Source organism: Mesoplodon densirostris, chromosome 11 (genome assembly GCF_025265405.1).
Source record: "Mesoplodon densirostris isolate mMesDen1 chromosome 11, mMesDen1 primary haplotype, whole genome shotgun sequence".
Classification (NCBI taxonomy): domain Eukaryota; kingdom Metazoa; phylum Chordata; class Mammalia; order Artiodactyla; family Ziphiidae; genus Mesoplodon; species Mesoplodon densirostris.
Genome location: NC_082671.1, coordinates 6,115,965 through 6,258,779, shown reverse-complemented (window position 1 = coordinate 6,258,779; position 142,815 = coordinate 6,115,965). Strand labels below are relative to the sequence as shown.

General features: G+C 47.7%; 4 protein-coding genes across 5 annotated transcripts; 2 read left to right on the top strand and 2 right to left on the bottom strand.

Moving 5' to 3' along the window:
* Positions 1-2,658: 2,658 nt before the first annotated feature.
* On the top strand, positions 2,659-13,768 carry FGF6 (fibroblast growth factor 6). Its single transcript, XM_060113772.1, has 3 exons — positions 2,659-3,004; positions 4,184-4,287; positions 13,592-13,768. The coding sequence occupies exons 1-3, from the start codon at positions 2,659-2,661 to the stop codon at positions 13,766-13,768; spliced, it is 627 nt and encodes a 208-aa protein (XP_059969755.1).
* A 33,576-nt stretch (positions 13,769-47,344) lies between these two features.
* FGF23 (fibroblast growth factor 23) lies at positions 47,345-55,227 on the top strand. The gene is made up of 3 exons (XM_060114105.1): positions 47,345-47,540; positions 53,364-53,467; positions 54,793-55,227. The coding sequence occupies exons 1-3, from the start codon at positions 47,345-47,347 to the stop codon at positions 55,225-55,227; spliced, it is 735 nt and encodes a 244-aa protein (XP_059970088.1).
* Positions 55,228-64,704: 9,477 nt separating this feature from the next.
* On the bottom strand, positions 64,705-84,599 carry TIGAR (TP53 induced glycolysis regulatory phosphatase). Of its 2 annotated transcripts, none has more exons than XM_060113797.1 (6): positions 84,443-84,599; positions 76,223-76,260; positions 72,556-72,677; positions 71,018-71,095; positions 67,610-67,747; positions 64,705-66,714 (listed from the first exon to the last, which is right to left on the bottom strand). In XM_060113797.1, the coding sequence occupies exons 1-6, from the start codon at positions 84,472-84,474 to the stop codon at positions 66,286-66,288; spliced, it is 837 nt and encodes a 278-aa protein (XP_059969780.1). In that variant the 5' UTR covers positions 84,475-84,599; the 3' UTR covers positions 64,705-66,285. The 2 variants fall into 2 exon arrangements, with proteins under 2 accessions (XP_059969780.1, XP_059969781.1); XM_060113798.1 differs by having other exon boundaries at positions 67,610-67,720.
* Positions 84,600-98,312: 13,713 nt separating this feature from the next.
* Positions 98,313-126,574, bottom strand: CCND2 (cyclin D2). The gene is made up of 5 exons (XM_060111698.1): positions 126,103-126,574; positions 124,107-124,322; positions 121,366-121,525; positions 112,747-112,895; positions 98,313-103,709 (listed from the first exon to the last, which is right to left on the bottom strand). Exons 1-5 carry the CDS (start codon positions 126,295-126,297, stop codon positions 103,560-103,562), a joined length of 870 nt encoding a protein of 289 aa, XP_059967681.1. The 5' UTR covers positions 126,298-126,574; the 3' UTR covers positions 98,313-103,559.
* Between the last annotated feature and the right edge of the window lie 16,241 nt (positions 126,575-142,815).

Below are 142,815 nucleotides of genomic sequence, written 5' to 3'. Positions count from 1 at the left end.
TTTAGAACAGGGCCTCATCACATCACCTGATAAAAATAAGACCCAGGCTTTTTAATAGAATGAATTACTTAAGTTTTATATTTAACAGGGGACAATACCAAGGCTATTACTGGATTTCAGAATATTTTAGGAATCCGAGCTGCCTGCTTCTGCATATGTTAGCAGCCATCACAATATATGCTTGGGTGGCCAGCATTTAGGAACTAGAAGGCCACGTGTCTCTCCCATCCTTGAGATGAGAGATGGTTCTTCTCACTTTGGGTTTGTTCTCCTTTAACGGGGTGAGTGATTTTCAATGTGTTTCTGAGAAAAGACTGTATTGTGCTCTGCATTGGCCCTTTGCATGTATTGTTGCTAATATATAATAACCCTATGTAGTAATGGTCTCATTTTGCAGATGAACAAATGAGGCTCAGAGAGGTTCAAAATTTTTCCAAGGTCACACAGCTAACAAGTGGTGGAGTTGGGATTCAAATCCAGGCATCCCCATTCTGAAGCCCTTTGTTTTATAAGATGCCAACCACGATCTCTGCACGAAGAATCTGGGATGAGGTGAATCTAAATGAATCTAAAGAGAGTCACTATTTTTGTTGATATTTGGCACAGACCTTGTCATGGTTTAATCTCTCCTCCAAAGCGGTCCCACAGTGGATGGGTTCCGAGAAGAAATCCGCAGAGGTTCTGACCCCCTGCTGATGAGCGCCTCTCCAATCATCCAAGGCAAGTGTTCCTTTCAGACTAACTTCTTACCATCCAACAGGCTGCCAGGCTGCCTCTTCCTTAAGTCAGAACACCAGCATCATGAACACAAGATCCCAAAGTGAACATGGGTAAGAGAGTGTCTCTGCTGCTCTTTCATGCAAGAAAATGTAAATGTATGAAATCTAGCTGGAAATTCAACATGGTGGTTCTTTTTTTGACAGTTTTGCCTTTGGATTATTCAAGACCCTCCTACTTTGCAGAGAGATGCTTTCTTTTTAATTATGGGGTTTTTTTTTTACTAGTTTTCTAACGAAGGCCTACCTATGCCCACAGGGTGCCAGTCTTTCCTTGTTGTGGGAAAGATGGTGCTGGTGATGATAAAGCTGGGTGTGAGGTAATGAAGGTGACAGGGAGGGGAAAGGTGGTAGGGAAGCTAGGGGCCCAATGGTGAGGGCTATGCTAAGCAGAGGTTTGTATATTCCCTCCCCAACTCCCCACATTTTAGCAGCTGAAGGTAATGACAAAAGTCCCCTGGGCTTCAAGGGATCTGGGCAAAACTGACATGCAAGGCTTGGTGGAAATCCTAACCAAGACATCAATCCAATGGACCAGGCAGAGGAGCAGAAGGCAGGTAGACTCCACAGACTGGAGGCCGGGACCCAGGCCAGGGCAGGAGCTTGGAATCAGAGGGGAGGGAGTGGGGTCTCAGGGCAGGCCCTGAGCAGTGTGCCTCATCCTAAGAGCTTCCCCAGGCTGCCCACAGACTGCAGCATGGGTGCGTTGGGGAAGCATCCTGTGCTATTGAAATAATTCCGTGAGTACCCTTGGCACGTAATGAGCTCAGTAGACTCCGTGCAAATCTAACTTCTACATCAGACCATCAAGCAGAGGTTAAAATCACAGGCTTTGGACCCAGGCCGACTTTATATGTTCTGGCTTTGCCACTTACTAGCTATGGTTACTCAGCACCTAAGCTCAGTCACTTAAGCTCTCCCCACCTCAACTTCGTCATCTGTAAAATGGGAATGAATGACATCAGTCAGATGCCAAGGGTGAGCCCCGATAGGAAAATGGCCAGTGGCCATGGCAGGGGCCAGACGCAACTTCCACCCTGTTGGCTGGGTGAATTCCATGACCGGGACGGAGAGCAGAAGGCCGACCCTAGCCTTGCCTCCCTCCACGATCCTCAGGACCCTTGGATACCGCACCCCCATCTCTGTTCTCTCTTGCTAAAGGGGTTCAGCCTTTCAGCACCCCCCCCCCCGCCCGAGCCTCTATGGCCCTCAGCCATGAGCTCTTTCCATGAATAGGGTAACTCGTGTGCCCCGGTCATTGCCTGCCACCAAGACTGCCCCACCCCTGTCTTTACCCTTTGCCCTCTAACTAAGGAAGCCAGCGCTGCCAGGCCAAGAATTTCTGCCCAATTTGGGTCTTGGGTGGCCTCTGGCCTCCCTCTTCCCCGGGGCCCCTGGCCAACTCCTCCCTCCCCTCAGAGATGCTCCCTGCTCACTTCATTCCTGCTTCATAGTTGGAATGACAGTGGCTCCCAGCATCCCTGGGTGCCGGGGGTCTGGGGAGGCCGCCAGGCCCAGGAGCAGGTTAGTGTTACAGCCCTGGATAAGTGAGCCAGGCCAGCTGACGTCAGGGTGATGAAGGGCGCGGGGCGGGCCAGGCTGCTGAACTATAAAGATAGGTCAAATCAAGCAGAATCAACTCGGGTCGGAGTGAGTGGGCCAGCTAGACCGCGTCCCCAAGCCATGGTCCGTACCGGCCGCGGCTCAGCCTGGGTCCCTCCGCTCCAGACCCGAGTGCCCAAGGCAGGCTTTTGTTTCATGTCAGCAGCCTTCAACTGCCTTCCAAAAATAAGCCCCTGCCGCCATGCGGAGGGGAGGAAAACAAGAAGGGCGGTATTTTTAGGGCCATTAATTCTGACCACGTGCCTGAGAGGCAAGGTGGATGGCCCTGGGACAGAGGCAGCTCATCACTATGTCCCGGAGAGCAGGACGTCTGCAGGGCACGCTACGGGCTCTCATCTTCCTCGGCGTCCTCGTGGGCATGGTGGTGCCCTCTCCCGCGGGCTCCCGCGCCAACAGCACGCTGCTGGCTTCGAGGGGCTGGGGCACCCTGCTGTCCAGGTCTCGGGCTGGGCTGGCTGGAGAGGTTGCTGGCGTGAACTGGGAAAGCGGCTATTTGGTGGGGATCAAGCGGCAGCGGAGGCTCTACTGCAACGTGGGCATCGGCTTCCACCTCCAGGTGCCCCCCGACGGCCGGATCAGCGGCACCCACGAGGAGAACCCCTACAGTGAGTGCCAGTTGCAGCCAGTTGGGAAGCTGGAGGCTGGGGCTCCAGCAGGGATAAAGGATGGAGGGGCCTCGCTCTGGTGCCTGGAGTCCTGTTTTGAAGGGGGAAAGGTTATTCTTATGGACGCCCATAAGCTTAGCCACAGCCCCTGACTCACTTTGACCCTGCCTCGGTGCAGGCTTAAATGCGCTGAGGTCCAAGCATCCTGGTGTCTTCTGCCATCACCCCACAGAGCCCCTGAGGCACTAATTCCTTCAGCATTATGGGCCCAGCCATGACCTTGTAGGACCACAGGGAACCCCCAGCCTGGGGGAGCCATGAAACAAGGGTGGGGAGAACCGGTGAGGATGCTTGGACCAAATTAGACACATGCTGCTTTTTATTTAGCTTTTCTCTTGGAGAGGAAAGGCAAGTCGTCTGCAAAATTTCCAGCTGAAGCACATCCTTCTTTTTATTTCAACTTGCCCCCTCTGTCCTACAAGTTGATGGGTTGCTGCCTAGATGGGCTTTCCCCAGGAGGGGATAGGGCTACAGGATCCAGTGTTTGCAAGATTTTTTTTGTTTGCAAGATTAGATGGGCTAGGGCTTCCCTGGTGGCGCAGTGGTTGAGAGTCCGCCTGCCGATGCAGGGGACACGGGTTCGTGCCCCGGTTCGGGAAGATCTCACATGCCGCGGAGTGGCTGGGCCCGTGAGCCATGGCCACTGAGCCTGTGCGTCCAGAGCCTGTGCTCCGCAACGGGAGAGGCCACAACAGTGAGAGGCCCACGTACCGCAAAAAAAAAAAAAAAAAAAAAAAAAAAGATTAGATGGGCTATTTGTTGAAACACGAGGAGTATACATTGTTAACAAAGCTAATCAGAATTCACTTCCTTTACCCACGTCAAGGATGTGGTGTGATTAAGCCCAGATTCAAAGCTAACTTTAGGTAGATGCCTAAGTGGCCACTGTGAACTCTAACTCTGACGCCAGAACTTTCCCTGCAGAACTGGATTTTTAGCAGGACTGGCCGAGCCTGGCAGCCGATTCCTAAAGTGAGATCAAGGATGGAGGTGATGGAGGGTCTGATTTTCTAGAAGGAGGGGGACGGGCCTAGATGCCCTTGGAGGGTCACCTTTAGGTTGACGTCCTGCTCTGATTTGCACAAGCCTGGGGTAATGCAGCTCCCATTTCTTTGTCAGGCCTGCTGGAGATTTCCACAGTGGAGCGAGGCGTGGTGAGTCTCTTTGGGGTGAAAAGTGCCCTCTTCGTTGCCATGAACAGTAAAGGAAGATTATACACCACGGTGAGTTCATCAGGCCAGGGGAAGCTTCAGGCTGCACGAGGCCTGAAGATTACGCAATTGAAGAAAATAATGCAAAATCTTGAAGAGGGGCGTGAATATTTATCTAGAATGGGTCGGGAGGTTGTGGAAAGCGCTGGTGCGAGTGAAGGGCTTATAGCTTCTTAGATGCACGGTGAGTCAGCCTGTGCGCTGGACCATGTTTTCCCTGATCTCACCCACCAGAGCCTTGTAACGAGACAGAAACCGTAGCTCAGAGGGCTTCTGGGTCCGAGGGAAACCTACGTTCTGGCATAAAGCTGTTGTCCAGGCTTACGGTCAAGTCCTGAGCAGGAGAGGCCCAGAGAAACAGGCCTGTCTTTCAGCCTGGGCACGCTGTTCCCATGGCTCACCCTCCAAGGCCCCCAGCCTGGAGCACAGCAAGAGGAGAAGAAACGAAGCTCTTTTCCTCGCCTTCATCAGTGCGTGGACATTTTACTTTAAGGCTTTAAGTCCTCTGGTCTCTGATCCCAAGAGCTGGAGAAGCATCCTCCCCTAGGGGATATAAGACTCTCTTGGCTGGCCCCAGATCCCACCCCCTGCCTTCTCCCCATCACAGATCATCCCTGGAGGGGGGAGTCAAGGCTAGCACTTTGGCTAACCTCACCAACTTCCATATTTACCAAAATCTCTGATCTCTCTGACCCCCTCATTCCTGGGTCTCTCAGCCCATGATTTGGCAAATTCCAAAATATGGGCTGGGAAAGCACCCCTGTGAAGGCAAAGAAACTGGGTGTTCTTTCGACAGAAATAAGAAGGTTAGAAAGGAAGACCTCTGAGCCATGGTCAAGGAAGAGCAGAGTGGCTATCTACGGGGAGGGTGTGGGGTGCTGTTCTACCTTTGCACGGGGACAGACAGGGTCCGAATGTGAACAGGGGGGTCTGGGATCGGTGCTGGGGTCTGGGGAGGCTGTCCCAACAGACCAGGGCTGTGAAATACCCAAACGGGGTGCTCAGCTGGCCTCGGCCTGTGATCTGCAGGGCTAGCACCTCTCCATTTGGGTTCGTTTACGTGGAGACAAGACGTGCATTAGAATCAGTGGGCCTCTGAAGACAAGCGCTGGAGGGTAGGCAGGCTGGAGCTGGAACTAGGGTCCTAGTCTGTACCACCAAAGGCTCTCCTCCTGCTGACCTACAAGCATCACCTGCCGAGCCCGGAGGCAGGTTTGCACACAGCCCCGATTCACCTGAGACCTGGGAGAGCCAGGGTCCCATCTGCAAAGTGAGGATAAAGGTCAGATGCACCTCTGGGGGTGCTGGAAGATAGTGCTCAGAAAACATCCCCAGGGCACCTGACAAACAGTAGGTGCTCAATACAGGGGAGTCATTTATATTGTCTAAACACTGCCATAGGCTCTGCACCCCTCTTTCCTAGAGGTGGGTCTTGTGGGAGGACCATTTGCATCCACATCACCTTGGTATCTTGTTACATGTCCAGATTTCTGGGGGCCTTCCTCAGAGATGCTTAGTCAGTAGGGCTGGAATGGGGGCCTGCAAATCGGTTTGTTTTTATTGTTTAAGTTTCCCAGGTATTTCTGAGGTGCAGGCAGGCTAGGGACCACCAGGCTACCTGGCCTTCCGAGGGCAAGGAATCCTCCCTGCCCCGGGGTTATACTAGCGCTGAGGGCTGCTGGGAGATGACACAGCCATGCGATTGGGATGCTCAGACGCCCTTTCCACCGCTCTCTGCGTATGTGATGCAGAGGACGAAGCAGCTGGAACCGAGGAGGCCCTGGTGGAGCAAGTACCCATTCTGTGTGGTGGGTGGCCCCAAAGAGCCCCTTCCCTGCAGCCCGCGTACAGCCTGGAATCCCACTCGTTGCAGAGCCAGGAACGGAGGCTGTTGGCTCTGGGATTCTACACAAGGTGAATCTTTTGGAAGGAAGCACAAATTACACCAACCCTTATCTCTGCCACCTTCATTAACAAGCTATTGAGTATTTTTTTCTCCTTATCCGGAAAGAAATTGAACTGTGAGCTGGGGAAAGGGTGCAAAGAGAAGGCCAATGCATCCACTTCCCACTCGAAACCTGGGGTCCCCGTAGGACAAGCCGGGGAGGCTGGGAACAGGGGACCTCACAGCGAGAGTGCTGCGGGTGGATAGAACATTCAAGGAGCGCGAGGAAGGGGGCAACCCTGAAGTGTGGGCTGACCCCTGATGTCGGTGACGCCCCTGACCCCTCACTCCTGGGCAGATGACTTCAAAGGGGGTCCGCAGGGCTCACTAAAGGAGAGGAGTCCCGGAAAATGGGGGCTTCCGTAGGAGAAGCCCCGCCCACGGTCTACACCCCAATCTCCCCCCCACCCACCCACACCCCCCCCCCAGGAGCATCTGGCCCAAAGGCACCTTCTTGGAGGGGGAGATTGCCCTCCCTGGAGCCCCGAGCCCGGGCACCAGGTGCTCCTGGACCACCTATCCACTCCCTGCTACGCCCCCCAGAGGCCATTATCACAGTCTAAAAAAACAATCGCCCCCTGATCCAAAGAGCTGGGAAGACTCCCACTGGGTGATGATTTCATTCACACTATTTCCCTTTAAGCCCCAAGAGCTGCCTCCCCTCCCTGTGGCTCAGCTGTTATGGCTCCTCAGTGAGGTCTCTCCTGGGGGGAGGGGACCCATGCTTGGGGGGATGGAAGGGGGAGCAGGGACAAGGTAGGAAAATGAGAGCCAGAAAACCCACCTAGGTGGCCTCCCGCAGGTCTCCTTCCTTGGAAAGAGGGGTGCAGAGCCTGTGGCAGTGTTTCGACAGTATAAGTAGCTCCACTGTATTGAGCACCTACTGTTTGTCAGACGCCCTGGGGATGCTTTCTGAGCACACTATCCCCCAGCACCCCTGGGAGGTGCATCCGACCTTTATCCTCACCTTGCAGATGTGACCGTGGGTCTCCGGGGTCTCAGGTGAATCAGGTCTGTGTGCAAACCTGCTTCCAGGTTTAGCAGGTGATGCCCCTAGGCCGGCAGCAGAAGCGTACCTGGTGTGCAGACAAGAACCCGGTTTCCAGCTCCTGCCCGCCCAGCCTCCAGCTACTGTCTTACTTCGGGCAAAGTCTCTGACCCGCTCTGGGACCAGACCTCTCTCTGCTCTCTCTGATGTGGACCGAGGCAGGAATCAGTGAGTTCCAGTCTCCTTGATCTTTTTAAAATTAAAAAAAAAAATCAAAGATCTCCACCTGACAGTGGTTCTATGAGAATCCCTGTGCTTTAGAATCAGTTATGCTTCTGAGTGATCTTGGTTTTACGATTATAACTGTGTCTTCATCCTTTTCATCAATAGTACTATGACAACTGGCAAAGCACAGCATTTGTTTCATCCACAGAGGCCGTTGACTGTTACGTAGGACGTTACAATTGGGGAGGGGAGGACCAAGTCTTTCCCTCGCTCAGTTAGCTGCACCCCTCCCCTAGAGGAGAACGGATTCCTGAGGGGATGAGGCAAAGGGTCCCTGGTGTTAGACTATGTGGAAGGGCTGGGAGATGGGACCCCTGAGCAGGGAGGGGCTGGTGCTACAGCGAGGGGCCCGGGGGACCCTGCAGACGGTCTCACAAACAGCTTTGTCTGCAGCCTGCCTGCTTAGATACAGAGCGATACAGGAATGAGAAGCATGATAGGCCTGGTGGAGACATCTTCAAACACTTCTAAATTGCTGGTGCAATTGTGTGTTAGGAACGGGGATTAGAACAGACAGATGTCTTCAGAGCCGGGAGATGTTATTTCTCCATTTCAGCTAAGGACCAAAATGTAGCAGTCAGGGACTGCAGGAGGAAAGGGTCTTAGGACAAGGAGTTTTCTGGTTTTTTCTCACCACCCGCCTCCTTATCCATCCACACCCCTCCCCAGCTCCCATGCACACACACAGCCAGGAGTAACGGGGGCAAGTGGCCCAGGGCAGGCCTAGAAGGAAGAACTTTAAAGATAAAAAGACACTTTCATTAGTCCGGGTGACCTACTGACCAAAGACGAGATGGGATGGATGTCTGGTCCACCGCAGACTCTAAGGGGCATTTCCGCCAGAGGTAACTCAGGCCGAGGGACACCCCTGTGTGTACCCCCCTGCAAAACGCCCTTCTCCACTGCGAGAGCTAAATGCTTTAGAGTTTGGGTCCCCATAAGCCTGATTAGACCTATGTGGAATTTAAGACATTGTCACGCTGGGGCTTGGGACACGGCAGGCCCAGGCAATGTGATCTGGGGGAATTATTTTCATTTGTTCAAGTAATAATATACGGTAGCTGCTTTTATTAATGTGTCGTTCACTTGGCTTTTCTCAGCAGAGCTCAGGAGCCAACATTCCTGAGTCATGAGACTCAGCGCAGGGGCACGAATGGAGAGGTGAATCGAGGGGCTGGTCCTGATGCCAGCTTGAGCATCCGTGTGGGCAGTGGAGCATCGGGCTGCAGGGAGCAGTTCAGGGCCATGGTCTTGGCCTCGCCCCCAGCCGCATGGCCACCTGAATACCAAGGATGGGGTGGAGAGGGGTGCAGGGAGGAGCGGGCAAGGACGAGGTAGAGAGGCTTCCAAAGCAAACTTCACCCATTTCTCCTTTCTCACTTTAGATGGACACAGAATTCGGGGGAAGGCTAGGGACGTGAGGTAGGCTAGGGGAAAGAAACAGAGGTCAGCAACTTTTTGAAAATTTGGGGTTGGGGGTTGAATAATCAAAATCTGATGATCAGAGAACGAAGCACAGTGCATATGCAACCACTGTCTTGCACATTTAAACAAATGTGTTTTAGGAGACCCAGACCTTAGCAAAGGCTGGATTCTTCAACTGGACACATTCTAGATCAGAGGATCGGGGCAAATGCCCTGAGTTTCTGGCCCCAATCGCTCAATTCCTCCCCCTCCCCCCCACCGCTCCCCCCAGGTCCTCCACCCCAAGATCTGCACTCCTCTCTAGAGTTTACAAACCACACGTGAAACCTCTCCCTTGACCACCATCCAGATCAGAAATGAAGTCTCCTGGAAACTGGTGGGCAGGGTGCTTTCCAGGGTCATAAACAGTTAGAACAGAGGGGAGAGCAGGGGGTGGACGGGGGGAGGGACAGGACCCGGGGGAGAGAATGGACCAGTCTCTGATGCAAAGGTTCTCTCACTCCATTTTCTGGCCCATCTTCTATCCTGAATTCCCTTCCCATTTTCAATAATCTATTAACATGACGAGGTAATACATGGACGTGGTTTAAGGGGGGAAATGTGCAGAAGAATATACCACGGAAATGAGGTCTCACTCTCACTGTTGTCTTGAAGCCACCCAGACCCTCCCCAGAGCAGCCACTGTTACCAGGCCCTGTGTACCTACCATCCCAGGAAGTCCCAATGTCCCCGTGCATGTTCTCACACTGGCATCATTTTTTAAAAGCACGCAAACTGGAGCAAACTATCCTCACAATTTGAATCTTGCTTCTTCACTGAACAATATGCCTTGGAGACCATTTCAAATCAGTGCAGAAGGAGGTTCTATTTTTTATGGCTGAGAGTGTTCCATTGGGTGGCTCTCCCATCACTGAGCTAACCACTGCCCTCCTGATGGACACTTAGGTTGTTTTTGGTCTCTCACTATTACAAATGATGCTGCGGTACATGACTTTTGTACATGAGTGGGAGTGAACCAGTAAGATAAATTCCTAGAAGTGGAATTACTATCCAAAGCTGTAGTTATTATTTTATTCTAATAAATATTGTAAAATTTCTCTTTAGAGAGGTTATAACAATATACACACCAACAGACAACAAATGAGAATTCCTAGTCCCCATGCCCTCATCAATGAAAGGCTATTGTCAAACAGTGTTCTTTTTGCAACCTGACAATTAAAAATGTGATCACACAGTTATGGTTTATGTTTCTCTGTTAGGCACATGTTCTTGTGTTTAAATGCTTTTTGTATTTCCTTTTCTGTGAAATGTCTGTTCATAAACGTCCATTTTTCAGTGAGTTCAGGGTTCTGGATATAGTAGCAAAATTCAATCTATTGCGAAATATATTACAAAATATAATGCATTGTAAATATTTTTTATCCGGTTTGCTATTTATATTTTTATTTTGTTTAAGGTGATTATTTTTTTCCAAGCAGAAGTCTAATTTATTCATCTTGGTTTTTTAAATGCCTTCTAGTTTTTTGTGTTCTACTTAGAAAGATCTTTCTGACTTATTTTAAGGTTCTTTTCTCTTTCTCTCTCTTATTTATTTATTTATTTACTTACTTACTTACTTATTGCTGTGCCCACGCGTCTTTTGGTTTCTCAGTTTCCCCACCAGAGATTGAACCCAGGCCTTGGCAATGAAAGCCTGGAATCCTAACTACTAGGCCACCAGGGAACTTCCCTTAAGGTTCTCTTTTTAACATTTAAATCTTTGTTCCTTTTGGAATTTATTTTAGTGTTAGGAATAAAATCATACATCAAACTTTATTATTATTACTATTATGATGATGATTATTAAAGATAGCATCCGGTTCTTCCAACACCACGTTTTAGCCAGTGATTGGAAATGCCACTTGTATTTTATATTCATTTCAGATCCACCTTTATTTTATGTTCGTGCTTGGATTTACTTCTGGACTGTATTTTGTTAGTTGATCCACACCAGACTATTAATACATGTAACATTATTTCTACTCAACTTTTACCATTGATCCCAACTTTATTTTTCCCTTGTGCTGTTGCTCCAGAGTTTTGCCCATCGACAGCCTTAGGTCCTGTGGCTACCCCGAGCCCCCATGTCCAGAGAGGCCCCAGGGGTGTGGGGCCGGAACCCAGTCAGCTCTGTGCCCTCCTCCCCCAGGCTCACCTCCTACTGCCACTCAGGCAGTAAATGCAGGACTTAGAAGCTAAATTGTTCTGCGACCCACAGCAAGTTTTACAGGAATGATGATTCCGGGTAAAACAAAGATTTTTAGTGCTTTTAATTTAAACTAATTCATGAATCAATTGGAGAAGCATCATTATGGCAATACAAATTATTTTTTATTTTACTGTGTGCCAGGCATTATACCAAGGACTCTCCATGCATTATTTCAATGAATGCTCCCTCCAGTGCTAGGACGGAATTATTCTTACTGTTCCCATTTTACAGATGAGGAAGCTGAGACTTAGGAGGTAAAATCATTTGCCAAGTTCACACAGCTATGTAAGAGGTGAATCGTCACATGCTCTTTGCCTATTTTGAGGAGTTTTTGTTTTCCTACTTTGGGACATTCCTTTCTTCATTCTACAAGTGAGCACCCATAACAAGGGAGATGAAAACCTGTGAAAACAGAACTTCCTAGCGTGGTCTTCAGAAGCCAGTTGATGTGGCTGGTGGAAGCTCGCAGGGTCATCTCAAGCAAATGAACATCACAGGAAGGTACTCTGTACACAGTAACCCAGGGGCGTGAGAGGGAAAGGGGGGATGCGTTCATTCAGCTGGGGCAGAAGGGACCAGCGACTGGTACCCGACGTGTTTCCTAAACAACGCCGCCTGTCCCTTGCCAGCCCTCGCTGCATCAAAGAGAAGCCACCCCTGCAGGGGCATCCATGGGTGGCTGTGCCGTTCCAATTAGAGCATCATTCATTCAGCATCATGTGCTCCACAGGACACAGTCCTTGTCTCAGGGAGCCAGGAGTCCCCTGGGATGGTGCACTGTTTTCTGTGCTACTGGACTGGTCCACTCAGAGCCCTGAGGAGCTGGCTCATCATCCTCCGTTCATAACAGGAAGAGGCTCTCGTCCACCCTACGGCTGACAAGGCCAGGTGCTCATAGTATGACTCCTTTTAAGAAGGTCAGGCGATACCCCTAGCACAGCCGCTTAGCCACTGAGTGGGTTTTTTATAGCCGATGGCCTCAGTCGGCAGGAAGCCGTCGGGTGTTATGCTCAGCTCTATCTCTGTTTCGTTCTACATTTCTTTAATGACTAGGTCCCAGGCCGCCTGGCTCCCAGGGAGCGACCCCCATCGGAAGCCCAGAAACCCCTCCAGCCAGGGGCAGTGAGCCGGGTGGGCTTGGGAGGCAGTGGCTCTCTTTTCTAGGAATAAAGGAAGACTTGGGTGATTTATTGGGGATGAACTTGTTGATGTGTGACAGGAAGCCTGGCCCTCATTTTCTGAACAGGTGGTCCTCACGCGACACGCTCCGGAGGAGGTGATTCATCACCGGCCCCCCGACTCCTTGGCACTGCTGGTCACAGAGGGAAGCAGGTTCTTCTCCCCATAAAAGTTACTGCTTCTCGCCATCTCTGTCCCTGCTGTTCCCTGGCGACCTGTGGCTGCCTAGGAGGCACTGGGCATATTGTTCAGTGAAGAAGCAAGATTCAAATTGTGTGGATAGTTTGCTCCAGTGTGTGTGCTTTTAAAAAATGATGCCAGGGCCTCCCTGGTGGCGCAAGTGGTTGAGAGTCCGCCTGCCGATGCAGGGGATACGGGTTCGTGCCCCGGTCTGGGAGGATCCCATATGCCGCGGGGCGGCTGGGCCTGTGGGCCATGGCCGCTGAGCCTGCGCGTCCGGAGCCTGTGCTCCGCAACGGGAGAGGCCACAACAGTGAGAGGCCCGCATACCGCAAAAAAAAAAAAAAAAAAAAAAAAAAAAAAAATGATGCCAGTGCCCGCCTCTTCTGGGCTCAAAGTCAAAACCGAGAATGGGCCCCTTTAAGGGGCAGCAAACTTGGACCTTAAACTGGGAAAGACAGGGTGAGGGAACACAAGTGGAGAGACCGTTACCACATTAAACAGATGCACTGGGAAGGACTTAGAAAGCCACCCATCTCACCCTCCACTCACCGCCCCCCGCCCCCCGCCAATGCTCCGCAACCATGTGGGTGCAGAAAAGGGAATCAGGCTGGGAGGGGAGGCGCCTGCCCCAAGGTCACACAACTAGAGCCACCAAGCAAACCCCAGCTCTCTATCCTGCTGCACTAGGCCCTCTAGTAGTGGACTTGAAAAAACAGCTTCTTTTATCCTTCCCTGGTCCTTTCTCTGAATAAACCGTCATCCCTGTTCTTGGTAGAAAGTGTCCGGGATTGGCAGTCGGGAGAACCCCCAGCCCCTATGTGACACAGGCTGTCCACCCACATCCTCGGGCCTGGGCTTCCTCATCATGAAGGAGGGAAGGTGAGGGGGGACCATGAGAGCTCTGAAGGCTCCCCTGTTCTCGGCTTTCATGTTGCTGCTCACCCAGGATGGCCCAGAGCTCCTGGAGGCTGTCTGACATGGGAAAGCGAGGGGCCCACGGCAGACGTGCCTGCTGGGCCTCATTTATCACTGATGCTCTGCCGTTTGTCCATGTCTTTCACAGCCCAGCTTCCAAGAGGAGTGCAAATTCAGAGAGACCCTCCTGCCCAACAATTACAACGCCTATGAGTCAGACCTGTACCGAGGCACCTACATCGCGCTGAGCAAATACGGACGGGTAAAGCGGGGCAGCAAGGTGTCCCCAGTCATGACCGTCACTCACTTCCTCCCCAGGATATAAGGACCCTGAAGGAAGGCTCACAGGTGGAAAGCAGCGTCTTTTCTGTTGGAATTTTGCACAAGTGAACAATTCCCCCCTCCTCCCATGCCCCCCTATTCGGGCTCCTTTTGTGCTTCGGGGGAGCTGAGTCGGTTCCCTTGGCCACCGGACCCCATGACATGTGACCCAGGCAAGTGAGGGGTTGCAGCCGGCATCCTAGAATGACAATGGATCCCATGCTCTGGCCTCACCTGAGGAAAGACGGTCCAGAGACACTTGGGGGATGGGACCTTGGACACAGGAAAAAGCAGGGAGGAAGCATGTGTGTGTGCTGATGTACATCTATACATCTTGGTATATATCGTCAGAACCAAGGCATCTCGGAACAGCAGGGTTCTTCCTCCCGGGGTCATCGCTTCAGGAATCTGCCTGCAGGAATGTCACCTGTCAACCCAGCAGGATTGACACGTGCTCCCATTCTGCCTCTTTCCAATCACCTTTCCATTCAGAGGCCACTAACAGCGTGGGTTGCCTGGAGGTGGGGCAGCAGCTGTCCTCTAAGTGCAGGGAGGGCAGGGTGACAGGCAGTAAGATTTAGTTGCTGACCAGAAAGTGTGGGCAGGTACTCCGGGCATCCTGCGTGTGAGGGCTCTGGGGACACTGGGACACATTGTCAGGGAGGCTGGGGGAGAAGGGATCCCCCTCTTGGAGGAAAGGGTAGAGCAGCGTCTCTGGCAGCGGGGGGAAACCTGCTCGAAGCAGCGGGAGAGACTGAGTGTTCTAGGGAGAGCCTGTCTGCCTGGAAGTCAGTGCTGTGCATAGCTCGAGAACAAGCTGGGGCCAGGCTGCCTGCCCATAACCTTTCCTCACGTTGAACCGGGTCTTATTTTAACCTCAGATGACAGGGATCCTAATAATGGCAACCTCTTTGGCGGGGGGTGAGGGGGTACAAAATAGGCCACGAAGGAAGTAGAGAGGCTTTGGACTACAGATGCTAATTCCTCTCCGGCAACGTCCAGGAAACTCACCCAAGTTCTCATCTGATACTCTCACTTCCTTCTCGGACGTCCTCTGCCACATGCGCTGGTGCCTGGATGCAGCGGAATCGGGCATCGTGACCTCCGGAGTTTGCCCCCTCTGACCCCCCTACAGTAGGAGAGGAGTGATAATCCCGTGAAACGGAGCAACCAAGCTGAAGCAGCTCCTTGCCGTACGATGCCTCCTTGCCTCCTGTCCTTTGAGAGTATTTAAAGAAGAGGTGCCCCAAGCGACTATAAATGTTGTCCTCCTGGAGCCTTCAGATGCCTGAGCCATTGGAACGTTCCTAAACCTGAAACCAGAGAGACCCATATCAGAGCACAGATATTTTCAGTGTCCGTGGACTGTGGCTTTGCAGAATGAGCTGACACCCTCTGCGGCTCTCGGGGGCCCCAGCCTGCGAGACAAGCCCTCATCTGCTGCAAATACCTTCGCCTTTGATATATCTCTCTATTTGCAGAGGTGACCATCTATAGATTGACCTGAGATGAGCTGAGGATAGAGGTTGGAGATCCAAGGAAGAGACACCCTACTGGCTGCCTCCTCCTCTGCCTGGCAAATATCAGGGCAGGTACACGCTGGGGGAGGAAGAAAAGACTGCACCAAGGGGGGCGAAGATGGAACAGACACTAAGAGCTCAGGACGAGAGTGGTCGAACCTTGGATAGAAACAGGACCGAGTTGTGGTCTTGGTCAAGCCGAAGGGGGAGAAAATTGGTCCATCTTGACTGTTCAGAATATTTCAAGTGTAGGTCTGCTTGGAGGCAGGGGACAAAGCTGATTGTTTTTCAGGAGGTCTTGCCCTGAGTAACTGGTCTTTTAACAGGGTACCTCGGAAACGGATGCCCTCAGGACCTGAGCTGCATGTCAATTCCAGATGAGACGTGGTGGGCGTGTAGGAGGGCTGGGTGGACGGATGGACCGTGATCTGGAGAGAAGAGAGTCACAGGTCCCAAACCATTTGTCCCTTTCTTCCCAGATCTTGAGCTCCCTTGCAGGAGAAGACTCTTCTAAAGAGAGTCGAGAGCCTTCGGATGGTTAGATCTTTCCTGCAACTCCCTAAAGGCTTATAAAAGTGCCCAAATCCTGACCAGGAGTTTCCCCAAATGTCCACTCCCATCTCTCATGCTGGGAGTGAGAATGAGAAGCTCTGAAATCCCAGGACCAGCCAGGCTCGATACCCCTCGCTCTAGCACATGGGTTGTCTAAGGCTGGCATCGCTGTGGGCAGCTGGGCGTCTGTTCTCACTGGTACCAGGGCCCGTGCTGTACTAGTGGTTCCATACTTTGAAGATCACCTCTCGAGTTAGGGATGCGTCACTGACTCCTTCAAATCCTTCCCATCCAAAGGAATTCTCCCAAGGGCTTTCTCTTTGACCTGTGAGTGACTTAGACTTAGGAAAAGTCAATCCCCATCCGCAGAAGTGGGTTACGGGGCGGGAACAGAGTGAGATCAGCACAGGTGTGCAGAATCCTCTCCTAGCTGATCCCCGTCTGAGTTCTGAGCTCACCTGTCAGCCCCATCGGATCCAAAAGGCTGCAGGACAGGTGGCAGAAGCAGGAGAACAGGGGTGTCCCCGCCTTCCTGCTGAGGATGTTCTAGGAATGACTCGGGTCCTCCCTCCCTCCCCCAGATCCTGAGCTTTGACCCTGGGTCATAGAGTTTTGTAGATAACGGGCCTCTCTTCCCTCCTGAACCTTCTCTAGCAGCTCCATGCAAACGTGGGGCTCCAGGAGCCCAGAGGCGGCCTTATTCCCTCTTCAAGAGCAAACGATGAAGAAGGGAGCAACACCTGTGCACCCCTTGGAGATGGCTTCCCAGCTGGGACGAGGTTAGCTCAGGACAAACTGGGGGCCCAGGACCACACAGAATCTGCACCCTCCTCGCGGGGCCGTGGAGAGAGCTCGGAGGAAACCAGAAAATGCCCTGCTAGTTCCTGCTGTTGACTACAGTGACCATTTGCTGCCTTCCAAGCCCTTCCCTCTCCGCTTCCCAGATGGGTTTGCACCTCCCTGGGAAAGCAGCTTATAGCTTTGTGATGGATACCCTGCGGTTCTCCTTCACAGCCTCCCCTCCGCCCCCATGTCCCCTGCACCTCCTGCACACATACCCCAAGCCCCTGCTCAGAGCCGTTCTATGGCTTAAGAAAAAGGGGATTTTCTCCTGTCTTCCATCCAGGCTGTAAACCTCTCTCCTTTAGATGCACTGCTTTCTCCCCAGGCCTGGAATTCTCTCCCAGCCCCGTCCAACCCGGGACAGCTGGGATTCTCCTGCCCAGGCTGGCTCTGGTCCTCTCTTGTCCAGGCCCTCGGATCTTTCACATTCTGATCCTACAAGAGTCCTGGGGGAGGAAGGAAACACAAAAGGCCGTGAGCTGTCGGTCTCCTTCTCCCCGGGGTTGGATGTTCATTGCCTCGGCCCACTTTGGACCACAGCCACTGGTACAAACCAAATGCATCTGGCCTCCAAGATACCAGGATGTCCTCTCTGCCCTCCCTTTCCTTTTTTGCCCCTTTTCAGTGGACACAAGCTAGAAAACTCCTACATATTTCTATCCCAATGTTTTCCCCCAAGGGCTCTGGGTCTGTTGCCACTGAGGAGGTATTCTCTGCCACCCGCCACTCATGCACCTGTGAAGTGGGTCTCTAATACTTGCCCCCCACCTCTCCTCCCAGCAAGAACCCAGCCACTCATTCTGCTACCTCCCAGGAAAACTCCAAACTTCCGGTCAGGGCCGGAAGAATAGCTAGAAACACTTCAACCTGCGCTTGCCCCTCAGCTGGTGTTTGCTCTTCCCAGGACAGGAGGGAGGGGTAATTATGCCCAGAGCATCCCGAATCTAGTCCATCCTGCGGAAAGCTAACACAGTCCCATGTTTGGATACCTCATGAACTACCAAAATTCCACCATCTGGACAGCTGCATCTTCACGCGGGTTTCCCTTTCTGAAAATCCATCAGTACCTCAGACTGGGTCCCCGGGCAGAGCCGTCCTCAAGCTTGTGTCTAGTGGGTAGGAAAACTCAGACTTTGTTGTCATGTGTTTGTAAGATGTGATGCTTCTATTTTTTTAATATGTATGTGCTATGCACAAACCATATCCTGTTCCAGCAAAAAAGGAAAAGATCTTTTTATACGTTCCTCTAAACTGTTTGACTCCACCCCTCCTATTAAAACCGACGACGAATCTCTGGGTTGTGGTTGCTTCTCATCTGGATTCTTTTTCACCCCTCAAGGAGGCAGGCAAGTTGGAAACAGAGAGCATGATGGCATGGTGCTGTGGATGTTTAAGGCCAGAACTCACATGGGTCACTTCAGCCAGCTGCCGTATTTTACAAAAGGGGAGTTTGGCCCAGAAGAGAGGAGGGAGATACCGTCGACCATAGTGGGGCAGGAGCCCTGTTCCACCTTGTCAGAGCCGGTTAGGCACATTTCTGTGACTATCACGTTATTCACGCATCCACTTATTCACCCGTCAAGGAACAGTTCTGGAGCACCCGTCTCTGTGCGGCATTGCGCTAGGTTTGGGGGTGTGTGAGTGAGCAAGGCAGAGACAGTCCTCCGTCCCCTCACGAACTCGCATTAAAAAATAAAAATCACCCATGAGTGTGTTAAAGTGTAGATTCCCAAGCCACACTCGCAGAGTCCAGGCCTGGGTGGGCTCAGGAATCTACCTTTGTGACACACAACCCAGGCCACCCTGACGTTGCAAAGCCCTGGTCTAGTAGGATGACTGGACTCGTAGGGAAAATAAAATCTTTTCATAGGTTAAAAGAAGAAGGCCAGGGCTTCCCTGGTGGCGCAGTGGTCGAGAGTCTGCCTGCCGATACAGGGGACACGGGTTCGTGCCCCGGTCCGGGAAGATCCCATATGCCGCGGAGCGACTGGGCCCGTGAGCCATGGCCGCTGAGCCTGCATGTCCGCAGCCTGTGCTCCGCAACGGGAGAGGCCACAGCAGTGAGAGGCCCGCGTACCACAAAAATAAATAATAAAATAATAAAATAAATAAAAATAAAAATCACCCATGAGTGTGTTAAAGTGTAGATTCCCGAGCCACACTCGCAAAGTCCAGGCCTGGGTGGGCTCAGGAATCTACCCTTGTGACACACACCCCAGGCCACCCTGACGTCGCAAAGCTCTGGTCTAGTAGGGTGACTGGACTCGTAGGAAAAAAAAAATCTTTTCATAGGTTAAAAGAAGGAGGCCAGGGAGTTTACGGTTCTTAGCCAGGATCGCCCAGCCAGATGAGACCCCCCTTCCCTCCTCCTGAGTCCCCCTTCCCCCGCCCCAAGGCATCAGCCTGGGAATCTCCCCACAGAGCTCCTGCACCCACCCACCCCTCCCCCTCTTCTACCTCGTCACGCAGCCTCTGGGGGAGATTGCAATGTGCCCTCCGCTGAGTGATGCCGGGTCCTGAATAAACCTATACGCTCTTGGAAGAGCCGCCTGGTCCCATGGCCTCTGCACCTCATTCCCACGTTTATTCATGCAATTAACATCTCCGAGATCCCACTACATGCCAGAGACCACACTGAGCCCTGCAACATCACTATGACAAGTTATCTGTGGGCTCATGTACTCGCAAGGAAGACAGACATTAAAGAAATAATTCAGCAAACAGTGATAAGTGACATGAAAGAGAAAGTCCAGGGGCAGCACAGGGGCACAGAACAGGGTCCTGACCTCATCTGAGTGGATACATCCCAGGGAGAGCTGAGCTGTGAGGGACATCAGCCAGATTTCGGGTGGGAGCCAGCAGTGAGGGGAGGAGGGGTGCTCTGGGGGACGGAGGCTGTAGCAGGTGTTTGAAGGTGCAGGTGGGGCTGAGGGGGGAAGAGGTAGCCCCTCTGAGGCTCTGGACCAGGGAGAGCACTGAAGGAACAGAGTGAGGAGAGCTGGGCAAGACAGGCCTCGAGACAGGTCTTTAGGAGCCATAGGACGGAGTGCCTGCTGGCTAGGATAAGGTGCTTGAATAAGTTTTAATTTTGCATATCATATAATTCACCCTTTTCAAATATACAATTCAATGATTCTTAAGTAAATTTACCAAGTTGTGTGACCATCACCATAAACCAGTTTGAAACCTTTTTATGACTCCAGTAAGATCCTTCATACACACTGACTTTGAATCCCCACCTCCCCACTTCCACCCAGGCGACCACTAATCTGCTTTCTGTCTCCACAGTTTTGCTTTTTCTATTTCATGCGAGGGAATCATAAAATATGGGGTTTCTTGAATTTGGCTTCTTTCACTTTAATCTAAAAATGAGAGCTCCTTGCTGAGTTTCAGAAGTGACAGGACCGGACAGGGGTTTTAGAAAGATCCCTGGAGCCGTCTTGTGCAGGATGACTCCAGAATGTGCTCCGCAGCGGGAGAGGCCACAACAGTGAGAGGCCCACGTACTGCAAAAAAATAAATAAATAAATAAATAAAAATAACATGTTCACAGTAGAAAATGTAGAAACCTCAGGAAATGAAAACAATCACCTCGTCACTCATAATCTCACTCCCCCAAAGGCCACGGCTGTTAGGATTTTGTTGTGTTTCCCTTCAGCCTCTCGAGTATAAGACAAAGCTAGCGTGTGGAACAAGCACGGCTGATGGGATGCTACGGAAAAGCCGTTTTATCTTCTTCTCGAAACCATAGGGTCATTTCAAGTTGCAAAAGCACCTTTTTCTTTAAAGGTTTTTTTTTGGGGGGGTTGTTTGTTTGTTTTCAAGTTGCAAAACACAGCTACAATTCAGAAACTAGAACATCAGGTAACACGGAATAATCTGCACTTTGTTCTTCATTCAGAAATGCGAGCTCCCCTCCCAGCTCCAGCGTGTCGGGCCCATCTCTTCTCTCCTCCTCCGGCACCTCCTCCCTGACCTGTGGGCTGCGGTTTCCGGCCCTTCTGGTGCCGAAGGGAAGCCGGGTGGAAGGGTAGGTGAGTGGCGAGGCTCTCAGCTGAGTGGCCCCGTTGTAAGCTCTCTGGGTCTAGTAAGTGCTTAAAACTGAGTCTCTCTCAGACTCTCAGTCTCTCTGTCTGTCTCTCCCTCCCTCTCTCATTAGGGGCTGCTTTAGATTTTTCAGAGACCCTCTGTCTCTGGAGACCTCTTGCCTCTAACCTCCAGGACCCAGTGAGTTCATCTTTTTTTCCGAGGGGAACCCTTTGCCCTCTCTTCTCCCAGCCCCCTTGAAAGCCAGCAGTCCATCCGCAGCCCCCTTCTGCTGCGTCCCATTACCTCTCTAAGCATCTGTATGGGACCCTAAGTCCCCCCGCCCCTCCTGTGTGGCCCACAGCCAGACCCTGGGAAACACGCAGACAACCCTGGCCCCTCCGAGCTCTGGGGGTGAAGGGGGAGCCCAGAGCAGCCCACCTGTCCACAGCTCTTACTGCTGGAACAGTTTGGTGGCCCCTCTATCCTGCCTGGGAGACTTTCCAGGCAGGAATCACACGGCTGCCCTCAACCTCAGGGACAAATATCCAGCCGTCTGTGGGATCTCACCTAAATCTCTCCTTTGACTTGTTAAGGCACTCCAGGCCCACCTAAAAGGTGCCCTAAAAAGGTTCCCCCTAAAACCCACTTCTCAAAATCCTCTTATTTCCCAACCCTCAGTACGGAGGAATCCCATGAATTCGTGAGCCGAGGCCACCAATATTCTCTGGCCTTTTCCATTCTTCTCCACCTGACCTGCCTGCCCAGGTTACTGTGGGGCCTCTGATCTCCAACAGTGCCAGGAAGATAACATATCTGGACATTTTTATGGTCTTCGGTTCATTGTTAATTGGAAAAACCCAGCCAAACAACAATAACAAAGCAACGAAAAATAAATAACACATAATTCCTGATTAAAAACCTTTTAAATCCGTACACAGCAATTAGGAGGGTGGAGGGAGAAAGGTAACAAAATTTGGAGAGTAATAAGAAATAACATTAATTATATTTTTAACCCTCTTTGTGGATCTAAATGTACTTTTTCCTTGATAGAATGTGTTATGCACTTCTTGATTGGTTAATAAAATTGTGTTTGCAAAACTAAGGATGTAAATATTTTGTAAAGAAGACAAAGAATACTCAACGGAAAAAGCTATTTCCCCATGTTTTTCAAATTTTTGAAAAACTCCTAAAGTTTTCAAAAACTTCCAAAAAAATCTTTGGTAACTTTCATCCAATTTTTCTCCCACGCTTCACATTGTCATTTACCCTTCTGGCTGAGCCCTTTTCATTTCTTTTTTGCGTTTGTTCCCCTGCCCTGCAGGGTCTCCCAGATGAAGTCAGGGCCATCCATCGTCAGACCCTTTGGTACTGCCCCCTTGTGGTCACCTCCTTAATAACGACGGTTAAGAGCCACTGAACACCGATGGTGAGTTGGGACTTGGATGCTGCTTTTAGAAATGAATAGACCGTAGCCTTTGCTTAGAAAGAACTCACAGTCCTGAGTGGAGGAGTCACCTGCCCAGCTGACGCTGCTTTCAATCGGAATACATTTGAGGTTGCAGAGGAAAAGGTGACTCAGCAGAGGGGATGGGATGGAAAGACTCGTGGAAGAAAGGACACTGGGGCTGGGACTGCAGGATGGCAGACACGTGGAGAAGAGGAAGGGCTGTGCCAGGCTCAGAGAGGAGCCCGAGCACAGGCTGAGGTCAGGATATAATGACACACGGGAGGTTCCGCTTAGTAGGGGTTTAAAGTGTAGACTTGGGGGGCGGACAGGTGGAGGTGAGGTCAGGGCTTAGATGTGGCATTCAGAAGCTGCTCCATCTTAGGAGGGTCATTTAAGCCTCAGTTTCCTCTTCCATAAAAATGGGAAATGTGAAAATTGGGCATAACGCTAGTGCCTATCTCATAGCACCCTTGCAAAGGTTAAATGGAATAATACACATAAAGTGCTTTGCACAGGACTCAGTGTACGGACATGTTCAGTAGGTGACAGCTGCCGAGGGCAAGCAGTTCAGGGTGTCCTAGAGGGTGGAGGGCGTGGACAGGTGTGGAGGGTAATGTAAGCTGGAGGCACACCTTGAAGGCCAAGCTCAGGAGCCCCAAATTATCCATAGACAGAGGGGAACCACCTCTGATAGGGTAGAAGACTGCTGTGTTAGTTCATTTAACTAGAGAAGAGACAGGTAAAGCTCTCAGAAACCCCGGTGACAATGACTGGGCCCAATGAGAGCTGTTGCTGAAACGATTCACCCCTGTCTCCCTGGCCTGGCGGCTTCCTTGTAAGGTTTGTCTGAGCAAGTCCGTCTGGTCTGAATTTAGCTGGGCCCAGGCTCTTTACAGCAAGGACAAGGGAGGACATCCTTATAGTTGCTCATGAAAATTCATAACCTGTATCCAGACCCCCGCACTCATCCACTACACTCCCAGGCTGAGACTGGGGGCAGGGAAAGCCCCCCAGTTACAGGGAATGAACAGGATTCTCCTGATGGTTCCTACTGGGGATAGCACACAGGCTGTCACAGCCTTTGACCTCAGCTGAGTTGTCTGGGCTGAATTTAAGTCCCCCGGGGAACAGGCCAAATTAATCCACAGCGAGGGAGCATTTGGTGTCTTGGTTAATTCTTTCTCTGGAAGCAGGAACCTCGACTATTTATCAATCTATTAACTTCTTCATCAGCCATAAAGGATGTGCTGGCTGTTCACACGGGTCCAGCTCTGAGCTGGGCTGTATTTATAGAGCATCCTTCTGAGAAGTGCTCCATGCTCCTTGAGGACTTTAGCTCATCACAGCAGGGGTGGAGGGAGGAAAGAGGGACCGGGATGGTGGTGTTTCCCTCTCCCTTTAAGGCAGAGGGATGCGCCCCCCATCAGAGGCTGGGAGACGTGGGCTCCCTGAGCCTCTCTCCAGGGTGACTTTGACTGAGTCACCTACGCTTCCCCGGCGCTGACACTGAACTCCTGGCCCCTACCCAGGAAACACAGCCTGAGCTTCACAGATGGTTCACATCCACAGCTACCCGGACCCCCGCCGGCTGCAGCTCCCTCCAGAGCTCTTTTAAGGACACTGCAGGACCTCGAACTGAATTCTTTTTTAAAAATTGTGGTCAAATATTTATAACATGAAACTTACCATTTTAAGCATGTTAAAGTGTATAGCACGGTTCAGTGGCATGAAGAACAGTCACATTGCGGGCAAACCATCGCCGCCATCCAGCTCCAGAGCCTTCCCATCTTCTCAAACTGAAACTCCGCATCCATTAAACAATAATCTCCCATTCCCCCATGTCTCCCGGCCCCTGGGAACCTCTAGTCGGCTTTGTGTCTCCAGGCATTTGACTATTCTAGGTACCACATATAGGTGGAGTCATACAATATTCATCCTCTGTGTCTGGCTTATTTCACTTTGTCTTCAAGATTCATCCATATTGGAGCATCAGCCTGAATTCTTTTTTTCTTTTTCTTTAACATCCTATTGGAGTATAATTGCTTTACAATGGTGTGTTAGTTGTTGCTGTATAACGAAGTGAATCAGCTATACGTATACATATATCCCCATATCCCCTCTCTCTTGTGTCTCCCTCCCACCCTCCCTATCCCACCCCTCTAGGTGGTCACAAAACACCTAGCTGATGTCCCTGTGCTATGCGGCTGCTTCCCACTAGCTATCTATTTTACATTTGGTAGTGTATATGTGTCCATGCCACTCTCTCACTTCGTCCCAGCTTACCCTTCCCCCTCCCCATGTCCTCAAGTCCATTCTCTACATCTGTGTCTTTATTCCAGTCCTGCCCCTAGGTTCTTCAGAAGCTTTTAAAATTTTTTTTAGATTCCATATATATGTGTTAGGATACAGTATTTGTTTTTCTCTTTCTGACTTACTTCACTCTGTATGACAGACTCTAGGTCCATCCACCTCACTACAAATAACTCAATTTCGTTTCTTTTTATGGCCAAGTAATATTCCGTTGTATACATGTGCCATATCTTCTTTATCCATTCATCTGTCGATGGACACTTAGGTTGCTTCCATGTCCTGGCTATTGTAATTAGAGCTGCAATGAACATTGTGGTACATGACTCTTTTTGAATTATGGTTTTCTCAGGGTATATGCCGAGTAGTGGGATTGCTGGGTCGTATGGTAGTTCTATTTGTAGTTTTTTAAGGAACCTCCATACTGTTCTCCATAGTGGCTGTATCAATTAACATTCTCACCAACAGGGCAAGATGGTTCCCTTTTCTCCACACCCTCTCCAGCATTTATCATTTGTAGATTGTTTGGTGATGGCCATTTTGACTGGTATGAGGTGACACCTCATTGTAGTTTTGATTTGCATTTCTCTAATGATTAATGATGTTGAGCATCCTCTCATGTGTTTGTTGGCAATCTGTTTATCTTCTTTGGAGAAATGTCTATTTAGGTCTTCTGCCCATTTTTGGATTGGGTTGTTTGTTTTTTTGATATTGAGCTGCATGAGCTGTTTGTAAATTTTGGAGATTAATCCTTTGTCAGTTGCTTCATTTGCAAATATTTTCTCCTATTCTGAGGGTTGTCTTTTATCTTGTTTATGGTTTCCTTTGCTGTGCAAAAACTTTTAAGTTCCATTAGGTCCTATTTGTTTATTTTTGTTTTTATTTCCATTTCTTTAGGAGGTGGGTCAAAAAGGATCTTGCTGTGATTTATGTCATAGAGTGTTCTGCCTGTGTTTTCCTTTAAGAGTTTTATAGTGTCTGGCCTTACATTTAGGTCTTTAATCCATTTTGAGTTTATTTTTATGTATGCTGTTAGGGAGTGTTCTAATCTCATTCTTTTATATGTAGCTGTCCAGTTTTCCCAGCACCACTTATTGAAGAGACTGTTTTTTCTCCATTGTATATTCTTGCCTCCTTTATCAAAAATAAGGTGACCATCCAGATGTGCATGGGTTTATCTCTGTGCTTTCTATCCTGTTCCATTGATCTCTATCTCTATTTTTGTGCCAGTACAATACTGTCTTGATTACTGTAGCTTTGTAGTATAGTCTGAAGTCCGGGAGCCTGATTCCTCCAGCTCTGTTTTTCTTTCTCAAGATTGCTTTGGCTATTCAGGGTCTTTTGTGCTTCCATACAAATTGTGAAATTTTTTGTTCTAGTTCTGTGAAAAATGCCATTGGTAGTTTGATAGGGATTGCATTGAAACTGTAGGTTGCTTTGGGTAGTATAGTCATTTTCACAATGTTGATTCTTCCAATCCAAGAACATGGTATATCTCTCCATCTGTTGGTATCATCTTTAATTTCTTTCATCAGTGTCTTATAGTTTTCTGCATACAGGTCTTTTGTCTCCTTAGGTTGGTTTATTCCTAGGTATTTTATTCTTTTTGTTGCAGTGGTAAATGGAAGTGTTTCCTTAATTTCTCTTTCAGATTTTTCATCATTAGTGTATAAGAATGCAAGAGATTTCTGTGCATTAATTTTGTATCCTGCTACTTGACCAAATTCATTGACTAGCTCTAGTAGTTTTCTGGTAGCATCTTTAGGATTCTCTATGTATAGTATCATGTCATCTGAAAACAGTGACAGTTTTACTTCTTCTTTTCTGATTTCGATTCCTTGTATTTCTTTTTCATCTCTGATTGCTGTAGCTAAAACTTCCAAAACTATGTTGAATAAGAGCAGTGAGAGTGGGCAACCTTGTCTTGTTCCTTATCTTAGTGGAAATGGCTTCTGTTTTTCACCATTGAGAATGATGTTTGCTGTGGGTTTGTCATATATGGCCTTTATTATGTTGAGGTAAATTCCCTCTGTGCCTACTTTCTGGAGAGTTTTTATCATAAATGGAGAGTTTTTATCTTTTTGTCAAATGTTTTTCTGCTTCTTTTGAGATGATCATATGGTTTTTCTCCTTCAATTTGTTAATATGGTGTATCACATTGATTTGCATATACTGAAGAATCCTTGCATTCCTGGCATAAACCCCACTTGATTGTGGTGTATGATCCTTTTAATATGCTGTTTGATTCTGTTTGCTAGTATTTGTGTTGAGGATTTTTGCACCTATGTTCATCAGTGATATTGGCCTGTAGTTTTCTTTTTTTGTAACATCTTTGTCTGGTTTTGGTATCAGGGTGATGGTGGCCTCGTAGAATGAGTTTGGGAGCGTTCCTCCCTCTGCTCTATTTTGGAAGAGTTTGAGAAGGATAGGTGTTAGCTCTTCTCTAAATGTTTGATGGAATTTGCCTGTGAAGCCCTCTTGTCCTGGGCTTTTGTTTGTTGGTAGATTTTTTTTTAATCAAAGTTTCAATTTCAGTCCTTGTGATTGGTCTGTTTATATTTTCTATTTCTTTCTGGTTCAGTCTCGGAAGTGTGCTTTTCTAAGAATTTGTCTATTTCTTCCAGGTTGTCCATTTTATTGGCATATAGTTGCAGTAATCTCTCATGATCCTTTGTATTTCTTCAGTGTCAGTTGTTACTTCTTTTTCATTTCTTATTCTGTTGATTTGAAGGGAGTGTTCTCCCTTCTTTTCTTGATGAGTCTGGCTAATGGTTTATCAATTTTGTTTAACTTCTCAAAGAACCAGCTTTTAGTTTTATTCATCTTTGTTATCGTTTCCTTCATTTCTTTTTCATTTATTTCTTTTCTTTTAGGTTTTTTTTTTTTTTTTTGGCTGCATTGTGTTTTCATTGCTGCTTTCTCTAGTTGCGGTGAGCAGGGGCTACTCTTTGTTGTGGTGCGAGGGCTTCTTGTTGCAGTGGCTTCTGTTCCTGTGGAGCACAGGCTTTAGGCAAGTGGGCTTCAGTAGTTGTGGAATGTGGGCTCAGTAGTTGTGGCTCGTGGGCTCTAGAGAGCAGACTCAGTAGTTGTGGCACACGGGCTTAGTTGTTCCATGGCAAATGGGATCTTCCTGGACCTGGGCTCAAACCTGTGTCCCCTGTATTGGCAGGTGGATTCTTAACCACTGCACCACCAGGGAAGTCCTTCATTTATTTCTGATCTGATCTTTATGATTTCTTTCCTTCTGCTAACTTTGGGGTTCTTTTGTTCTTTCTCTAATCACTTCAGGTGTAAGATTAGGTTGTTTATTTAAGATTTTTTTTGTTTCTTGAGGTAAGATTGTATTGCTATAAACTTCCCTCTTAGAACTGCTTTTGCTGCATCCCATAGGTTTTAGGCCATCATGTTTTCATTGTCATTTGTTTCTAGGTATTTTTTGATTTCCTCTTTGATTTCTTCAGTGATCTCTTGGTTATTTAGTAGCATATTGTTTAGCCTCCATGTGTTTGTATTTTTTACAGTTTTTTTTCCTGTAATTGATATCTAGTCTCATAGTGTTGTCATGGGAAAAGATACTTGATATAATTTCAATTTTCTTAAATTTACCAAGGCTTGATTTGTGACCCAGGATATGATGTATCCTGGAGAGTGTTCCATGAGCACTTGAGAAGAAAGTGTGTTCTGGTTTTTTTGGATGGAATGTCCTATACATAGCAATTAAGTCTCTCTTGTTTAATTTATCATTTGAAGCTTGTGTTTCCTTATTTATTTTCATTTTGGTTGATCTGTCCATTGGTGAAAGTGGGGTGTTAAGGTCCCCTACTATTATTGTGTTACTGTCGATTTCCCCTTTTATAGCTGTTAGCATTTGCCTTATGTATTGAGCTGCTCCTATGTTAGGTGCATAAATATTTACAATTGTTATATCTTTTCTTGCATTGATCCCTTGATCGTTATGTAGTGTCCTTGTTTTTCTCTTGTAATAGTCTTTATTTTAAAGTCTATTTTGTCTGATATGAGAATTGCGGAGCTCCCTGCAGTCGGCCATGTCAGACTTGGAGCAGCGTTTAGACTTCCTGATGGAGCAGAAGCTAACGGATCTCTACCACATGAGGAGCTTTGAAAGCAATTTTACCCTCTAACTCAGTAATTCAGCATATAGGAATCTACACAGAGGAAATAATCAGAAATGTGAATAGAATTTATGTGCAAGGATATTCATCAGAATGTTATCTGTAGTGATGAAACAACCTGAATGTCCAACAGCATGTAATAGTTAAACAAATTCTGATAAAGCTGCTGGCTGCTTAGAGTGGTTTTCTCTTGAGGTGAGAATATCGGGAATGTTCATAAACATGACTGTTTTACAGCAAGCATGTGTAAGTTTGGTGATATGGAAAAAAGATGATAAATAATAAAAAATAGGGCCTCCCTGGTGGCGCAAGTGGTTGAGAGTCCGCCTGCCGATGCAGGGGATACGGGTTCGTGCCCCGGTCTGGGAGGATCCCATATGCCGCGGAGCGGCTGGGCCCGTGAGCCATGGCCGCTGAGCCTGCGCGTCCGGAGCCTGCGCGTCCGGAGCCTGTGCTCCGCGACGGGGGAGGCCACAACAGTGGGAGGCCCGCATACCGCAAAAAAAAAAAAAAATAATAATAATAATAATAATAATAATAAATAATTATGACTTTGAAAAGTTTTAGTGGTGTGGGAAGATACAACACTGAATAAAACAAGGACGGTACCATACTAAATATGTCATATAATACCATTTACATATGTGTGGGGGGATTTCAGGAAAGAAACATTACAAAATGTTAACATTTGACATTATCTCTAGGGTATGAGATTATTGATGATTTCGCTCTCTATTTTTTTCCTGAATTTTCCAAGGCTCTAGAATGAGCATTTTCCTCTTTTGTAATCATGGGAGAAATGAAAGTTATTATGCAAATAGATTGGTGCAAGAAGAGGAGGAAATGAAGCAAAGCCAAACATCATTGTTTATCAGGCAAGTGGGGGAAGGGAGAAGCCTCTGGCTGACCTACGGCAGGCACTGTTGGTTGCCTTGCTATGGAGCCCAGTGTGGCTTGGGCCAGCAATGTGCCCAGCTCCAGGCAAAACACTCACTTGCTCAGCCTCTCTGTAGCCAGAAGTGGCCATGTGATGTGCTTCTGGCCAGTGAGACATGAGCAGAATTCTACCCAGGACTGTGGGAAGCAACTCCTTCTCTGTTTCCCTTTTATCCCTGCCTTGAAAATGTATGTGATGCCTGGAACTGGAGTAGCCATCTTTCAACTCCAGGGTAAAGGCTGAAGAATCACAATGATGTCAGCCCTGACGTTGAGCCACTGAACCATCACCAGCAGGCACCTACCAATGCTTTCTTATTACATGAGAAAAATACCCCTCTCTGTGTTTGAGCACTTGTGAGTCGGGTTTTCTGTTAATTGTAATGGAATACCTAATAATTTGGAAGAAATGATCAAGATTTGTCATTAAGTGGTTTAAAAAAAAAGAACACAAAACTATTTGTAGAGTTGTTTTGGTTACCTATTTCTACATAGCAAACCACTCTTAAACAACAGTCAATCACTGGCTATTCCTCACAATTCTGTAAATCGAGAATGTGAGTAGGGATTAGCTGGGGGGTTCTTCGTCTCCACATCACAAGAAGGGGTCAGGTAATTGGTTGCATTTAGCTGGTGGCTGTGCTGGACAGGAAGGTCCAAGAAGGTTTCACTCACATGCCTGGCGCTGTGGCTTCTCTCTCTCTTGCTGGGTGGCTTAGACTTCCTCACAGCATGGTAGTCTCATGGCATTCAGACACTTTATAAGACAGCTGGCTGTCAAGAGGGAGCATTCCAAGCATGCCAAAGCAGAAGCCACATACCTCTTGAGGCTAAGCCTTGGAAGTTATACAATATCACTTCAGCCATAATCTATTGATCAAAATAAGTCATAGGGCCAACTCAGGTTCAAGGGGAGAGGACATAAGCTTTGCCTCTCAATACAAGGAATGGTGAAGAATTTGAGCCATACTTAATCCACCACAACAGTGTTATCACAATTTTTAAAGTATGGCCCTTATATATATTGAAAAAAAACCCAGAAGGTAGAATAGCCCTGGTACAAGACATTTAACCAAATGTCAGAAGAGGAAGGAGAGCTAATCTAACAAAGACCTGTATAGACATTTCAGTGCTATCCTCAGCCTCATCCCCAAACCCAGAGCAAACAGAGGGGCTCAGATGTGAATAAAGAAAAAGAAATGACATGGACATTATGCAGACATTCTACAGAAGTTGAGTGAAAGAAAAAGAAGGAAGGAAAGAAAAAGTAAGGAAAGGAAAGAAAAAGTAAGGAAAGAAAAGAAAAAACAAAGTCAAAGGAAAGAAAGAATCATGCAAAAGACAGACCACTAAGCCAGTTTGGAAGAAAACAAAATCCAAGGAAAAGAAGGAAATCCTTCATAAGTGTTACATACGAAGAGACAACCTAAAAAGAACATGTATTCAATAAAAACAAGAACTCAAAGATGAGATGAGAAAACAATATAATAAGACAGAATAAGAAGGAGGAGGAGGAGGAGGAGGAGGAGGAGGAGAAGAAGAAGAAGAAGAAGAAGAAGAAGAAGAAGAAGAAGAAGAAGAAGAAGAAGAAGGAGGAGGAGGAGGAGGAGGAGGAGGAGGAGGAGGAGGAGGAGAAGGAAGGAGAAGGAGAAGAAGGAGAAGCAGCAGCAGCAGTTGGGGGAGAGGGAGATTGTAGAGCAAGGAAACAAATAGAGAAGCAAAACAAGATCATTATAGAATTACTAGATAAGAAACAGAATATATATGCTGCATATGAGAATATTTGTTAATGGAAAGGCTGAGCCAGTGTCAGTGAATACAGAAGATAAAGACAAGAACTAAAAGCAATTAGAGAGAAAAGATCAGATATGAAGGACGGTGAAGACAACTCAACATAAGATATTTGGTACCCCTGAGGTAGAGAAGCCAAGAAATGAAATAGAACACTAAAGATATAATACAAGAATTTTCCCTGAAACACAAGAAGAATCAAATCTGCAGATTGAAATAAACACTCTGGTTCCATGAGAAACTGAAGCTTTGACACCAAGAAATATCCTGTGAACTTATTAAACCTTAAGAATTCTTCATACATCCTGAAGATGATATAAAATGTTAAATCAATTAATATAACTCAAGTATTTAAAATGGTTAAACATGTAACATATGATATTGTACATCAACTATAATTTTTTGAAAAACTGAAAACAAATGGTTAAACAGTGCCTGACAGTTCTTTCAAGTATAAAATCTAGGCATAAAAAGCAATTCATCTACAAGGAAGAAAAGTCAAGTTGACCTCAGACTTCCAAGAGCATTATCTAACTGATAAATAATGGAGCAATATTTACAAAGTTTTGAGGAAAAGAAAATGGTACCCAAAATTATAATCATCAAGAAGTCATTTAGTGGGCTTCCCTGGTGGCGCAGTGGTTGAGAGTCCGCCTGCCGATGCAGGGGACACGGGTTTGTGCCCTGGTCCGGGAGGATCCCACATGCCGCGGAGCAGCTGGGCCCATGAGCCATGGCCGCTGAGCCTGCACGTCCGGAGCCTGTGCTCCGCAATGGGAGAGGCCACAACAGTGAGAGGCCCGCATACCGCAAAAAAAAAAAAAAAAAACAGAAAAGCCAAAAAAAAAACCCAGAATTTATCAAATCTGAAAGAACTTAGGAAGACAGCACCCAGCAACTCTACCTGGGATGGGGCGGAAGCTACTTTAATAACATTTTACATATTAAAATATGAATCCAAATAAAAATTCAGAAAAGGAGAAACAGCTGAAAGAGTACAGGTGGTAAACACTAATACCATTAGATACTGACTGAAGACTAAACAATTGTAGAACAAATTTTGACAATGTAAAATTAATAATATAATTAAAAAATTAGGGAGTTGTGAGGAGAGCGCAGACACATGAGAGATACTGATTACCTTATTTTTCATAGCATTTACCCAATCGAAACCACCAAATTTAAATCAGTAAACAAAAAATAGATAGGTAATGATTCTAACCTCTTAATGTTTTTCATAATATTTTCATAATCTATTTTCTTAAATGTGGAAGGATTTTATCAAAACAGTATCTCTTGTGCAAAGGACACATTTAACTGAAGTTCACCAATTCCCTCACCACTTTCACTTCCATTAAATCCAAGTAATAACGAATTAAAACATTTTTGTGTGAAAAGTAGAACACGTAGTATGATCCCATTTTTGTAAATATAATTTTGTTAACATTTCTACCCATTCTTCTGTCTATAAAGATACACATGGAGATAACTACCATATGTTCATTCAAGGGTGGATATCCATGGGCAGCAGGGTTTTGTTTTAACTTTGTTCTTTTAGCTTTATTCTTTGTTCGTTTTTTACTTTATTTTCTTAAATTATTTATGACTAACTTATTTTCATAAAACAAAAAAAAAAGCGTTCAAGAAAAGAAGATCAGGGCTTCCCTGGTGGCGCAGTGGTTGAGAGTCTGTCTGCCGATGCATGGGACACGGGTTCGTGCCCCGGTCCGGGAAGATCCCACATGCCGCGGAGCGGCTGGGCCCATGAGCCATGGCCACTGAGCCTGTGTGTCCCGAGCCTGTGCTCTGCAATGGGAGAGGCCACAACAGTGAGAGGCCCGCGTACCGCAAAAAAAAAAAAAAAAGAAAGAAAGAAAGAAAGGAAGATCAGAAGAAAATACACTGAATTGTTATCAAGTAATTATTCACGTTCAGAGAGAGTATGGGTATTTTTTTACCTCTCTACTTTTCTATAGTTTCCAAAGCTGCTCACCTTTCAGATCTCGGTTTAGCCTTCATCATTTCCTCCTGGTTATTCACTGACCCCTATGCCTGGATGGGACCCATTGCCGTACCTTCTCCTGGGTCTGTGTTCCACCCCTACTGCAACATTTATCACACTTTAATGCGACTTATAAAATTGTCTTTCTTCGCTGCTAGACAGTAACCACTTTGAGAGCAGAGGTCATGTCTATCTTTTCTTTCTGATAAACTATCACATAGCAAAGCTACTCAATAAATATTTATTTGATAAATGTACATGCTGAAGTTATATCACACAGCAAATATTATAGCAGCACACAGCAATTGCTTTCTGTTTTCTAAATTCAATCCTCTGGTTTTGCCAGACTTATCAAGCTGTAAGGTACATGGACAATGGAAGGAGAAAATCTTTTTTTTTTTAAGAATTTTTTTAGAGCAGCTTTAGGTGCAGAGCAAAATTGAGAAGAAGGTACAGAGATTTCCCGCACACTCTTTGACCCCAACATGCACAGGCTTTCTCATGATCGATATCCCCCACCAGAGTGATACATTTGTTACAAATGATGAACCTACATTGACACATCATCATCACCCACAGTCCACAGATTACATTAGACTTCACTCTCGGTGTTGTTATAGAGTCTCTGGGTTTGTACAAATGTATCAAATGACATATATTCATCATTATAGTATCATACAGAGTATTTTCACTGCGTTGCCCTAAAAATCCTCTGTGCTTTGCCTATTCATCCCTCCCGCCCCTAATCCCTGGAAACCACTGATCCTTTTACTGTCTCCATAGCTTTGCCTTTTCCAGAATGTCATATAGTTGGAATCACACAGTAGGTAGCCTTTTCAGATTGGCTTCTTTCACTTAGTAATATACATAGAAAGTTCTTCCATTTCTTTTCATGGCTTGATAGCTTATTTATCTTTAGCGCTAAATAATATCCCACTATCTGGACATACCACAGTTTATTTGTCCATTCATCTACTGAAGGACATCTTGGTTGCTTCCCAGGTTGGGCAATTATAAAGTTGCTATAAACATCCACTTTCAGGGTTTTGTGTAGACTTTTTTTTCAACTTTTTTGGATAAATACCAAGGAGTGTGATTGCTGTATCGTATGGTAAGACTACGTCAGTCTTGTAAGAAACTGCCAAACTGTCTTCAGGCTCTTCATCCTCACCGGCATTTGGCACTGTCAGTGTTTTGAATTTTGGCCAATTTAGTAGGTGTGTAGTGACATCTTATTATTGTTTTAATTTGCATATTCACATATGATGTGGAGCATCTTTCTGAATGCTCTCTGCCATCTGTATAGCATCTTTGGGTGAGGTTCAGGTCTTATGCCCAATGTTTAATCAAGTTGTTTGTTTTCTTATTGATGAGTCTTAAGAGTTATTTGTATATTTTGGATAACAGTCCTTTATCAGATGTGTCTATTGCAAATATTTTCTCCCATTCTGTGGCTGGTTTTCTCATTCTCTTGACTTTGTCTTTCTCAGAGCAGAAGTTTTAACTTTAATGAAGTCTAGCTCACCAATTATTTATTCATGAATGATGCCTCTGGTCATGTATCTAAAAAGTTATCACCAAACCCAAGGTCATCTAGGTTTTCTCCTATATTATATTCTAGGAGTCTTATAGTTTTAAAGAGAAAATCATTTTTAAATTCAAAATGCAGCCCTTGATTTCCCATTTCCCTGATTGGCAAAGACAGTCAGTCACACATTAGCCCTGTTAAGTCCTCCCAAAGTGAAAGCCTTATGATTGGAACAAATGGCAAAACTGGCAGTGATATTCTTTTAAATGTTTCCTTTTTGTGCTCCAATAAACACATCATTTTGCTCTTGAGTTTCTTAATTAATCAGCTTGGACCATCACCCTATGGCGCTTCCTATCAATGTCTCTCCAAACTTTAAAGGAGTGTCCACACTCTCTACTTTTATCCCCTCATTTCTTGTTTTGCCCTCAGTCCACACAATCTGGTCTCCCGTCCTACCCTGTTGAAGCAATTCTTTGCAAAATCATGAATGAAAAATTGCAAAGTCTGGTCCCTGAGCTTGTGTGTCCCCTCTGCAGCATCTGGCATGGTTCTCCATGCCGTCTTTCTGGAAATCTTGCTTCCTTGGACTTTCCCAAGACTCCACTCTCCTTCTGTTCCTCTCCTCATTCCTGATCATTAAGAACACACACTGATCTTGACAGGGAGCTGAAGACTTCCTCTTTATTCCAGCCCTGGGAATGGAATCTCAGATGTGAGTCAATAACAAAATGGGCTTCTTCCTCTTAGGGGTATGCCCTGGGGTCCTGACGCTAGCAGCTGGAGCTCTTTAGTAGAAGGAATAAATAAACTGTAGCTGGAAGCGGCATGGGGTGCATCACATCATTCTCTTCTCTGTCACTAAGATCTCTTTTGTTCCTTCCCTTCTCTCTCTACCTCCTTAGACACCTGGCGGGCATCAGGACAGGGCTGGAGGGAGGAGAGACCAGGTCAGGTCTGCTCCAGCCTCTCAGAGAGGAGTCTTCAGTTCTTCCCTTTATTTGAATGTTTTCATTCATTTCCTTCTTCGGGGATTGGAGACGTAAGACCCAAGGTGTCAAGGGCAGAATGGAAGCTTAGAGGAAAGAGGCCAAGAAGAAGCTGCCTTTGTGTCAGTAGGGATCCCAAGTTAAAGTTAGTGATGCCCTTGAAGCTCACACACCGCCTAGGACCACTCATTGGTGTAGAAGTTCTGGTTCCTAAGACGGTGCATTTGCCTGTTGGATTTTCTGCACATCTTCAATCAGGAATCCACTGCAATCAAAGGTAGTTAATCCAGGAATCAGGAACTCAAGCTTCTCAGCCATAACTCTCTGAGTAACATTTCTTGATCTCTGTTGTCAGCTTGTTAAATGTCGTCATCCCCCGGATACCCAGGGCCCCCCTTTGCCAGTCCACGTGCTCTCCCTTGGTGGCCCAACCTTAAGATTGCTTCCACTACCACCTGCATAAAAACAACTCCCATGTCTCTACCACCAGGCCTGATCTCTCTTCCCCAGAGCCACACACCTGCCAAGGCCCCCTAAACCCACCACCCCTGAACTCATCAGCTCTCCTACCAAAGCTACTCCTTTCTAGTGTTCTCTAAACTGGGGATGATTTTTTTTTCAAATAAATATGATTCTTGTATGCACAGCATACAGGTGTGAAAGCCCTCCAATCCTGGGCCCAGGCAAACAAATACATGAGGAGCAAAATCTTATGTAACCCCCTCAGTGCTGTCCTCCACTCCCATCTCCCTCTTGAATCGGCTCCATCCCACCCCCAGACCAGGGACATAGCTGAACCTGCCCCTGGCCTCCAGTGGTCCTAGTTCACCTTAATCCTCCCACCCCCCGCAGGATTGCAGTTTCCTATTGACAGAATCACCCACCAGGCTCTGCCTGCCTGCATGACTAAGTCCCCCTTCCGGGTCTCCCTCACCCGCATCTACTGATGCTGTCCATGGGGTTCTGGGCCTAGCGTAATGTGGGCACACACCTGCATTACCCATCTTCTCCTTCAGAGAGGGCGGAGGGGGCATCAACGCCTTGGCATCTCATCGCGGCAGCCTTGCCAGCACTGCCCTGCACAGTTCCAGAGACAGACAGATGCCACCCCATCTCCAGCCAACCCCCAGGGGCCCTGACTCAGCTCAGCTGAAGACACCCAACTCAGAAACACAAGGGTCATCCTTGACTTGACCCCCCGTGTACAATCGATCATTGCTTGTTGTGAGTCTTCTTTCTAAAGATTTCTCATAACCTTATTTTTTTTCTAGCCCCAAATGAGCCCTGTTTTCGTCCAGTCTATTACCATTTCTCATCTAGAATATAGTTGACGCTTGAACAATGTGGAAGTTAGGGACACCAACCCATTGCACAGTCTAAAATATACATATAACTTTTGACTCCTCTAAACTTAACCGCTGATAGCCCCCTGAAGCCCAGAAGTCTTACTGACAACATAAACAGTCAATTAACACATATTCTGTATACGTATTATGTGTTGTATGCTTGCAATAAAGTAAGCTAGAGAAAAAGAAAATGTTATTAAGAAAGTCATAAAGAAGAGAAAAGACATTTACAGTACTGTAATGTATTTATCGGCACCATAAGTTTACAAGATAAATTGTCCGTCTGTACCTACCTCAATGTTGTCTTATATGACACAAAACACGGTAGATCTTATACGTGTTACCAACGTTACTAACACTGGATATCGAAAATGAAAAGATAATGTGAAAAAAGAAAGTCACACCAGTCAGAATGGCCATCATCAAAAAATCTAGAAACAATAAATGCTGGAGAGAGTGTGGAGAAAAGGGAACCCTCTTGCACTGCTGGTGGGAATGTGAATTGGTACAGCCACTATGGAGAACAGTATGGAGGTTCCTTAAAAAACTACAAATAGAACTACCATACGACCCAGCAATCCCACTACTGGGCATATACCCTGAGAAAACCATAATTCAAAAAGAGTCATGTACCAAAATGTTCACTGAAGCTCTATTTACAATAGCCCAGAGATGGAAAAAACCTAAGTGTTGTACCGCAAAAAAATAAAAATAAAAAATAACATGTTCGGGCTTCCCTGGTGGCGCTGTGGTTGTGAGTCCGCCTGCCGATGCAGGGGACGCGGGTTCGTGCCCCGGTCTGGGAGGATCCCACATGCCGCGGAGTGGCTGGGCCCGTGAGCCACAACTACTGAGCCTGCGCGTCCGGAGCCTGTGCTCCGCAACGGGAGAGGCCACAACAGTGAGAGACCCGCATACTGCAAAAAAAAAAAAAAAGAAAAAAGAAACATTTACCATCTACCAAGCGGGGCTATGTGACCCCTTCCCATGAAATGAAGTACCACATATGTCATAGTGTTAAATCGGGTTGACTATCTAATGAGGCAGGTACAATTATGACGTTTCTTTTTAACTTTTTATTTTATATTGGACTATAGCTGATTAACAATGTTGTGATGCTTTCAGGTGTACAGCACAGTGATTCAGTTATACATATATGTGTATCTATTCTTTTTCAAATTCTTTTCCCATTTAGGTTGTTACATAATATTGAGCAGAGTTCCCTGTGCTCTACAGTAGGTATGACCTCCTTTCTGACAGGTGAGAAAACCGAGGCTCAGAGCGGGGAAGTGGCTTGACGGGGTAGAGCTCCGTTTCTGGCCCGAACTGTCCAACCCCAGGACTCTGCTTTACTCCAAGCCACACTGCAGACAAGTGACTCACAGATGGAGAGGGAACAGGGGGTCTGAGCACGGAGCACGGCAGGAGGTGTGAGAAGGCTAGGTTCTCGCCTCTCCCTGCGGACTCCCACCCCCTCCATCATGCGGGCCGGAGCATCCTGTCCGCCCCAGCCCTACGCTTCAGCAACCGTGACATCCAGCAGCCTGAGGGGATGCCTGCCTCCGGAAGCCCCGGCTTCCTGCTTTCTGCTGAACCCACAATGCGTCAGGCCGGCTGTCCCAGCTGCAGCACGCAGACGACCTGACCTTACAGGCTGGGGCTGAATCACCAGCCCCTCGGCTAGAAATAGCCCTCGCAGAAGTGTGCGGAGGCCACGTGTACACCGGGAGGGGAGGGGGCAGGGCAGTGTGTCCAAGGAGTCCCAGGACCCCGAGATAACACGGGTCCGGATGTGCTGCATCCCAAACACGGTAGGCTGGCCTTGGTCACAGGCTCCAAGGAGGTGAGTGGGCACCAGGATGTCTGCTCTCCGACGTGGGCTGCGTGACGAGGCCCAGGCATCCTGCGAGGGCGGGCTGGGTTCTGATGGGCAGCCCTCGAGGGCCAATCAGATCAGGCAGGCTGCGCGCACACGCGCACACACACACACACACACACACACACACACACACACACACACACACACACACACACACACACACACACACACACACACACACACACACACACACACACACACACAGACTCTGCAGTTCACAGATCCCGCGGTTCTTCCCTGAGCACAATCCCAGCTTGACAAGCATCCCTGTCTCCTCTCTGGTTTTGGTCAGAGAGCAGAGAGGAGTATTAGGAGAAGGTGGTAGCCCGGCAAAGCCCTGCAGGCAGAGCAACGGAAGGTTCTAGACTTTGCTCCTTCTTCCCTACCTAGAAGAGAGCAAACATCCAAAGTTCACCCTGCAGAGCTTGTTCCCAGCATACCAAGTCCTCCCAGATCTCCCCTGGTGCTGTTCTCCGCCTACCATGTTCCCATCCCAGCAATTCAGTCCCTGAAAACAGGAATGTTCACAGGACAGGGGGGTGTCGTTGGTGGAATTCTGAATTCAAAGCAAGACGGCCGGGGTCTGACTCCCTGTTCTGCCACAGTCGAGACGTAGAACCTCGCACAAATCCCAGACTGATCCTCAGTTTCTTCATACGTAAAATGGGATTCTTATTCTCCCACGGGGTGGTCGGGAAGATCCGATACGAGAATGCACGGGAGAATGTTCTGTGAAGGGTATTCCGTTAGGAAAGTTCTTTGTAGATGTCAGGGGGGCTTCTGTTATTACACAAGACTTGGGGCATGGGGACCAGTCCTGGCTTCAGTTCAGATCACCATGGGAACGCCGCTGAAACGTCTCCTGCTGTGACACTGCCCTGGCCTCCTCCCTGGGGTTACAGGTGGGCCCAAGGAGGTGTGAGAAAGCACTTTGTCACTGGGGTTGTTTTATACCTGGAGCAAGGTCATACCTGATGACCTTGGAACGGGGCTTCCCAATTGTCTTCACATGGTGGCCGACATAGAAGGTGACATCTGTCGGCACACTGGACACCCATCCCCCTAGGTCCCCGCCACTGCAGCCAAGAGTCAACGGCCCTGCACACCTGCTACCCCTGGGGACTTACAGGATGCACAGCTCAGGAAAGCTCCACTTCGAATTATAAACTTCTTTAAAAAAGAGTGAGATTGGTTGGTGGAGGTGTGGGAGGTACAGATTGATAAACTTCACACTGAGAATCCTTATTCATAAGCTGTGTTCCGGTTCCTCCGTCCCCACCCCCATGCTTCCCCAGCAAGTCTGACCGAAGTCTCTGACTTTACTCTGAATGGAACCAGCACAGCCCTGTTCTCTTCACCCAAAGTGAACCCTCTGTGAAATCACTCCCGCAGCCTGGGACACACAGCGTCGTCTTATCTCCCCCGAGCTGTAGTGGTGGAGGCCAGGAGAGGGTTTCCAGTAAGAAGGGTGTTAGCGGAAAAGAGGCGGGGGAAGACGAAGGGAAGGAAAGGGGACTTGAGGCTGCAGCCGCTGGTCATTGTATGTCCTCTGCTGTCAAGCTCTTCTGTGACCTTCCCTTACCCGGGGTCCCCAGCGAAGGCATCTGCAGGGCTTTAGACCCTCTTTGTCCTGCAGCATAAGCTTTGTTCTGGCACCAAAGGAGAGACAGCAGAGACATGGATTCTGTGATATTACAGAAGCCCCTGTATTTCACTGGGGAATGTATAATGAGGGTTTTCTTTATATATGTGGGTTTCCTTTTGAGTACATCTATTATAATAGTGACCTATAATATTAAATTATACAATAACACAGTCCTATGTATGATATTAAATATTAGATTAGAGGCATCTGTAGAATCTGTAAGTAAAAAACTAAATAATAAAGATCAGAGAGGAAATAAATAAAATGGAGATTTAAAAACAATAGAAAAAAAATCAACAAAACCAAGAGCTGGTTCTCTGAAAGGATAAACAAGATTGACAAACCTCTGGCCAGGCTCACCAAGAAGAGAGAGAGAACCCAAATAAACAATATAAGAAATGAAAAAGGAGACATAACAACTGATACCACAGATATACAAAAAACCATAAGGGAATACTATGAACATTATATGTCAATAAATTCGACAACCTAGAAGAAACGGACAAGTTTCTAGAAACATACAGCCCACCAAATTGAATCACGAAGAGATAGATAATTTGAACAGACGGATCACTGGAAGTGAAATAGAATCTGTAATGTAAAAAACTAAATAATACAGATCAGAAAGGAAATAAATAAAATAGAGAAATAAATAAAATAGAGATTAAAGGCGTCTGCCTTGCTTGAGCGGATCCCTCATCCACTGTGGACATTATAAGCAAGGCAGTCGGAGAGAAACAAGGCCACCAGCAGAGAATGTAAACACTTCCAGTCACTGTCTACAGGTGGGCAACTCCCAGGCGACCAGGTCAAGTGTAGCAGGTGATAAAGCAACAATGTGGGAGGGGGTTTGAGGACAAGACAGTGTGCAACCCTCAGAGAAACTCTCAAACTAAGACATCTGGGAGGGACTTCAGAGACTATTTCATTCACCATCCACCATCTCCCCAGTTTACAGATGGGGAAATAGGTCAGAGGGAGGACATGGTCCCTCAGTTTGCATGCACAGATTTCAAAAGAAACAGGTTCTCTTTGATGGGGAAGCTGATACACATGACGGGGGCGGGTAAGGGATCTGCTCGTGTCTTATCTAAAGGAACGAAAGGTAACTAGTGTACACAGGCAGATAGATGCTGTTCTGGTACATCTCATTTCTCTGACCCTGGAATGAATTGTTCCAGGTAGTGATTACATTTTGACACCGATTCAGGCAAACACCGTGGCTGAGTTTTTTTTGGTTTTTCGTTTGTTTGTTTGTTTGTTTATTTTTACATCTTTATTGGAGTATAATTGCTTTACAATGGTGTGTTAGTTTCTGCTTTATAACAAAGTGAATCAGCTATACGTATACATATATCCCCATATCCCCTCCTTCTTGCGTCTCCCTCCCTCCCACCCTCCCTATCCCACCCCTCCAGGCGGCTGAGTTTTGTTCTCATTCTTTTGAATATACTTTCTTTTTTAGAGCAGTTATAAGTTAACAAAAAACTTGAGCAGACAGCAGAGAGTTCCCATATACCCCCTTTCCCACCCTACACACAGTTTCCTCTGCTACCAGCATCTTGCATTAAGAGGTACATTTGTCACAGTCGATGAAGCAATAGTGATGCATGATGATTAACGAAGGTCCAGAGTTTAGGTGAGGGTCCACAGTTTGTCGTGAGTTCTGTGGGTTTTGACAAACGCACCACATTGCATTTCCATCATCACGGTCTCCTACAGAACAGTTTCACTGCCCTAAAATGCCCCTGCACTCCAGCTCTCAGCTCTGAGCGTCCTCCCACTGCGCAGTTCCCCTCACTGTGTCAGACGGTGGCCAGGTACCTCCAGCCACAGATAACAGGGTGCAGTGCGTGCACGGTACACTTGCAGGGCTGGTCGTGCCACTAAAGCATTTGCTCCCAAGAGATACTCTTGTCCTAGGAAGACCTCCATCTCCTGCTTCTCCTCACCTCCAGCCACTCCCCCTTCCACGTTCTCGCGACAGCTTCCTCTCGGTCACCGTCTAGCAGAGCCCCTCCCGCCAAGTTCATTTCTGTTATATTTGAGATTCCACATATAAGTGATATAATAAGATATTTGTCTTTCTCCATCTGACTTACTTCACTTAGTATGAGAATCTCTAGGTCCATCCACGTTGCTGCAAATGGCATTATTTCATTCTTTTGTGTGGCTGAGTAATATTCCATTATATATATGTACCACATCTTCTTTATCCATTCATTCAAATGTAGATGGACATTTGGGTTGCTTCCATGTCCTGGCTATTGTGAATAGTGCTGCTGTGAACATTGGGTTGCATGTATCCTTTTGAATTGTAGTTTTCTCTGGATATATGCCCAGGAGTGGGGTTGCAGGATCATATGGTAGCTCTATGTTTAGTTTCTTGAGGAATCTCCATACTGTTCTCCATAGCGGCTGTATCAATTTACATTCCCACCAACAGTGCAAGAGGGTTTGATTTTCTCCACACCCTCTCCAGCATTTATTATTTGTAGACTTTTTAATGATGGCCGTTCTGACCAGTGTGAGGTGGTACCTCATTGTAGTTTTGAGTAGTGAAGTTCTTGAAGTGACTTGTTAACACTCCTCACAGGACTGCCAGAGCATCAGATGGGATGCTGGGTGTGTGTGTGCATCGTAGGTTGGGAAGAGCCAGACAGAAGCAAACGGTCTTCTGCCCAGGGCATCGCCAGTGCCTTGAAGAGCAGGACTGTGCTTTTTCATTCTTAGCCTTCCCTAAAGACTTTCTGCAAAACACTAGCCATAAAATAGGCTTTCCATAAACAGTTATGTGTGGGTTGATTGGATGCATTAGAGGAAGAGAGAATAGGATTGGATATTAGGAATGGAGCTTTAATCGTCTGGAGAACAAGACACAGGGTGGCATTTTCAGGAAGGCTGTAGCTCTTCCCCTATGACCATTCATCCTGGAGGCTTAGACATCCATCTGCCTGACCCCAGGGATTGGATGGGCAAGATGCCAGGGAAACCACTGCTGAAATGGTGGAGCCAGAATCATGAAGAGGTGGGAATAGGGAGCAGAGACCTCCATCTGCAGACGGAGTCTTTAGACAGAGTCCAACAAAGCAAAGAAAATTGTGGCCCATCCTGAGACCACCGCTTCATTCCCTGGTCTTTCTTTTACCAAGATTCCTCGAAATTTTTTTCATCATAGTTTAACAACAGTCAAAACAAAATATTTTTATTGGAAAATTGTTGAAAACCTTCACATGGAGAGAATATGACCTTGGGAGAGAATTCTCTGCACCTTCTCAGAGAGGATTCTTTGAAAAAGTCAGGGGATGAGGGGAAGGAAGGAACTTGTGGGAATACAGATGCATCTAGTCCCCAGGCCATATTCAGAGCCTCTATTCTATGACTGTACAGGCAGGGTCTGGACCGGAAGTCCTCCACAGAGCTCCCGGGGCAAATTCTCCCAACGCCAGGGCAGGTGTCCCCACATGCTGCATCCCAGGCAGCCACATGGGATCCATGGACAGGGATATCCAAAAACCACAAGCCACCGGTCTTGTCCTGAGCTTCCTGTCCCCATCTGGTACCAAGGTTTCACACCTGGCTCCTGAGGTCGCACGCTCCCAGATCCTCCGACCTGTGCAGTGACAGCTGATGTCCTCCAGGGGCCAAGAAGAGGAGCACACTTACCCTGGGCTCTGTCATCCTCATCCTCGGAAGCTTCTGAGGAGATGCCACAACTACAAGGCTCAGAGCAGTGTACGGACTTAGCATTCAGTGCTAGGACTCCCCAGAAAAGTCCATGCATTCAGTGCTAGGGCTCCCCAGAAAAGCCCATGTACATCTTAGGCTGGAATCCTGGAAGGGGATGGACAGTGAGATGTGGCTCGGTCCCTGTGTACTGACTCCAGTGCACAGGAAGGGTGCAAAATCTGTTCCTTGATAAGAACTGTAGAGTCAGGCTTAGGGGTTACAATCTCTCAGGGAGCTTTGGAAACAAGTGCAAAGAGTCTCACCTTCATTTAGCAGGGCAAAGGTTGGTCCTCGGGGAGTTATGGTTGTTCTCCCGGGCAGCCAGGTTGGGAGCCCACGGCAGGAGTCTAGCCAGGAGCTGGAAGGTCTGCCATCTGTGCTATTGGGCAAATCCCTACCTCAAGCTCAATGTTTCCTTATCTCAGGTGGGAAGAATTACTCTGAGATGCTTGCACCTTCCTTCACTCTCACCAAGTGGGGGATCCCTCCTCTCCGCGAAATCAGCCTACTCCCCTGGGCGGTCCTCTGCCTTCAGATCCACCTGCCAGGCATTCAGGGCTGGTGGGGAGTCTTCAGAAGTGACATAGGCCGGCACATCGGTTCTCTCTCCTAACAGGACACATGGAAGTGGCCAGGGAGGCTCCACCTCCAACCAGTCTGGGACCAGAGCACATGACCACATCCTTCTCTCAAGACACCTGCCCTGCCCCCTGCAGCATCTTGGCAGCTGCTGGGAAACCCCTCTCTGACCCACCCTGCAAGTTTCCCTCAAGCCCCTTTGCCCCCAAGTCCTCCTTGACCACGATGTCCACCACTGAGGTCTGTCCGTCCTCTGGATGCTCTGGCATGTCGCACCCGTCCTGGTCCTCCAACGTCTCTCACATGGTGCCTTGTATGGAGTAACGTCTTCTCCAGTCACTCGCATCGTGGACCCCTTGAGGATAAGTTTGCTTTGCTTTGTAGTCTGTGGTGAATACATGTACGAACCATTCTGTGACTGCTACTAAAGAAAGTTGTCTCACACATAGCAATGAAGTGTCCTAAATCTTCTCTCTAGCCTGGAGGGGCCAGCACCCTGTGTCTTAGAGACACATCCTGGGTCCAGGCGAGGAGCCCTGTGCCCCTTTGCTCCTGGACCTGTCTCTCCTGCTCTTGTGGCTTCAGCCCCCAACACGTGGAGGGCTCAGGACACCCAGATTCAAATCCAACCTCTCCCAGTATGAGCTGCACATCTTTGGGTGCGTTATTGAAACTGTGTACATCAGCCTCCTCATCTATACAGAGGAAGTACCTGTACCTCTCCAAAGGGTTATTAGGAAAAATAAATGAGTTACTACAAGTAAAGCACATCATAAATTCAATAAGTTCAGGTGTCTCCGAGATCATCATCGGAGGAGCAGCCTAGGGAACCGGCAGACCCTGTCCCGGCTCTCCTGTTTATTTGCTTTGTGACTCTGGACATGTAAACCCCAAGAGTTCCATTTCTTCGTGTATAACTTAAAATATGGATAACGCCTGGTGAGTCTACCTCACAGAGTGGCAGTGAGGTTCAGATGAGCTAATACACGTGAAAATGCTTTGTGAACTATAAAAACGCGTATGGGCAGGAAAACAAATGCCACTTCTTTGTGCCTGCGTCTGTGTGACCCCCCCCCCTTCCCACGGTGCCTTCTGCGATGGTTCCTGACTTTCCCCTGCCTTCTGCGGTAGCTGGGAGCTCCTGGGGCAGGGATCACATCCCTCTCCTCTTCCAGCAGCCCTGATCTCTAGCCTGCCGCCCGCACGTGGTCTGCACTCAGTAGAGGGGATGTGGGAAGAGCAACAGTCCCCTCGCATGTATGTTCTTCCAGAAGGCGTGCAGTGGCTTGCCCCCCAGGGGTGGCCCGTGATAGGACTGTCGCCCCACCTGAGAGGGCACATCTAGTCCCAGGAGCCAGGCCCCCCATAGACACTAAATGTGGGGATGCCTGGCCTGCAGCTCTGCCCCTGGGACCCCCCACCCCGGGCTCCGGTCCCTGGGCTCAGCCAGCAGACTTGCCATCTTCACGAGGTTTCTGAATTCACCTCCACGCTATTGGAGAGACCACAATACCAGTGGAGTTGCCCTTGGCAGTTCAAGTCAGGGAAACCGAGCAATCAAACCTCAGCATTCCGTAAAGGAGCAGGGACTCTGAGGGCTTTCTTCTTTCTTCCCGTCTCGAAACCCTCCCAAGGTTGCAACTTTGCTTTTGTGCCTCTGTCTCGGGTCTCCCATATCTTCATGAAGAGGGGGTCTCAGAGGACGCCACTGCCTGGTACTGACCTGGATTCCTTCTGTGTCCCTCAAAACACCCACTTAGGGCTGTGCATACACAAAGCTCTGGGTGCTTAGCTCCTGATTGGAATTTAAAAGACTGAGAAAAGCAAAATGAGTGGACTTGATGGGAGATTAATTGCACAGGCATCTGTTGACTGCATGACTGAAGCTGGATTTTTTCGGAACCACTGGCTGCCTTCGCATTTCCTGGTGGAAGTGGGGCAGGTCAGCAGACAACCCAGTGTCGTAGATAACTTTTGCCCACACATCATTCAGTTTTGGGAGCGTTGGCTTGAAATTGAGGGGTGTGTATATGTGTGTGTGTGTGCGTGTGTGTGTCTGGAACCGACGTGCCTTCCGTGAGCCTCAGAGATCCCTGTATTCTCTTCAAATGGGCTGATTACAACACAGAGGATGTGGACGGTGGAGTTTTTCCTGTTTGATGTCACACTGCTACCCTTTAAAAGTCCGAGGGAAAAAAAGGAGGGAATGCAGCCTAGGAGCCTCAGGCCAGAAACCAGCAAGGAAGAGGAGAAACAGTCCAGGGAGGCCAGGCGCAGAGCCAGGGTCGGGTTTCAGACTCCACACCAGCCATTCAGAGAGCCGAGATGCTGGGGGCCTGCCTGGGCCTCTGGGTCTGCACCCTGGGCTGTGCGGTCCACGCCTATCCCAACACCTCCCCGCTGCTGGGCTCCAGCTGGGGCGGCCTGACCCACCTGTACACGGCCACGGCCAGGAACAGCTACCACCTGCAGATCCACAGGGACGGCCACGTGGATGGCTCACCCCAGCAGACCATCTACAGTAAGTTGGGGCTCCGTCTAGGCTGGGAAGATGGGGGACTGATCTGTGCCTCCACCTGCAGGGACTTGGGGAGGCCTTGGCTGGACCAGAGGGCTAATCCAGCCTCCTAGCTTCTCGCCCAGGATCCGTGAGTGTATGTGTGTGTGTGCGCGCGCGTTTAAACCTTGGGAGAAGATTCTGCCACCTCCCCAATTAGTGTGTATTGGTTTCTCCCAACAAGAATAATTTCCATCTTAACTAAAATCCATCTTCCCACAATAGCAGCCACTTTCTCTGTGCCCTGTCCAAAGAGTCAAAAAACATACAAAAGACAGGCAAGGAGGCTGGGAGGAAAAGAAGTCAGATCGGTCAGTAGACACTGAGTTTTGGCTCATGAACTTTGGACTTGGTTAACGGTAGAGGTTGTGAAGATTTCTGTACCAGACCAGGGCTTGGAATAGATAAACCCAGAGGCTCTTTCCAACTCCGAGCTTCTAGTATGCTGGCCTTATAAAAGTTCTCAGGGAAAATGTATTAAAGACTAGACTGTTCAGGAATCCTGTCTTGATAAGTCTGACCCAGTGCATCCATCCATCCATCCATGCACACTCATCATTCAACAAGCTTACTAGGTGCCTCAGTGAAACCCAGGATTCTATGAGCTGGGGAGCCTTCTCTGTGGAGCTGAAAGGTCCACTTATTAGCAAATTAATCTGGTTGGGAACTCACTGAAAAACATGAGACAACCAGAATATTTTTAAAGATGAGGTTTGTGGAAAGTTGGACCACAGTCCACAATAGTCAATCAATTAGCTGTGCTCCTGATGTCCCCAGAAGGAATAATGGGGTGGGAGGATGATAGATATTGAAAAAGACAAGGTCTTCTATTGTAGGAGAACCTGTAAAAATTAAGGAACCAGAAAAATGCCAACTGATTCAAAATAGATCCAATCAGAGGAAGGAAGGAGTAAGCACAGTCTCTGTTTAATTAAAGACAATTTCTTGTAGGAATAATGACTTGCCTTTAATTGTTGCACTAAATTATTCTGTAATTTTGCTGTGGCCTTGTTATATGCATGACATTCATTTTGCTAAGAGTCAAAGGACCTTAAACCTGGTAGTGAGAGAGATGCATGTGCAAAGCCAAGAGTTCAGACCTCTTCAGGTGCTCAGTGGATGGTGACAGGGGGTGAAAGGAAGGAGGAAGTTCTCCCCAAATACCAAACAGGTTCCAGAACTCAGGGGAACACAGTAGGATTCAGGAGTCAACATCTTGGAAGCCAAGTTTGAGTCTCATGGCAAAAAATCTGAAATAAATCTGGATACAGTTGATGCATCCAAAGTATCACTCGTTTTAGTCAATGGATATTTAGCAGAACCTACAACGTGTTTGACGTCTTGAAAAGCTCTGTGGCTTCAAAAGAAGACCAGCCCTTCACGCACCTCCAGGTTTTCAACCTTCGTGTCTCCCAGCTCATGATCAGCTTTGAGGAGACACAGTTTTGCCCTCTCGTGGAAGGCTGCCCTCACTTCAAGATGAGAGGTGATTTAAGTCGCAGGAGAGTAGATTATGGTAAATTATTTTGATTCCCCTACATGGAAAGGGCTGCAGATAATTAGAGAATGCTTATAAAATTTCTCTATAATCACAGAATCCTTTTGATGAAAGGAAGCCCCCAAAGACACGGCCTGGTGGGGGGAGGGGGAGGGCTGTGAGTGGTGCCCGGAGGGGTTAGGGCTCAGCCCACTGAGTTTGCAGCATGAATCGTAGAATTTTCCCTCTTATATCCACCGACCTCAGGCCCCGAGAAGACACAGAGCACTAGTTGGAAGGAATTAAAATGACTGAGAGGAAGCAAAGTGAATTGCACTGATTTCAGATTTTTTTTTTTTTTACAGAAATGTGATTTTGTCTTGTCATATAAAGAACCTACTAAGCCTTGTGTCTCTGGCAATTAAGGAACCTGGGAAGGGACTGAGTCAGGGGCGGGAGAGAGACACTTTTGCTAGTTTATATAACATTTACACTATTCAGATCAGTTATCATGAGCATTATATATACATAGACAGATAGACAGAGAGATATACACACTAAGATAAAAAGTTACCCAAAAGGGAAAGAAGAAACACTGATGCCTGTAGCTCCGTAGGACAACTAAGTAACAGGCTGGAGAAGGATTTGTGATGACCTCCCCAAGGAACGCAAAGCAGCGGTTTTACATTGATGGCAAAGTGTGGAGTGTTTTTTCCCCTCCTAATTAATTACAGATTTCCAGTGACATGTGGTTCACTTGATTATTGTGCTTTACTAAATTCTTGATTAAGAGTTGAGTACTCAACCCAGCTTTGGTTTGTTGATCGTTGTGAAATTATCTGCCTACACGATTCTATATCCTCGTGACTTGCAGCTGGTGTCAGGGAGTGTGTCTCCAATGTCTGTCTCCTTCCTTCTGTGAACAAGGCGACCCTCCCGCTCTCCGAGAGCCCCACTTTGTGGCAACAGCAGCAAAGAGATGCTTATTACTCCTGGTTAATATTATTCCCTGGCTCCTGGTCTTTTTTTTTTTTTAATCTAAATTTTATTTTCAACAAGGGATCTGAGTTTGGTAATTACATTATTTTATTTTATTTTTTTATTAGTTCCTTCTTTATAACAAAGTGAATCAGTCATACATATACATCTGTTCCCACATCCCTTCCCTCCTGGTCTCTTTACTTGCTCTCCCTTCCCCAATGTCACTTTCTTTACTTGAAGCTGAACTATCCTTGGGCTCTTTAACCCTTCAAAATGTTATCTTTCTTTTGGGGACCTCAAGGTCCTTTCCATCCATCATCTTAGTTATCATTTATTGACCATGAGACTAGAATACGGCAGATAATTTTCTACTTTTATAGCAGAGATTGAGGCAAAGTGGTAATAGTAACAATCACCAGCATTTAGAAAGTGGGTTTATAGCAGATAAAAATATTATCTCCTTACACCCCGAAGACGACCAAATGAAGTAAATGATTCTACTCCATACGAGAAAACAGAGGTTCAAGGACTCAGATAACTGGCTTGTGGTCACATAGGCGGTAAATGACCTAGGGGAGACCTGGAGCCAGCTCCCCTGCTTCTCTGTATCACGTGCACAGACACGGCATCACGAAAGGAAATGTCCTTTACACCTGCCGGGCTCCAACAGGTGTGGTCCCAGCGGCCAGCGGTTTGCGCCTTCTTTCTGTCAAATGCTGCCCTTGGGTCGGTGCAGACCTGCCTCCGTCACCTGCACAGGGAGGGCAATCGGCTCTTCCGTTTGCTGGACTTTTGCACCGGCTCCTCTGGGTTTGATTCAAGCCTGTGCGTCCTCACGGCAGCAGCTCCCGGTCCCCGTGAAGGCTGTCTTCTCTCCTCACTGGCCCTGGGGACAACACACACCGCTCACAGGGACCCAGGCATCGGCTGGCAGCTGGCAGGGTGTGGGCTTATGGTCAGGGGCAGGCCAGCCATCCTCCACAGGGCCTTCCATCTGCTAAATGTTTTCAGGGAAGGCACTTTTTTACAGCATCATCCCATTTGATCCCAGTTGCAACCCTGGGAAGCAGGCAGGACAGCTGTAATTCTCACTTCCCAGCTGAGGACACTGAGGTGAGAGCAATGACTTGCCCAAGGCTACAGAGTTAGTACAGGGCATAACAGGGACCGGAATCTTAGCGCCCCAGTTCCAGGCTCCTGGCTCAGCACCTCTCCCGACCCCCTCAGGGGTACCGTGACCTGGCGGCCTCATGGCCGTGGCCTGGATTTCGGCCCTTGATTTCATCTTCTGAGGCTTGTCGTGATGTCAGCTGGAGATGAGCTCCAGGGTTGTGGGCAGAAGATGTTAGGGTCACTGACCTGAGTTTCCTGAGTTTGAATCTTGCCTTGGTTTCCTCATGATTTAAATTGGGAGGCTGCTACGTCCAATATTAATACTGGTGACATTAACAACATAGCTGGTTTTGTGGGGGGTGGTTTGGGGGGGGCGGATTCTTTTCTTATTTATTTATTTTTGGCCGCGACCCATGGTATGTGCGATCTTAGTTCCCCGACCAGGGATTGAACCTTCACCCCCTGCAGTGGAAGCGCAGAGTCTTAACCACTGGACCAACAGCGAAGTCCCATAGCAGCTATTTTGAGAGTTTAAAATGTGTCCAATACTCAGAGTGCAACATCTCAAAAACAGTTACGAAGTGTAATTTTTTTTCCCCCAAGTAGACTGAAAATTCATCAGGCTAGAAACAATTTCTTACATGTTCCTTATGTCTCTCTCAGGCCTTCTCTCAACATTAACCATAGATCTGAGACTCACAGGCAGACCCCGTTATGGAGAATTTAATATCCTCCGCACCTCCCATTCCCCACCCCACTTCCAGAAGCTTCCCTCAAGCCTAATCCTTAGCCAAACTTGGAGACCAGTGACCTCTCCTCTTTGGCCCTCTGCCTGGACTTGCTCCCAGCCTCATGGCCTCTGCCCTACATCATTCTGACTTCTCTGTGCTCAGCTAGTGTCTAGTATTGCCTGCCGCTCTCTTTGAAGGGCTCTGTACTGAGCCTACACGGGGTAGATCTGGGCTATAAGTCACCCCATGAGGCGCCATCACTTACTGGGCACAGATGCCTGGCGTTTCCACCCTCTCCAGGCTACATTTCTAGAAGACTCGACCCCCTGCCTGGGCTACCTCCCTGGGAACTGTGAGGCCAAATGAGATGTGTGGGGAAATTCTGTGGTCAGCAAAGGGAAGAGGCCCCAAGACCTAGAGATGATTCTAGTAGAAAATGTCAGGTAATTAAACAGCATCTGGGGAGGAAGTCTTGCTGAATTAGCACTCATATCACACCTTTTATGGTGTCATTGTACCCTTGCTACAAAACAGAAACTTTAACTACTCACTGGTACTTGTTAGAATTGCACATCACCATGGCCGGGGGGTGGGGGGGGTGGGGGAGGTCACACTTAAAAACTGTTGTCAGTTCCTCAGGGTGTAGGTAGTGTGAATGGGTTTCAGGCCTTTGTCCAGGGCTAGTTTTTGAGAGGGGCTGCACCTGGGGGGCACCACCAAGTGAGAAAAGGACCAAGAATAGCAATGAAGAAGCAAGAAGAAATTCCCTGCCTCCCAGGATCTACTCGACATGGAAAGATAAACCATCTGCTTCTAAGTGGCTCACCCTAGAGAGGGACTAGACATGTGAACTTATTAAAGCAGGTGAGGAGATACATGCTCTGAGAGAGGCGAGTCGGAGCGGCTGAGAAGAAAGAACAGGTCATTCTGATTAGGGAGATTAGGAAAGTCTCCATAAAAGAGTGACATCTGAGCCTGGCCTTGAAGCGTGAGTGACCTTGATAAGCAGAGGAGGGAGGAGAAGATCCATCCGAATACAGCTCTTGACATATAAAGGGTGCTGACTGCTGTATCACTGACTCCTGCACGGCTCCCTGGGTGGAGGATCAAGCTGGATGCTTGAAAGACATCTGGGCATAGATTTAAAAATCACAAAAGCAGAAGGCTTGGGAGGACGTGACCACCACCACAAACATTAAGAAGTATGAGTCAGGCAAAGGGGAAGATAGAGTCCAAGCAGAGAGAGAAACATGTTGGTGCAGGTGGAAGCAAGCTGGGAGTTCAGGGTGCTCCTTACAGGCAGGAGGAGATGCAGGAGGCAAGACGGGGGAAGGGGGGAGGGGAAGTCAGAAGAAAGAGGCTGAACAAGGACAAGAGGAGGCTTCTGTGAAATCATCACCACGCTTTAGATCAATAAAGGGAAGGTCCTTGGAGGTAGGGGCTGGATGTGAAGCCAGGTTTTGACCGGCATCATTTTCTCCATAGGTGCCCTGACGATCAGATCTGAGGATGCGGGATTCGTGGTGATAACAGGGGTGGTGAGCCGGAGATATCTCTGCATGGACTTCAGAGGCAACATTTTTGGATCTGTGAGTTTTTGTGCTGGATAATTCTTTGCAAATAATTATCTCATTGCTCTGGCAAAATGTAGAATTTTATAGCTTAAAGATTCCACTTGCAGATTACCTTGGTGATGTTTTCACTGAGTACTTTTTTCCATCTAAGTATCAAATGCTCAGGTTTATACCGCTGAGGTCTGAACCCAGGCCATCTGGCTTTGGAGCATCTGGGCTCTCAGTCTCTAGTCCGACCTGCCCTTTGGTCCCCATTTTTTAACTAGCACAGCACCTTGTCTGCAGCCCAGGTCCTCAAGTCACATCCGTTCATGTTGGAAAGTCCATTAGAAAGAAAGGGTGAGAAGCCACTGGGGTCTCATGATCTTGTTACTAGACACCCTTGACCTTGGGCAAGTCCCCTATTTCTCTCAACTTCAGTTTCCTCACCTGGAAAAAGTCAAATGGGATGGACCATGTGCCCTGTGGGGCTCCCCCAAATCAAGATCTGTAGCGAACTCCCTCGGCCCCAGCTGTGATGGCTGGTCTTTCGGATTGGTGAGCAAGGGCTTTCCCAAACTGCAGGGCGCAGCATATTCCAAAGCACGGGGGCATCGGACAGAAGCTGCTCCCACCAGAAATTCCAAGAGAGCAATTACTTTCTGCTTTACTTACTGCTGTGTCCTAGCACCCACCATAGTACCTGGCCCAGAGTAGATAAATATCTGTTGAACAAATATAGACAAATACGTACATAAATACCTGTTGACCGCATATAGGCATACACAGAGTCCTCATCTGTAAAATCCTTACTTCGTGGACTTCTGAGGATTAAAGGACATCCTACGTAAAGGCCCTAGCGGGCACTCAGCAAAACGCAGCACCAGTTAGTGGCAGAGTGAGGGCTCACGTAGGTCACCTGGTGATGCAGTTCATGTCCCTAATTCCCAGACTCTGTTCTGCCTCCGAGCGGGAGTCTCCTTACTTATGTGTGGCCCTACAAACCCCCGCCCACCTTTGTCCAGGTGAGGAGACAGACCGAAGCCACCTCTGAGCCAAAAACAAAAGGCAGAGAGAGGGCAGGCCTCCGTCAAGAAAGCAGACACAGAGGCGCCTGCTCCGTCCAGCCCGGCCCCAGGCAGCCAAGTGCCGGCGGCGGGTCCCCAAGGCTGTCCCCACCTGCCCGTCGTAACCGCAGTTTGGAAATGAGCGGAAATCACTTTTGCTCAGCAGGGCACGACGGGGTTAAAGGCAAGGCCCGAGTAGAGTGGGTGGGAGGATTGGGGTCCCGGGGTGGAGCTGGTCCCATCCAGCTCCCCCGAGGGCTTCAGCCTCACCCGGTCGCCCCGCCCCGCTTTCAGCATCACTTCAGTCCGGAGAGCTGCAGGTTCCGGCAGCGGACGCTGGAGAACGGCTACGACGTGTACCACTCGCCGCAGCACCGCTTCCTCGTCAGCCTGGGTCGGGCCAAGCGGGCCTTCCTGCCGGGCACCAACCCGCCCCCGTACGCGCAGTTCCTGTCGCGCAGGAACGAGATCCCGCTGCTGCACTTCGCCACCGCGCGGCCCCGGCGCCACACGCGCAGCGTGCACGACGGCGGGGACCCGCTGAGCGTGCTCAAGCCGCGCGCCCGCGCCACGCCCGCGCCCGCCTCCTGCTCGCAAGAGCGGCCCAGCGCCGAGGACAGCGGCCCTGCGGCCAGCGACCCGCTGGGGGTGCTCCGCGGCCACCGGCTGGACGCGCGCGCCGGGCCGGGGGGCGCCGAGCGCTGCCGGCCCTTCCCCAGCTTCGTTTAGGGCGGCCCAACTCGGAAAGCCAAACCGTCTGGGGCGCGGGCTGGAGGTGGGGCGAACCGGTTCCCCTTCCTCCCTTAGCGGGAGGTCCCCGGGGATTGCCCTTGGAGGCGGGAGGGGTGGAGCCCCTCGCCTTCCTCCTCCCACCGAGACGCGCTCCCTTGGGAGAGAAGGGGTTCCCTCACCCCCAGCCCTTCCTCTTCCCTCTCCTCTCCTCTCCATCAGCCTAGCATTAAGAACTGGGGCTTAGCGAGTTGACCAGCCGGGAGGTGAAGCGGGGAGCCCAAGCCAGCGGCTTCTCCACCGACCCCTGCTTTGTGCCATCTTCCTGGACCCTGTTGGCAGGGTTTGAGTTGGCAACCTTGACCTGGGGGATTAACAGCTCGACTGAGCAAAACCCATGAAAATCCTAACCTCAAGCCTTCGTTCTTCCTTAAGCATCTCTGGAGAAGGGCCGTCAACAAGACTGGGCGCAGGCTGGTCAAAACTTAGCCAGAATGACCGCCCGGAGGACGGAGGCAGGGATCAAGCTAGAGACACGAGCTCCTTACAGGACGGCCCCCTGCCCTGCTCTGTCCCTCTGTGCAGCCAATGCCCGGCCCACAGTGACCCTGCTCTTCCCACGTGGCCCCTGCCTCTTGGCCCCACCTTTGGCTTGAGTGATTGGGCCTGAGGAGGAGTTTTGGTCTTGGCTCCCGAAAATCTACCCTGCTAGGATTTGTGTTTCAAAATGGAAATAAATTCAAACTCTCCCAAGAGGCCCTTAATTAAGCCTCTGCTTTCAGGTTGAGTGGTGATCCATTCTGGATGAATTACACAAATGTTGCAAGGAGGGGCCTTGTGACCACGGGACTGCTCTGGGTTGGGTTTTTGTGCCAATTGTGTCTTTTTTTTTTTTTTTGGCGGTACGCGGGCCTCTCACTGTTGTGGCCTCTCCCGTTGCGGAGCCCAGGCTCCGGACGCGCAGGCTCACCAACCATGGCTCACGGGCCCAGCCGCTCCGCGGCATGGCATGTGGGATCTTCCCGGACCGGGGCACGAACCTGCGTCCCCTGCATCGGCAGGTGGACTCTCAACCACTGCGCCACCAGGGAAGCCCCAGTTGTGTCCTTTTGTGAAGTGGCATCGGGGATTCCAGGGAAAGAAGTCCAACCACCAGGGATCACAGTGTAGGAGTCAGGAAAAGCGAGCACTGTCAGCTCTTCACCGTGACGGAAACCCGCCCTGTAGCCGTGGCTAGAGGCTTAGCTAATAAAACACTCCTAGGCGGTCATGGCTGGGTCTTACTCCACTTGGACGTTCTGGGGGTACCACATGAAGACAGCTTTCAGTCCCAGGAGCCCCAGCACTACCCTGAGGAAAACCAACCCTCACTTACAGAACAGCTGAGCACCAGGCAGGGGGAGACTGATGCCTTAGTCATCCTCAGGGGCCCCCGTTTCCTACCTCTACTTAAATGGCCACCTGAAGAGCAGGATACGAACGAGCAGAGTAGATGTGAACAGCAGCTCCCTCCCAGTCACCTTCTCCCCCTACCGCCATCATGCACCCAACCTTAAAAACTGATCCATTCTTTTACTTAGGAGAGAAACATTGGCCAACGGCTCTCACCTATGGTTTTAGGCTGATCTTGAAGGATGAGTTCCTATTTCAAAACACTCAGACTGTGTATAATAACTATATAGCAGTGCATGGCAACTATTTTCTTCATAGTTTTCATTTTCCGTTCGAGATATTATAGTGTATAAAAGCTACTGGAAACCTAAATGGAAAGGACTTCGGCAGAAAACTGGTTCACTGGGGTTTTCTCTTTGGCAGAGCTGAGAGAGCCTCACAATGTCTTATGTCACTTAGCACGTGGCAATATTTATTTATTTATTTGGAAGATTTTTGCCTATCGCTCTGTATTTATGGATATTTATAAAAATGCAACCCCACCTTTTTCCTTTCTTCTTTTAAAAAAATAAAATTGATCTCAGCTTCTCTTAGCTTTTCCTTTTTGTATCACTACACAAAAGTACATCAAAATATGAGAATAAAAGGAATTATGGAAGGAATTATGGGCGGGGAGCACTGGGAAAATCTAGAGAGGGCAAAGTTGAAAAATTTCAGAATTTTAAAATATTCAAGGTTTTTTCCATACACAAATGAGCTCAGCAATTTTGCCTAATTCAGACAGAATTATTAAAAACAAGGCAAAAATTTTAATACTGGATTTCTGATCACTCTAGCTTGTGTTTCCTTTAAAGAGAGAAATTTTTTTTTATTTGAAAAATACCCACAGACACAGCCACATCAAGATCCCAGTAAACTTCTAAAGAAAGATGACACATTCCAGGCTCTGGAAGAAATAAGGGGAAATGGCCCACAGTCAAGAGAAAATTCAATCACTAGAAACCAACCATTAGATGACCCAGATCTTGGAATTAGCAGCAGGAACTTTAAAGCAGCTATTATAAATATATTTAAGGGTTTTAAAGGAAGGAATGGTAATAAGGAACAAATAGATCAGGAATCTCAAAAGAGAAAAGAAATAATAAAAAGAACCAAGTAGAAATCAAAAATTGAAAGATACAATATCAGAAATAATAAATTTATTAAATGAGCTTAATAGTAGATTGAGGATGAAAGAACAGTCATTGAAGATAATAAAGTTAACATGTAATCTAATCTGAAGAAAGAAAAAATATGTTAAAAAAATAATGACCAGAGTCTCAGTGATCTGTGTGACAATATCAAACTGTCCAAAATATGTGTATATGGAGTCCCAAGAAAGGAGCAGAAAGAGTTGAGGAATAATATTTGAAGATACAATGGCTGAAATTTTCCCCAAATTGATGAAAAACTAATATACTGATAAAAGCAGCTCAGCCAACCTCAAGAAGAATAAAAACAAAGAAAATCACAGTCAAACTGTGATTTGAGTATATCACAAACTTCTGAAAGCAAGGATAAAATCTTGAAAGCTGCTGAAGAAAAATGAAACTTTAGATATACGTGAACAGCTGTGCACAGCTGATTTCTTTCTTTTTTTTTAAATTAATTTATTTTTGCTGTGTTGGGTCTTCGTTTCTGTGCGAGGGCTTTCTCTAGTTGTGGCAAGCGGGGGCCACTCTTCATCGCGGCGCGCGGGCCTCTCACTATGGTGGCCTCTCTTGTTGCAGAGCACAGGCTCCAGATGCGCAGGCTCAGTAGTTGTGGCTCAGGGCCTAGTTGCTCCGCGCCATGTGGGATCCTCCCAGACCAGGGCTCGAACCCGTGTCCCCTGCATTAGCAGGTGGATTCTCAACCACTGCGCCACCAAGGAAGCCCCCGCACAGCTGATTTCTCATCATAAACAAGGGAAGCCATAAGGCGTTGAAAAGGTTGAAAGAAAATAAAGCTACATACCCAGAATTACATATCCTGCAAGAACATCCTTCAAAAGTGGGGAGGGGGAAATGAAGGTGAAGTTAAAAACTGAGAGAACTTGTTGCTAGGCTGAAAAGAAATAACACCATATAGAAAACAAAGAAGGGCATCAGAAATAGTAAAAATGTGGGTAAATTCAAACAACTACAAGTATGTGATATACTTTCTTCTCTTGGTTTCTTTAAAATACCGCTTAAAGCAAGAATTACAACACTATACTGTGTGGCAGAATTTCCACACAGGATGGGAGGGTAGATGAAAGGAGACGGATGCAAGATTGTAACACTGTGTGTGAAAGTCATACAACATGAATTCTAAGTAGACTGTGATAAGAATATATGCGTATTATAATTCCTAAAGTACCTCCAATAATAAAAACAATCAAAGGGGTGTTGACAAAAGCCACTAAAAGTATTAAAAGAGAATACTAAAAAAATACTCAATTATCCCAAAAGGAGGCAGAAAAGGAAGAACAGAAGAAAACTCAGAGGGGACCAACTGAAAAATGACAAGACTAAATCCAACCATATCAATAATCAGATCATATATAAATAAAACACTACAACTAAAGGCAGCAATGGTCAGACTGCAGGAAATAACAACACCCATTTACATGTTGTCTATAAAAGATGGACTTGAAAGAAAAGAAGGGAAGGATATTATATTAGTTCGCTAGGGCTGCCATAACAAAATGCCACAGACTGGGTGGCTTAAACAACAGAAATGTATCTTCACAGAGCTCTGGAGGCCAGAAGTCCAAGGTCAAGGTGCCAGCAGGTTTCATTCCTTCCGAGGCCTCTCACCTTGGCTTAGAGGCACCAACCTTCTCACTGCGTCCTCACCTGGTCTTTCCTCCGTACTCAGGCATCCCTGGTGTCTCTCAGTGTGAACAAATTTACTCTTCTTTTTAGAACCCAAGCCAGACTGGATAGGTACTTTCCTTATTGGCCCCATTTTAACTTAATTGCCTTTTTAAAGGCCCCCTCCCCAAACACATTCACATTCTGAGTTACTTGGGGCTAGGACTTCAACACATGAATTTGGGGGGGACATAATCCAGTCCAGAACAAATATATACAGTGAAAACAGTAAGCATAAGAAGTATGGGATTACTATATAAATAGCAAACAAAATAGGCTTCAAGTTAAGGAATACTGCCATAGGTAAAGAGGAACGTTTTTTAATGACAAAAGGGCCAATTCATAAGGAAGACATGAAAATCACAAATGTTTATGTCTCTAAAAACAGAGTAACAAAACACATGGAGCAAAACTGACAAAACTGAAGGGAGGAACAGACAAGTACTAATCTGAGTTGGAAATGTGAACACTCCTCTCTCAGTAACTGAGTAAGCAAACAGGCAAAAAATCAGAAAGGATTAGTGGTATCTAAGCAACACTATTAATGAACTTCATATAACTTACATTTATAGGGCATCAAACCCGACAACTACAGAAGACAGTCCTTCTGAACAGATGGAATGTCCATCAACATAGATCACATACAGGCCAACAAACAAGTCTCAATTAAGTCAAAAGTTCAGAATCTTACAGAGCAAAATAAATGACTGAATAAATACATAAATAGGGAGAATTCCGAGTAATGTATGTGGATACTGTGTCCTTAAGAAGGGAGCATAAACCCCACTGTGCACACAGACTTCCTTCCAAAAGGTACAGTCAGAAAAGGGGGAAAGAAGAGCCTCTTTGCTGTGGAGAAACCTCACGAACACTGCCTCAGCCAGGCGATCAAGGTCAATATCAAAATCAACACCAACAATCAAACGAAGTAAGTCATGTTGACAGTGTGTACTCCTGATATGATGTGATAAAAAATGGTACTTTGCTTCTGTGGTCTTCTCCCAGAAAACCATAACCCCACTCTAATCATGAGAAGAACACCAAATTCCAACAGATACACATCCTATAAAACATGATACTAGTCCTCCTCAAAACTGCCAAGGTCACCAAAACACGAGGAAAGTCTGAGAACCTGTCACAGCCAAGAGGAGCCTAAGGAGACGGAACCCTATGTAACACCATGTGGGATGGGGTTGGGAATCCTGGAACAGAAGGAGGACATCAGGTAAAAACCAAGGAAATTTGAATGAACTGTGGACCTTAGTTAATAATACTGATCCATTAGTTAACAAGGGTACCATACTAACGTAAGATACCAGTAACAGAGGAAACTGAGCACAGGGTATATGGAACTCCTGGTACCATATTCGCAACGTTTCTGTAAACCTAAAACTATTCTAAAAAATAAAGTCTATTTTAAAATGTACATGGAGATAAAAAGTTCCTGTAACAGCAAAAGAAAATCAAGATAAGGAATTCAGAAATAGACCCACACTTATGTGATCAACTGATTTTTGACAAAGGAACCAAAGCAAGTCAAGGGAAAAGAAAAGTCTCTTCAACAAATGCTGTTGGAACCACCGGACATCCATGTGAAAAACCATGCACCTCAACCCCTCATCTCACACCATACACAAAAATTAATTCCAGAGGGATAAATTGGGAGATTGGGATTGACACATACATACCACTATATATAAAATAGATAACTAATAAGGACCTACTGTATAGCACAGGGAACTCTACTCGATACTCTCTGTAATGGCCTATATGGGAAAAAGAATCCAAAAAAGAGTGGATACATGTATATGTATAACTGAATCACTTTGCTGTACACCTGAAACTAACACAACATTGTAAATCAACTATACTCCAATAAAAATTTTTTTAAAATAAAAATAATAAAAATTTGTATCATGAAAAAAATAAAGTTGACAGTAAAAACAAAAACAAAACAAAACTAATTCCAGATAGATTAAGACCTAAACAAAAAAGGTAAAAGTATAAAACTTCTAGAAGAAAACAGAGTATCTCTATAGGTAGGGGGTGGGCAAAGATTTCTTAGAACACAGAAAGCAATAACCACAAAACAAACACAATGGTAAATCAGTCTTATGAAAATGAACAACTTCTCATAAAAAACACTATTAAGAAAATAAAGTTATATTTTATAACAAATATATAGGCTGGAATATTATAAATATATAAAAGCCTATGTGTGTATACATACACACAGACCTGGAGTAAAGGTCTGACAACTTTCTTGTATATTAAGCATACACCCACACCTACACTACAACCAGCCTAAGAGAAATGAAAACACATATCCAGAAAAAGACTTGTAAAAAAGAAGAATTTGTAGCAGCTTTTTCAAAATACTCCCAAACTGGAAATGGTCCACATGTCACCAATAGAACAGATAAACTGTGGTAATTTCATTCACACAATGGAATTCAATGTAGTAATAACAAGGAAGACCTAGATTAGCAGTGAGCACATCCAACACCCAGACCTTGGTTTCTAAATACCATTTCCGCTGAAAGCAAATGGCTCCAGGGCTCTTTGGAGAAAAAGCTGATTCCCAGGACTGAGGCTGGGAAAGAATAAGATGATTCTGGAGCATCTTGTTCATCAGAAAAGAAAGAAGTGCCTAAAGAATGATGGGAATATCCCAACAGAACACAGAAGCAGCTGCGAAGTGTTCCCACAGGACAAATTTGGGACAATCTGAGCATCAAATAATGATAGTACTGGAATTTAAGTCATTGAATAAGAATCCTTGAGTTCACAGTGATATAAATAAATAAGTAGGGGAGAAGGGAAAGTTCTTCCTTACTGTATAATACCAACTAATACATACAGAAACAAAAATAGAGATAGAAAATAATCAATGGAGGCTAAAAGTGTGGGTGACAGTTTAATGAGGAACCAGATAAACAGTCATTTTATGGCAGATGGACTTGGTGATAGCACTCATGCACCTCCTGACAAGACTCACCAAGGACACATCCTTCCTCGGGTGCTTCTGACAAAGAAGCATAACCTGAATCTAAGAATGAGAAGCATCAGAAAAACCTAATAACTAGCCTGTAGCCTGTAATTTTTCTTTTAACAACTGGGTCAAGAAAGACAAAGAAAGGCTAAGGAACAGTTCCAGATCAAAGAAGAATGAAGAAGCATGACAATGAAATGCAGCACGTGGTCCTGGACTGGATGCTGGGTTGGGGGGTGAGGAAGAATTAGCCAGAAGGCACACCGACGGAATAACTGACAAAAGTTAAATATGGTCTGTTGCCCAGATAATAAATTCTATCAATATCAACCTTCCTGACTTTGATATTTATTCCGTGGCTGTATATAAGAACATCTTTGATCTTAAGATTAACACACATTGAAATTTTGCAGGGGAAAAGGGGCATGATGTCTCCAACTTACTCTCAAATGTTTCTGGGGGAAAAGACACACACGAGTGTGAACGACAAAGCAAATGGGGCAAAATGTAAGCAAGTGGTGAATCCGGGTAAAGAGATTAACCCAAGGAGTTTCTTGGATGACTCTTGCCATTTTTCTGTAGGTCTGACATATCAAAACCAAAAGGTTACCAAAACACATATACATAATTATAATTATTCTCCATTTAACATGAGGAAACAGCAGCTCGGGGATATTAAGAGACTTGCCTGGCCACAATACTAGAAGAACTTGAATGCAGGTTTTCTGACCACAAACCTTCCCTGTGTCACTGCCCAGTCCCACCAGACATTAATCCATCAACAGACGACCCCTTGGCACAGGCCACAGAGCCATGCCTCCCTCCCCCATCCCCTCTGCTCTCTGCCCCCGTCTCCTGTTGCCTGCCCAGCGCCCCCCAAGCTCGGGTCCCACACGCAGAGCTCGACCCCTCCTCGGGCCCCTGCGCCCCCCATTCCATCTGGGTTGCTCTCCTCCCACAGATGAGCAGAGCCGCCTTGGGTCCTCCAAGCCCACCCAAGGAAGCCCTTCTGCACGTCCCCCAAAGAGAGCAGCACGCTTCCCTCTGCGCCCGATTCACTTCCTTCCATTGCATTGACCGCAATGACACGTCATGTATTTATCCTCCCTGACGTAGTATAGGCTCCACAAGGATGGGGACTTGGTCTATTTTTTGTTCATTGCTATATATTCGCAGTTCTTATAACAGTCTAATAGTTCTTATAATAGCCTGGCATGTGTGTACCACGCTCAAAATACATTTACCAAATGAATAAATAAATGAATAGAGGCATGTGATTCCAATTAAATGTGCAACAGAATTTTTCTGGAAATTGACCAGTTGGTTCTAACATGTGTATAGAATAGAGGTGCTCACCCTACAAGGTACTCAGCTGCAAAGCGACAGTAACTGAGGATGCCAGTGTGATGGGAACCCAGAGCTTGCACTAAAACAGAGTCCACACACTCCAGCAAATGTGGGTGAGTGGGGGTCTGACCGAGAATCACCGGCCACCTGGGAAAAGAAAGACTCCTAATAATGATGCTGGGGTAACTGTTTCACCATACGGAAAAATAAAAAATTGAATTCTGACCTTATACCATACAAGAATAAGTTCCAGATAATTTAAAGATTTAACATTTAAACAAAGCCTGGAACACTATAAGGAAAAGCAGATTAGGATATGACCTCATGGTAGAGAAGGCTTCTTAAAGACACCCTCAACTCCCCCCAAACCATAAAGGACAAGGTATATCGGTTTGAGTTCAAAATAAAAAACACGTGAAAAAAATGGATGGTAACATATGCAAGAGATCGGTGAACTGGAGGATATTTGCAAGGTCTCCTGTAACTCACTAAGAAAATGCCCCACAGCCCAACAGAAAATCAGACCTAGAATGTACGGTGGTGACTCGCCAGGGAGGAAAGTCTCATTGTCAACGTGCACGTGAAAAAACTGCCCAGACTCCAGCAGTCACAGAAAAGCTCATTGTAACAGTGACATATTTTTCACTCATCAGATCAACAAAAGTTCATCAGACAAAATTTCCAAAGATGTGGAAACCAGGAACTTTCAAATACTTCTATTGAGACTGAAAAATAGCACAGCCCGCTTTAGAGAACCACTGGCTCTTGTCAAACTGGAGACGCACATTTTTTATGACACAGCACAAGGCTATGCCACGTAAGCATTGTTTCTATAAGAAAAGAGTGAATATACTGAAACATCCACTGATCTGAGAATAAAGAAATAAAAGGTACTACATTTATTTTGTACCATACAGTGGTTACAAGTAACCAGATCTATCTATACATACCAATATAGAGCCCCAAGATATATGTAATAAGTGAAAATACAGAATACAGACAGCTTGGTATTTTGTATATTTGAAAAACACCAGAACAATACCATTGTTCCCTTCGGACACTAGGTGGCCACGTGAAGGATGGATGCTGGCTGTCTCTGTAGAGAACAGGAGGGAAAAGGACAGTGACAGCTGCTTAAAGGAACTTGGCTTACATCGCAATGTTATTTCTTTTTTAAAAAAGGGGGGATATTCCTTCTGGATGGCAGGGATGTGGACGTTTATTATCTGTCCTTTTCGGTTACTTTCCAACTGGTCATCTGCAGTGGACTTCCTCTGCACTCAACCACATGCTCTGCCCCAGCACTGGCACGGACACTGGCAGCGCTGGACACACTAAGGACAGCGTGATCCTGAACTTGAAATGTGACTACACGTGACTTTAGCCTGAACTGACAGCCTCAGTCCTGCCCTCTGTGAGCTGAGACTCACAGCATTCATCAACAGGATAATTTAAAAGCAAACTGAGTGGAAAACACGTTCTCCATTTACACGAGGGCCTCAGAGCGACCCATCTTCTGTACAGAATTCAGGTAACCAAACTCCCTTTTCTCCAGTGCCATCTGGTGGGAAAGAGAGGAAACCTCATCTGTACCTTCCACAAAAAACCACGGTTCTTTTCAGTGAAGCCCCTCTTTTATTCTGGGGCTACTGTGAAGCAACCGTTTACTTTCTTTAGCGTCATCTTCAAACTAAATTCTTCAGCCTACAGGTTAGGTAAGAAAGATCTGCTCTTTTCTCTTCCTCTGCTCAGATTCCTTCTTTAAAAATTTTGTAATCAGATGATGCTTCTTCCTCACGAGACTATTCTGCAACCACAATCCACATTCATCTGCATCTCAGACCCTCCAGAGTAAACAATTCCAACAGTTGATTTCTGTATTAAACATTTAGTGTCGTTTGCTTTTACATAAACTATGACGGCAAGCATTTCTCCTTTAAAGGACTTTTTGAATATAACATATTTTCACATAAATATGGAGTGCAAATTACAAATAGTTCCCTCTTCCAAGAACTGGATGAGACAGGAAAAAAGAAAACATACAGTATCTTACCAAGAGCCAATAAAATAGGCCAGATTTTTCAGACATTAAAGAAAAATACAAAAAAACCCCACAGGATATCAAAAAAGCAAAAAAACCATAGTAACAGGATTATTAATCCCCCAATTTGCAATACTGAGTTCCTTCATCCATTTACAATCCAGAGATGTCACTGAGTGGGGCGGTAAAATTACCCTGGAAAATTCCAACCGTACTCACAAAAAAGAAGTCAATTCTCGATGGTTTTCCATTAGTGTTTCATGTGGCTCTGATTCCATTCGAGCTTTATAACCTGCTATAACGGACAGCTTTTTAACTGTTTCCAAGTCTGCATTAGCAGAGAGTGGAAATAAAGTCAAAGGCACTCCCTCAGAGGCTCACATTTGTTAGATTTCGATGCAGATTTAAATTTAGTGAGCTTTGGTCACCCCGGTCAGGTGGCCCTGTAGGTTCACACACACACACTGGGTGGTTGGTTTCACTTCTCCCTTCTCAAAGTTTATGATAAAGACACTCATCCCTGTATTGGGGCTGACTGATGTGAATTCGGACCTGCTCAGGGTCACCGGGAAGGAACACTTAAGGTCGGTCAGGAAATAATCCAACAGGCTTCTCATGTAGGCGCCGTGACTCACAACTAAGACACTGGCCACTAACCCTGGAGCGCCGCTGTCGGAATTAAACTTGGAGGCACAGTTTTTCCCTAAAGGAAATATCTCTGCCAAAGAACTTTCCAGACAGTCGCTCGGGGCTTCTTGGGAAAACTGTTCATTCTGACCTGCTTCTTTCAGGATCAGCTGACAAAGAAATTCAAAGAAGTCTTTTCCACGCATTTTCACCTACAAGGAAAGAAAAAAAGAGGTGAAATAAAGTGACATTAATGACTGTTTTAAGACATAAACAGAACTGAGTTTTTCTACACGTCAGCGTCAGTGACTACAGAAGCAGATGAAATGCTGTTTCTATTCATTCGATCAGTATTTCCACAGACACTGGTATGTAAGCGCCCACCTTATTTCTGGACCCATGAAAGCATTTTGCGGACAAGGGTGAGTAAGATACAATGACTAATTCCTGACTTCAAAGCACTCGGAGTCTAGCTGGGGAAATCTACAAGCAAACAGAAGCCCATAAAATAGCGGGAAACTAGGAATACCTAGGAAACTGCATAGGGTACTTCCATTCAATTAGAACAACGAGGATAAAAAGCCTTCCCTCACTAAACTAATACAAAGTGTTTACAAGGAAATTATGAAAATTAAAAATGGGGGAGGGGAATCACCAATAACACAACTCAAAAGCAGAAGACTCCAGAGCAATGCAAGCAGGGCTACAGTGTCACTTAGAGCTGCAGGCGCAGGAGAGGCCTGATGGTCTTGCCACCCAAGTTGTTGGGTTTTGCCCACCATCCCGCTGACCAGCACCATGCCTGCTTCACCGACGCCACTGCCACTGCGAAGGCTACTGCTCCCTTTCCAAGGAGTTTTCTTAACAGACCCATCTAATAACCCATTTCCTCAAATCCATTATCGGTAATGACTTAATAAACGAGAAAGACAGGACAGCTTAAAAGGGGAAAAAATGGTATGATGCAGAGTTGTTTTGTGAACCAAACAACTTCCAAACTGCTGAGCTACAATTCAGAAACATCTTGCTTACGCGATGAGTCAAGATTGCAGCTGCTTTGACACTGGCACGCTCATGGACGCGGCGACTTTCCCCAGGGCTACGTACCTGGTCCAAGGTCTCTCCTCCGGGCGGTGTGAACACAGGGCACTCCTGCCCAGCTGCTTTGGCCATGGCCCTTAGCTCACTCAGCGGCCAGCCTTCTGCAACCCCGTATTTCTGCAATGATCCAACAGACACAAAGGCCTCAAAGGAATTTGCAATACAACAACTAAGTACATGTTTATGGCAAATTCAGAACAATCATTCTGGGGATGAGCTTAGATTTCTTTGGCTTACTTTATCCTGTCTCCTCGGAGAAAATGCAAACCCAGATCCATGTGACTTCAAAGCTCATTAGCTTTTTAGATTCATAAAAATTGAGTCTTAGCAAAGGACACGCAAGTCACAAAGGAAATGCAAATGGCCAGTAAACATGGGAAATCTACCTCACTAGGAATCCAGAGTGTGAAAACTAAAATGACACCTTTCGTAAGTTACTAAATCAGAAGACCACAGAGATCGCTAATAGCCAGTGTTGCTGTGGGAAAAACTCTCTCCTAGATCATTCATGGCAGTATAAATTGGCACAGATTTTCTGGAAGGAAATGTAGCGATACATACAAAAGTCTTTTTAAAAAGGACACACTCAGCAATTCCATTTCTAGGAAATGTATGAGATATGTGTGTGAAGGATCAACTACAAAGATGTTTATATTTTAACATTATTTACATCAGTGGAAAATCTAGTCACAACCTAGATGTCCTAAACTAGGTCAGTAGTAGCATGGTTAAACACATGATGCAATAGCAATATCTTAAGAATACAGAGTCATTAATTATGTGATCATATTGATGTGCATTTATGGGCACTGAGAAACACAGTACATGAGACAAGCCAGTTAAAAAATAATGCATAGAGTAGGATTTCATTTCGAAAACCATATACACAAACAGATAGACAGACAGATAAAAACAGACAAGAAGGAAAAAGTCAGGAGCACACATACCAAAATATTCAGTGTTTGTGTGTGGTAGAAATTTTAATTGTATTTTTTTCCGAAGTGTTCTTAGTTTTAATTCCCTACAATGACAATGGATTACTTGCATAAGAAAATATTGAAAGAGACAAATCGTCACTTATGGTTTGCACTGATGATGCCAAAAGATTCTAACACCACCATCAGATAAGAAATCCAATAGTGAAATATTACTTTTTCATAAGAATACATGCACACTTTACCAGCTGCTCTTCCAATCTTCAAGCCCAATTTCTTACACTCTTAATTATATCTGGAGCAACCTATTACAAAGAGGGCCATTAAAAGCCATCAGTTGCTTTGTTTCCACAGGAATGGAAGCATCCATTTGTTGAATACTCCAAACGCTTTGCTGGGGCAGTTGGGAGGACAGGACAGGCGGCTGCACGGCTCCCACCCTTGCTGAGACCGCGGGTGGTGGGGATACCAAGCAACTGCAAGTGGAAAAGCGCCGAGATGGAGAGAGACTGACAGATACGGTAGGGATGTCTAACCTGGACTCGGGAAACCACTGAGGGCCAAAGCCTCTGGCGAGTGGAAGCTGGCCAGGCCTGGGAGCAAGCATTCCAGGCAGAGTGGAGGACAGATGCAGAGGCTCAGTGAGCACAGAGCACAGGGTGCTCGGGAGACTCCGGGATGAGGCTGAGAAGCGTGTGACCAGCGGTCCAGAGCACGGACTCCAGGCCCAGAGGCCTCAAGGTGAATCTGAACTCTTCCACGAATGAGCTCTGGGACCCTGGGCCTGGATTTGACCTCCATGTGCCTCGGTTTCTGCTTCTGTAAAGCGGGGGTTAAGAAATGAGGTTTTTACATCTTCCCAGCACCGGGGTTCTTGTGAAGATGAACAAACCCGCGGCTCTTGGAACAGCGGTGGGATGCGGTGAGCGCAGCGCCAATGCCCACTCACGTGACCGCTAAACCCAGGCACTGAGCACCCGGCAAGGGGCAGGAGGCAACAGACCAGACCCCGCAGCTCCCAAGAGCCAGGTCAGAGTTAGGACAACTCCTGAGGGTAGAAGAGAAGCAGTGAACCCGTTTATACAGGGGTGTGGCAACCAAATTTTGCAAAGATTACTCTGGCTGCAGCGTGCAGATCAGACTGGAAAAGCGGGGAGCAAGACAGAAAGCAGGAGAATCACTGTCCCAGTGACCCAGGCGATAGAGGATGCCGAGCGCGGCAGTAGGAGGGCAGCGGGGGGGCTCGCAGAGGCATGAAGCATTCAGGAACTCCTCAGAGGCTGAGCGGACGAGACGAGGGCGGGATGTGCAGCGCGAGAGACGGGGAAGAGCCGGCAGGAGGGTTTCAGCCACTGCGTGAAGCAGGGCCACGTGGAGAGGGGAGCGCATTCCACTGGCCGGATGCGGCCGCGGGGCAGCTGAGCCGCAGGCAGCTCGGTGTGTGTGTGCAGCTCAGGGAAGAGCCATGGACTGCAGTCACTGCAGAGGATGAAGTTACTCAGGAGAGAGCGCGGATGGAGAAGGGACGGCCCAGCCGATGACAGCGCTTTCTCCTTCACGTGATGATGGGCGCTGTGCAGCGTTCCACTGAACTCAGGACATTTTCTTCTTTTAATCTATTCGGATTTCGTTTGGGGGATAGGTGTATTTTTCGTTTTGTTTTGGCCGCGCTTTATGTTATTTTTTTGGCCACAAAGCACGGCTTGCGGGGTCTTAGTTCCCCCATCAGGAATTGCACCCACGCCCTCAGTGGTGAAAGTGTGGAGTCCTAACCACTGGACCGCCAGGGAGCTCCCAGGACATTTTTCTTTAACAACGTTCGAGCATTGGTTCCTGGGCAGAGTGAGCCTTTCCAGGGAGCATTTATGCTGGAGCTCTAGTCTCTATGCTGAACTATAACAGTGAACACACGCAAGTTATGAAAAGCATTTCTTTGAAGATGCCCTGGCCATTCTGTTACATTTCTCTCCAGGGGTAGAGGAAATCACAGGGCAGGACAGCAACCAGCTTACACGTTAGTATTACAGAGTGCACTAAAAACACTGCTCGAGGAGGAGACTTGGGGCCAAATCTCAGAACTGAAATTGCCGTCTTTTAGCTAAATCACAGTTCCAGGAAGATTCATTTCTGGTAAAGTATATAAAGTTGACATAAAGAAGTCTATTCGTGCTTATAATTATGGGGTAGGATTAGGAGACTGGGAAGAGAACTTTTCACCTTTAACTTTAAACTCTTCTGTACTAAGTTCTCACAAGTATGCCTTGCCTTTATAATTTAAGATGCCTCTTTCTTATGATTTTAATGATCAAATAAGACACTATTTATGAGAGTAAGTAACAGTAACTGCCACACGGTAGATTCTTCACGTAATAGCTGATATCACATCCCTAGCAGGCAGGCATTTAATTTCTAGCCGTGGGATAAACTGAGTTGGTTTGTTGATAATTTGTGGTAAAAGGACAACATGTAAGTTACTCACCCTTTCTCGAAGTCTCGAATCATACTTCACTGTCATATCTTTGCAAAATTTGCTCTTCTCCAAAATTCCATGCACGGTCTGCAAATCAAAAGACAACTATCTCTTCTCTCATAAAAATAACCATTCTTGGGGAATTCCCTGGCGGTCCAGTGGTTAGGACTCTGCACTTCCACTGCAGGGGGCCCGGGTTCGATCCCTGGTCGGGGAACTGAGATCCCACAAGCTGCACACGCAGCCAAAAAATATATCATTCGGGGAGCGTTCAGGATGGTAGCGTAGGAAGACACTGAACTCACCTCCTCCCAAGGACAAGGAAAACCCCATAAGGCTAACAGCAGATTTTCCAATAGAAACCTTACAGGCCAGAAGGGAGTGGCATACCATATTCAGAGTGCTGAGAACTCCAACTAAGAATCTTTTCTCTACCCAGCAAGGTTATTCAGAATCGAAGAAGAGATCAAGAGTTTCCCAGAAACAAAAGCTAAAGGAGTTCATCACCACTAAACCAACCCTAGAAAGAAAGAAATATTAAGGGGGGAATGCCCTCACTATTAAGGTGTAATATGCTCTCTGTATCCAGCAAAGCATCCACTTGCGCTGGTGGGAATTCTGACTCCGCACCCTGTGTGAGCCCCAGGAATTGAGTGCATGACCGCCACCCGCCACCCAAAGCCGTGTTTTCTGCCCTCGTGCAGTTTCAGCCACACGTGTGCAGATTAACCAACCGTCCAACAAAGAACCACGGGGATCCCTACACATATGTCTATAGAGTTTTCTCTGTGCAGCTCTCTCTCCAGCACTCTTCCCCACGAATTTTAGTTACTTAAAACTCCCCAAATTCCAGGCTTTGTCCCCTCAATCACTGAGACCACTGTCCTCTATTCTGCCAGAGTCTGGGAATTGCTTCAGCTGGAAAACCAGGACCATCAAGGGCTCACCTGTTTTGTTTCACTTCATTCGGGGATCACAGCCCATGCTGCCTAGAGTCCAATGTCTGAAAACAGTTGCTTCACAGACTTTGTCCTGTTTTCTAGTTGTTTATGGGGGGAGGCTACACTCCAACCCTGTTATTCCCCCGTGGTTGCCACAAAAGTCTCCTTCCACCGACCTTTTAGAAGTTGATTTGGTTCTTTCTTAAATCTCTGGGATCATTTTTATAGTAATCTGTTCCTTAAAGATATTTCATATGTCTTTTATTTCTTTCGAGTAACATAGTTGTTTTTCAAACTGTATCTGGATTCTAAAATCTGACATCTCTGTGGTGTTTCCACTGGCTCTCTCTCACGACACCTTCTTTGCCTTTTTATAGGCCTTTTGTTAGACACTTTCCCCAAGCTACTCTAACTTAAAAATTACCACAATAAACCAAAGCACAAAAGTAAAATGAAGGGAAAAGAAGTAAGTTCTGTCAGGGAGAGGAGGGCTGGGGATGATGTCTTGTGTGAGTTAATTCCCTGCGGACTCTGGCAGCAAATGTTTCAAGGTTACAACTGCTGAGACTTTTGACTCATCAGCCTCAACCTTGACTCTAAGCTCACCTGCTTTGTCCTCATGAGGTCACTGGAGAAAATGTGAGTAAACTTCACGTTATTGAGAAATATACCAGCAGCAGCTGCTTGTTTAAATCCAGTTTCTGAAAGAGGCTCATCTATTCCTTGTCCTGTGGTATCGAGAGAAAGAACAGTAACATTCAAATATATATATATATGGGATGCAATAAAAATCACACCTAAGAGAAAATAAAGAGCATTTATCTATATTTTACTAAAAGATTTCCTTGGGTACTTTTCCACATAACTTTTCAGAGAACTGAAAGCAAGCAAAATTAAGCTAGGATCCTGTAAAAGCTCTTCTGTGTTTCCCAGAAGAATGTTTGTCTGGAGAGAACTGGGTAATGAGGAGGCTGTCCCGAGCTCTCCCCTACCACATCGCCCATCACTTCACCACATGTTTTATTAATGCTGCCCCAACCTTACGTTTTCAGCTCAGCTGCTGCATTTGGGTAGTCGGATCATCACCTAGAAAAGTTTTCCTTCTTTATCTCCATTGTTTGAATTCAGTAACATTCAGTATTGGCAAGTCATTCTCAATAAACGCTGACAAGTCTTCTACTAGTTTAGAGCAAATAACAGGTCAGCCAATGACTCAACACACAGGAAAATAATCTGTCATGAATGAGAGTTGGCAGAAACAACAAGTAACAGATTTGGAACCACTAATACGTCAGACATGTAAATCAGCAGAGACTATAAACAGAGTCACAAAAATAAGTGACAACAAGCGATCAAAAACCAGATAGCTTTCCAAAAGAACCAGACAGATCTTTTAACAATGAAAAATGGAATTGCTGAGGAGGGGAAAAAAAAATCCCTCAGTGGATAAAAGGAGATTCATGAAGCTGAGAAGCTTCATGAACCCAAAGGCAGGGCTGAAGCTGTCCCCTGGCACAGACACGAGGAGATGGTGCACATCACAGATGTGTTAGAGACATGGAGAAAGGACTAGGATTCCTAAGTACATCTAGTGGGAACTCCAGAAAGACAAGAGAGAAAATGGAGAACAGAAATGAGGGAAGACATAAAACTACAGATGAAGGAAACACAATGTACACCAAGAAGGAAAGGTTACTAAAAAAAAAAAAAGTACCTTCCTAGATTCAGTAAGAGGAACTGTAGAATACCAAAATAAAACACAAAGACTTTAAAAGTAGTTACAGAGAAAGACAGATACCGACGGTGGGACACCATTTGGATGAGAGAAGACTTCTGAAGCCAAAAAGCAGCAGATGAATAGCTCCCAAGAGCTAAGAGAACTGTGAGTGTAGAACTGTCTGGACTAAAAACGACTGAGGAGAATAAAAACAGAATTGTCTGGAATAGAATCAATTGAAACTATCTTTACCACAAATTGATTTACACAAGAGGACTTTTCAAAAAAGATGTTTCAGGAATGAAGGTCTGAGATGCAAAAGAAATGGTGAGGAGAGAAACTGGCAAATACAGATGTCAATCGAAACAAACACTAAGTAACAAATTAAATAATAATGCCTACACTGCATGGTTAAAAAGGACAGGACTGAGATACTAAACAGCAGCACACACTTTGTATTTTTTCAGGAGAGACGGTATTTCTCTTACACTTTGTTAGGCACAAATGGTAAAGATATAAAGGCAACCGTCAAAAGGATAGAGGTGGCTTATGTTGAGGCCAGTAGGGAAAGTAAGAGTGGGTTGGATAAAGAAAAGAAAAGGAAAAGCAGGCACCTACAAAGTAAAGGTGAGTGAGGAGGAAAGGACTAGATAAAGAAGGGAGAAAAGAACCACAAAGGAAAAGTCCAAACACACCAGAAACCAGAGTCAATGTGGACAGACCACTCTCACCAGTTAACAGAAAGACCGTATTTCTCTTTTTTTCAAAAAAAAAAAAAGAATCAGAATCTGCTGCCTACCATTTACAAGGTAACACTTAGGACATCAGTACACAGCAAGGTTGAACGGAAAGGGATAGGAAAATATATACCAGGCAAATACCAACCCCAAACAGCTGGAGTTGCCGTATCACTCTCAGAAATGCAGACTTTATGACAAAAGTCTTAGTAAGATTTGTGAAGATCACTATAAACAATCAGTGTTCCCATTCACCACGAAGATAGAGCAATTTTAAAACTTGTATGTGCCTAATAAATTAGCCTCTAGCTGTATAAAAGCAGAACACATAAAGCACGAGTTGACAGAGCTTCAGATATTAAAGGATGAGCTGGCCATCACAGTGGGAAATTCAACATATCTCACTCATAAATCGGCCCTTAGGTCATACAGGCAAATGAGTAAATTTACAAAATTAGTAAATATGGAAGATCTGAACAACAAAATCAAGGTTAAGTATTTGATATAGAACTCCACACCCAACAACTAGAAAACAGATTTTTTCTCAAACACACAGTAGTAGGTTTATAGAAACTGACCATGCTAACCAATTTCAAAGACGTATTATCAAATAAACCTGACAAACTGCTTTGTCAGAACACAAAGCAATTACACTGGAAGTCAGTCACAAAAGATGAAGAACAAAACCAAAGAACAAAACCAAGAACAAAACCAAAAAGCCCACTCATTTGGAAATTTAAAAAACAGTTCTAAATAACTCATGGGTCAATGAAGAAATCATAACGGAAATTTAAGATACTTGGTGCTGAATACTTATCAGATTACTACAAATCAAACTGCAGGTATGTGACAAAAAAATGGTACTTAGAAACATATAAGGCTTGAGGGTTTTAAAAAAAAATAAAAAGGAGGCTATAACTTAAAGAACTAAGCATCTAACTTCCAAAGTTAGGAAAACACAAAATAGACCTAAAAAACAGGTGTGAACATGAAAATTTTATTCATGTTTTACCGTCAGCTTCGAGTGAAATGAGACAAAGGAGCAGGGCCCACGGACAAGGCGGTACTGTACGTGAGCCCAGAGGATGCTCTGGGTGGGGCCCAGGTCAATGGGAAATAGAGGTGCATTTAATTATCAGACTGGTTTCCAGAAGAGGGAGGCAGGCACACGGGGTATGAAAATCAGCTTCTGCAAACCCCAGATGTCCCTAACCCCAAAATATAAAACTAAATGCTTGTATAATCCAAGCAGAGAAACAGCGTGTCTAGCTGAAAGATATTCTTTAAAAGCCAGACCAGCTGGATCACAGGGAGATTAAAAGATCTGAACCCAAATTAACAGAACAAGGCAGGGGGCAGGGGAGAGTCTATTCAGAATAAAGTAACAACCCCATGTGAGAACAGGAATTCTCTTTTTAAACCATTTCTTTGTTACTACTAAAAATAATATAAGTATCTTAGCAGAAAAATACCATTAACACCAGCCAGTAAATTTTTGTTTCCAAATATGAAATCATCTAAAATCCTGGCAGATATATTTTAAGACAACTAGACTCAATATAACTCCTTAATCAGCTTTGAAGCTGCCCACGAACAACTTGGAGCACTGTTCTTTACATCTAATTCACTCAAGAAACTGACTTCTCTTGGTTACCATCTGCTCTGATCACATTTCTGTGACTATGATGATTTAATTCCGTAATCCCAGTTCACAGTCCAGAGCGGCCCCCGGTCCACCCTACCCCACCGCATCTGATTAACCCATATTTCACATTAGCACTAACAGAGAGATCTAAAATAAGAGTCAGAGCATACCAACCTTGAAGGATTTTCTCCTTGTTAAGTCTTGTTTCTCCACTAAAACAGGGAGGGAAAAAAGCCTTTATTACCAAATTTGGTTATTTTTGAAATGCAAAAGAAAAAATCAGCAACAAAAGGTAATGATACTTGTAAAGACAGCATATTGTACATACGTCAGAATCGAACCTGTAAAGATAAAATTTATTCTAAACTACTATCTGCAATCATCTATTCTACGTACCTAATCGATAAGCTAAAAATTTCAAATTGCCCCAAATTAAAATGTATAGATCAACAATCTTAAGTGAACTAAAGGTAGAAAATGCTATTTTAAAAGTAGTACATGTATGTAAAAAACATTTGTGTTAAATAATCTTCTTAAATATGTTGATCAAAACTACGCCCACAGGCATCGGGACCAAAACACGACAGCTGGTCCATCCGTCGGTCCGCTGCGCTGAGCGTGGAGCGCAGACCTGCAGGCCCTGGCCCTGCCCCCTCAGTCCTGGAGCTGCTCAAGCTGCTCCACTTTGCAACACCAAGGAATTATGAAAGCAAACCCAACCCGCTCTGAAGCAACCGGGAGAGGGATCGGGGGAAGTGGTGTCGCAAAGCAACTGGACTGAGGCTGGAGGGGGAAGGTGAGGGTGAGGGCACCTGGACCAGCCCAGACGATAGGGTGCACCCACAGTGAAAGCAGTAGTCAAATACACAGAAAGCTCTCCGGGAGGACCCCGCAGACACTTCTCCGAGCTCTTTTTATGTGGTAACACTGAACCCAGAGATGCCTGAAACCAGCATCTCCTGGAGGTGGCAGCTGGCGTGTGCTGTGCAGACACTGGACAGAGAACTGGAAACGGTGGGGGGAAACACCCCACAGGCCTCTTCAGATCGAGTTATCGCCTCATCTGCAATCAACTGTCCCCACAGCCCACGTCCACACCCTTTCGTGTCAGTGAGAGGTGAAAATCCGTGAGGGGAAACCTCGCTGCCATCTATCGGGCCCAGGAACAAGACTGCTCTGGTGCTACACTCACCTGCTGGGTTAAGCTCAATGCCTCAGCTTCCTCATCTGTAAAATGGGGATAATAAATGGTCTCAACCTCACAAGATTCTCGGGATGATTGGGTGAACACAGGTAAAGCATCCAGAACACTGCTTAGCTTTAGGAGGCACTCAGTAGGTGTATTTATAAGTCATTTTTGGACAGACTATATAGATATCAAAGACTTCATGCATTTTTAATCTTTTAAAAATTATGAAATAAATAGTAAATAACATAATGATAAAGTCAGCAGCCACATAACACCACCCAAGTTAACAGATCACTGCCAGCCTCCAGGACCCCGTCCCTGTCCATCACGATGTCCTCCCTCCCAGTGGATCCCCTGCCAGGACTTTTGCCTGCTCAAGGGCTCACCTTTCCTCTTCGCTTTCCTGCCCATGTGCAGCATAGATTAGTTTGCCTGTTGTTGAACTTTACAATGACTTGCTTCTTACTCTATGTGGTTTTCTGTGTTGCTTCTTTTGTTCAACATTTTGGGAGATACACCAGTGTTGCTGAGTGTGGCCGTACTTGGTTCTCATTTTTACTGTGTAAACTCCACTGTAAGGATTTACTACAATGTAGTACATGGTCCACTGTGATAGACACTTAGACTGTTTCCAGTTCCGGGCTACACTGTCATGAACATGTTTGTTCAGAGCGCAGCAGACTCTCTAGGGCAGTGGTTCTCAAAAGCATGGCCCCTGGACTTGCATCACTGGCATTGCCTGGAAACTCATTGGAAATGCAGCGTCTCAGGCCCCACCTGCCCCCAGACACACTGAATCAGGAACTCTGAGGTGGCGGCCCAGCAGTCTGTTGTAATAAACCCGCCAAGTGATGCTGATGCATGCTCATGTTTGAGATCCACTCAAGGACTGGTAAACAAGTCTTTCTGTGAACCAAGTTTTGTTGGAATACAGTCATACCCATACGTTTATTTATTGTTTATGACTGTTTTCACACTCTAATGGTGGAAATGATCAGTTCAGACAGACCATGTGGCCGGCAAAGTCTAAACTATTCACTCTCAGGGATTTGTTGACCCCTGCCTAGTGACCTATGCCTAGCACTAGAACTGCGGGGCCATGGCTTATCCAGCTTTATTGGATAACGCCAAAGTGGTGATACCAATCGCTACCACTCTGCAGTGTTCCACATCCTCACTATCATGTGACAGCTTTCAATCTGTGCCAAAATGGAACCTGAACAGTTTACCTCACCTTGACTTTAATTGGTATTTCCCTGATTACCATGAAGGCTCATCACTCCTGCTTTGTTTCTTACGTGAAGCACTAGTTTAAAAAGAAAAATATCTCACGTGGGATTGATTCACTCAGATCCAGAAAGGAATGCCATCGGACCTTAGTCGGAATCACAAACTCAGGTCTCTGCCCCTTGTTTATACCTTGCCCCTCGTTTATAAAAACAGTTGCTTTTCAACCTCACCTAGAGCACAGGTTCTCAAACTTGAGTGTGTCTCAGAATCCCCTAGGGGTCTTATTAAAACAGAGACCGCTGGACCTGGCCAAAGTGTTCTCATTCTTCAAGACCCAACGCAGCCAGACGACTCCTTGAAGTAGCTTTCCCTCCCCAGCACCATTCCCTACCGCCCCATCCCATTTAACTTCCCCAACTCTGTGCTCCCATTTTTCCCGGCACTACTGTAGTTAGTTACCTTCTGTACTACGCTAGTTAACTTTTGTAGTCGTGCATCTATCCTGGCCCCAGTTCCTTAAAAGGAACGGCCAGAGACTGCATCACCCTAACATGCCTGGTACCTGGAGAAAATTCTGGGAAATAACAGAACCTCAGTGTACATGCTCTTTGGATGGAGGGTCATCTGGAAATATCCACCAAAATGACAAGTCTGTTTACCCTTTGATCCAGCAGCCCTATTACTGGAAATGCTTGCATTCATCTAGATTTAAAAGAATATTTGCTACAGTATATTTCTAACAGCAAAAGATGGTAAATAACGTAAACTCCCTTCAGCAGGGAACCCGTTACTTTAACAAATAAACAGTGGGATATCTACCTGATGGAATTCGATGCGGCTGTGTCTGCTGGAGAGTGATTTACGTAAAGAGATGGAAAAATCACCAAGACATATTCAGCAGAAAAAGCAAAGTACAGAATAATATACAAAGATTGCTACCTTCTTAGAAAGACAGGACAGGGATTTCCCTGGTGGCGCAGTGGTTAAGAATCCGCCTGCCAATGCAGGGGACACGGGTTCGAGCCCTGGTCCGGGAAGATCCCACATGCCGCGGAGCAACTAAGCCCGTGCGCCACAACTACTGAGCCTGTGCTCTAGGGCCCGCGAGCCACAACTACTGAGCCCTCGTGCCACAACTACTGAGGCCTGCATGCCTAGAGCCCGTGCTCCGCAACAAGAGAAGCCACCGCAAGGAGAAGCCCAAGCACTGCAACGAAGACCCAACACAGCCAAAAATAATTTTTAAAAAAGAAAGAAAGAAGGAAAGAAAAAGAAAGGCAGGACACAAGAGTAAACATTTGCATCTGCACGAGAGATGCCGGGAGGACACAGGGGCTGTGGTCACCTGCAGGGTGAGAGGACAAAAAACTCAGGAGAACTGTTCTGATTTCTAAACATGTGGATGTAGTGGCTTAAAAAATATACGACAAGTGAGTGAAATTACACAGCACTACTGGCCACTCACTTGCCAGTATTATCAGTCTTGAGGTGAGTATTAATAAAAGATGTCTTGTAGCATTCCAAAACCCATTCAGAATCGTATGAAATGGACATGAAAGAGATTAAGCTCTGCGGTTCAGATGAACAAAGCATCCAGGGAAGTGATGGGGAAGGCATTGCTTCTCATACAGAAAACAGTTCCCAAACACTGGATCCACTTCCTGTCTGTCTCAGCCTCACAGTCTTGCTGAGACCAAGAATAAAAGGGCTGTGCTTCACTTCTGTACGAGTGATGTCCTCTTTAGACAATGGCTTTGTAACCAATTCAATTACCAGCAAAATTCAAAGAACGCCTCCCTGGCCCCCAATCCCATATTTACTTTTATACGGGAACCTCAGAAGGTTTTGCCCACTTACTGTGGATCACAAGCTCTCTCGCTCATTGTACAAATTTAAAATCGAGGGTGAGAAGAAATTTAATAGTTACGCCAGACCAGGTCTTTACAAATCACACAAATGATTTGCCAAGATGATAACTTTTTGTATGCTTACTGAAAAGGTAGCTCAAGATTTTAACTTACTCGCAATAGCTGATTTGATCAAGGATTCTGAATAAAACATTATATCATCAAAATGTCATCCTATTAAAAAATAGAATCCCAGTACTTTGATAATTTGTAACAGTACTGCCCCAGCATCTCACCAATTTCAGCAAAAGGAGAAAAAATAGCTATAATATAATAAAAGATTTCTTTTAGCTGTAAGTCAGTAGAGACTGCTGCAGACATTAGTGCATTATTAATAATCACTGGTGTTCTACTGGGCATTTTTTGCTTTCAAATCACTTTATAAACATTATAGTGTAAGAATCTAGAAAGAGAGTTTTTTTCCAAAAATGTGCACAAATATTTAGTTTTACAGCTTTTATCAGCTTTTTCGAGAGGTGTGTACAAATGCTTGAAGCAACTGTTTAGTTTGTTTGGGGAGTGGGAAAGAAAAGTGGGTGGCTAAAATAGGTTTACTATGAAGCTACTTCCCTAACCAAAGCTTGGCTTGTAGCAGTGGCAGGGAAGGCAGGGGGAGTGGAAAGGTCAGAGGAATATATTCTAAAGGAATCAGGAGTAACAGCACTCATTCTCAAAACCTGCAACGTGATTCACTTCCAAGACAGACACCCGACGCTGCGAGAACGCAAACACATAGGCCCAGAAGTCAAGTCTTATGACCAGCCATTTAAAGGTCTACAAATATGCACCATTTATTTTGTGGATTATCATGCTGCTCTTCCCTTAAAAAGACATGTTATTTTGTTAGTTCTGGTTTGTATTCTATAGTGTTTCTCTAGAAATCATATAGAAAGCTTAATTTCCCAATCACATCCTTTTTAATAATTCAAATTCCACGGACCAGTACTCGGTTTGCTGCAACAGAGAAAAATCATGGGAGGTCAGTATATATTTGGGGCAAGTTTTCAAAATAGATATGCTTTGGTGTACACAGGAATGGAGTATACTCACCTGGTATTTAATCATGAATATGCAGCTTTATCCTAATTCCTCCACACCAATTAATTCATTTGAAAATGGATTAATAATTTGAAAACACAGAAGATTTCAAGCGCTAGTAACGTGGAGGGTTTCACCAGATGGTCTGGGGGCAAAAATGTAAAAAACTCAATTCATGATATATTTTTGTCTATATGTAGGCCTAGTTGCATAAGCTCTCCCAGTTAATCAACCCTACTCCCAGAAAACAAATATCACAGTAACATAACAATTACATGCATCTTGATAAAAGTTTACAGATGATCCAGTATTCATTTGGCCTGCTTTATTAACAAACAGAACAATGACTAGCATTCAAGAAGACTACGTGCCGACAGAGGCAGAAAAACCAATCAGTTTTGCTGTCAATACCTACACTGACTCATCATCTTTAAGTAGTTAAAAGTAAAGGAAATTTAGTTTGTAAAAATGTTTAAAGAGCTCGCTAAAAACGGAAGTGAAATGGGATGGTTCTGCAGGCAACCAACTGCAAACTCCTACAAAGAACCTTTCAAGGGAACTAGGGCCTTCGACGTGCCCTGTGGGTGATGGCAGTGCCGACCTGCATATACTGGGGTTTCAACCATGCTGCTCGAATGCCACCAGACGCTATAGCTCAATCAGATTAGTAGACTTGAAGTTTGAAAGGTGGGGTATTCTGTTCCAAAAGTGATACAACTGGTACTCTCCCTTTCAAGTATGATGATGAAGGTCAACACACAGATGGTAACAGCACAGCTTCATAAAGGATCTGGTTGAACTTAAAGAAACTGCATTTAAAAAGTTTTCTTGCATTATCCAAAAATTATCCAACTCTTAAACAGACTGATCATGCTCTTAGTTTCAAAGCCTTTGACAGAGTCAGGTAATAGAAAACTCAAGGTAAATCCCCAATATTATGCTCAATGATTCAATCTTGCTGATTCCAGTAAGAGTCATTACATTGAACTCTGGTGATCAATCAAGTTTGAAATTGTTTCTTTTCCTGAAAGAGTCATCAGTTTTTAGCCTTGAGAACTCTGAAGGAGAAAACTAACCCTATCAATTATTTCAACACTTCCTTTGCACTTTCCCATGAATAAAACAGAGCAAAGTAAACTATTCTCATCACTCTTCATGGTTATATCACAGGAAATAAAAAGTAGCCTCTGAAATGGCTGATGATATTCAAGCGACCTACAAACACTAGGTTTTAACTCTGTACAACAGGAGGCAGAAGGGTATAGTATATAGTTAAGAGGATGGGCCGCAGTCCTGCTGCCTTGGTTTAAACGCCACAGCCCCAACCTGTCATGTGACCATAAGCAAGTCACATGCCCTCCGTGTCTGTTTCCTCACCGGCAAATTGAGAAGCCAGTCTTTACCTCACCAGATTGTTGTCAGAATTTAATTACAACAGTGCCTGGCACATACTAATTTATTAAGACTCATTTTTAAATTAATTCCTCATAGGAATTCTATGAGGAATCCATTTTAAAAATCAAGCCTTTTTTAAGAAGCAGGGAGGGGATAAAATCTGCACTCATGTAACTATTGTTTATTAAGAAACTAAATAGGGATCATCTTGTTTTTCAAGGGGTGGTTTTGCCCAGATTTTCTACGACCTCTGAGCGGCAATTATATGCCAGGCACTGGGTCAAGGCATCCAGAAACTTTAGAGGAAAGGGCAATCAAGACGCTAATTCCTGTTCTGCTACTGACTAGCTGTATGACCTTAAGAAGGTCACATGATGGTCATAAAGGCTTCTATAAAATGGAGAGGGGTGGGGTGGAAAGAGAGGAGCTCGATTTCTAGCTCAGTCATTAAAATCCTGTGAATCCTAACAGAACAACTTCAGATGGTTGTCAAGATAATCTTCCTATAAGTAAGAACAGGACAAAAAAAAAGATAGCAGCTAAAGTCAGCTTGACAAGGTTAGACCATATTGTTGTTCTCCACAAGCTCCACGATGTCAAAAACGGCATCTTAGTTACCTGTAGCCCTGTAACCCTTAGTTACCTGCTGACACACAGCACCCACTCAGAAAGCTGGTCCCATTAACCATACACACAAATTGGAGGACTCACTGCATCTGTATCAGAGCTGTCCTTACAGAAACAAAAGTTAGTTCTCAGATATATTTCTCCCCCTCCACTGTGCTATACGCTTCACCTTTCTGACATTTCATTATCACACTAACCCAGTGAAGTGGGTCCTATCACTACCCCCATTTTATAAATCAGGAAACTGAGGTCGTAGAGATTAAGTCGGTAAAAGGAAGCCCAGGTTACAAGGCTCCTAGCTGGAGCCCAGATTCTAACCTACGTCGATCTTTCTCGAAAAATCAGTGCTCCTGACCTCCCTGAATTCCACCTCCCGTTAACACCGGGCTAAGAAGAGTCGAGAAGGAAAAAGGAAGAGAGGTAAAGACTTGTCAGCATTTAGCTCCCTGTAACGTTATATGATAAACATATTTATTCGGGGCGATGCAGGCGGCTGAGAGCAGGGCGAGGCCCCCTCTCCTCCCCCAGCGACAGAAGGTCTGCGGAGAAAAAGCGAATCTCAGACACAAGCCTGGGGGGCCGAGGGGACCGAGACGGAGCCGGCGCAGAGCCTGCAGCGGAAACGTCGGCCCCGGACCAGTCACTCTGCAGACCCTGGGGGACCGGCCGGGGACAAACGCGGGACCCGGGAAGTGCGGCGACAGGGCTGTCTTTTCCGCTTCAGCTGCCACCCGGAGGCGGGGGCCCTTGACACTCACTCCTCCCGACCTCCCTGTCCCTATCGAACGCGGGACCGCTGCCATCTGACACCTGGCTTCCCGCTCAGCGTCGCTGGGGCAGGAGGGCCGGTAGGGGGTAACTCGTGGGAAACACCTAGAAATCACCAGGCCGAGCCTCGGAGGAGCAAATGGGACGGGCAGGGCGGGGCGGGTGCAGATCTTCGGTCCCCCCGCCCAGCCCGCAACACTCCACGGAGGGGAAAGGGCAGCCCGCGCCGGCCATACTCACTGCCGGACCACTGTCAGAGCGAAGCGCGTCATCCCGCCGGCACCGGGACAGAGCAAAGCAAAGGCCGCGCGCGCGCCGCCCGAACCGTCACCCGCACTCCGCACAAGCCACCAGGCACTGCGCCCGCGTCACCCCGCCGCACCCCGCCACTTCCGCACCCCGCCACAGGCCGGCTCCGCTGCCATAGGCCGAGGCGGCCTCCACGTCACTCCCGGACGGCCAATCAGGGCGGCCGGGGGCCGGCAGGTCGCGGAGACTGATGCGCGGCGAGGCCCCGCCCAGGGCCGTGGCGCGTGCGCCCCTACGCGCCGGCCCGTGATTGGTGCGCGGCAGGTGCGGCGGCCCCGCCCCGGACCGGGAGGCGGGGCGTGCCCGGGGAAACCCGGTCCTGGAGGCTGCGAACGGCCGAGGGGCTGTCGCTCCGATTGGGGTTGGTCTGATTGGAAGCTGGAGTGCAGCCAGCAGTCCTGCTTCATGGGTGTACAGCACCAGACACGTTCGGTCCTTTGAGGTTTGCGTTAACCCCCGGCACTGGGGGTGTGTAGGGTCAGCAGGGTCTGCGCGCTTAGATTCGCCCGGCTTGAGCCCCCAACTCCGCCTAGACTGACCCGCCCCGGGAGCAAACTCTGGTCTGGTCCTTTGGAGCCCTCGTGTAGACTAGGCCTCGTGCTTGGCCTGCTGAGCCTGATTTTTACCAAAGAATACTGCGAAGCCACTCGATCGAGAATCCCCCCCACCCTTGGCATCTAATCAAGCTCCTCTTCCTCCACTCTCGATTTCTAATCACGTTCCTCGCCCCACCCGCCCCCCTACCCCCCAATATCTCACCAAGTTCGTCTTGGTCACTTTTTTCCGTTCTCTCCTTCACCCTGCCCCCTGGCTGTAAATCTCCGTTGGTCCCTGTTGTGTTCAGAGTTGCATTCAATCTGTTTCCCCCATCGCAGTAGTCTGTAGTAAGGTCTTCCCTGCCGGTTTTTAAAGAGGATCTGGTGAATAATTTCTCTTTAACAGCCTTCAGGGCCTTGAGACAGTTACTTAACCTCTCTAACCCTCCATTACGTGATAGGTAACATGGGATAACGGTACTCAGCCATAGAGTGTAATCATGTAAGCTTTACAATTGTCTTCCATGCGTTTTTACTTATATTCTCATATTTAATAATGCATTTGTTTCCTTAAATCCCCAATTGTGTAAGAGAAGATGGGACCCTCAGAACAACTCTAAGGTCCACAGGTTATCTTCACTTAAGAGATGAGAAATCTAGCCTAGAGAGAAACTAAGCAGTTTGTCCAGGTTCACAGCTGATTGTGGTGACTCAGGACTAGTTTAGAGATTCTCAAACCTACCTGCACATTGGAATCATCTAGGATTTTCTGAATGCCAGACTGCACCCCAGAAAAATTAAAAAGGAATCTCTTTGCGAGGGACCCAGGCATCAGTAATTTTTTAAATCTCCAGCTGTTTCCAGTGTGCAGCCAGTTTTGAGCTAGAAGTTTAAAGCAGTGCTTCTCAGACTTGAACTGTGCACACAAATCACCTGGGGATTTTGTTAAAATGTAGGTTCTGATTCAGTAGATCTGGAGTGGGGGACAAATTCAGCACCTCTAACAAGGTCCCAGGGAAAGAGCCCATCTTCAGGATGAGGTTGGAGGGATCATTCAGAGGGTCCTAACGGGGTGGGGATTACCATGGGCGTCCACTGCCTGTCCTTAGTAGATACTCCACGTATGTGTTCTGAATGCCTGAATGAACAAATCGATCAGACAGATTCTTCTGGAAATTTGAACTGAAAAATTAAAGGTAGTTATCTGTGAGGGTGAAAGAAGAAAGAAAGCATGGAGGTAGAACCCAAGGGAGTGTGTAGACTGAAGCTATGAAGAAACGGAAACCACCAGCAATACAAGCTTGAAAGCAAAATTACAGAGTAGAAGGTAAGAGCAAGCAAAGATAGTTGGGGAACTGAGTAGACAGACATAAAGAAGACACAGTGAGCAGTGCAGAGACCACCTGGTCCCTACTTCCTCTCTCCAGCTGCCCGAGCACCAGGTACCTTGTAGATTCTGGTTTTCCCAATAAAACCCCTTTGTGTTAAGATGGTCTGAGTGCATTTCTAAATGTAACTAAAAATAGCCTTCCATGTTGTCTCGTTTTATTACTGCAATACCTCTGGAGGGAATGAGTTACTATTTCCATTTTACAGATGAAGATATTAAGGCACATAGAGGTTAACTCATTTCCCATCTCTCAGGATCTCAGAACTGAGTTTGGCCGTAGGTAATGCTCCAGGTGGTATCAAAACCATAACTATGAGGGTAAGTACTGGATCTTTTCCTTATTTCCCTGGCTCCTATCAAAACGTTTAGAACAAAGTAGGGGCTCAATTAAAATTTGTGAAATGAATGAATGAGGAATCTTTTATCGTCAATTTATCAAATGAATCAAACATCTAAAAAATTAGCTGATACAAGGGGAGAGAATTGTTTTTGGAAAAATTTAGAAAATTATAAAGCATCAATATTACTTTTTTAATTATCCAAGAACTATGTATAAAAACGATGTTTTCATAAACCTTAAAAATCAGGAAAAAACAGTTGAGAAATGAGGATCTTTGAAAGAATGGACGTAATTCTGCATTATTCACTCAACCGTTCAGAGATTACCCTTCAGCTTATAAAATGAACAAGGAGTTCATTTAAATGTTGTTTAGACAGAAGCTAGAAATAACCACTGCTATACTTTTGTTGATAACACATCAAATCACATATGCTATCTTTTTTAATGAAAGAAGATGCTTTGTTGTGGCAGCTCATATGATGGAATTCTGAATTAGTCAGGATAGGCCAAGTTATGCTGAGGTAACAAACTCGTCCAGAAATTTCCACATAAAAGTTTATTTCTCTCTCATGCTATATGTGTGACATGGAGTTAATTTGTGAATTTACTCCGCAAATTCCCTCAGGGACTGGAGTTAACAATGACATTAGTACATGGATTCATGATAACTGTGGCAGGAAATGAGGACAATTGAGGGTCTTGAACCAGTTCTTCCATTCATTTTTGATAGACACTTGAGTTGCTTCCATATTTTGCCTATTGTAAACCGTGCTGCTATGAACATTGGGGTGCATGTATCTTTTCAAATTAGCGTTTTCATTTTCTTCAGATATATACCCAGCAGTGGAATTGCTGGATCATATATGGTGGTTTTATTTGTAGTCTTTTGAGGGACCTCCATACTGTTTTCCATAGTGGCTGCACCAATTTACATCACACCAACAGTGTAGGAGGTTCCCTCTTCTCCACATCCTCATCAACACTTGTCGTCTTTTTGATAATAGCCATTCTGACAGGTGCGAGGTGATATCTCATTGTGGTTTTGATTTGCATTTCCCTGATTATTAGTGATGTTGAGCATCTTTTCATGGGACTGTATGTCTTCTTTGGAAAAAATGTCTATTCATATACTCTGCACATTTTTTTTTTTTCGGTACGCGGGCCTCTCACTGTTGTGGCCTCTCCCGTTGCGGAGCACAGGCTCCGCAGCCATGGCTCACGGGCCTAGCCGCTCCGCGGCATGTGGGATCTTCCCGGAGCGGGGCACGAACCCGTGTTCCCTGCATCAGCAGGCGGACTCTCAACCACTGCGCCACCAGGGAAGCCCTACTCTGCACATTTTAATCAGGTTGTTTGGGGTTTTTTTTTTTTTTTTTTTTGATGTTGAGTTGTATGAGTTCTTTCTGTATTTTGGACATTAACTCACTATCGGATATATCCTTGTCATCCATAGAAATCATGTTCCTAAAGAATATCTAATGATACTGGTAAGTGGTTAAATGGAAAAAAAAAAAGGAAAAAAGTAGGATAGAAAACTGTTCACTATGAGCCTGGTTTTGTAAGAAAAGACACAAACATTATAACAAGATAAGAAGAAACGTATAGGTTGTTTCAGGGGGGTGTCTAGGTGATATTTATCATGTTAAAAATGCTTCTGGGGGCTTCCCTGGTGGCACAGTGGTTGAGGGTCCGCCTGCCGATGCAGGGGACATGGGTTTGTGCCCCGGTCTGGGAGGATCCCGCATGCCGCGGAGTGGCTGGGCCCGTGAGCCATGGCCGCTGAGCCTGTGCGTCCGGAGCCTGTGCTCCGCAACGGGAGAGCCCACAACAGTGAGAGGCCCACGTACCGCAAAAAAAAAAAAAAAAAAAAGCTTCTGCTATTCTACTGTTAAAGAACTTTTCAGCTGTATGCATATAATTAAGATTTTTTCATAAAGAAAATTACCCAGAGAGCGGATAGGGGAGAATGCATATATTGTTGTATGTATGTGATCACGCGTATAGACTGAGGCAGGCCAGAGTTCTAATGTAAAAGCACTTAATAGAGTAAAACTCTGAATATTCAAAAATAAATCTGAGTTGGTGGGTATGTGTGCTCCTGGTATTTGTTCTGTTTACTTACAATTGTTATGTTACGATTCTAACATGAAGCTCGTTAAGACTCATCAGAATAGAGACAAGAAGATTTTAAGACTAAAAATGGACAGACAAAACAGACATCAGGTATTAGTATAAACTAACAAGAGTCTTAAGGACCAACTGAGAATTGTGGTTTTGCAATTACCCAAGTTATTTCTAACCCCACGACTTTGCTTTTTCCTCTTATTGCTTTTAAGTTGGAAATTGTAGTGGTTTATGCAAATTTAATAAAAGAGAAGGTCTTGGACTTTTATTGGCAGGGATTTTCTTACACCACCCACTGTCATAATTGATTACATGCTGTACCCTGATGGAAGAACAGAATTTCTAGGCCAACAAAAAAATCACAAATACACGGTAAACCATCTGTTTGTCCAGCGACTGAGAAATAACAATGTGAGCAGTGATCCAAGCCGGAAGGGGCTGCCGGTCCAGCTGTGCCCGGTCCTCCATCAGCCTGATGGCTGAAGGTGGAGGGAGATTTGTTCTGGCAGCCCCTCTGTCAGCATCTGACATCTGTCACCCAGAGTTCCCCATGATTGCTGGTTCCAAAAAAAATCATATCTGCCAGTCAGACAGCTTTTCTACTGATGGACAGTCGAAGGAGGCCTTGTCAGCCTGCTTCTGGGGACCTCCCTTTTATCTGAGTACATGTATCCAATAATCCCTTTTCATGCCTTGCCTTATAGCCTGTCACTTAGTGGGGAAAAGAACTTCCCCTAAGCCCAGGTTCATTGCTGTTCGGAAGAATGGCAGCAGAATGAAGGGGATACTGTGGAAGTTGTAAATGCTTATGAAACCATAAGCATTTACAACTTCCATAGTTGTAAATGCTTCATATGCTGTGGCTGAGAGCGGTCTCCTCCAACAGGATCCACAGGAAAACACTGCCCCCCGCCGCCCCTGCCTTTTTGGAAAATTAACATTTGCATTGATAACGCCTTTAAAAATAATTAACAAGGTACTTGATGTGTTTGCATATACAGTCAGTGTCTGCTGGGAATTGTTTCCAGGACCTTCCTTGGATAACACAATCCATGGATGTCCAAGTCCCTTATATACGGTGGCACAGTATTTGCATGTCACCTATGCACATCCTCCCGTATACTTTGAATCATCACTAGTTTACTTAGAATACCTAATACAATGTAAAGGCTATGGAAGTAGTTGCCAGCGCTCTGCAGATTCAGCCTTTGCTTTTTGGAACTTTCTGGAATTTTTTCTCAAACATTTTCAATCTTCGGTTGCACCTGTGGACGTGGAAGGACTGTATTCAGATTCTTGTTGAAGCTTCCAATGTATTAGGCGCTGTACATAGACTACCTCATTTAATCTTTTTAATAAACCAGCAAGGTTTCCCAGTTTACAGCTAACAAGCAGCAGCCCTGGGATTCAAACACAGATCTTGCTTAAGTGAAATTCCCTCTTCACTGTGGCATCCTGACTTTCCCTGTCACCATATTTGTGACAATTTTTATGTAACAGATAAATGTACAATACTGTCAGTAACACTCCAGGCAGATAGCAAGCACTGGGGGGTATTGATTGGGAGGATCCCCCCCAGACACCTGACAAGAGTGCTAAGGAAAACCCTGGAATCCTGTTCTCCTGGTCCTAGTATCTGGAAAGATGTAGGATGTGAAGCAAGTAAAGCCATAGGAAGTGCCCTATTGAAGCAAACCTTCTGTAGACTCTTCGTTCTGATCTGTAGGGATGTATGGAAGACAGAAGTGAATGATCTGCTGTCAGAACATCTGAGGTGTCAAGACTTTCCAGGAAGGTACTGACCAAAGTATCCAGACTCATTAAGCCCAGCCACGAATGGAGAACTGCACGAACCAAGAGCTCCCTCAGCACGTTAACACCTCCGTTGCTGGGCAACCCTTTGCTGAGAACAGCAGGGAGCCCTTGCAGGGTTCAGGTTATTGTATCCATGGTAGGATACATTTTTTGAAACAGTACCAGTGTATTTCCTCCGGCATTTTTCCCTTGCATTTTTGGCCCTTTATCCCGTGTCCCCTTTTCAGGGAAGGGAAGGTGACAGAGAGCCAGGGAAATGACCACCTGGAGGATAAAGTAATCTTGACATGAGCAAAGTTTTGAGAGACTGTGATGAGGTCTTCCCTGATCCCTGGACCAGAAAGTTTCTCTGGACTGTTGGGGGAGGGGAAATGATGAGAGCAGAGACGTTGGTGGGTCCCTGAGGAATAAGGACAAACTAAAGATGTGATTTTTATTATTATTATTATTGGCTGCATTGGGTCTTCTTTGCTGCACGCGGGCTCTCTCTAGTTGTGGCGAGCGGACGCTACTCTTCATTCCGGTGCATGGGCTTCTCAATGCGGTGGCTTCTCTTGTTGCGGAGCACAGGCTCTAGGCATGCGGGCTTCAGCAGTTGTGGAACGTGGGCTCAGTAGTTGGGGCTCGCGGGCTCTAGAGTGCAGCTCAGTAGTTGTGGCACACAGGCTTAGTTGCTCCGTGACATGTGGGATCTTCCCGGACCAGGGCTCGAACCCGTGTCCCCTGCATTGGCAGGTGGATTCTTTTTTTCTTTTTCTTTTTTTTCTTCTTTTTTTTTTGGCAGGTGGATTCTTAACCACTGCGCCACCAGGGAAGTCCCAAGATACGATTTTTTTTAAACGACATACGTTTGCGGGGTTGGTAGGAGAGCAGAACCCCTGCCCCTCCCCAGGCAGAGCGCCCCTGGAGGTGGCAAGACCCCACAGAAGCAGTGGCTTTGCAGAGCCTTAGACAGAGTCTGGGGTAATCTTTTGGCTCCAGGCCCCAGCATAGTGTGGGAACAGCAGAATGTTTCTTTTACATCCAGAAGAAAACCACAGTTACAGTGTTTGCAATTTTCTTTCAAATATTTTGGAATATGCAGCCCGTGTGTGTTATTTCGGGAAGTTATAACCCAGATGCTACAACCATTCTTCCTTAGCCACCTGGCACTGCTGTAACAGAAGACCGCAGACCTGGGGGCTTCAACAGCCAACATCTATTTCTCACAGTTCTGGAGGCTGCAAGTCCGAGATCAGGGTGCCAGCACGGTCGGGTTCTAGTGAGAGCCCTCTCCTGGTTGCAGACTGCCAACTTCTCACTGTATCCTCACACGGCAGAGAGAGGAGAGACAGCTAGGCTTCTGGCTGCTGCTTATAAGAGCACTCATCCCATTCATGGGGGCTCCACCCTCAGGGCTTAATTATCCCCCAAAGGCCCCACCTCCAGATACCATCTCACTGGGAATTAGGTTCCAACATATGACTTTGGGGGGACACAAACATTCAGTCCTGGAACACATTCTAATCAAGAATGGACAGTCTAGGGCTTCCCTGGTGGCGCAGTGGTTGAGAGTCTGCCTGCCAATGCAGGGGACACGGGTTCGTGCCCCAGTCCGGGAAGAGCCTGTGCTCCACAACGGGAGAGGCCACAACAGTAAGAGGCCCGCGTACTGCAAAAAAAAAGAAAAAAAAAAAGAAAAAGAATGGACGGTCTAAGGATGGTGTACTGGTGTCCTAATCAGGAGAACCACAGTCCACAGGAACTTCTATCTGTATTTCGATTGCAATGGATACTTAATTAGCATCCTGAATTTCAGAAAACAGATTTTGTTGGTGCAAATGGTAACGTGTGCAACACAAGTTAGACGGGGGCCTCGTTGAAATTGTGTGTATTGGCTGAGACGTTTCAGGGACATCCCCCCTCCCCACCAAATGACCCGTAAAGGGTCTAGAGAGACTGGCCTCCATCCTCGGGGTGCTGCTGGCCGAGCCTCGTCTCTCTAACAGCCCCCTCCATCCGGCCGTGGGATTGGGAGGCCCTCTGGTTGCTCCTTGCTGACTGTAAAGGAAGAGAACCCTTCCTCTGGAACATTTGCCTGGAGGAGGGAAGCCGTCCTGCGAGGTGGCGGTGGAGGCAGAGCCGTACAATGTGGCGGAAGATTCTGGGTCCCAGTCCTAGCCTGACCCTTGCTGCGAGCTGTGTGTCCCTCGAGCCACTCGGCTCCAAGACGAGGTGTCAGATTCATCGGGGGTCATGAGGGTCATGAGACGCTTGTGAAAGCTCTTTGAAGATTGCACGTAGGTGCTAAGAAGTCTCCCTCATCTCAGAGCTTAAGCTGGCGGTATTGAGTGGCTACACCATCGATACCTGTCTGGAAAATGAACTTTTGAAAAGGCTGAATTAGGTGCCTCTCTCACACTCCGCTTTATTTATTTTTTTTAACTTTTTATTTTATATTGGAGTATAGCCAATTAACAATGTTGTGACAGTTTCAGGTGCACAGCAAAGCGACTCAGCTGTACATATATATGTATCCATTCTCCCCCAGAATCCCCTCTCATCCAGGCTGCCACATAACATTAAGCAGAGTTCCCTGTGCTACGCGGTAGGTCTTTGTTGGTTATCCTTTTTAAATATAGCTGTGTGTACATGTCAGTTCCAAACTCCCTATCCCTTCCCTGCACCCTTCCCCCGCTGTTAACCATAAGTTCGTTCTCTAAGTCTGTGAGTCCGTTTCTGTTTTGTAAATACGTTCATTTGTATCATTTCTTTTTAGAGTCCACATATAAGCGATATCACATGATATTTCTCTTTCTCTGTCTGACTTCACTCAGTATGACAATCTCTAGGTCCATCCACGTCTCTACAAATGACCCAATTTCGTTCCTTTTTATGGCTGATAATATTCCACTGTATATATGTACCACATCTTTATCCATTCCTCTGTCAATGGACATTTAGGTTGATCCATGTCTTGGCTCCTGTAAACAGCGCTGCAATGAACATTGGGGTGCATGTATCCTTTTGGACCATGTTTTTCTCCAGGTATATGCCCAGGAGTGGGATTGCTGGGTCGTATGGTAGCTCTATTTTTAGTTTTTTAAGGAAACGCCGTACTGTTCTTCATAGTGGCTACACCAATTTATCACACTCTGCTTCAGCCTTGACAATGGCTAGCATTTATCAAGCTCTGGCTCTGTGCCAGGCACCGTGGACGTGTTAAAATGAGTATCTCAGGAGGTACTGTGAGCGTTGGACCCCATTTCAAAGATGAAGAAACCGAGTCATGGAGGGGCTCAGTGATGCCCTAGGTTACACAGCCAGTGGGTGGTCCAGGGGTGGGAGGGGAAGGGTGGGAAGAGGGGATCCCAGAGCAGGCACTTGTGTTCTTTACCACTGCATGAAATAGCAGCCGTCCTGTGGCTCCTTGTCTGTTTCTGCAGGGAGTGCAAAGACACCGTACCTGGAAAACTAGGTGCCAGAGAAACATTTGTCGAATGGGGTGTTTGGTGCAGGATGCCAGGCCCATAACCGGCCCTCATTTATTGAATGAACAAGCAGTGCCCGAGAGCCCCATGCATAAGAAGGGGTGGTGAGAAGTCATCATTGTTGATGGCTGGGATGATTGAAACAGCCTTGGGATTTGTACTTTTCAACAGATCCAAAAATTAATTAATTATAATTAATTCCCCCCCCCAGTTCAAGTTTACCTTTAAATCTTTTGGTGAACCTGCTATTTCAGATGATATTGGATATTTTAGTTCTATATTTTTGTGCCTCTTTTATTTTTGAGTAAAGAAAGAAGAAAAAAAAAGGTTTCTCTTCTTATGGGGTAATCACAGTAGTAGGAGAACTAAAAGTGGCTCCCCAAACAAACAATCAACAGAGAAAAAGCTGATCTTTAAGCTGGCCTACCTGCAGACCTCAGAGTGGGCTGACTCTGGGGTCTCAAAGGAAGTTCAAGAATCTGGCCCAGCTCCTGGTTATCTGATAACTAGTAGCCCATGAAGAGATAACAGAGCAGAGATGACAAAGCCTAATGAGGAATGCAGGTCTTTTTCATTTGGGGTAGAAAAGTAAAGGGAGGGTCCCAAGCCTGCTTTGCTCCCCCTGGGGCTTATGGGGGTCCTGCTTCATAGCTGGAGGTGGGACAGGCTGCAGAGCTGCAGACTTCTTGGGGGACAGGCAGCTGACGTCAGTGAGGGAAGCAGGTTCCACGGGGGTGGGGGGCGGGGGGGGGGGAGGGGAAAGGGTCAGAATGTCTTCAGCAGCAGCCCTGACTGCCTTGCAGGCCTGTCTTTTGCCAGAAATGTATTTCCCAAGAAGAGTTAAATCCTTACTTTTACGGGAAAGTTCTCATGTCATCTTGGCCCGTAAGTCACGATGAGAGTCAAACTAAACACGCCCGCAGGCTGGATTTGGTTTACAGGCTGCCGTTTCTATCTCTGAATTAGACACTGAAAAGAATGGCAAGAAGTCACGAATAGCACCAGCCCCGCACAGGTGGAGTCAGGATGTGACAGTGCTGACAGGTGCAGGGGAGGGAGCTGCCGTCCCACTCACCTGCGGGAGGTAGGAGCCACCTTACACCTGGTTGCCCCCCTTCTCTCGGTAAGTTGCTCCCGCCTGTGGCATTAGCGCCACCTAGTGGACTTTTCAGGAAGTGCTCTATGTTGACACCCATCAAGGCCAGAAGGAGGAGATGGGGGTTCCAGGGCCACCAGCCAGAGCCAAAGCAAGTCGCCAGCAATGAAATGGAAGCTGTGTTTTGGATAAGCATAAACGCCAAGCTCCCGTGGGATGCTGAGGCACAGTCCGAGGGAAATCAGCGGGGCTGTCTTGCTGTGTTCTCAGGCCACCCAGTTTTGCTTGCCCACCCGATAGGATCTGACCCTCCACGGCAGCAGGAGGCCTCCAAGCCCAAGCCATCAGCTCAGAACGGCCAGACGTATTTCTCAGGAGGAATTAGGTACATGGGAATCGACGTCTGTGGCCAAGTTCATCCCGTTTCACGAGGATAACCTCTGTGTTCATGGTGTTTAAAATCTGTTATATTATGCGTGCTCTTCAAGCTATGAATATTTTCCCTTCACTTTTAAAATTACTTCCCATCCCCTTATTTTTGGAAAAAAGTCAAACTCTGTTTCCAAACTCTCCTGCATCTTTTCACACGTGTTTTCCTAAAACTCATTTGCTTGAGGGAACCCATCCCATCTTGTCGGAAATTGCCCCCTGCCACCCAGGGCATCGGCGTTTGCTGTCAAGAGCTGTGTGCAGTCTTGGGGGTGTGTGTGTTGTGTCCCATGGAAAGCCTCTTAAACCAGGGGGCATGGGTTTTGTCTGCACTGCTCTTCCTTGCCGGCCCAGTGTAGACCCTGCGCACGCGCGTTGGCTGTGGCCAGTCAGCTCTTTGTGATGTGCTGAGCCTTCACGCCAGCATGTTTGTCGGCATTGCTGCTGTAAGAGCGGAGCAGAAACGATCGGGTGTAATACCCAGCTCTGAATGTGCGCCTCATGGCAGCAGGTTGAGAGCATCACTAAGGCAACTGGAACTTTCATCTTGGTGTGACCTCTGTGTCCTGACTTAAAAGTCCCAGATCTCTGCAAAGTCATTAGAAAAGTTAGTCACTAGAGCAAAAACAAGAGACCTGGGATTTCGAAGTCTCCACTCCATCACTAACTTCCACTTGCAGAAAGGGCCCTTTTGTCTCAGGTTTGAGGTTTTCCACTTATAAGATGAAATGGATCTGAGAGTGTGTTGTGAAGGGGCCGTTGGACTGACCCAGAGCCAGCTGTGTGGGACGGAACACTCGCTTCTTCAGCGTCCTTCCCACCTGCAACACACGTAGCCCCGGATGGGAGAATCCAGTCTTGCTGGATGGCATTTGTTAAGGAGCGGTGTCGGAGTATTATTAATGGACACGGCACCGACACTGCAGGGCGAGCAGATGGGGAGGGGAGGGAGGGAGGGACCTGGCTGGACAGCAGGTCATGCAGAAGAGGATTCCAAGGATGGTTAAGAGCGGCAACCAGAGGCCTTGGAAACTCCCAAGAGGTCCAGTGGACTCCAATAGTCAGAAACCCAAGAAAAAAGGTATCCCTACTTTTCCCCAAGAGCACTGGAAGTCAGTGGGGGATGGAGCCAAAGGGGAATTTTCAAAGTCCTCGTAAGATGAAACATCCTATAAAGTGGAGCTCCTTGGGAGTAACAGGGGATGTTTTCATCTGGACTGTCATACCGTGACCAGTATTTATCTTCCCACTTGCAACTCAGGTCAGAATGAAACTGGAAAACAGCCTTCAGTGCCTTTTTTTTTCCCCTTAGGTACTAGGTTATTATTTTGTGTCTCTGTAGCTCTGTTTCCTTTAATATTTCATTGTTTAATTCTCACAGAAATTCACTTATTTTTTTACTTTTATTTTCACATTTTAAAAAATTTTATATTGGAGTACAGTTGATTTACAATGTTGTGTTAGTTTCAGGTGTACAGCAAAGTGATTCAGCTATACATATACACGTAACTATTCTTTTTTCAGATTCTTTTCCCATATAGGTTATTACAGAGTATTGAGTAGAGTTCCCTGTGCTCTACAGTAGGCCCTTGTTGATTATCTCTTTTATATAGTGTGTATATGTTAATCCCAACCTCCTAATTTATCCCTCCCTACCACCTTTCCCCTTTGGTAACCATAAGTTTGTTTTCTAAGTCTGTGAGTTTCTGTTTCTGTTTTGTAGATAAATTCATTTGTATCATTTCTTTAGATTCCACATGTAAGTGTTATCATATGATATTTGTCTTTTTCTGTCTGACTTATTTCACTTAGTATGATAATCTCTAGGTCCATCCATGTTGCTGTAAATGGCATTATTTCATTTTTTTATGGCTGAGTAATATTCCATTGCATATATGTACCACATCTTCTTTATCCATTCAGTGACACTGAAGGAGACAGGGAACTACAGAGAACATGAATTTTCATAGTAACATCAAAAGGGCATGACCCATCACTCTTGGGAGAGAGGCTGGTCTGAGTTGCTGAGGTCGGGGAGCAACGAGCAATTTGTTTAAGTGTGGACTTTCCCACCCCTTTCCCAGGCTCTACCTCACCACCCTTCCACCAAGGCAGTGGTAGTCCAGTCCTCACAGGAGGGATACAAAGAGGGAGGATCAGGAATCAGGTGGGGGCCGGGAAGAGCTGCAGGCAACCGGGAAAGCTGCGGAGGTTGGGTTCTCCAGAGACACGCCCTCCCCTCCCCGCCGAATCTAGAGGTGGCACCTCGGAAGCCAGGAGATACTCATACCCAGGAGTGAGTAACTGGCAATTATCAGAAGATTAGCATCTGAGGTCTGGTCAGGACAGCAGTGGCTGACCCACCTTCTGAAGGTGGCCCGAGGCTTCTGGTTTATAAGAGGGTTGTACGGGTGACCCAAAAGTTAAAAAAAAAAAAGGTCATCAATTGGTTGCACTGCAATGACACACACAGATGACCCTCCAGGTTAGGATTTGCATTTTACCCCAGCACCAACGGCGGCCAACAGAGTCCTGACACAAGAAAGTTGTGCTCCACGCTGAGGATTGCTGGTCAAGAAAGAAGTCAAAAGAGCCAGAGAATTTAGGTCAAGGTGAGTTTATTGTCCAAATAGCATAACCTAATTGCATCCAAAACCATTTTCAAATCCATCTTTAAGCTAGTCAGAAAAACAGGTTATTATTTTTTAAAATCACTTAACACTGAACAGATAGGACCTCTGAAAAGGCAGCTTGACTATACCATGTCACCATCATGGCCAATACAACATTTTTTTCCCATACTTCCTAAAAACTTTCTGTGTATACTGATCATGCTACTTTAGCACTTGCTCGCATGCCGACCAAATAAACACCCACACCTCTTACAGAGTACATGGTGAGAGAATAAAATTGACTGGATATGGCATCACACTCATTTTAAAGCAAAAAAAAAAATTATAATAATAATAAAAGAAAGTCCAAGACAAGAAACTGTAACTGAGAGAGAGAGAGAGAGAGAGAGAGAGAGAGAGAGAGAGATCTGAGGTACATGGTAATGAACATAATGGAAAAAATCCAATGGCCTGGTGATCTGCCGGGGATTTCAGAGCTGGCCAGCAGTAAGAAATACAACCAATTAAAAAAAAACAAAAGAAACCACGAGAACTTTTTTTTTTTAAAGGATAGGCACCTGTCAAAATACACTGGCTACTGTAATGGCTACAGTCAGTAAGGCACTTTTTTCCCCAAAGTAGGCTGCAGGCAAAGGGATAAATGTAGCAGCTCCAGCATGCGTGTGTATGTTTGCCGATGGCTTCTGGAAACCTAAGCCACGAATCGGGCCTGACAGCCCAGCCAAGTCTAAAAGCAGAGACACACGGATACACAACAGTGGTTCTGGCTGAAGTGACGGTTCTGGGTCATTTAGAATCCAGAATCATGAAAAGCCAAGTGGGATGAGCAAGCCATACACGTCCTCTTGAATCTCCCGGCCCTATTTTGTACAAACGGGTGACAGGAACCGCCCCGAGCCCACTGTGCTCCGTAGCTACAGAGCGTCTGCTGGCTGAAGGGGACTTTACCGTCTCAGCACTAATTTCCCTTTTAAAGCTATTCTCAGGGTCGGACTGTCTCAAAGATAAACAAAGAGGAATCCTTTTGGCTTAGAAGTCAGCTGGCTTACTCAGATTCCCCCCCATTCTTACTTCCCATTTCCACTCTACCAATATTCTCTTCTTGAGCTAGACAATTATTTACATGAGATAAGGTGCGAGTCTATTTCTTCTCCCAGCCCTGCCCCCTGTGGCCCGTGGAGGGAAAATGCCCCTGCCCTCTTTGAGAAAGTCATCCAAACCTGCTACCGACCTAACCCGGCAGTCCCAGGGCTCCCAGGGCAGCGTGGACATGGCCTTGGGGCCGGGCTGCAGCCCCTTCGGAAGGGAAGCCCCCGATGCCCGCAGCCGGGGTGGCGTCCCCTCGGAGCCACACGTGCCCGACTCGGGTGCTGAAGGAGGCCAAACCGGGCCTCCGCTACAGCACGCACACCAACAGAGACCTGGCTGGGGGATGCAGTGCGCTGCTCAGTGGGGTGGGGCAGTTCCAGAGGACAGCCTCCCCGGACAGAAGCCCCTTCTCTCAGCCTAGGGGGGCGCATTCTGCTGAAGCATCGGTCCCCTGCCCCCGCCTGCAGGCTTCTCGGCTGGCTGTTATGAACCCGCATGGAACTGAATTATGCTAAGCATATATTTTTGGCATACAAGGATTTTCCCCCGTAGGATTTGGCCAAAATAGGGGAAGGAACAAAATTTGGCAGGTTAGGGGAACAACTTAGCTCCCACTGATGGAGAAAAACATATAAACAAACAAACCAAAAAAAAAACAAAAACAAAAACCATATAGAGGAGGAAGAAGAGAAAGAAAGACAACAAGGTAGAAAAAGACCAGAATAGGTTTCGAACCCTCTTAGTGGGAGGAAAGAGAAAAAAATGCTTGGGAAGAAGTGAACTCCTCTGGGACGAAAACTCCTACCGAGGAAACCAAGATCCAAGGAGCGGGTACAAGCCAGTTCAACAAAGCCGGGGTCCCTTCTTTTGTGTTAAGGAGAGAGAAGGCAGAAAAGCTAAACTACCGAGCACCCTCCTCATCAGCAACCCTACACCTCCCATCACACTAGGCCCTGAGGATGGGAAGAAGACAAAGCCAGAAGGCCCCAGTGGCCCCCTGGGGGCTCCAGGGCTGGGAAGAAGAAAAAACCAGAAGGCCCCAGTGGCCCCCTGGGGGCTCCAGGGAAAGTGGAAAGTGAAGGACTCTGGGGGAGTCTGTTGGCCTGTTTCCTTCCTTATTTGTCAGGTTCTCTCATTTGCTGCTTCCCTCTGAGCTTAGCGGCTGGTCACTGTTCAAGGGATCTGTATACCTGGCTTTCTCTTTAGGTTCCAAGACTCCCAAGAACTCTAGGGCCCATGCATTCCTCCATCCTGTGGAACTCCTCAGGGCCCAGAAGAGTGGCCTGTGCAAAGTGTGCTCCCGATAAAACACAGGCTGCTCAGCCTTCCTCTCCAAAACCTCAGAATACAGCACCCACTGGCCCACCAGAAATCCCTAGAATGTCAGGGTCATGTAACTCACCAAGTCCGGAACCCTTCTAACAAGGGAGACTGACTCATCTGGAACTGCACCTCTGCAGAGAAGCAGCCTCCCTACCTCCCTTCGACCACCAATCCAATACTCATCTGACCCATTTTTCCAACCATGCCAATTCAACGCACGATCTAAAACCTGAAAACCATTCAGTGTCACTTAGCAAGGACCTGGCTGCGCTTGCCTGCCGCAGGCCAGACAGGTGGGAGCAGTTGCCGTGGCAACCCTACCTGCTGCAGGTTCAGACCTAGGAAACCCTCCGAGATCATCCTGAACGGGGGCTGCCCGTATCCGGGAAGGGGGCCAGAGAGAGGGGAAATGTTCCAGATGAAAGGACCCAAAGCAGATGAGAGCCCTGCTTTAGAAAGGCCTGCAAGATGAGACTCTCCAGATAGCCTGCTGGAATTCTCTAGTCTGTGTCCTGATCGCCGGTACCCAAGCGGTACCTAGTCCACTGCATCAACCTCTGTGCTGAGTGTCAGCCTTGCGGGGGAGGGGAAATCCCTTGGTTCAATTGCATTTTTTCCATCATGATGAGGATACCAGAGTCAGAATGGAAGCCTGATGACCTTCACCACGGAAGAGGTCCCTGGGCGTGAGACCCTGGGGCCAAATCCTCCACCTTCCACCTGGGAGGGGCTGCGGCCTCCTCCCCGCCATCTGCCTTCCCTGACTAATGGGCTCCCAAGCAGAAACTGTACGGTTGTGAGGTATTATGAGAACAAAAATGTGAACCATTTTCTTGTGTAGCTATTGAGTTTGTCCAGTAAACCTGAGGTAAAGAATACTCTGTCTTTGAAGGATGTGATCAGAGAGGAAAAAAAAAAAAAAATCCATGAATACGCTACCAGAAGAAAACAAACTATGTATGGAAGGGCTTTTCCAGTACGAAGAACTCCTATCTCAACCATCTACTTCAGGACTTGGAAATTTAAGCGGTAAAATAATATATTATAAAATTGTTTATAAAATAGCAGCACACTCGGTGAAACATTACAGCTAGGTACTGTTAATGTGGATAACAATGAATGATCTTAGCTTCTTAGCAGCGCAAAAAAAAAAAAATAATAAAAAACTGAACATAATAAAATGAAAAATAAGAGACCCTTAGATTTTTCTCCATCTTAAACCCTTATACTACGAAACAAGGCAGAATCTGTGTATAAAACAATTCTTCAAAGTAGCCCTGTTCTGATCTTTTTTTTATTTTTACTTAAAAAGGCAAATATTTTAATAGCTTCATTACCTGTCAATTATAATTGTGCAAAAAAAAAAAAAGTTGGTGCTTCAACCTCTCTGCTAACTGAATGCCTCTAAGACGTGGAGAGGAAAAAAAATTCAAGTACGCTGAATGCAACCTTGCAATGAAATCAACAAAAAAACGGAAACGGGAACAAAATGCCACACTGATGACCCGCTGTCTGTCTTTGCACCAGCAATAACGTTTTTTTCCATGTCCAAAGGAGGAGTATAGAGGTGGGAATTAAGATCCTTCTGTGCCATCAAAATGGTAACAGAGCTTTGTTTTTAGGAATGTTGTGATGGGGATTTCAGCGGAAGAGGGTGTGTCTTGAGTTCCTGTGGGGATGCCAGAGAGTGTCAGATACAGGACAGCAACCCAACTGGGGGCAGGAGGGGTGGGGGCACAGGAGGAGAAGGGAGGCATCTACTCTGCATGATTTGCATAAACCATCCCATCTATCCCTCGGGAACAATTTTTCAAAGTGCTTTTCGAATGGAATGGTTTATACCAAAACGCTCACCTGTGGACCAGACACGCCAATCAGCACCAAAGAATTCGTTTGTTTCCTAATGAGGGATGCCAAGGTCACATTACTCTCTTGAACACATCAGGAGAAAAGTTTCCATTCCAGATCCCACCCTCGGGCTCCATCTGCCTCCATTTCATAGGAGTTTGGGGGATGGCCCGTAGCTAGATTGCCCCTTTTCGATAAAAATTGGGTGGTGTCTGCAACGAACCATGTTTGGAAGAAGAAGCAAGATGTAGAAAAACGTGAAACCCCAGGATCCAATCACCTGTGTCCAACGGGCAAAACATCATTTCTTTTAGGTAGCAGCTACTGTAGACAGCAAGAGTTGTCACTAGAGACCCAGCAACGCTCCTGACCTAGTAACAAACAGGTGGTCGGGAGAAAGGGCGCTTCTCCATCCAAAATGGTTCCATCGCACTGAGATTATTTTGTAACTCCCTCCCCGTCCTGCCCCTCCTTATTTCTAACTCCTTCTCGAGTTCATTGCTTTGCAATCTAATCCTGCCATAAATGGCATCCGCAATTCCTCGACATTATCCTACCAGGGGGTATATACATGCTAGTTCATAACAGGAAAAAAAAAAAAGTCTCTAATTTGTTCCCATAGTGCAGGCATACATTTTCGCTAGCTACTCTGCAGGTTTTCCTGTAAGCATTTTACTATGACTTTTAACATCATCAAAACAATAACTGTTCGCATATATACGGGATTCCCTTCTGTTGTACTTCAAATAGGCACCAAATGCTTTTAATGATTCCGTGTTTATAGGACCTTTATCTCTCACATCTAAAAGATCTTTCAATATGATCTAGGCGGGGGCAGATTTTTTTTTTTTTTTTTTTTTAAGTTTCATCCTAAAACGTAAGAGAACAAAACACAACCAGAGAGAAGGAGAGAGCGGATTGGACGCTTCTCTCCCATTCGGCCTGCCCGACATCCTCACAGGTCAATATCCCGCACGTCTGTAGGGGTGCTGGCTTGGTCCAGCTCGTCCTCCGACTTGGATCCGTCGCCCTGGTCCTGACGGTACTGCTGCAGGCTGTTTAGCAGCACCACCTCAATCTGCTCCTGGCAGGCTTTGAGGCAATCCTAGGGGAAGAAGGGTCCAGACCAGAGCTGTTAGCAAGGGCAACAGTACGCAGAGCAACTGACGAAGAAAACACACACGCTTCAAGCCCCGCCTAAGTCTGCGCTCGCTTTCCCGTAGAAAGAAAGTTGCCATGTACAGGACAGGCATCCTTCCGGTGCCGGAACCTCACCACTCCAAGTGGGGTCCACGGCCCGGCAGCATCAGCATCATCTGGGAGCTTGTTAGAAATGCAGAACCTGGGGCTTCCCTGGTGGTCCAGTGGTTAAGCATCCACCTTCCAATGCAGGGGACGCAGGTTTGAGCCCTGGTCGGGTAACTAAGATCCCACAGGGCGCGGGGCAGCTGAGCCCACGGTGCCGCAACTACTGAGCCTGAGCGCTCCGGAACCCACACGCCAAGACCAGAGACAAGCCTGCGTGCCGCGATGAAAGATCCCGAGTGCCATGACGAAGACCCAACGCAGCCTAATTAATTAAAGGAAGAAAAAAGAAATGCAGAACCTCATCCCTGTCCAGACGGGTCAGATCAGAATCTGCATTTTAGCAGAAGCCCAGGTGAACTGTATGCACAGGACCTGGGCGGCACTGGCCAAGATGAGCGGCCGTGTGTGGCCACACAGTGCCTGGTCATCCAAGGGCCAGCGAGATGCTTCCCACCTGGGGACACGGGGAGGTGAGAGGGAAGAGGGGAAGGCCAGCCATACAGACAGTGTGACCGTACGAGACTACCCAAGGGATAGATAAGAAAATGGACTGAACTACACTGACCCTCATAGCAACTGCGGAACCGCTTAAAAACAAGCAATCTGTTTTTCGCTTATTTATCGTTCCCTTAACTCTCATAAAAATACAACACAGAAATGTTTACAAAATTCTGGACACTTGAGCCGTCTAATTTGGGAATAGGCAAAAAATACTGCAGCATTGCTTTGATATTAGTCTATATTTGGTAGGGAAGATTCAGAATGTGTTGATCTCAGGCAGATGCTTCTGTTAGCTGGGTGGCATGGGTCACGGCGGCAATTCGTGGGTGTCACTAGGGAGGGATGGTGGTTGGTACTAGCAAATGGGAGGTGAGCTGAAGAAATTGCTCTTAGGAGCTATTTCCCAACATCTTTCCTTGGCAAGCCTGCTTTCCTGTGCTCTCATAAGCAGCACAGACACGTGGAAAATAGGTTAAATTCGCTCTGCCTGGGTCTTTCCACAGTTTAATGTATGTTTCCCTTGTGCTTGTTTCCCCGTGCAACTGCCCAGTGGTCACTGTTTGCTGAGCACCGAAGCGTTATCTCTATTTTCCAAAGATCTAAAAATAAAGTTGGGGTTCTCAGGAACACCGTTTCCATACGCCCACATTTTCCTTTCTTATCTCTCATCCATTTCAGCTTTTTATGAAAATCAAGATTGGGAGCAATGGCAGACCGAGCACCAAGGGCAGAGATGAAATTTCACCTGCAATGAATTACGAGTGACAAAAAGGCAGGGGTATTTGCTGTCACCCCACCAGACTTGCAGGCAGCCGCTAAGTTATTTTCCTTCTCTGACCTCAGTTTCCCCACTTGTAAAATAAGGCTCAGGAAACGCTCACAGACGGAGGATCAACTGAGATCATGTGGACAAAGTGCTAAGTTCAACACACGACAATCATTTATGATGAATAGAAAGAAGTCCATCCTGGACTGTGAAAGAATTCCTGAGATTTCTTTGAAACGAGGTATGAACGAGCATTTGCTCAGGATAGGTGAGGCGGGCAGTGCAGCGGGCACAGTGGATGGAGCGTCCGGCAGGGCAGACGTACCCCGGCCCAGAGCTCTCCGTCCCCAGTGAGAAAGAGCCAGGGACTGGCCACTGAGGACCCACCAACATTTCTCAGACTGGCCTGTGGCCTCGCCTGGTCATGTCCTCTAACATGCCTGACCCCCTAACTGGTGAATTAGAAGCTGATGGGCCTCGCCCACTGCCTGCTCTGCCCGTCCAGCACTCCTCCTCCAAGGCCCATCCTGCAGTGGCCGTGCTTCTGGTCACTCACCACTCACGAAGGTGCTCGGTGGTGAAGGCTAAAGGCAGGATGCTTCTAAGGGCACCTGCATTTCAGTGGAAGGCACTAGAGGACCCGAAAGCCTTATGATCTCGAACAATTAGTCTTTTTTTTTTTTTTTTTTTTTTTTTGCGGTACGCGGGCCTCCCACCGTTGTGGCCTCTCCCGTTGCGGAGCACAGGCTCCGGACGCGCAGGCTCAGCAGCCATGGCTCACGGGCCCAGCCGCTCCGTGGCACGTGGGATCTTCCCGGACCGGGGCACGAAGCCGCGTCCCCCTGCATCGGCAGGCGTACTCTCAACCACTGCGCCACCAGGGAAGCCCTCAAACAATTAATCTAAAAGAACAAGGGTAACAACGTAAAAACTGGCGAGAGTCAAAACTCCTCTGGCTTGTCCCTGAGGAAGCTCCTGGCCAATCCTGTCCGACTTTCCTTCCTCCAAGGCTCTCTTTCTGGGTCAGCACATCTGCCACCCCAGTAACACGACAAACTCAGGATGCCGTGATCATCACTGCCTTAACCACACCAGCAGCCGAAATGGATGGTCCTCCAAACAGGGAGACCAGGCTCTGCAGAGCTAAAGAACTTGAGTTGGGGCCACGGACAGTCTCCCTTTGCGTCACCCCTGTTCCTACTGTTCCCGGTATTCAGACTTCCCTCCCAGCAGCCTTAGACCCTAAAGGAACAGTTCTGAGAAAGGCCTACAGGGAGGGCTAGCACACTGGGCAGTGACTTCTATGGGACTTCAAGAGAACACAGGCGTCAAATGTCATATTTATGTAACTTCCAGCCAAAAACAGCTTTCCCGAATAAAATGAAGAAAGATTTCACATAAAACCTAAACTCTCCTTTCTTGATTTTTCCAGTCCCATTTTAATTTCAATCTAAATCATTCCTGACTATGGCCAGCTCTTCCTCTTTGATACCTCTTACTGCAAAGGAAAAGGGACGACTATAGCAGTTCCCCCAGAAATGAGGGACCCTGAGGCCCGTAGGCTCAGCTGTGACAGAGCAGGAAGCTAAAGCTCTTGGTGGGTCAGTGGTGTCCGTCATTCCTGGAAAGCGCTCTGGGGTCTCCGTCTAACCCTCCTCTGGTTCCACTGCTTCATGACTTGGCTGTCCTAATCTGAGTTTCAACTGCGGGGACCTCTCGCTCTCGGCGAGATGAAAACCTACGTAAGGGCAAGGGCTTGTCTTGAATAAAGGATGTTGCACATTCTACTCTGACAGCGGCAGGAAGGAAATCGGCATCCCTCTTCCTGGAAACAGGGCTCACTCCCTGCATTTTAAACCTTCCTTTAGGGTTGCAGGAGCCCTTCTTGGGCGTCCCAAGAGCGTGTGGATTTCCTGTGAGCTGGTGGAAAGTGAGGTCCGAGGGAGGGTGGGCTGGTGCCCCTACCTCCGCAGACACGCCCCCTCCACCCAGTCCACCCAGCCCCGGTCTTGCCGGAGGGGCTCCCAATCTCCAGAGTGGGTAGGAGAGCGCCGGGGGGACTGGGGTGGGAGGGGTGATCTGGAGGAAGGAGGAGGCCAAGCCCAGAGAAGGAAGCAGAAGGGGGACAAGTCGCAGAGCCTGAAGGGAACCCAAAGCGAAGCTGGAGAAGAGGGATGGCCACGTGTCCACGGGCGGAGTTCGAAGGCGACACACACAGATCCTAACAGGATCTGGGAACGGGGGGCTCTGGGGGGCTTTTGGAGATCGAACAGCCAGCGGCGCCCACTTCACAGCTGGGGGAACCGACACGAAGCTGGCTCCTCCCCAATCACACCTAGTTAAAAATGAACCCTGGCCTTCAAAGGGCGAGCCTCCAATTCCAGAACTGTCTTCCCTGTGCGCCTCTCTGCCTCTTCCGGGCTCTAAGGAAAGACAGAGCACAGAATCTCCGAGAAAGGGAGACACAGCCCAAGTGGCCTGGAAAACCCCCGACAGCGCCTCCGATGAAAAGATGCTCCGTGCACGGCAAGTGCCGCGGCTCCCGGCCCTCTGCTTCTCGGCAGCCTCCAAAAGCACCAGCCATTGTGTCGAGATGCCCCAAATTAAGCTGATTAGAAGGAGAGCCATAATGCTCGTCTGTCAGCCTGGACAGGTGGCACTCCACAGTGCTGGGGGTCGGGCAGGCCTCCAGCTCGATGATGCTAGGGCCCCTCCCCCCCTCCCCCGCCCGCCCCCCAGCCCGGAGCCCTGACAGCGGCGTTTGTGATGCCCGGCTCCTTCCCCGGCCCCACTTCCTCCGCGTGCTGGCTCCAGCCCCGCGCCCCGCACCCTCCTCGGCCCTGTGAATGGGCTGCGGAACTGCTACCATCAGCCTCCAGTGTCACTGCATCACGGCATTGTCACCACACACGCACTGCACTCAACAGGGGCACAAAGGGCTGAATGAGCCCCAGACCCGCGGCCAACTCAGGCACAGACAACTTAGGAAACTATCTCATTCTTCCTTTCTTCACAGCCTGTTGGGCTTATTTCCTTGAATACCAAATGAGGCCCGCGGCAAAAATCAAGCTCAAGCAGGAGCGGGAAGCATCAGCCTCCATTTCTGTTTCCTCTGCCGTCCCACCCCCGGCTTCCCTTCCAGCGACTCTTCTGGAGGCTTCTGACCACAGGCCCTGTTCAGGGCACAAAGGACAGTCTCAGGGACACAGGGGCCTCCAGGAGAAGGTGTGCTGTGAGGGCTCCGGGGACCAAGGCAAGGGTGGGGACCCTAGGATTCTGACATGCAGTCACAGTCGAGTCTTCCCTGGCGCTGCGGATTGCTCACTGACAAACAGCATCCTAATACGGCCAGGATGACCCTAGGGGAGGGATGTCCTGGAATCTTCTTGGGCAATAGTTAAGAATTCAAGGGACTTCCCTGGCAGTCCAGTGGTTAAGACTTAGCCTTCCAATGCAGGGGATGTGGGTTCGGTCCCTCGTCAGGGAGGTAGTAAGATCCCACAGGCCTCCTGGCCCAAAAACCAAAACATGAAACAGAAGCAATCTTGTGACAAATTCAATAAAGACTTAAAAAAAAAAGAAAAAAGAAGGCAACAGAGAGTTTTGGTGTAATCTAGGTAGAAAAGGATACATATAATGACAGGACGACTCACATCTCTACCTGGTCTGTTAAATATCTTCCAATAACTTCCCATCTTCATGGCCTGTGAGCCCCAATTCTACTTGTTCATTAGTGACTTAGGAAAATGGTGTCACGTGAAAACCAAGTGACTTGCTCTAAGATAAAGTCAGGTAAAACTCAGGGGACCCTGACATATTGTTACTGTTAAGACCTATCTAGCTTTTCCAAAAGACCTGGCGAGACCAAAGCACTAGAAACACACTCGAAACCCACCTGCCCAGCCTTTGTTCCCCTTCCTTCCTCCCCCGCCCTCCCCACGTCATTCCCCAATGACTCTGCCAGGGGATCTGGAGAAAAGGCTGAGTCAAAGTTGGGTCTCGTTCAAAAGAGTCTATATACAAGTGAACAGGGAGATAAAGGCTGGCACCAAGCTCTAGCAGGATGCCGAGGGGACGGAAGAGGAACCCCGATTCTGCCAGGGAAGTGGCCCAGTCGGTCCCCCCCTTCGCAAGCGGACCCTTGGCAACGGAAGCCCCGGTAGACGTTCCCCCAAAGCCAGAATGGCCTCTCTGGCTGGTGTCTGTTTTTAGCAACACTTAGGAGTAGAAGGAAAGGGTACTTAAAATACACCACCCTCTGAGACTTTTATTCCCTGTAAAACTGTCAGGCTTCTCACTCAGCTTTCTCTTTGGAATGAAGCGTTCCGGTTTATTTTGGCAACTAGAGCCAACAACAGAGGGCAGCTTTCTCAGGGCCGCGTGGGTCCCTCCTATCAAAGCTCTCCGCCGCCGGCCAGAGAGCCAGAGAGATGGCTCTGGCTGTTTCAGGGGAGAAAGAGGGGATCCTCTTTCTACAGTCATATCTCTGACAATCCACGGAAAAAGGACACCGTCAGCTGGCCCAGGTCTCTAGGTGCAAGGTGCAAGGTGCACGGGGCTAGCACACAACTGTAGGGGCTCTGGGGTCAAAGGCCGGCACTTCCCGATCCTTATCTGCCCGTGCACCAGGGCCCATAGGGCAGAAGGTGGTCTGGGCACTGGGCTTCTCTGTGGGAGGGCTCAATGCAAACCCCTGGACACTTCAGTGAGGCCCAAGGACATTATATGTCTACGTGGGTATCTACAACTTTTTGTTGTGGCAATATATACACCACCCAGCCCTGAGCGTCTTCATCAGTTTTAAGTGTACAGTGTTAGCTTTGAGTACATTCACTGTGTCGTGAGACCACCAGCCCCTCCAGGACTTTGCTTCCCCAACGGAAACTCCATCCCCATTACACAATCACTCCTCCACCCCCCCCGCCCCGGGCCCTGGGAACCTCTATTCCACTTTCTGTCTCTATGGATTTGACTACGTCTAGGGGCCTCGGGACCTCATATAAGTGGCATCACACAATATTTGTCTGTGTCTGGCTTATTTCGCTTAACACGTCCAAGGCTCATTCATAGTGTAGCATGTATCGGAATTTCATTTCTTTTTAAGGTTGAATAATGTCTTATGGCATTCCCATACCACAGTTTCTTTCTCCATCCCAAGGACATTTTCAACCACCAAGTGATGGCTCCTACCCTGCATTTTACCTCAGGCCCGGAGAGCTCCTTCCCGAGGGCTGATTTCCTACTGCATGTCTAGTTCCAAAAACACCTGCTTAGCATCCATTCATTTGATCTTCATTTGCTGGGGTTTTACGTGCTTTACTGTGGGTTCACCATACAATCGCTACGTTCCTTGAGAACAGGAACCTCGTCTTTTATTTTCCGTGTGCCGCCCCCCCCCCAACTTCTTCCACGCTGTCTGTGCCTTGCTTGTTCCTGGGCCTCGCTCACAAGGTGACAGCCTGCACCAAGAACTCTCCAGACAACACAGGCTGACGGGTGGGAGGACTGAGCGCCCGAAGTCCGGCACACACACAATAGCTGAGGCACCAGAGGACATCCCCAGGGAGAGTGGGAGTGAGGCTCTGGGGACCCGAGGTAAGCTGGGAACTTCCTGAGCTCTCCAACTGTTCTCTGAAAAAGTGGTACATGCATGCTTGGTTTTTCACATTAAAATGTTTAACCCGGGGCCGACGGGTGAGAACGAGGCACATGTGTGCATGTCCATTCAACAGCTGCGATTTTTAGAAGGAACCTCTAAGCCAGCTTTGTATCTAGTTGACCCAGTCTGACAGCAGACTAGGATGGCCTGGCTACATAGTATCTGCAAGGGGCAAGCGGTATCTCCCGTATGAAACGAGAGACTGGTTTGCGGACTTGAAAAGCAAGGCACAGACCACGAGCTTCACGGGCACCCCAGGGGCGACCTCTGTCCATCTGAAGCCAGTAAGGGGTGACAGAGAGATGCGGGAGAACGCTGGAGACCCCGTGGGACAATCAGCCCATCAGGGCACATCTAGAAATATCCGAAGGGGGTTACAATGCTGGCGGGGGGTGGGGGGTGGGGGGTGGGGATCAAACACTTGTCACTGACATTTTTGTCCCTGGGGGTCGAGGAGGGGCTGGTCTTCAGTGGGTTGGGAGTCCTTTTGGCAAGGCAGCCTTAATAGGAGATATTCAGAAAAGGAAGGAAGCGTATCATTTCTATAAATGCTAAGTTCCGTCCAAGATTTGCCTCTAGAGGATTCGAAGAGCATTCTTCCCAGGAAGCGGCCCTGGAGGGTCTTGGATCTATATTTTGGAAACCATGCTTCAGAAGCCTGTTTGGAGCCAGCATTTGAAAAGCATCTCTAAGAACTGTTTCAGAGGAGAAGCCCTCCCTGTGCCATGTCCTTGAGATGGTAATGAAGGCCAAGGCAAAATCGGGGGCGGGGGGGGTCGGGGGGAGGCCAGCCAACCGCTGTCTTAGGCGTGCTGACATTTACCCTTTTGCCCAGCAGCCCTGGTGGAGGCACCGGCCCCAGGCCTGTAAACCACATTATCCCATATAAGTCAATATATGCCCACAGCAGGGCATTCAGAATCCCCCTGACCATCCAGAGGGGGTCATCACAAAGTTCCCCTGCATTCTTGAGCCTCTCCATGGTGACTTGAGAGGGGCCTCAGAGCTGACACCCCTCTCTCGAGTGGCTTTAAACCAAAGGCCTTTTTCAAACAAAAAGATCCCAGGAGCTGCAGCGAGGGAGGAATGCAGGGTTCCCAGGCTGGGCGTCAGAGCCTCCAGGTTCTGGTCCCAGGCCTGTGACCCCGGCTTCTCCCCCTCTCTGACCTCGCAGAATCAACCTTCTAAGGACCGCAATTTCCAGCTAGCTGAATCAGAGCCTCCCTGGACCCTGGGCTGTCCCCCAAACCTCTCTTCTTCTAAGGAGCTCCAAATGCTGGCAACCAGAGTTACAGCCTCTGCACTGTCCACAGGGCATCCAGAATGGAAAAATCTATAGCTAATAATAGTTCCTCGCATTTGTACGGCACTTAACTCTTTTTAAAGTGCTTTTTAATCCATCATCACGTTGAACTAAAGGGGAAGTGAGAGGCAGGCGGGGTGGAGAGGTCTGTGGAGGTGGACGCCTCCTAACGGTGAGGGGCCCCTCTGTCTCCCAAGCCCTGAGGTGCAGGAGGGGCTCGCTCCGGCCCTGCCTGCCAGCCTCAGCGCCCGTAAGCAGGCGAGAAAGCTCCACGCTGGAGGAGAGGCAGGCTGCGGATTGTACATAAATGGAAACAAGCAACAGGCAACAAGTCAGACCCATGGGGAAGCCCGGGCCACACAGGAAACTGGTCAGCAGCCCTCCCTCCCCCCTTGTCTCTGCTTGCGGAGTTCTTTTCTCTATCTGATGGCACGTGAGGCCTCACCTGCTGAATTCTGTACGACCGCGCGTGCCGATCTTAGAAAACAGAAACCAACAGCAACAAAGAACCTCTGCCACCTCCCCGTCGAACCAACTGTCTCCTTCCCCGAGCTGAGGAAAGGGAGGCCTGGTCTCAGCCAAGAGGACGGATGGGGGCCACCTACCACGTCGGTGTTGGTGATCTTGGCCAGAAGGTCCACCAGGGCATCGCCCGTGAGCGAGCTCACGTCCTCGTCCTGCTGGAGCCCACAGATGGCAGCCCCCACGCTTCCAGTCGCAATCATGGACGGCGGGTACATGGCGAACTTGAAGTCTGCGAGGACGAGAGGCGGAAGGTCAGGAACGAGGCGGAGGCAGGCGCTCCCCAGCCTGAGACACTCGGCAGGAGGGTGGTACAAGTGGCCCCTGGTCCCCACGGACGCATCCTCTCCTGATGCCGTTCATGTGCCCATGACTGTGGCGGTGCCAGATTTAAAAGGAGGGAACTGAGCAGAGCAGGGGTGTCTGAGACCAGTACAGACAAGACAACCCACATGCTCCACATGTGACACGAGCCAAGGGCTCCAGATGTTCAAAGGAGGGCGAAGTACGAGCAGGTAAATGTTAGGACGGAACGACAGCCCTGACGTGACCCTGCCGCACCCTCCGGACAGGCATCAAGGACTAAGATGGCTCAGAACAAAAGAGATGATTTGATTGGAAAAAAAAGAAAAGGATGGGACTTGCCCGGTGGTCCAGTGGTTAAGACTCCATGCTTCCACTGCAGGGGGCCCGGGTTCGATCCCTGGTTGGGGAACGAAGATCCCACAGGCCATGCAAGGAAAGTGGGAGAAGCAGCCATGCGGGGCGGGGGGCTGGGGGGCAAGTTTCACACAATTCCCCGCTTCTGCCCAGCGTCAGGGCCCTCAGGACGTTAGGAGAGAGGACAGGAAGTCAATCGAACGCCCAGTATTAGCCGTCCTCATCAGAGGAACGACTTGGTTTAGATTTTATGGCTTTGAGGCCTGAAGATCCCATTTTCTTGGGAAAAAAAGAGTGGTTTGCTAGAGACAAGTGTAAAAACGATGATACACTGGATGGGCTCGAACCCCCTCATTTTCCATTTCTCCAAGAGCAACTACAGAGGATGCTTTTATGTACCAGCCTGGGAGCCCAAACACCAGTTTCTTCTGGGGGGGGGTCCCCCAGAAGGGCTGGCAACTGCTGTCCATGGCAGGGAGGTAAGGAGACACACCCCTTAGCCCTGCTCCTGCTGCTAAGGGCTCCCACCTGCCGACACGGCCAGGATCTGACTCGTTACAGCCTGTGTAATCCAGCTGTCAACCACGGAAGCTGTGTACAATCGGTACCTGAACATTGTGGATGAGAAACCGAGCTTTCTGAGTGTCCACTGCCCTCACCCTGCCCTGTGCTGATAGGTGAGAGATGTGAGAGTTTGGTCCCTGATCCTGACTGAAGCCCTGGAGCAGAGAGCATCTTCCACAAAGGGCTCTCTCTAGTTTTGCCATCATCCCAGTGAATTCACTGCATGTCGAAGTGGAAAGTTGGAGGGAGGGGGACTGCTGTAGAGGGAAGACGTGGGTCACACTTCCATTCCCAGCATAAGCACTGCGTTTAACCTACAGAAACAGTTCAACCTACTATCTCCCCCTCTTGCTATTCTATCAACATAGTCCAAGGACGCACTTTTATCAGTGACCCCATTGTCCACATCAGGTCAGTGGCGTCCTCAGAAACTGCGCTGGGTTGCTCCACCAGGCACACACCCTTCCCCTCCTGGCCGAATCCCATGAACACAGCAGGCCTGGCCGTCTGTCTGTCTTTCTCCATGGCCTTCTGTTCTTAGCCCACGCACCATCTCCACCTCTCGAGGGATGTATATATATTACGCCATTCCACCCAAAGCCCGCTGTGCTCTAACTCGTCCAGAGCCTTCTCTGTCCCCGGACAGTGACGAAGCCAGCCTCCCTGCCTCCCGCGCTGCTGTAGGTCTCTTCACATGGGGTCACAGGAGTGTTTCTCTGCCCAGTAACCTCGTTAGCTCCCCCCCGGGACATTCACAATGCAGAGGCAGCGGCCAGCCCGTGGCCCTGGGCCCACACAGGCCCTGGGTGGGAGCAGCTGGCAGGGAAGGGCAGGGCAGGAGGGGATCCCCGGCCCCCCTGCCCCAGGCCTCAGCCCAGGAAGCATAGCCCACACACGCCTATCTTTGCACCCCGCTGCCTGCAAACCCAACTCCCACTTCCAGCAAATGAATTAACTCTGGCAGTCAGGGCGTGTGGATGGATGATCCTGGGGTTGCCGAGAGGATCGTACCTCCCTCCTTGTTTTGTGGGAAAATGCCAAGGGACACTGTTCCCTGCCCTGCCCCCCAGAACTGGGGAGCAAGGGCTGCATGAACACGGCAGCCTCTGGGCAGCACCGACAGGGCCAGGGAAGCTAGGCTGGCCCTGCTGAGCAGCAGGGCAGTGACCCCCTCTAGGGCCCCGACAACTGCCCGGCTCTCCCGCAAAGCCAGGTCCAGCCCGTGGGACCCTGGGCGAGTCACTTGCTCCCTCCCAGCCCCCTTGGAGTCCCAGGTGTCTACGAGGAGGGTGGAGGTAGAGCAGCGAACTACCTGGTTTTTCTAACCACCTGCAACTCAGTACAGGGTCATGCAATTCATTTGTAGGTGGTGACCAGCATGTTTGGTTGCTGTTGAATTGAACAAAATGTTAGAATAGAGAGTATCAGGAAGTAACGCAAGTAGTGAGAGTCAATACTGTCTTAAGAAACATTTGTATCGATTTGACGTACACTGGCAGTTATCCTGAGTTGCCTTACAAAATGTATTTCTTCCTTTATGGTTTAGGTCAAAAAAGTTGGAAGATGGTAGGCTGGCTAATCTTCTCGGGGCCGGCTCTAACTGGCTTTTTACTTAAGGCTCTGGAGTAAAAACGACTCTCAAGGAAAAGAATAAGGAAGAGACAATAGAACACAGCACAGCTCCCCCCAGGCAGCAAAGTCACAAGACATCTCTCTCCATTGAGCAGTTCTGCATGGCCTCAGGGGCTGCCCCAAGACCACACCCAGGGACACCCCCTCTCTGCTGGTAGGGGAACCGGCAGAGAGAAAAACACCTGAAGGGTCGTGTCCTTGTACTAGCTCTTGTTAGCTAACCTCCACACTCACCCATGGAAAGTTCCATCCAACCCATTCAGCCATTTCTGGAAACCTTAAACTTTTGGCTATGGAACTGGATGGAGATAGATTCACAGTATTTACTTGACGGGGCAAAAATAAGACCAGGCTTCAGGAGGACGTGCTATGATCAAGATTGCAACTGTCCATAAATATATAAATAGAAATGCATCGACATGCATGCACCTGGGGAAATTAGGAGAATACAAAGATGTATGTAAATTTCCCCACCATCCAGTGGGGGAAACATTAGTTATTCACAAAAATAAAATACAAAGTAATGATCTCTCCCAAATCTCTGAGTCTCTTGGTCAAGAATGCTGACAAGTTCTATGTTGGTGCTGAAGGTGTGCTCGGGGGTGAGGGTCTATCTCCATCCTCAGCTGCCCACCCGGAAAGCTGAAGTGTGTGTGACTTCCTAAGAACCCACCCCCCAGAGTGAGAGGCAATTAGCTGAGCAGGGACCCATTCTGATCGAGTTACGACATGTTCCAGGCAGCATGATAATGATTCCCAAGACATGGGATGATGATTCCCCCAAGACACGGGACATATGAATAAAATACAGCATGGCGCGTTCTAAGTGGCTAAGTGACTTCTAAAGAAACCTCTCAAAGAAAGGAGGTGCCCACGTGGATAGGAGCATTAGAGACACACACTTCGGAGGATTCCCCAAAAGGAGGTGGGAAGGCTTTGGGCCAAGCAGCTCCAAGCACTGGAAGGTGGAGGCCACGGAGGCTGGTGACCTACCACCTACCAGCTGCGTGAAGGTGGGCAAGTTACCTGACCTCTCTGAGCCTCCATTTTTTCACCTACACGTAAGGATAATAATTATACTCTCATAGTATAGTTCTGAGGATTCAACTAAGAGAACGGTGCCTGCTGCAGGGATGTGGGGAAACAGCAGGCCCTGCACAGCAAGGCCGGGAGAACGAGGGCTCTGCTCTGGCCGCCCTGAGGCTCTTTCACTCCGTGTGTGTGTGTGTGTGTGTGTGTGTGTGTGCGTGTGTGTGCGTGTGCGTGTGTGTGTGCGCGCGTGTGTGTGTGTGTGTCGCAGAACCGGCCTCATCGTGTCCCCGACACTGCCTCCTGCTGCTTTGTCAGCAGTGGGGGAAGCTGAGGCCTCACAGGGGGATGGAAAAGAGGGCACAAGCACACAAGGAATGAACGAGAAGTCGGACTATTCATTCCGCTGGGGTCACCCAGAGCCAAGGAACGGGTCCCATACCCCAGCAGCCCTGACCTGACCTCCACCTTCTCGGTGAGGCCAGCAGCGGCCTCACGGGGAACCCCAGCTTCACCGACCAGCCCAGGCAGTGTTCCTACTGTTTGCTTACTTGGCAAGGAATTAGCAAAGAACAAGGTGAAATTCACCTACTTCAAGACACTCCCTTTTACGGGTGAATCCATGAAATCTTGAGAGGTTAAGTGACTTGTCTAATGTCTGATGCCGGGCCTGGGCTTAAGATGGAGAGAGGCATCTGGACGCTGCACCCAGGGCTCTGTGAGACTCACCAGCAGGTGAAGAGCTCTTCAGAGGCACCGCCCACGCCCCACTGGGAACACACGGCCATCTTTCCCATCAGAGGCCGGAGAAAAGCCCAAAGGAAGGAGCCCTGGCTCAGGAGTCCAGGAGATGGGAACCCCTCCCGTCTGTGGCCCCAGCCCACTGTGGGATCCTGCAGAGACGCTTCACCACCCAAGGACCTCCTGGGGCCCCGTGGGGCTCCTTAATCTGGGCAAGGGCAGGAGAGCTGCTCCACGTTCATCAACTTGGTTAAGATTTCACTGAAGGAAGCGTTCTGAGCTAAGCGGGTTTGAAACCACAGATTACATGGCCCTGGGGGTGGCTTTATCCCCATTGTTTTGACTATGGTGGCTGAGGCCTTGACCGGCAAGGGTGACCACCGTGCTTCTGTTCACCACTAGGGGGCGAGAGGCGCTCGCTCCGAGGGGAAGAGAACCAGGGATGCCCTCCTCTCCCTCTCCTCCAACCTGCCTCAGGTGGGCCTTTAAAAGGCCAGAGCCGGTGGGGGGCTGGACGAGGGCCCTCAGCCTGCCCCCCACCCACCTTACAGCCAGACGGGAAGTGAGATGGGCCCTGTCAAGCTGCCCGTCCCCACGTACGGAAGAACTTAGACTCCCGGTTCAACAGTCCACTTCCCTGGGGCCCCGTGACCGCTCCTCGGTGGAGGGAACTCAGACGGTCGCAGATGGAAAGGGCTTTCCATTCTTCCTTCCACCTTCCAACCACCCAGGCAGACCTCCCTTTCTGGATCAGGGGCCAAGTCGTGGACCCTCTCTGGGCCACCACTGTTCGGCTATAAACTAGGGATGAAGTGTCATGAGACACGTCTAGGTACGGCCAGGAGGACGGGGAAGCACTGGGGTATCACCATCCCTGGGGCCCAGGCCCGCTGGGCAGGGAGCCTGGATAGCTGAGGGCAGCACCTCGGGGTGGGGGGCTCCTAGGCACAGAGGGAGATGCGGGGTGCCGTGGGAAGGGAGGCTAAACACCTCCTCCCTCACCCCCACCCGCGCCAAGTTCAAACTCAATGCCACTGGCTCTTCTAAACTAACTGGAATCATCTGTTCAGTATGATGTCATGCATCAGGAATCTCCCCCACGCCCGCGTGCTGCCGATCCTGAGTCATCCCAATGGTCTCTTTCCTCGTTGGCAGACTTGGGGGCTCTGCCATCAGAGCAGCACCAGGGGGATGCTAAGGAACAGACGGCTGCCCAGCATCCAAAGCTCTAGGGAAGGTGGTTATGAAGGGCTCCCCCTCACCCCATGGCCTCCACTGACCAGCACCCGCCGAAGTCTCCGCCCCAGAGGCTGTTCAGGGCTGAGCAGGGGAGGGAAGGGGGCACCTCTCTCCGTCTCACCACCATGTGAAGCCTCAGCCCCGGGAAGGAGGACTGACAGCCCAGCCCTTGCTGCTCCTTCCCCTTTCACACACAGGCACTCTCCACGGACTGCGGGACCACCGCCAGCTCTTTCACAAGCAGCTTTCCCCCTCAACTAGCCACACAGCCCCAGGTCGCTGCCCCTGGCTGCCGGTGCTCCTGGAGCTCTAAGGCAGAACGTCCAGGATCCCTGGGGGGGAGCAGAGCAGGACCTGTGCTGCTGTAACTCGCGCCTGCTACCTGCCGGCCGGTCCCAGGCACGCGCCCATTCCTCACACCCTGGCCCCAGAACGAGGCATCTCATCTCGCCGGAAGGTGTTCCCCTCGAGAAAAGCAGCCCCTTGGCTTTTACTCCGTCAGGCCCACGGCTCTAAAGCCCCAGGCAGCGGGATGCCACGTGACTCGGCCATGCAGACACACTCAAGGGCAGATCAGGGAAAGAAATGCCTCTCAGACAGGCTCATCCCCTCTAGACCCAGGAAACGTCTCAGACCCTCCCTGTGCTCTGAGCGGTCCACACGTGGCGCTCAGTACCCGGCTGGAGGTGTTCTTATTCCCATCCTTCCCTGCCCGGGCCCCACGCTAGCTCCTCTCTCAAAAGGCAGTCTTCCCGACTTCCTCTGCCTCCTCTCAGACCTCTGTCCCCTGTCCCTGAATCCCAGGCTCCCTCCTCGGGCCTCAAACGTGGCAGCTGCCCCAAGGACCTGGCCAAGAAGGCCAGGAGTGGCGGATGGGATCCCCCATTTTAGAGCGTGGGCCTTTAGGCAAGCCGGGGATCTGCTTTTGGCCTGGGTCACTCCACCCACCCTCCCGACCCGAGTCAGAGATCAGCAAGGAGGGGTGGGCAGGTGGACCCCAAAAGGTACGTCCGTCAAGAGACAAGGTCAGAGCAGAGCTCCGGCTACCGACAGCTGGGCGACGGGGGAGCGCAGGGTCGGAGGTCAGCTGTCCTCGAGAGAAAAGGGCTGGTTGACCCCTTCTCCACCGTGAATCGTGACAATGGAGAGGAAGGGACGGCGGGGCCTGGGAGACAAAATGACAAGTCAATGAGGGGCTGACCTCTAGGGGCCACCAGGCCAGACAGCAGGAGGGGAGGACGCAGAAGGAGGGCAACGGTGCGCAGGGCAGCAAGAATCGCGGGCAAAGAATGGGCCCCCAGGGCTGCAGGAAGGGCGCGGGGCCCGGACACTCCACGAGGCTGGGCTGGGCCTGGATCTGGGAAGCTCAGGGACGGGAAGCCTGCTCTGGGATCCACAGTGGGGGGCTGGACCCTGCATCTGAGCCCGCAAAGGCCGAGCACGGCGTCCTGCTAAACTCAGACGAGGGCAGCAGGGTTAGGGTTAGGAAGGTCACTGCATCCACTCAGTAAGAGAGTCAGAATCGGAGGCATGTTCACATTTAGTACCAGGGCACATCGCCTACACCTTGCCTGGTTGACAAAGGACCTCCTTGTACATCACCTCTCTTCTGAGGTCCGTTTTCCTAACCACCTGAAAAGGCTGTAGGAGCGTCATGTGTCAATAGGCATATTTTGCAGATGAAGAGGCCTCCGAGAGGTCGCGGGGTGGTAAGTAGCAAAGCCCGACCTTGTGACTGTGACCAGGGCACGTACGCTATATTGCGGATAATGCGCTCAGCTTCGCAAGCTCCAGAGTAACATGTAACAAGATACTGAAAGAAGTCAAGCCCCAGGCCCACCTGTGCAATTCCAGTACATACCCCTGGCAACCGTGAACCCCGCCCTCTCACCCGGGGCAGGGGGGAAAGCTCCACCTAAGCAAGTTCTTTCCCTAACACTTCTGATTGTGAAAATATGAACTCCTGATGCTCTACCCTGGCCAACGATGGGTCCGGAGTTTCTCCCATGGCCACTACTGTTGGCGGCGGCGGGGGGGACGATGACGGAAAGTGGCCAAAGTTCAGTGTGATGAGACTACATCAAACCACTGCCTTGAGTTTATCAGTTAATTTCAAAGCAAACGGGGCCAACGAGGACTATGTATCCATTGCGGGATCAACGGGGTGGGTGTAGAGCTCTTAACGTGAAAAGGCGGTTGCAGTGTTAAAGGCTGCAATCAAAACCCCAACACGTGTTGGGAGGGCAGCAGAGCCCAGGCTCAGGCAGCAGTCCCTGCTGAAAACCCCACATGTTCACCGGAACCCTGCAGAAGGAGCAGCCGGAAGGCAGTCAATGCCCTGCAGCCAAAAGAATTCCTCTGGCCTCCCTTACCACTTATCAGGGCAGGCGGTATTTATCTTGACAGCGTTCCTCAGACCTATATTTGCATCCCGCCCCCCTCCAAAAATTTCCTCCTGGGCTTATCTCCAAGCCATCCTTTTCCTCCAAAGATGAAAGATTGAAACACGACCAGAGGCCAGTATATATAATCTTCAAAGAGCACTTTAGACACCATAAAGAATATTTTAACAGGCACTATTTTTTTTCCCCCTCACCACACCTGTCCTCATAAACCATTTATGAGTTTGGCAGAGAGAGAAAATACACCAGCTGAGATAAAGGAAGGAAGAAACAGCCCAGGAATGAAACCTTGGACTCTAGATTACTTGGGACCCCCCTCCCCTCAACCCCCCAATCCCTGGAAGTTAGGGCTGCGGTCCTCCTCCCCTTGAATCCCGCCCCCCCGCCAAAGCCCTCCCCAGCACCCGGCCCCCACTGGGCTCCAGCAGCTCCTACCAGTGGCGCACAGAGCAATGAAGGTCTGAGCATGCTTGCGGATCAGAGACAGCTTCTCGCTGGGCTGAGGCAGCTTGCGAAGGATGTGCTCGATGAAGTCATGGGGGGTGACGGCCGCCAGGTTCCACTTCAACTTGCCCAGCACCACCAGCTCCCACTCCTAGGGGCGGAGGGAGGAAGGGAAGAGTATAAAACCCACAGGCTGACCTGGCATCCGGGACTGGGGGCTTGGCATCCAGACTAGTCTTCATAAGGATTCTCATTAGGACACGCGGCTAGATTGGAAGGCGGGGCCATTTATCAGAGTGGCCCTAAAGCTTTGAAGTGGGTGACGGCTCTTCTTAGGCTTCAAAGGTCAGGCTCCACTGAAAATAATGAGACCCCAGGTAGCTGTTGCCAAGATGGTACTTTCTTCTATTTCTCTGCCTCTCCAGCTCCCCGACCCACACCCAACCCTGACTTCCATTCCAGGGGATGCTTCTGACCGCCCACCCAGAAGGTTGAATCTACAGTAAGATACCGCCAAGGTCATTGTAGCCCTTTGGTAGCAATTTACTGTATATCTATCACCAGATTAATAGTCTTTTTAATCCTCTTGGAAAAATGATGTACACAGAATAAAGCTCAAAATTAGGTTTCTTGGCCCAAATCCTTGGCAACCAATTAGCTTGCTCGTAGTTGGTGCCAAAAAGTGCCATTTTTCTCGCTGCTGCTAAAACTTTCCCCTGGACACGTAATGCAGAAATCTTGGGAAATGATACTCAGACACGGGGCATCCTTCCCCTTAAATGTTTCACAGGCCTTTGTTACCATGACTGAAGGACCGCATGGTCACTGGCAACCCCACTGTGCAGCTGGAGGTGATTCAGGGCAGGGTGAAGGTCCTTGTTCAAGGTCATAGAAGCCCGCAGCCCAAAGGCTGGCACCATGCAACCCTGTCTCTTGTGGGCCTCTCACCAGCAGCCCACCTACTGAAAAACCTTGTTTCTCTCCCTTATTGGGATACGTTGGGGGGAATTGTGCTCAAAGGGAAACAAGCCAAAGAGAAAGCCTTAAAACTATGTTCAGTCAGAGGAAAAACAGGCCTATCGATCTATCAGCAGCAGCAGAATGAGCGATCAGCTTACCAGTGTAGTCCGTTCCCCCATTCACCCCAAGTTACCGACTGTCTTCCGCCTGCTAAGCCGGCCACCAGAGCCCTATTCTGCCTGCGACCCACAGCACCGGCTGGCTGTGTGGTCTGGGCCAATTCCCTCCCCTTCCCTGGCCTCGGCTTTCTTGTTGGTAAAATAGGAGGACTCCTCCAGTTCTCAACTTCTGGGATAAAGAGACAGAGACTGGAAAAAGTCAGATTTGTCTGCAGCAATATAAATTAGCTTGGCAAGCCCCTGGAAAAAAAACTGGGGTGCTCTGAAAAATGCCCGAGTCCCCCATCATGTTGAAACAGTGAAGCAGAAGGAAGATTCGTTTTCCTCGTCTCCCGTGAGAAATATAACTGGATCCCAATTTTAACCTTGCTCTCTTTACCTGCTTTCAAGTCTGCCTTGGCTTTTTACGGGAGGTTGGGGGTGAAAACCCAGATAGACTACTAAACAGTCAGTGTCTTCCAAGATGGCTTGAAATTCCAGCTCTCCTTCTCACGGGGGAATGTGAGTATAAACCACTCGACTTGTACCATTATTAAAAGAAGCAGATCTCCTAGAAGAAAGCACCTTTCTGGGCCTCTCGGACCAAACCAGAAGCAGCTGAAATCTGGCAACTGTTCAAAGGTGAGGTCATTCATGCCCCTCTGCATTCTCGGAGATTCCTCCCCATCCTTGCACATGTCTGCCGCTAGGTGGCAGCACAGCCTCAGGGAGGAAGGCCTCTCACAAAGAGCTCAGTTCAGGCAGCCCGTCCGGGGCCCTGTGGACTTAAGTGCAGGCCTGGCCAGCAGGGAGGGGGAGGGGGAGGGGGTGGGAAGAGGGGGCCCCTTTTCCAAACAGTTGGGAGATAGGCTGTGCAGATCACTGAAGGTGGGCCTCTGGAGCCACCCAACCAATGCCACATTGCTGCCACAGGGCCGTCTTAAGTATGAAGCTACAGGGGCAAAGAGTCCTATTGGGTGGGAAAAAGGTCTGCGGGCAGAAAACCAGAGTCCAGACAGGACCCCGTGTCTATGGAGAGGTAACAGCCCCACCGGAGACAGGAATCCAGGCCTCCCAACCCTCTGACAAAGGGCCCAATTTGACTCTGCTCAAAAGCCAATGAGCTGGTATTTAGTGAACAGCTACTATGTGCGGGTATCTTGAGACTCTTAAGAAGTGCCTAAGACCTACCTTTGAACTCCCGGTTCCTAGGAGACACGCCACATGTGTATTTGAGAATCATGTGAGAGGTTGATTTCTGTCTCGGAATTCAGCGATTGAAAATTTGGAATTTAATTAAAATACTTTATCACTGTGTTTCATGCCTCCTCTGCATACGCAAGCGGGCGCGCACACACTGCAGATGAATCTCACCAACACAAATCTCCCTGAGTGAGGATCTTATTCATGGGTGGAGTCTCGGTACTTCACACAGAGCCCAGCACACAGTAGGAACGCAAGGAGCCTCGTGTTAAAAAGAGTTCCCAGAAGTGTGAAAACTTCAGTGATGGGTAACTTGGGGTCCTAAGGATCTGTTCTGGGAGCAGCGGCATCAAAGTATATTATTAGGATAGGGGAGAGAAGAAAGGCAGGGGGGAAGGAGGCAGTCATTACCAGCAGCTCCTGAGGCTTGATGGAGTTGTCCGTGTAAATGCACAACTTCTCAGCGGTCAGCGGGATGGTCTCTTTGAGCTTGGAAGCCAGGAACATGCACACGGCCCCCAGAAGCTGCAGATGGGTCTTCGGAGTTGGGACTCCAGCCAAGAAGCGGTCCAGGTAATTGATGGCCAGAGGAAAGACCTCTTCTTCGCACTTCTGCTCCTCACAGACCTATGACACGAGTGGGACAGGGTCGGGGTGGGGGGACACCATAGTATCAGGAAAAGAGGAAAAAAGGGAAACCGCATAATCTAGGGAAACGACAAAAATATTGAATTTGTCCCGGGGGGGGGAGGGGGAGGGGAGTAGAATAAGCGATCAGAATGAAGGCGAGGAAATTGGGGTCAATCTGAATGGCCATCGGCGCTGGGGTCCTCCCCGGGAGCCTAAAATCTCACAGGAGAAGTGGGTTAAGGACCCCGAGGCCGAGGGCGCAGCAGCTCCGGCCCCGCCGCCCCCGTGGGCCGCTCACCGCTCCGCTCGCTCGCACTCACTCACTCTCTTTTTTGGATTTCGTCATCTTTTCAAAAAATCAATAAAAATATTCTGGAGGCTCCGGGGGTCTCGTTCTTGGTCTCATTCGGACCCCCAGACCCTGCTCTATCATTCCCGACAATTGAAAAAATTGTCGGGGGGAGTCCCCGCGGCCCAGGCGCCGCATTTGGGGGGGTGGGTGGGGAGAGGTGGGGAAGCGGGGGGAGGGCGGAGGGAGCCAGCGCCGCGCAGCCTGGGCGGCCGGAGTCGGGGCAGGGGAGACGGGTTCAAAAAATAATTAAAAATCGAGGAAATACCCCAGACAAGACCTTTCGCCGTGAAAACCCCACAGAGGACCCAGGCTACCCGCAGCGGAGGTTTGGGGTGCCGGGAAGGTCTGGACCGCGACCCCTGGGGCTTTGGATACCGAGGGGGAAACTTGCAGGGGTGAGCGCGGCGGCGGGAGTGTCCGGCCGCGGCCCACAAGGGCAGAGGCCGGGGACGGTGGCAAAGAGCTGGGGGACAGACGAGGACGGGGAGCCGCCGGAGAGAGGCGCGGGGGGCTCCGGCCTCTCCTTCGGGGGGGACCCGCTATCCCCCCTGCACACACCTCCTCCCCCCCTCCCACCCCACCCAGCTCTCCGCACCCAGGAAACTGAAGACCGAAACGTAAGTAACCTTCGTGAGGGAGGGGGGGATCGGGGGCGAGGGCGCCATCAGAAGTGGGGGGCCGGGATAGTGGGGTGCGAGGGGGAGCGGGCGACGCGTTCCAGCCTCTCCACCCCGAGTTTACAAAGCAACATGGCGAAACCACGGCAGGTCCGGAGCCGTGCAGACGTGGGCACACGGCTCGCTCCGCAAGGGTTCGGAGCGAGGGGAAAGAAGTGGTTCTTTTGGGTTCCCCGAAAACACACGTTTCTTCAGTGTGACTTCCGGGGCTCCTGAATTCCCCGTTTCTCTTCTCCTCCCTCCGCCCTCCGCCCTCCCCCCTTAAGTGCCAACGCGGAGTCGCGACCACAGGCGAGGGGGGGGGGCGACCCGAGCCTAGGACGAATTTGCCCAGGCCTTTGGTGGGGGGGCTGATTTTTTAACTTTGGGGTCCCGGCTTCCCGCTCCTACTCCCTTCTTCAAGGCACCGAAAGCAGCCTCGGCTTCGCAAAAGACAGGTCGGGGTGGTGGTGGGGGGGAGAGAAGGCAGCCACATGCTGGCACCCGCGCGCGGGATGCTCCCCCACCCCGGCCCCGGGACAGCCTCGCTGCTCCCAGATTTGCCTCCTCCCTCCTCCCCCTCCCCCTGTTAATCTTGCACCCCGCAAGGAACAGAAAGGAAGCCACGCGTCTCGCCGAGGGCACGGGGTAACCTCTCGCGCAGCAGCGGGGAGGCGGGCGCGGAGGCTGCCCTCTCGCAGGTTCAGGGTCCCCGCGTGGGGTCTGGGGTCCGGGCGGGGACGGACGGTGCGCCTGCCTGCAGACCTACCTCCAGCATCCAGGTGGCCACCATCCTGCGCATGTAGGGCTGGATGTCCTTCTGCACGCACTTGAAGTAGGAGCACTGGGGAAGGTAGCGCTCCTCGATGGTCAGCAAGTTCTGCAGCACGCGGTCGTCGTGAAGCAGGTTGGCGTCCGGCACGGCCCTGCGGACCGGGTCCACCTCTCCGCACAGCAGCTCCATGGCCAGCTGGGTGCCCACTCGCGCCCCTGCGATCTCCGGACTGGAAAATTGGGGGGGGTTTTGGAGGGGGGAGGGGAGAGGATTCCCCTTACCTCCTTCCTTTGGCTAAATAAGGGGTTTTCGGGGAAATAGCGAAGGGCAGAGAGGGAAGCTGGGGAAGAAGAGGGGAAAGGGATGGGCGGTGGGAGAGGAGCGCCCCGGGGGCTGCTGACTCTGCCTGCCCTCCCCTTCAAACTTGTCTGCGCTCCCCAGCTCGCTCTGCTCTCTGCTCTCCGAGGCAGTGACGCAAACTGGCTGGGCAGTTACTTCTCCTCCCTCTCGCCTCACCCCCCTCTCCGGTTCCTCCTCCCTTTCCCTCCCCTCCCGGTCCTCCCCTCCTCCTCTCAGTGTCTCCCTCCCTCCCTCCTTTCCCCTCTTGTTATTAAGGAGAACAGCAGCTGGCCCGACCAAACTTCAAACGCGGTCCCCCGCCCCCCGGCCCCTCTCCTTAGCTCTCCGAGGCCCTCTCCCTCTATCCAGCCCCGCAAGCCAGGGGCCCCGGAGAGGGGAACCCACAAAAAAAAAAAAAAAAAAACCCACCGATTCCTACTTATTTCCTCTAATTGCGCACATTCTGTAGGTGCATCCTGCCAAAATACGACCCTCCGACTCTGGCTGCTTCAAAACTGATCCTAATACTCCCGCCCATGTATTTTAAGATCCAGGAATGACGGGTAGATTACTTGAAGATGAGGTGGGCTCAGACAATTGAGAAATAGATCCCTTACGTGAGAAAGAGGGAGGGCGATTTGAGAAAACAGCAACTTCGCATACCCAGAGAAAAAGGTTATGTCCCTGAAATTTATGTTCCTGATCATGTTGAAGCTGTTTCCAAAACCCGATTAAAGGGACCAGAACTACGGCGCCCACTCCAACCCCCGCCCCCGCCCCCCCGCAGATGTGTTGGGGGGGAGGGGTGAGTGTCCGGAGGGAGGGGGCGCTTCTCCGACGTGATAGAATGTGACCCAGGAGCAGAAACCATCCCGTTCTTGGGGCGCCGCAGGCGCCACTGGGAGACGCGGGGAGGCGCCCCGAGCCGCCGCAGGCCGGGGGCAGGGCTACCAGCGGTTCCGCCGCGGCCAGCGGCCACGCAGGAAAAACCCGCTTCCTCGCCCTGCCTCTGCTGACAAGCCGCCCGAGGTGCCTGCGCCGAGCGTGGCCACACTGATACAGCTTTCTAGGAAATAGCCCGGGAGGAGGAGGGGAGGGGGGCGAAAGAGGGGTAGGTTTGGCTCCCCCTCTCTCCCCGGGCGCCAACGACACCACCCCTTCCTTTCCTCCGAGGCCCAAGAGTTCCACCCCGGGTCCCTCGCCTGCACCCTCGCGGACCCTCCGGGTTCACGTGTCGCTCGCGGCCAGGGCTTTCTCCCCGCGAGCGGAACTACGGTGGAGACGCAGCCAGCGCGGTCGGCTCTGACACGTGCTCCAATGCATCCTCGGGTCAAAGCCGCTTTTAGAGGGGATCTGGTGGCGTTTCCTCACCTCCTTCCTCCCGCCACCCCCCACCCTGCCCGTCTGTGCTATTTCACTCCGGGAAGAAAGGGAGTGGGCCCAGGGCCCGCGGCGCGCTGGCGGAGCTGGCACGTGCGCCGAGCGCGGCGTGGGTAGGGTCTCTGGAGAGACACCGAGGTTGGCCCAGGACCTCCCTCGCGGAGAAAGGGGGCCCGAACCGGGGCGCGAGGGCGAGCGGGGGGAGGGGGCGGGTTGGGTGAGCTGTGAGCTCTGTTCCCTGAAAGGAGGGGGAGGTGGAATAAAGAGGGCGGGGAGCGCATAAACCAGAGGTGCGAGCGATTAACCCTGGCCCCGGGGCCAGCCCCTTTCCACGAGGGTGGGGCGGAAGGGGTGGGTGGGTGGGTGGAAGGGGGATATCGCTTTAAAAGGGTGAGTAAGAGTTTGGGGCGCCGTCTCCCCTCCCTCTATTTGCATAGCCAATAGCTCTGGGTCTCCTGCTACTGCGCGCTGATTGTTACCGGGCAGATTACTTTTTTTTTTTTTTTTTTTTTTTTTTTTTAGTAGGACGCGTTCCCCGCTACATCAAAAGGAAGCCAAGGAAGGGAGGGCGGAGGGAGAGCGGGGACTGGGGCGGGCGAGGGCTGGGGAGAGGCCGGGGCGCGGGCGACCTTATCAATAGCCTCGGGAATTAGTATCCAATCGACTGTATGTAAAGAAAGGGGAGGGAAGGGGCGGGCGAGGAGAATGTCTAATTGCGGTGGAAGCCATTAGCTTTCTGGAAGAAAAAAAACTCGCTGAAAAACCCAAGTTGCAAACTCAAAATGAAACAGTCCCGCGCGGCGGATGACAGTCGGGGCTGAGTGCGGTGTTCCTCGGAAGACAGCGGGTCCCTAATAATCACCTACTGATTTCAGTCAACGTGGACTTCCCGACTCAGGCCTTGAGTCACTCCGGATAAATAAGTGAACTTAACATTTTAAGACCCCATAAAGGACTTACTCAAACTTCAGCTCAGCCACCTTTGAGCGGATCAAAGAAAGCTGTAGGGGTAGGGGGTGGGGGGCAGTGTGGGCCAGAGAGGTATTTTTAAAGTATAAATCTGCCCCGACAGGCAAGGACAGAAGCCGGCGAGGGCTCCCAGCCTCTTGACATCACTTGGTAACTAACCCAGCATGGCCTTTTCTCCACCTCCCTGCAAGGAAAGCATCCCGAGCCCTGGGTCCCCTGAAGAGGGGCAGCGGGGGGCGGGGAAGAGGCGGGTGGTCGTCCTCCGGGCCTCGCCCACCCTGGGGAGAAAACCTGGGTGGTGAGGCCTCAAGTCTCGGGAGCGGCGAGCCGAGGGGCCCCCTCTCCCCTTCCCTCCCCCCAACCCCAAACCCGTCTGGCTTTACTGAGAAATTCCGGCGGGGAGCGGGGCCCGGGGGCGGGGGACAGGCGGCTGTGAAGGGGAGGGGCGCGGGCGGATGCCCCTCTCCCCGCCGCCCTCTCCGTCCACCCAGACCCGCGGGTGCGGGCGCTCCCCGCGTGGCAGGCTCACCCCTTCAAGTTCCCCATTGACTTCCCCTTCCGATTACGGACTGTTCCCGAACTGCAACCTCGCAGCGAATCCGTCCCCCAGTGGTTCAGGCTCCAAGGCTCGGGGTGGGGCGTGCGAGGGTGCGGAGGTTGGCAGGAATGTCTCCGCGAGGCTTGGACTGGAAACTGAGTTTTCCCTTTTGGTCGCCACTCCGACCATGTGTTAAAACTTTAATTTTGCTTGCTAAAAAGCACTTCTCGCACGCGGGAAAAGGCACGTTGCCTTTCGGGCAAACCTGCGCATTTTCTTTTGAGTTTTAGAGAAAAAAACCAAACGTCTGTGCTCTGGCTTTTAAGTCAAAACTGGTCACTGTAGGGAAAAAAAAACAAAACAAAATATTGGTTCTTCCTTATTCCTTTTAAACCCCTCAAGGGGAAAAAAAAATTCCTTCCCTTTGTAGGATCAATGATAACCTTTAGCGAACGTCAGTTTTACTGGACTTTTATTCCCTCCCTGGCCGGCTCACCACCCCTCGCGTTGTGGAGTTTCGGTTGGAAAGTGTACAAACTCCTGTAGGTGCAGGGTGTTTATAGGCACATTTTTGCAGGAACCTGCAACGCTAAGCACACTTACGCCCCAGCTCACCTGGCGGATGCCGCCCAGCCAGGTGATCCCGCCGTCGGCTACAAGCTTCGTCCTCCTAGGGGCGCTCTGACGGGGTGGGGGGAGGGGAGTGAGTTCGGGCTCAGGCGCCCCCGCCACCCCTAACTCTATGCCCCCCACCAGAGCAGAGCGGTGTATTTCTCCATTTAGGGATGGACGGGCAGTCAAAACCGAAAACCCGACGGTCACTTGAAAGTAAATGGCCAAGGGTCCGAGTCTCGGCTCCAGGAGGCCGGAGTACCAGGAAGGAAGCCGAGGAGGTGCAGAAGGAGGCGATGGGAGGGAGTGGGAAGGGAGTAGAAGCAAATTAGAAAAATGTGCGAAAGGAAGAGGGACAGGTCGGGAACTGGAGCTCGCGGGGACAGAAGGTGGGTGGGGACGAGCCGCCGGGTGGCTCCCCGCGCCAGGCACTGGGACCCAGGTGTGAGAGCGCTTCCGGGACCCCGCACGGCCGCCCCCCGCCCGTGGCAGCCCCGGGGCGCCCAGACCCTGCGGGGATAGACACGGGCCGGCCTGCGCTCTCCAGCCGCCCTCCCTGGGTCCGAGCTTGAACCCGGGCTGCGTGCCTCGGGCGGCAGATGCGACAGGCGTGGGTCAGGAACGCCTGCCGTTCGTTCGCCCCCCTCGCATCTTCCTCCGCTCCCTTGGAAAAAAAATAAAAAGTAAAGAGACCCGAACTTTCCCCCTCTTCCTGTCTGATTCAGCTGCCTCACGCGGCCGAAAATAGCCCTGGAAGTGCCTTCGCTTTATAAAAGTGACTTTTCCAGCAAGATCTGGGGCGGGGGGCATTTGCCCCCCGGCGTCGGCGGGGCCCGGCCTCCGGGAGGAAAGGGAACCGGCCGGCTCGCTCCTTCGCCCTCCCCCCGGCGCCCGGGAGGGGCCCGCTGGGCAACGGAATCGCGCCTCCGCCGGAGGAGCCACCACGCGGCTTTTTCGCGGAATTTTGACGTCACCCACACGTGGGGGGAAGGGGCTGGGAGAGCGAGAGGAAGCGGCGGGGGAGGGGGCGGGAGGGGGCGGGAGGGGGCGGGCGGCTGCGGCGTGGCCCGCCCCTAGCGGAGGGCGCTCCGGTCTCGCGCCCCCGGCCGCCCGGCTCGCTGCGACCGCCGCGGGCGCCCGCCCGGAGCCAAATGGCGACCCCCTCCCAGGCCCTCCCTGCCGCGCCCCCGCACCTTCCACCAAGAGGAGCTGAGTTTTCTCCCTTTGAAATCGCGAGCTGCTCTCAGCTCCGGGAAAAGCTGATTCCTTTGCGTTGCCGTCCAGTTGCGCTCATTGGCGACGTCAGATTGAATATCGCGATTGCTGGTCGCGACGCGCCGCCACCTAGCTCTCCGCCGTCTCTCCAGCGGGGGAGACGTGGGTGTGCTTTCTGTTCCTCGGTAATGAGTTCTGCACTTACTTGGACGCCAGTTTTTTACGCGCGACTGATTTCTCCTTGGTCCCCCCGCCCCATCCACTATTTCGATACCAGCTGGGTTGGCTGACGCTGTGAAAATTACATGTGACAGTCCATCTCCCGAGGATGCATAGAAGCAGTTTTGGACGAATTGTACTGTGTTAGGAGCAAATCCGTCTAGAAATAACGCCCGTCAAAAGAGTTCCACAAATAAATGGGCAAGCGTTTAGGGCGACTCCCCTCCCACTCGCTGGATACCCGCAGGGTGTCCGTGCTGGTGGAGGACCATTTAGACCCCGGGAGCTAAACACTGCAGCTGCAGAGTGAGTCCGCGCACCTTCATTTCCCCTCCATGTGGGCAAAGTCTTCTTAATCTTTCAGTCGGGGCGGGGGTGATATCAGAAGTGTGCCATTCTTAAAACCCATGGTGACAATGCTGAGTTTATACTGAAATTTACAAGGAGCTCTGTGGGACTATTTGGGAGAAAAATAGTCAATGTGAACTGGGTTTTACCTCGATGAGGTACAGAGAATGTTGCAAGAATCAGATGCAGAAAGCTAGGGGCTTCTTTGAAAATGTGCTTGTGAGGTGGAATTACTTGTTTCAAATGTAAAGGAGAAGCTTTCTGTTTGAATCAGTTATGAAGTGTGGAACTGTTTCTTTTTGAAGATGACAGACTTTGGTTATGACCATTCTTCCTTCGTTTTAACACATTCCCTCTATTTTTAACTTATTATTTATTTCTTTTTCGTTTAATGGTTGCTGTTCTGACCCAAGAGACTTTGTTTTGTTTCTTCTGGGGGGAAAAAAGAGTTAAAATTAATGAAAATGTCAATACTTGCTGTAGAAGGTCAGTCTGAGTGAGCTATATTTAAGAGAGCTTGCTTTTTGGTGCCTGATTTGATGGACACTTGATTTGTATGTACAAAGGTAGAAAAACAGAATAAATTATTGAAGGGAAGAAAAAGGGAAGGAGCCAGAGAAGTGTTTGAAAAACCAAAAAGACAAATGTCTTTTATATTTTACTCCTGCTTCATTTTAGACATTTAAGATCGGGAAGGTCATATTAAACGTTTTGTAGATTTAAATCCTTAGTAAAATGTCAAGACTACCCCTACCAGAAATGTTTCTAGAGCAATAGTCATTTTTATTTGTTTTATAAAACTTAAAAATGTTTTTATAAACATTTTGCCCAAGTTCAAACGTTCATTTGCCTTTAAAATGTTCACTTTCCTAGTGTGATTGAATATTCTCTCGATTTTGTGGCTTTATTCAGCTGTGTATTAGTTACAACCAAATCGAGGCAATGTAAACTATTTCTAACAAGTAGTCCTTATTTCATATTTTATTTTTCAGCCTTTAAACACAAGGATGGCCAGCATTTGTTAGTATAGTTTATAGCATAACTCTACAACACCCTGAATTCATATTCTCCAAACTTTAAAAAACTCATTAATAAAAACCGGAGACATAATTTTCTTGTTGAGGTTTTGGGTTGTTTTTGTTGTTGTTTGTGGCTTTTTTCCCTGGTGGCACAATTCAGGAGGGAGATTGAAAATTTTTCTAAAATTATTTTCTTGGTGGTCTTTTGTTGGCATTTTTCATTTGAAATGTGAAATAGATTGTTTTTAAAGTTTTATAATCTTTAAAATGTGCACCTCTGGAGAGAGATGTTCTTTCTATTTTAGGATTGACCTGAAAGCAAGCAGTTTGTATAAGTATGCTAGACAATCCAAGCTAGGATGGATTTAGACTCCTAGGAGGAATGCATTTCCTTTTTGCTCAGCCTGAAGTAAGGGCATCTGCTCTTACATGAACTTGAAACAAAGTCTGCGCCTATGCATTGTGTAAACAACTTAGAAAAGCACAAATTCAGAGGAGAGGGGTTTATGTGGAAGGTGAAGTTAGAACAGAAAATCCTAATTTATTTCTGCTGTTAGCCATCTCAAATCACACTTGCATTGTGGTCCCATCAGCTATAAACCAAATAATTTTTTCTTTATGACATATAGAGGTGTGTTCCTTCAAGCCCTATTTAATAATGATAATGATAATAGATAATAATAATTCCGCTGTCTCCTTCTCTTCCAATGAGTGTGTGTGAGCCTTCACTTTATGTTTCTTTAAAAATTGTGATTGAATTGTAAGGAAATGGATTCTGAAGTTAGGTTTTTGTCCTGGGAAACAACACCAAAAGGGCTCAGTTTTGTGCTTTTGAAAATAAAAAGTCACCAAAATTTAGTAGACCTATTGCTTAAGGGAAGAAAACAAGATGCACAGGATTAAAAATGAACAGGAAAATTCCTTTGCCTAACTTACAAATCCTTACCTTCATCGTGCCCACATATGTTTCCATTTTTGAGAGCAGCCAGGCGGTCCGTCTAGCTAATGCAAACTCAGGACCTGAAGTCTTTCCTGGTGTCAAGGAAGATGTTCTAAAGCCAATGGTATGGGTTTACGTAAGGTTTTGGAGGAAATGTCTTACATCTGGCATCTCACAGTCACCAATTATTTCAGGATCATGAAATATAATTTTAAAGAAATATTTTGAGAGAGAGGGGAGTCTAGATCATGCATTACATCTGGACAGCCATTTTGTGTGTGAGGTCTTCCTGAAATCATTTAAACTCAGGAAATTTAGTTGTTTCAAGTAGCAGCCCATGAGCTCCCTTTTGTATAATTCCAATAAACTGGTGAATAGCAAGTTTTTCTACCCCCTACTTCTGAACATATATTCTTCTAATGTTTCTCTTTTTAAAAATAAAATGGTGTACCTAATTTAAAATTTCCCTAACATAATATAGACTAAGGCTCCAATTTACTTGCCTTTGTACAAGGAAATTATTCAGATAATTACTCTTTGTTAGTGTAATTACCCGCAATTTTATGTCATCTAGCAAATGAGTTAAGTAAGTTGGTAATCGAACTCCAGTGAAATTTGCTATACTTGGGATGAAAACCATACTTTACCTCGAGAAATCAAGGTCTGACCTTCCATTTAGACACTTAAGACTTTACCTAGGCTGCCTGTATGTTTCACTCAGTGGAACTCTTTTCAGATTTAGGGAAGCCTGGCTCTCTGTTATAGATTAGATGTAGTCTTGCTTGGAAACAGGGGAATGGGCTGTGGACCCTCATGACATTTTGGCCCGTCACAGAATATGCCTTCTGTGTCTGGGAGTCTGCAGTTGAAATTCTATATAGTATTCATCAAGGTATTCATGCTGAGCGATCACATATGTGCTAAACTGATAACATCACAGGTCTCTGCACAGATACATCAGAGCATGTCGGGGGGCACGCTTCAGATTTGTAAGGTAAAATTCAAATGGTTTTAATGAAGGAGTCAAATATGCGGAGGTTTCTGTGCTTTGGAGATTGCCTCTGGCTTTTGTGTTTTATTCTTTCATTTATTCGGTACAAGCTGAGTCCTTACCAGGTGCCAAACAGCGTGCTAGGCATCGGGGATGTTGTGGGTATGTAGTTAGACACTCAGTGAATGTTTTGTAAGGCTGGCAGGAAGGAAAAAGAGTTGAATAACACAGTCCCTGTCCCTAACAAGCCCGTTGTCTAGGGATCAAGCCTGGGAAAGAATTAACATCCTATACATGAATGCTTTAAGAAAATAATAAAACAGAGAACAAAAGGCATAGAATAAGATGCCATGTTTTACCCATCTTACACCACCTACCTTAACCCAGGGGCATGGAAATTTATCTTTTCTTTAAAATTCAGTCTAGGCAAGTAATTATTCCTTGGATTGCATAGTAGTTTTTAAAATTATTTTTCTTAAATTATTCTTGAATATTGTTCTTAATAAACTATTGGAACTTGTTGATTGGATGTCTGGGTTACATGTCTGGGGTTTGGTCAGTCCTTTTAAAGTAGCCAAACCCCTTCTTGGTCCATCAGACTGCGAAAAGTCCTTTCTTTGAGTAGCTGGTTTTCCCAGAGCATCTGTTTCTCCTCAGAATGAACCCTCCCTGAATCTGACAGACTATTGATTAGCATTTCACTCCTTCGGTTAGGGAAGTTGAGGTCAGAGTGGATCATTTACTTGTCCTGAATCACCCAGATGTTCACAGAGCAGAATGTAGACCTCTGATTATAAGCTCAGACATCTCCTAAAATAGATGCAGAAAACATTGTCCTTGTCATTGGCACCATGGTGGTGAAATGGCACCAGGCTAGGAGTCAGAATGCACACATTCTAGTTCCAGCACTGTGACCTGGGGATAGCTTCAATGTTTCCATTTCTTTTTTTTTAAATTAATTTTTATTGGAGTATAGTTGCTTTACAATGTTGTGTTAGTTTCTGCTGTACAGCAAAGTGAATCAGCTATACATATACATATATCCCCACTTTTTTGGATTTCCTTCCCATTTAAGTCACCACAGAGCATTGAGTATAGAGTTCCCTGTGCTATACAGTAGGTTCTCATTAGTTATCTGTTTTATACATAGTAGTGTATACATGTCAATCCCAACCTCCCAGTTCATCCCACCTTCCTTCCCCCCTTGGTATCCATACGTTTGTTCTCTACGTCTGTGTTTCTGTTTCTGCTTTGCAAATAAGTTCATCTGTATCATTTTTCTAGATTCCACATACAAGAGATATTATATGATATTTATTTTTCTCTTTCTGACTTAATTCACTCTGTATGACAGTTTCTGGGTCCATCCACATCTCTGCAGATTTCACAATTTCATTCCTTTTTATGGCTGAGTAATATTCCATTGTGTATATGTACCACCTCTTCTTTATCCATTCCTATGTCGATGGACATTTAGGTTGCTTCCATGTCTTTGCTATTGTAAAAAGTACTTCTGTGAACATTGGGGTGCATGTATACTTTCAAATCAAGTTTTTCTCTGGATATATACCCAAGAGTGGGATTGCTGGTTATATGGTAGCTTTATTTTTAGTTGGTTTTTTTTTGTAATTGTGGTATAGTTGCTTTACAATGTTGTGTTAGTTTCTGGTGTACAATGAAGTGAATCAGCTATATGTATACATATATCCCCTCCCTCTTGGACCTCCCCCCCATCCCACCCATCTAGGTCACCACAGAGCACTGAGCTGAGCTCCCTGTGCAATACAGCAGGTTCCCACTAGCTATGTGTTTTACACATGGTAGTGTATATATGTCAATCCCAATCTCCAAATTCATCCCACCCCCTGTCCCCCCACCGACCATGTCTACACGTCCATTCTCTACATCTGTGTCTCTATTCCTGCCCTGCAAATAGGTTCGTCTATTTTTCTAGATTCCACATATATGTGTTAATACATGATATTTGTTTTTCTCTTTCTGACTTACTTCACTCTGTATGACAGTTTCTGGGTTCATCCACATCTCTGCAGATGGCACAATTTCATTCCTTTATATGGATGAATAATATTCCATTGTATATATGTGCCACCTCTTCTTTACCCACTCCTCTGTCGATGGACACTTAGGTTACTTCCATGTCCTGGCTACTGTGAACAGTGCTGCAGTGAACACTGGGTACATAATGTTTCCATTTCTGATGTTCCTGCCTCATCTACAAAATTAGCTAGCTGGAGTAAATGATCATTAAGTTCCCTTTCAGCCCTAAACTTCTAAAGTTCCTGTGTCTTTATCGCCATCATTATCATCATCATCATCATCATCAAAATAGGAATCATATCTTACAACATCTTTTATGTATTTTATTTTTATGTAAAAAATTCTTAAATTGTGGATTTAGGTATATGTATTCTCACTCCGTAGGTATCTGGGAGATATTAACTCATCATGGATTGAAACCTTTTAAATTCACTTCCTTATATAGATGAGCATTTGCTGCATGTTGTCAGCTATGGAAAGACTTCTTTCCTTGTCCTAAGTCAATAGAATAGGATGGCAGCCTTCAAACTTCTTGAAATGTGAAAATATATGGAATATATAGCACTGTTCCAGGGGGCTTAAGACAATCTCAGCACAAAAGTTAAACTAACCTAGTGCTTATTCCTACAAGTCAAACACAACCCCCTTTACAGCACATATCGACATAGAGTTTTGGATGGACCCTAACTTGCAGATCCTTCTTTAGGTGGTCTGACTAAGTGACAGCTCAGAGACTGTGAGCCTCTTTCAATCAGGCTTACTCTGAGCTACATGGAACTCATGGAGCATCAGGTAGCTTGTTTGGTGAAAAGAGAACACAGCAAATTTCCCAGCATTGCAGTCTTTAGGCAAGATATCCCTCCTTGCTTTCTGGCATGTCCTAATAGCTAGGAGTGAGCAAGGAAAGCTTTCTGCTCTGCACACTTTTCTTCCTCACTTTTCATTGCTTTGAACATGTGACAAATTTCATTCATTGGGGTTCTTTGTACTCCACCAAAATCCACTTAGATGTAAATTATTTGCTTTACAGAATTATATGTTTGTAGACATGTTTCCTTCTTAAAAGTGTGGCTACTGAGAAAGAGAAACCGGTAGTAATTAATAGGCAATTATGTCTGGGAGAGTTTCTGGACAGTGTTCTATATAATTGTTTTAAGCATATGGTATATAGGGTCATGGAGAAAGCACTAGACTTGGGGTTGGGAGGGGTGGGATCTAGTCCCCATTATGCCATAGGCTGTGTAACTTGGGGCAAGACCCTTATGGGATTCCCACATTTTAAGTTTGTCAGGGAAACCATGGGCCTCCCAGTCCATACCCCCATCTGTCACAGAGGGACACCTATAGAGCATCCCTGACAGATAAAAGTGATGTCTTTCCTCAAATATTCTACTGATGAGGAACTCACGTCCTCTAAGTTATCCCCATTGTCTGCTCTAAGTTTATACGTTCTTTCTTATTGAGCAAGATGCTCCATCAGCATCACTGGTGTGTGTCTGCTTACTATTGATGGGCCTTGAGCTAGGTGCTTTGCCTTATAGGATCTTCCCAAGAACCATGTGCCATTAGGATCCTGAAGGACAGAGGGGTTCGATGACTTACTCAAAGTCATTGAAAGCTAGTCAGGGGCCCAAAACCGCCTGCTTCCAGGCAATTTCTTCCCACATATGTTGTCTCTGGCCACTGGGACAAGAGAGAACTAGCTATCTCCCTCATTTATACTGACAGTTGGTCAGATATTTGAGGGTGCCATCCCTTCATCCATTTCTCTTTAGCTCTTTTGTTGGATGCTGGCCCCTCATTAGCGGGCTACCCTCCTCTGGATCCTGACTAGTTCATTGATATCCATCTCAAAGTGTGGTATCTTTCTTAATGTGTCACTAATGAGAAGGAACAGCTTGGAACAACTTCAGAAACCTGCAGATCATCAAGGTGGTCACAGAAAAACACACGCAACCATGGACCACCCTTTCGCTTCTCTCACTCCACTTACCTGGTACCCTTGAGGCATCCCCCAGTACCACTGAGGACATACTAGTCTAGACAGGAAAGAGAAAATGGTTATCCCATCTTCTGGAGGCTGGTTTTGTTAATGAAACCCCAAATTGCACTCCATTTTCTCATCTGTAAGTTGGGTCACTTAAACTATGGATGATCTTACCTTATCTATGTTCTGTGGCCCCAGGGAACAAAACGAGTGATTCTGATAAAATGTTAGAAAGAGGCATATTTCTGCTCACTTAAAGAGCTTCTTCTGTAATCCATTGCAACATAGCAAGGGTTACCTTTAGTAATCAAATAAAGGACCTATAGTAGTAACTAATTAGGGATGTTACAAGAAGATGGATGAGTCACTTATTGACTCTCAGCCTAGATGTCCTCCTCTGTAACATTGGGATAATAATATCCATAGCAGAGTGGTTGTAAGGAATAAATGTTTGTAGTGTACTTAGCACAGTGCTTTGGCATGCTATGAAGCACCGAGATAAAGCTAAGTGGAGTTATTATTATTGTTAAACTCTACTCTCAGAATCAGTGCAGCTCTAGGAGTCCATGGAATTATTAATGTATTTCATACACTCTCTGCAAGTATGGACATTTCTGTACCAGATCATGGCTGTGGGGTGTCTCTTACCCACTGTTTACACCACTATTGGCCAGTTACTCAGTGGCTTCTGCCAACATGGTTTAATCTCAAACCAGTTAATTCTCAACTTCCTATTACCTCGTCCTCAGAGAGACATGTACTCAGAGGTAATCTTCCAACCTTAGTAATCTTCCAACCTATGCAAGGGACAAGGGAAAACTCATCTACACAGTCATAGAAGTGGAAAGAACCTTACACATCGAATCCATTATTTATCAGAGCGAGGTAGTTGTACATGGAGGTGCATTTGTATTTAAATGCTTTGAGGCTTATTTTAATGAGTATCAGAAACAAACACAACCTATCAAACTCATAGTTTCACAAATATTATAATGGTATTTAAGTTTAAAAAAAGAATCCATTTTTTAAAAATTAAGTAAGTTGAAGAAGTGGTATATAGATACGGGTTTTAAAAATCTGGAAGGTTGTATGAAATTATTAAAGCTTCGAAACCAAACTCCAGTTCTTCCTTAGAAAACTGAGGAACAGCATCTCATTTACACCCATAATCATACAGCCTGTCAGTGGCAGTCTGGGACTAAAATAGCACCCCTCACTTCTGAAACTTTGTTAAGACTTTGCATGGATTATTTTCATGTAAACTATATCGTTACAATTTACCCATTCTTCTCGTTTCTTCTGTCAGTATTTTATTGTGACTCACAAATGGATTCTGTTTTCTGAATGGCTTTAGATACTTCTCACTGTTCATTGTTTCTGTTTTAATGATTTTCCCTACTTTGAACTTTTGGACTGGCTGCCTTGCTTTTTACCAGACCACCACTGCCTGTTACTTTTGCTTCTCCAAGTAGATTTTCCTTCTGTCCTATCACTTTTCCAAACTTCTCTGCCTTTTTAAGGGTAGAGAAATGTCATTATTTGACTTATCTATCAGTTCTCTGGAAAAGTTTCTTTCTCAAGCTTGTCATTATTTGACCTGACTCAGAGGTTGCTCTCTGTGAGCAGCCTTATCCCCAGTGTGTTTGCCCAAAACAATCAGCGGCAATGGTTTAGCATTTCAACTACCTGAGGTGGTGATATCCATTGGGCTAACAAGAAGCGACTGAGAAAAGTAAAAGGAAACACTGGGAAATGTGCTGTCCATATGGGCTTTGAACAGCTCTGGCATATTCTTGGGAATCTAGAAGGTCACATGCATGGACATGGATTTGCATGTACACAGGAAAGACCTGAGAAAGCCCTAATTACTCACCACCAGTGGACCTTGATCCTCTGTGCAGACAGAAAGTGATAGTTAAAAGTTTTAAACTGTCTGCCACTTGCTGAAGACATGCCCCCACCCCCAACACACACACACACACACACACACACACACACAGGATCTCTTGGCAAAGGCTAGGAGACATACTGGTTCAAAGCATTTAAGGAAATCTCTATGTAATCATTAGCTGACCGTGAAGCAAACGAAACAGAGACTTCAGTGATTGTACATGATCAAGAATATAGACTTTATGGAATTAGTTCATGAAAGGCACTAAGTAAACAAACAACAGCAATAAAAACAACAAACCTGCTCTGTGTGTGTTTGTGTGAATCTGATTTGCAGGGTTGCCACCTTATATTATTTAAAACATCTAGTTTTCAATAAAAAATTATGAGACACACAGAAAAACAGAAAAGTATGGCCTAAACACAGGGAAGAAAAGCAGTGAATAGAAATCATCCCTGAGGCAGCCCAGATCTTATACTTACTACACAAACACTTTAAGTCTGTTATTTAAATACAAATATGTTCAAAGCAGTAAAGGAAACCATCTCTGAATAATTAAAGTATAAGAAATAGAGAATATTGGGACTTCCCTGGCAGTCCAGTGGTTAAGACTCCATGCTTCCACTGCAGGGGGCACGGGTTTGATCCCTGGTTGGGGAATTAAGATCCTGCATGCTGTGTGGAATGGCCAAAAAAGAAAGAAAGAAAGAAAGAAAGAAACAGAGACTATCAATAAAGAGACAAATTATTAAAAAGAATAAAACATAAATTGTGGATTTGAAAAATATAATGACTAAATGAAAATTTCACTGGCAGGGGGCTCAACAGCAGATATGAACTAGCAGAAGAAAGGATCAGCTAATTTGAAGATAAACCAATGGAGATTATCCAGTGTGAGAAAGAGAAAGGAAAAAAATGATGAAAAATGAACAGTCTCAGAGACCTGTGGACACCATCAAGCATACCAACATACATGTAATGAGAGTTCCAGAAGGAGATGGGAGAGAGAAAGAGATAGAAGAATATTTGAAGAAATAATGGCTGAAAACTCCCCAAATTTATTTTAAAACTGCTCTACACATTAGAAGCTCAAATTCTAATTAGAGTAAACTCAAGGATAGTCACATTTATACACATATTAGTCAAACTTTCAAAAGACAGAATCTTGAAAATAGCAAGAAAAGAGCAACTCATCACATCCAAGGATTCTCAATAATTTTAACAACTGACTTCTCATCAGAAACCACATAGCCCAGAAGGCAGTAGGATGACATGTTCAAAGTGCTGAAAGCAAAAGACTGTCAACCAGGAATTCTGTATCTGATAAAATTATCCTTCAAAAATGAAGGGGCAATTAAGATGTTTTCAAATAAGCAAAAACTGAGAGTTTGTTGCTAACAGACTTTCTTTACAAGAAACACTAAAGGGAGTTCTTGTGATTTAAGTGAAAGGACACTAGATAGTAATTCAAATCCACACAAATAAAAAGCACAAAATAAAAAGTAAATGTAACTACATAGGTAAATGTAAAAGGCAATATAGATGTAGTTTCTTTTTTGGTAACAGTTTTCTTCCCCTAGCCAATTTAAAAACCAATTGCAGTAAGCAATAATTATAAAACTTTGTCAATAAGCTTATAGTGTTTAAAGATGTAATTTGTATGACATAATAGTACAAAGGAGTGAGAGGAACAGTGCTGCACTGGAATAAAATTTTTGCATATTAAGATGTTAACTGTAATCCCAGGACACCCACCAAGAAAATAATTTTTTTTTTAAATGGAAATGAAACAATAAGAATTTAAATGACACACTTGATAATACTATTCAACACAAAGGAATCTGTCCATGGAAAACAGAAGAACAAAAATGGCAGAATAGATATAAAAAACAAAGAGCAAAATGGCAGGTGTCAGTTCTACCTTACAGTAATTTCATTAAATGTAAATGAACTAAACAGTTCAATCAAAAGGAACGGTTGGGCAGAGTAAAGAAAACATGATCCAACTATATGCTCTCTACAGGAGACAAACTTTAGATTCAAAGACATAAATAAGTTTAAAGTAAAAAGATGAAAAAATATGTATCATGCAAACACTAACCAAAAGAGAGCTAAAGTGGCTATACTAACACCAGACAAAATAGACTTTGAGACAAAAATTGCTACTAGAGACAAAAAGAACAACCGATAAAAGGGTTAAT

Coding starts and splice junctions, on each gene's coding strand:
- FGF6 (XM_060113772.1), top strand. CDS start 2,659: ATGGCCCTGGGACAGAGGCAGCTCATCACTATGTCCCGGAGAGCAGGA. Junction 3,005..4,183: donor CCACGAGGAGAACCCCTACA/GTGAGTGCCAGT, acceptor TTTCTTTGTCAG/GCCTGCTGGAGATTTCCACA. Junction 4,288..13,591: donor AAGGAAGATTATACACCACG/GTGAGTTCATCA, acceptor TGTCTTTCACAG/CCCAGCTTCCAAGAGGAGTG.
- FGF23 (XM_060114105.1), top strand. CDS start 47,345: ATGCTGGGGGCCTGCCTGGGCCTCTGGGTCTGCACCCTGGGCTGTGCG. Junction 47,541..53,363: donor ACCCCAGCAGACCATCTACA/GTAAGTTGGGGC, acceptor TTTTCTCCATAG/GTGCCCTGACGATCAGATCT. Junction 53,468..54,792: donor GAGGCAACATTTTTGGATCT/GTGAGTTTTTGT, acceptor CCCCGCTTTCAG/CATCACTTCAGTCCGGAGAG.
- TIGAR (XM_060113797.1), bottom strand. CDS start 84,474: ATGACGCGCTTCGCTCTGACAGTGGTCCGGCA. Junction 71,096..72,555: donor ACCTCATGAGGACAAAGCAG/GTGAGCTTAGAG, acceptor TTTGATTTGCAG/ACCGTGCATGGAATTTTGGA. Junction 66,715..67,609: donor GAGGAGAGACCTTGGACCAG/GTACGTAGCCCT, acceptor CTTTCCTTGTAG/GTGAAAATGCGTGGAAAAGA.
- CCND2 (XM_060111698.1), bottom strand. CDS start 126,297: ATGGAGCTGCTGTGCGGAGAGGTGGACCCGGTCCGCAGGGCCGTGCCG. Junction 124,323..126,102: donor TGGCCACCTGGATGCTGGAG/GTAGGTCTGCAG, acceptor CTCGTGTCATAG/GTCTGTGAGGAGCAGAAGTG. Junction 121,526..124,106: donor TCAAGCCTCAGGAGCTGCTG/GTAATGACTGCC, acceptor CTCCGCCCCTAG/GAGTGGGAGCTGGTGGTGCT.